The sequence below is a fragment of the Brassica rapa genome, chromosome A08, assembly GCF_000309985.2.
Source record: "Brassica rapa cultivar Chiifu-401-42 chromosome A08, CAAS_Brap_v3.01, whole genome shotgun sequence".
NCBI classification, from domain to species: Eukaryota; Viridiplantae; Streptophyta; class Magnoliopsida; order Brassicales; family Brassicaceae; genus Brassica; species Brassica rapa.
Window position 1 is genome coordinate 7,752,009 of NC_024802.2, and position 121,896 is coordinate 7,873,904.

Genomic DNA, 121,896 nt, shown 5'->3' on the forward strand with positions numbered 1-121,896 from the left:
TATGTTGGAGCTTTGTTCACTTGGTGGAATAAAAGAGAAGAAGATCCTATTGGAAAGAAGTTGGATAGGGCTCTTATTAATGGAGATTGGCTACGTTGTTTCCCTCAATCGTATGCTAAATTTGAGGCTGGAGGAATCTCTGATCACGCAAGGTGCGTGGTATATCTCTCAGGAACCCAGGAGGAGATGAGGAAACCATTTCGTTTTTTCAATTACCTGGCTGAGCATGAGGAGTTTCTCCCTACGGTGGCGAAGGTCTGGGCTAGTACGAACGAGCTCTATCATTCGAGGGCCTCTTTGGGATTATTCCAAAAGAAGCTGAAGCTTCTGAAGTTTGAAATGAGAGCCATGAACAGAGTGCATTATGGTGATCTCCCTGGTCGCACGAAGCAAGCCTATGAAGTACTATGTGTTTGCCAAAATCAGGTTCTTCAAGACCCGAATCCCATCACATTTGCAGCAGCTGCAGTAGCCTCTGATAGATGGAATAAGCTGGCTAGAATTGAGGAGAAATTCTACCGGCAAAAGTCTTGTATTAGATGGCTGTTTGCAGGGGATAATAATACAGCTTTCTTCCATAGAGCTGTGCAATCTCGAGCAGCTCAAAATGCAATTAGAGTGCTTATTTCCTCAACTGGAGAGACTCTAACCTCTACTACTGATATCAAGCAGGAGGCAGTGTTGCATTTTCAACGGTTTCTCCAAGTGCATGACACGGGAGGTGAGGACGCAAATTTGCCAATCATCCACGACCTTCTAAACTATCGTTGCTCTACCCCTACAGCCGCTCAGTTGGCCGCACCAGTCTCAGCAGCAGAGATTCAAGCAGCTTTACACTCACTACCTAATGATAAGGTCTCAGGTCCGGACGGATATACTAAGGAATTCTATGTGGCCGCTTGGCCAGTTATAGGAAAAGATTTTGTTACAGCTGTCCAGTCTTTCTTCTTATTTGGGTTCCTTCCAACAGGAGTGAATGCAACGATCCTATCCCTCATCCCCAAATCTGGAAATGCTCAGACAATGAAAGATTATCGACCCATCGCTTGCTGTAATCTTCTCTATAAGGTCATATCCAAAGTGCTTGCCAATCGCCTTAAGATACTCCTGCCTGAAGCTATTGAAGCGAATCAGTGTGCATTCATTAAAGGTAGATTGCTGTTGGAGAACGTCTTGCTGGCTTCAGAGCTGGTGAATGGATACCATAAGAAGACCAACACAAACAGATGCGCTATCAAGTTTGATATCTCCAAAGCCTTTGATACGGTCAAGTGGTCCTTCATATCTTCAGTACTAAGGGTAATGGGATTGCCAGCTCAGTTTATCCATTGGATCATGGTATGTATTTCTACGGCGTCTTTCTCTGTTTCAGTAAATGGAAGCCTTGAAGGTTTTTTCTCCAGTGCCAGAGGTATCAGACAGGGCTGCTCGTTATCTCCTTATCTGTATGTGATACTAAATAATGTTCTTTCAAAGCTTCTCAACCGGGCTGCTTCAGATGGACGGTTTGGTTATCACCCGCAGTGCAGAGCTGTCCAGTTAACTCATTTAAGTTTTGCTGATGACATCTTAGTGTTTACGGATGGTACTGGTCATTCCTTGAGAGGTGTTATGGAGACTATGAATGGGTTTGCAGAGCTGTCAGGTTTGCATATTAATGCTTCGAAATCTTCGTTATATGCGTCTGGAACTGATCTGGTGGGATTGTATGAAGAAGCTGCACGGCAGGGAATTAATGTGGGAACGCTACCAGTCAGGTATCTAGGTCTTCCCCTTACAACCAAAGCACTTACTAAATCAGACTATGAGCCTTTGATAGACAAGATCAGAAATAGGATGCTGTCTTGGACAAATAAAAGCCTCTCCTTTGCAGGCAGATTGCAGTTAATAAAGTCTGTGATATTTAGCATTGTCAACTTCTGGAGCTCTGCATTTATACTTCCTATGGGTTGCTTTGAAGCAATTGAGAGTTTATGTAGTGCTTTTTTGTGGTCTGGATCTCCGCATCAGACCCATAAGGCTAAAGTGAAGTGGGAAGATGTATGTTACCCGAAGACAGAAGGAGGACTTGGATTGCGCCGGCTTAAAGATTCATCAAAAGTCTTCGCTCTCTCTTTGATATGGAGGTTGCTCACACAATCAGATTCTTTATGGGTTTCTTGGGTGCAACACTATCTGCTGCAACAGAACTCTTTTTGGGATGTCAAAGATGATAATAAAGGCTCTTGGATTTGGAGAAAGCTTCTCAAACTGAGACAGTTGGCTTATCCTCTCATTCGAGTGGAAGTAAGGAATGGTGAAAAGGCTTTTTTCTGGTTCGATGACTGGCTGGAGATGGGGAAATTATTCGACATAACTGGAGCTACGGGGACTCGTTATCTTGGAGTGAGAAGAGGAGCTCGGGTCTATGAGGCGGTATCACAGGGAGAGTGGAAGGTCAGGGGTCAGCGGAGTAGACATTTTCAGGCGTTACACGCAAAGATTCGAGCTACACCTGTCCCGCAGGCTGAACTAGGAGAAGATGTGTATTTGTGGCGCCACGCCATGGATACATACAAAGATCACTTCTCATCAAAGGAAACTTGGGATCAAATTCGAAGTAGGAAGGCACAAGTGGAGTGGTGTAGTAGTGTGTGGTTTCCACAGGGTGTGCCTCGCTACTCCTTTATACTTTGGCTAGCTGTTCTAAACAGGCTATCAACTGGAGATAGAATGAGAATGTGGGGCATTAGGCAGGACTGTGTCTTGTGTGGAGAGCGGGATGAGACTAGGGATCATTTGTTTTTTGCTTGCTCTTACTCGTATTCAGTTTGGGATCGAATCGCTAGTGTGCTCATCGGACCAGGTATCAATCCAGACTGGCAGGATACATTCACTTCTATTCAAGGTGGAGAGCGCTGTCAACTGGATAGTATTCTCCTCCGCCTCGCTTTTCAGACAACAGTTTATCAGGTCTGGAGGGAGCGCAATGCTCGGAGGCATCACAGTGGTAGTCAGACTGTAGAACAACTCATTAAGCTCATTGACAAAATGGTCAGGAACAGAATATCATCGCTCCGATACAGGTTTCCTCACAAGTTAGAAGGATTGATGAGAAGGTGGTTTGACGTAGTGAGAGTTTAGAGTCGATTATAGTCACGTAATGACAAGAACTAAGACATATCTTATGATTCTTTAATTTTTTGTAAATGAGTTCATATTTTGATCAATAAATTTCAAATTTCATCAAAAAAAAATCAATGATTATGAATAATAAATATTTGATAATAATTTTTGTATCTTAGCTCTTTTTTGTTTAATTTTATATTATTAAAATATATTAAACAACCACATTAATCATATAATAAAAAATTAATGTTTTTCTTATATGTTATATTTTGAATTTTTAAAACGAGTTTAAATTAGGGGGAAATTTTACTTATGCACTTTCCTTAGTACCATTATTCAATTATACCATCCATTAAATGACATTTTCAAATATACCCTATTCATTAATGACTAAATGACCTAGGTGCCCCTGAGTAAACCAGATGTAATCGAGAAAGGGAAAGAGATAAGGTTTAGGGTTCGCCGTCATCATCTTCATCCAGGCTCGCTGTCATCGTCTTCATCGAGATCCATCATCGTCAGATCCACCGTCGTCTCCGTCGAGATCTTGTCGTCTCCGTTAAAATCCATTGTCACTTTCTCTCACACAGCCGGCGACAAAAGATTACGAGAATCACTCTGTCTTGCGGATCTTCACTCTGTCTTCGCGACATTCTCGATGGTTTGGGCTGCTAATCTAGTTTGAGAGAGTAGTTTTGTGTGGTTAAAAGTTCAGATCAATCCTCGTTTGCTCTCATTGGGTTGGAGAACCGGCGAATTGAGGTGTTGTTGGCTTCATACTCGGTGGTTGTGGGCTTGTTGGTAGAGTTACATCACCGGTGTAGGTCATGGGTCTCGTTTGGTTCGTGTTTCTCCTGTTTGCAGCCTTAACTAGGATGTTTAGAGTCTGGTGAAGTTGTTTAGTTTAGTTAAGCTTGGTTGAGGTTGTTGATGCATTGGAAGAGCTTTGTGGAGAGAGCGTGTGGCTGGGTTTCTATCGGGTTGCTTGGAAGACTTCTCTAGTCTCAAAATTGTTTTCTGGTGCAAGGTTGCAGGTTAACCCGGCTCTGATGTGGGGTGATAATTCTTCCATCGATTCTAGTGCATCATTTTTCAGATAGTCAACGATGGTGACTAGTGCTCGTTTCTCCTGTATTGTTCCTTCGTTTCTGCATCAAAGTGCTTTTTTTCTTCTGCTGTTATGCTCTTGTTTTAGGAGATCAGGTTTCTTATGATGTTATGCTGTTATGCTCTATTCCTTCGTTTCTCCTGATATAGTTTCTAAATTGTCTTCGTTTCTGCTCTTGTTTTAGAAGATCATGTTTCTTAAGTGTTGTGGAGTTTGGATGGTGTCTCTTCACGGTTCTTCAGTTAGGTTCTCCTTGGTGTGGCTTTTGGTTATGTTTCCTCTACCTGGGTCCTCCTTGTGGTGATCTCTGGTAATGCTTCGCTGTTCTTCCTTGTTCTGTAGCTAATTTATAAAATAAATTATAAACCCTTACAAATTGGTGTATGAATCATAATAAATGATTTATAAGCCTTTATAAATCATTTTATGGTTTCTTTTGATTTTATTACCAAATTCCTTGCATATGTGCAGTTCTCAGCTATTCTGTACATGAAATCAAATATTTCTACTTTCAAGTACACTGATGCTCGTTTATAGTTAATACACACAATTCAGAAGCAACAAAAAAGAGAGAGATAGAGATTGGCAGAAACATTATAACTATTTATAAATCATTTATAATTCTTATAACTGATTGATTAACAAAGAAGACACTGAAAGACTCCGTTGTGCATTGCCAAAATGTAAAGTCCGTGAGTTTGTGAATAATGGACATATTCCTGATCTTGAACTGTGTCCAGCAGCAATTCATTTCTTGAAAAAGAGAAACATTATCTTCGGTGGCTGGCATATCCTGTGATGTTTGCCAAAAAGATAAGCTCAAAGCTCCTTGATGTGCAGATGTTGTCAAAGTTAGGATAATAGGCGCAGCTCCTGTCTCCAATATGAATTTCTACAAGCTGCTTCGTTCAAAGACTCATGTGGTCTTGTATCCTGGATTGTATGTGAAGCTTTGCACAGAAAGGTAGTTAACAGTTTGTGTATTTTTTACATGTATGGCTCTGACACATTTTTGTAGATCATTTGTAAAGGATAATAAATCATTTATAGGACTTTATCAATATTGTTAATCATTTATAGACGTTTAAAAGGTCTATAGATCACTTTTAAATGATAATAAATAATATATATGTTTGTAAAAGTCTACAAATCATTTGTAAATATTTAAAAATCATTTATAAATAATTTATAATGGTTTATAAACCATATATAAGGGTTTATAAAAAAATTTATAAGACAATTTATAGATTGTATATAACGATTTATAAATCTTTTATTAAGACATTTATAATATTTTATTATAAGATTTTATAAAACAATTTATAGATCATAGATAATGATTTATAAAACCATTTATTAGGTTCATAAATCTATTTATAATTGGTTATCAAAACAATTTATAAGGCTTTCTAAATATCTTTTAAAGTATAATTCATTTATAATTGGGAAAATTGCAAAACTAGCACATCTGAAGTACACTTATTCATGTTTACACTATTAAGATGTCCATTTTTAAAAGCACCTAAATTTTAAGGAAACAAAAGACAATTATATCCTCTAATCTATTTCTACTCATGGTGAGAGACGAGATCAGTTTTAAACCGCTTTCATGGGTGGACTACATCATCTTCGTCTGTGGACTACCGTGCTCCGTCGGATCAAAAGTAGCTGGATCGTAATCGACCATCTATAAAGTTTATAAAACACATATGTATTTATATAACTATTTATAAAGGTTTATAAAACCATTTATGAACCATTTATAAATTTTATAAGAGCTTATAAAAGCTTGTACCAACCATCTATAAAGTTTATAAAACACATATAAATATTCATATATCTATTTATAAATGTTTATAAAACTATTTAAAAGGATTTATAAAACTATTTACAAGAACTTATAAGCTATTTATAAGAGTTTATACATTTATTTGTAAGTGTTTATAAATTAATTTACAAGGTTTATAAATCTGTTTATAAGAGTTTATAAATCTATTTATCAGGGTTTATTCCAAAGATCATAAGAATTTAATAATCTTCATAACACAATTTATAAGAGTTTATACATCAATTTAGAAGTGTTTAAAAAGGATCATACAAGCCACTCTTTATGACTCTGAAGGCCATCAAGATTCAAGGTTTTGACAGCGACAGTAAGGCCAGTGCCAGGCTTAACAGGAGCAGTTCCGTTCTCCCCACCCATCCTTTAAAGACACAACCAAATCCACCTTCTCCGAGAAGACTTTCGGGTCAGAGATTTCTAGTAGCCAACTTGAGATTATAAGAATATTTAACGTTATTTATAAGGGTTTAAGATTTTCTTCTTTCTGTTTATCCAAAAATAGAATACGGTTGATTTGGACTTGTCATCTGAATAGTTCCGACTAAGAGAGAGATTTTCCGATAGTACACTGCATATTAAGGAATTATAACTCCTTATAAATCTGTATTTTAGGATATTGTTGATAATACAACTCAACAATTTACAAGGTTTTATAAAATAAGTTCTTAAACAAGAATTCATCATATATGTCTATAGAACAGCATATAAACATGTGAACTCGAGAAGTCTTGTATTGTGTTATTTGTAAGACTGTTACCGAAATACATGAACATTATGCTTGGATAAGGTATCTTTAGACCATGATTAAAAGTTAACATCATCTTTTTATTTCGTCTTATAGGTTTAGGAACCAATTAGAAAGTCTCTTAAATCATTTATAAGAGTCTACAGTAATTTATAAAGACTTATACAAACAATTTATAAGAGTTTGTAAAATTGTTTATAAGGGTTTATAAGGATATATATAAATAATTAATAAGAGTTTATAAATCATTTATAAAATTTACTAAAAACAATTTATGAATTTTATAAACCTTTTAAAAAGGTTTACAAATTTTTGTAAGAGTCTACAAACCATTTATAAAGGCTTATAGAACAATTTATAAAAGTATGTAAAATAGTTTATAAGGATTTATAAGAGTATGTAAATAATTAATAACTGTTTATAAATCATTTATAAATGTTTATAAGAACAATACATAAATTTTATAAACCATTTATAAGGGTATATAAATTATTTATAAGGAATCTATAAACTTCTTATAGAGGGTATGTAAACAATTTGTTTGTTTAATGGCTTTATAAAGTATATCTTTTGTCTGTATTTTAATCATTTGATATGGAATCCTTACTTACCTTCATAATTTAGTCACTAAAAACATCTGAACGGCATGTTTCTTTACTTGAATTATGGATACAATATGTTATTTCTCTTCTTGTTCTCTCTCCCGTACAAGTTTGCCTTCATGTAACCCATTTGGTCACATGAATATTGGCACAAAATCAAGACTATTCAACGTCAACCTAACCAAGCTTGATTTCTATTACAAGAAACAAAATGTAGTAAAAATGAGTAGTCTCAATTACTTAGCCACAGAATAACAGGTCATTTCATGGAAAGAGCAAGACTATGAGTTGAAAGGACTATATAAGGCTCTCATCTGAACATTAGAGATAATTCCCTGTTCTCAACAAAAAGTTGTCATTTCAAACATAATCTGAGAACATCAAGGTTTCCCCACATCACGCTCTTCTCTTTTGTAAAAAAAAAAAACGATTGCAACCAAACTCACTTAAATGTCCAACTAACCTCTTCAACTCTGCAAGTCTTATAAGAGATATACGATTGTTTAGTATAAGAGATGTCTGAAGAAGATGAGAGAGAAGATGGTGTTAAGAAGCTAACTCTGAAACTTTTATAAAGCTTTATAAATCTGCAATTCTTGATCTCACAAACCACATTCTTGTTTTGAGTCCCTCTTACTTTTTCAAACAGCTCACCAAACTCGTTGATCTTCAAAATCTGGACACAACCCAGTCACATATTATTCCTACGCATAAGCACTCATTTCCAAAAACAAGATTTACTGTAATTTAACTCAGAAAAGTGCACTTGAAAGTTCAAACACGTCAATTAGATTTGGGGTTTTTCATAGATTCAATTGAACTAATTTACTCAATTGAACTCGGAAATCAAATCCACTGACACAAACTATCTTTAAGTTTGTCGATCGTGTTCACCGGAGCTTGTTGGTGTTTACCGGAGCGATATTTGGTCGGAGCAATTGGATATGGTCACTGGAGCGTCGTTGGTTCAATCATCATAACCTGATTATAAGAAATATAGGGATCAAGGAAGGAATAGAAAATATTCAACAAAAAAAAATCTCAAAACAAGAAAGATCAACAAAGACATATCAAAAACGATAATACATAAGCACTACGTTCTTCACTGATAAATATTTATAAGGTTTTAGAAACTTGAGATTTGAAAACTTCATGAGAAAAACTCCGTCTTCCTTCGCAGAAACAGATCGATTTTGAGAAACAAAAGCTACAATTACAGAAAGAGACAAAAATCACCATCTATTATCCTCTGACCTTTGTTAGCGTTTCTTAGCGTCGTGAGGGATCGTCTCGTTCGTCTGAGCTTGTAGATTCTGTCAAATCTCGCCGGAAACTCGTCAAAGTCATCAGATCTCGCCGGAAACTAGTCAACGTCGTCAGATCTCGCCGGAAACTCGTCAGCATCGTCAGATCTCGCCGGAATTGGTCAACGTGAAGAATCTGAGATTTGGGAAATTTGAGTTTGCAGAAGGCACATATTTATGTTTGATTAAATAAGGGTATAATGATACTTTAGCCATTAAAATTTTAATGGTAAAGTTGAAAAGTGTAAAGTTGAAAAGTGGTATTAGGAAAGTGGTATTAGTGGTAATTCCCCTTTAAATTACTAAAAACGTTAAATGTCTTACTAAAATTTTGTGATCAATAGATTAATTTGTTTGGTAATAAGAAGATACAAATGATCATAATCATATGAATATGAAGTCTTATTTACTAGACATTCATATTATATATTAATATAGTTTAAAATTAAACTATATAACATAGAAACATACTTAAATATGATAATTTCTAAATTTTTGTTGAAAAAATATTGAAATCTAAAGATTTTAATTTTGAAATTTTCATTCAAAAAGTCACACATTATAAATTTTGTGTTTATCATATGAGTATGAAATATCAATAATAGATATTTATATTAAAATATACTATATAGTTATGTCCATGTCATTGAAATTTAGTTAAATACCATATAAAATAAATAAAATGATTGGTTTGATTTATTTACTAAAAAAATATCGTAAATAAACAAGATGTATTATTTTGATTTATGTCTTTACTCTAATTTAATTATGTACACAATACGTAAATGAATACTAATAAATAATAATAGATAAAATTAATTATATATATAACATTCATCCCACACAATTGTGCGGGTCTTAAGCTACTGTATGTTATTTTTAAGAAATCACAGGATATTATCGATCCTAACTATGTATTTGGTAGTATTTTTCATAAAATTAGAGAAAAAAAACTTTAGAGGAAGCGATATCCTCCGAACACAAAGGTTTTATAAAGAATATGGATTACAATCAAACTAGGCTAGACTAAGACAAATAGCAGGCGAGGTCGAAATGATGAGTAGAGAGCTCATGATGTATGGGTTTTAGAAATGTGAGTGCATTAAGATGTGTGTGTCTCTAGTTGCTCCTTGTCTCCTTTTTATAATCATTTTCTTACTTCTCTGTTATGATTTGTTATCTTTCAGCTGATAACATGATGTCAAAGATCTTGGAACCCCTCTTGACCCAGTCGAAGTCATAGATTCTTCCTTCTATCAGCTCGAGCTCGATCTCCTCAACTAATTCTTTCTCTTTCGTGCCCATTATCTCCTTGGATCAAATCTAGCGTGCGGTTAATGGGCCCAAAATTATCCCGCAACCCTTTTAGGTATGGTGGAAAATCTAACGGGTTAATTAATATTTGGATTCATCACCTAGAAAATCAAGTCACTGATCTCGCGAAGATCTAGATATTTCATGGACGACTCGAAAGCAACGCACTGATCTCGGGAAGATCGAGATATGTCATGGATGGCTTGAAAGCAACGGTTTGTACTGATATGATCGTCGCTTCATTATCATATGGTCGACATTACATATGGAATAAAGGAGATCATGATTACTTTCTCGAAAACCGCTATTGAACTGTTACTCTGATCTTTTATAAATTGGCTCACTCTCTCCTTCTCTCTGATAATCCTTCTTCTTTTATTTTCTTCGCTTCTTTGTTTCTCTCTTTTGTTTATTCTGAAAGCTTTTTATGTTTTGTCTTTTTAGATTTGTATTCTGATTTGACGGTTAAAGAGAAGTTCGGCTCTCACTTTGGATCTATTATAGAGGGTGAACATCTTGATGGTCTTTACGATGATTGGACAGTTGAATATGACGTTGAGACCTCGCTCCCTCTTGATGACGAAACTCATGAATGCGTCATACCGGGATATGGCTTACTTCAAGGAATGCGTCCTCATCTTACCTATTCCTTCGTATATTCTTGAAACTCTAGCTCGGCTGGGGATATCTTTCACTCAGATGTGCCTTAACTTTGTCAGGTATAACCGTTAGTTTGAGCTCGAGAGGAGGGGCTAGAGTTTGGTTTCTGTTGGAATGAGAGCTTTGACTCCATATGAAAGGGAGAAAGGCATTTCTTGCATTGCTTTGTGGGGAATTGACATTCCCACATGACTATGTGGAGAGGAAATCGAGAAGGATATTGATTACTATGGTGCATTAGAAACAGTCGGCAAAGGGGGTAATCGTCATGCATGCTCCTACAAACATGGCTGATGTTTACGAGACACAACATAATTGGCACAAGAATAATATATTTTGTGAACTTCCACACTAGAAGGATTTACTTATGCGACACAATCTTGATGTGATGCATATAGAGAAGAACTTCTTTGACAACATCATCAATACATTATTGAACGTCCTCGAGAAGACAAAAGATAACCAGAACTCAAGGTTGGATTTGCCTGAATTATGTTCTAGGTGTGAGCTACATATTAAAAACGATGGAAAAATTCTGGTTTCCATTTTCAGATTGTCAGCATAAGCAAAAGCAGCGTTGTTCAAATGGGTGGCATCAGATGTGAAGTTTTCTAATGGATACGTTTCAAATCTATCAAGATGGTCGATCAGGAACAAAAGTTTCCAGGGATGAAGAGTCATGATTGTCATGTGTTTATGCAACAACTTCTACTATTTGCATTTGCAGAGTTGCTTCCAAAAAATGTTCACGAAGCACTTGCAGGTAACAAACTTACTTTTTAATGTAGAACATACTTATCAGACTTTTTTAAAAATATTTATCTTATTAATTCTGATTGTACATTAATATTATTTGCAGGTATTGGAGTTCTTTTTAGAGATCTTAGCTCATGTACCTTAATTGAAGATGTCATGAGACAACTTGATGAGAATATCCTGATTTGAATGTACAACTTAGAGAAAAAAAATTTCCGCCATCATTTTCTGACGTCATTGAATATCTAGTTGTCCACCTCCCGTATGAGGTATTTCTTCGTGGACCTGTTCATAATGGATGGATGTATCCTTACGAGCGATCCATGAAACATTTGAAAGGGAAAAAAAATCTTGTAATGGTGGAAGGTTCAATAGTTGCTGGGAGTTTGAATGAGGAAACATCTCCCTTCACGTCGTACTACTTTGGATCACAAGTCCAGACACGGAAAGGGCTCCGAGCAGATATGATTATGGTTGTGTTATGCCGACATATGTTGTTGAAGATGTTGCAGACGTATTATGTCAGATTGGAAGTCTAGGTGGAAAACTGAAAGAAGTTTGGTGGTCGAGTACAAAAGACGCTCACAGTGCCCACACATATATACTCCCTAACTCAGAGGAGATGCAGTCATTTGAAATGTAATTAAAATAACTTTTGCTATGAAATTTTACCTTGTATATAATTATTGCAATATTGTACTTAATTAATAATGATCATTTGCAAAAACAACGATTTCGTTGCCCAAGTTAAAGAAGCTATGCCATGAATATCAACTAATGATCTCAACAAAAAGAAAGACCAACACTTCGTGAAGTGGTTAAAAACGCAGGTATAAATTACATTAATATAACTAATTATATTCGTTATTTTATTAAAATATTACATATTCATGAAGTTATATATAAATTACAGGTTGATTATGATGATCCATTCTATAGTATGTGGGTTCATGAATTGATACAAGGTCCAGTCGCTAAAGTCACCACACCACCTATGTATTTCATACGAGGTTACACTTTTCACACTTTGGAAGTTGTCAAGCAACGGTGAACTATGGAATATGTGTGAAATATGAAACAGATTTCTATGGGATCTTACAAGAGATCATCGAAGTGGAATTCCATGGTTTAGTGAAGATGAAATGAGTCCTCTTCAAATGTGACGGGTTTGACCCAACCGTCAATAGAGGTGTTCGGATAGCAAGTTTGGAGTTGTGTATATCAATGCTACACGGAGGTACAACAAATTTGAACCCTACATATTGACATCTCAAGCAGGCCAAGTTTGTTTTATTCCATATCTGAGGATCAGACAATCTGGAATATCTTGGTCAGCCGCTATAAAGGTTACACCTCAGATCCAAGTATTGAGTGATGAACAACCGTCTTTACAGGAAGATGCCGTAAATGAAGTGGAAGTACCTGAATAAGCTACAGATGAAATCTTACTTGTTAATCTGCAAAACCCAGGATATGAAGATCTTCCAGACGATATAGGGGACGAAGCCAACGAAGATGAATTTGAATAAAGTGATGACCCAGATGATGGTTCTGATGACGAGTTAGTTATGTTACAACTTAATCTGTGTTTCATTTTATTGTTAGACTCATTGTATTGCATTATATTTTTCATTAATTATCTTGCTCAAGTATGAACTTAATGTCAAAAAAAATTACACTAAAACAAGTTATGAGACTTTGTAGTTTGGGGTTTAGAAGTGTATAACTTATGATTTTGGGGGGTTTGGAGTTTCAGTTTTAGGGTATAAACACGAATCGTCCCTACTTCGACGTTACGAAGATTACTAAGATTCAAAAATGGTCGTAATTTGAAGTTGTTAATTCGTTTCAAAATTTCCTATAAATATGCACCACTCTCATTCTAAAAATGCACAAGGAAAAAATCTAAGAAAAAGTTATAAATCTCTCAGAAAGATTTATCAGATGCCAGAGGATTCGTCCCAAGGAACTGGAGAAATTCAGTTTCTTCGGACGAATCATCGGGGTTTGATAAATCTCTTTGGAGCATTTCTCGTATAATCATATTCATCATTATTGAGTTATTAATATCAATTCGTCCCTAATCCGTCGTAATATTAAAACACGGGTCGTTGCTAATTCGTCGTAATCTCAAAAACGTGTCTCGTCCCTAATTCGTCGTAAAACGCGGATCGTCCCTTATTTGTCGTAGCTTAACTTCGCCATTACGACAAAACCTAAATCCTTATATAAACTCGGACAGCGGAAGCCATTTCGTTGCTCCTTCCTATGTCTCTCTCTCTAACAATGATTTCCCTTCTCTTTTTAGGTAAGCTTTTTTTTTAAAATTTTAGGTGGTTAGTTTAGGATGAAAGTAGATTAGGTTTGGAATTAGTTTTAGATTAATTTTTAATAACAGATTAAATTGTTTATAACCATAATGTTTTTTTTAAAGATCGACGATATGGCTAGCAGTAGAAAGAGAATTAGGAACATTGCAGCTGTACCCTCTTATGCAGATACATTTCTAGGTCCGTCGGATCCATCAGCTTTTAGCTCCGGCACTGCATCCACCCAGGAGCATGTCCCTGTGAGCCAATCTCAAGGAAGATCACCGCAGTATGCTCACCCGTTTGTGCGTCGTCCTCCTCATGCTCCGTATGTGCCTCTTGCTCACTATGTGCCTCCTGCTATGATTAGCCTCGTCCATACTATCCTCAGTATGAGCCTCCATACCAGGCCTCAGTATGATCAGCCTCCTCCACACCATCCTGATCAGCAGCCTCCACCCGCTCCTGATGATGCTCCCCCAACTCCCGAAGCTTCTCCGGCTCCTGCAGCTGTCCATCCGGATTTGATGGTGCCACCGAATGCTCCATATGCTAGATTTACAGTGGAAGACCTCCTCCAGATGCCGGGATGAGAAGGTTTTAGGCATCATCGACCCAAATCGACCACCCAACACTTTTTTGTTAATTTTTAACTATTAAAGTTTTAATTGAATTTATGATAATTATATATATATCGGTCAAATATATTTTTCAAATTTTGTAGGTTTCTAACAGAAAATTGCCTTGGACGGAGGTTTCAGACATCATCAAGGCAAACTTCCGGGAAGCGCATCCGAACTGGTCTCTTACACCAGACCACGTTCGGAGGACTTGGTTCAAGTACTTTGTGGTAATTAAGTTTTAATTATAATTTTTATTTATTATTTATTTTTTTAAAAATTTATTTTATTATTTATTATTTTAATGATTTTTTTGTAGCAAAAATGGAATTGGTCTATTGCTGTCAACGACAAGGTGAATGCAGCGTTCTACGAGAAGGCAAAGGCTCGCCTGAAGAACAATGTTGGGGATTGGAAGGAGAAGTGTAGGGTTTTAGGGGATGACGCAAAACCCATCTACGTCAGTGATGACGTTTGGACTGGCTTGAAGGCTTATTGGAATTTGCCTAAGTCAGTTCAAAGGTCCCTTAGTTGTTCTGCGTCCCAGTTGACGTGTGATGCTGAGAGCAATTTGCCAATACCCCATACTTCCGGACAGACCCCACACGCCGGGAAGGCCCTACAAATTGCAAGTCTTCCATCTATCTTAAAATTTTTAAATTATTAATTAATTATTTATTGAATGCATGAGTTTAATTAATTTAAACTGTTTTGTAGGCCGCTCAAGAAAGAGCACCACCTTCACTATCCTGACTTTACAAGATGACACACGAGCATTCCGATGGGACATTTGTGCATCCTCAAGCAGAAATGATCTACAACGATGTGGAGGCTCAGATACAGAAGATCAAGACCCAGTTGTCGAAACAAAATCCAGAAGGCAAACCGGTCCATTTGTCCACCATCGAACAAGACAAAAATTTTGAGAAGGTAAAATATTCAATCTTTTAAATATATGTTTATATACTTAATTTTTTAATTTTATATATGTACTTATATTCATTTCATTAATTTAAGTTTGTCCCAAAGAAAAGGAGGCGGATGGTCGGGATTGATACAGAGAACGATGTCCCGAGGGCGAGAGCGGAATATGCTCCAAAAATGCATGAAGATTCTCAGCTTCGAACAGATTTGACGGCTACCAACCAAGTCATTTGACGGCTACCAACCAAGTCATACCAGAGCTCTGGACGGAAAACCAGGCCAACATGACCCATATTAGGGCCATGGCGGGGATGTTCGATGTTATTGCAGAGACTAACCCGGCCCTTGCACAGATGTGGCACACTGTACGTCCGAACATTAACCTCGACCCTACTCCAGAAGAGCAGACGGATATAGAGCAACAGGCCGAGCAGCATAATTTCCAGCTCTTCGACGACATCAACCTTAATAATTAGTTTTTTTTTTTTGTTTTTTATTTTGAATATTATTATATTTTTGATATTGTGTTTCTGGATATATTAGACTTTTCTTTAAAATTTTCCAAATTCAAGATTTTTATAAATTTTAATTTTATAAATTTTTAATTTAAAATTAAAAATATTTTTTCCCCTAAATTATTGATTAGTCGTAAATTGGTCATAAAGATTACATCGATATTCGATGTAAAGTTGTGACTTGTCGTAAAAGTTACGACCATTTTACGTCAAATGTTGATGTTAATTCGTTGTAACATTTACTTGATATGAACGTCTATTGTTTACGACTATTTAACGTCTGGTCGAACGACTAAAGGAAAAGACGTAAGGTTGCATCTTTTTAGGACGAATTGTTTTACGAAGAAGTAATGACAAATTTTATTAGTCGTAATATACAACCATGTTACAATGATTTGTCCATTACGACGAGCTATTAACAATGAAATTCATTTCGTCGTAGACATATTTCGACGAACTAACGACTAATACTGTAGTCGTTATGCTCATTTTTCTTGTAGTGTGTGGGTTACCTGCAACAAAGCCAACTTAATTCTAAGTTCCAACCAGTCTACTTCTTTTTTTTTTTTGAAACACAGCCAGTCTACATAATGTCTTAGAACTAAGCAAACTATAAGACACAGTCTCTTCAAATCTCAGTAAAGTATTGCCATTATCACCATATTTCCAAATACAAGAACACAGAGAATGGAGACACAATCTCTTCAAATCTCAGTAAAGTATCGCTTCACTAGTTCAATAGATCAGAATATACAAAAACCATTTTTTATCTACAGACCAAAAACAAACACAAGTTCAATCTTAAACCTTTTCCAACACGAAAACAACATATCCTAGATTGCATCATACCACACAAAGATTTTTTTAAGAAAAAGCAATGGTTGTAAGGAGACGGGGCTGAGATACAAACATGTTTCAGGTTCGATCCACCTGCTGCGCGAAACTAAGTCACAATTATCCTGGTCACCTAACACGGATATGGATCCATGTTTTAAGGCCCATTTGAATGCCCGGAAAAAGGGTCTATCCGTAGGCTGCACCTCCCCTTGGGGATTAGTTTGGGCCTCTCCATGGGCCTGAGATACCTCCTGGTTAATCAAAAAAAAAAAAAAAAAGCAATGGTTGTAACCAAAGTCAAAGAATTTCATTGCAGAAAACGTACGAGAAGGCAAACCATGAAGTTATAACTTCCACATAACATTATTGGCATTTTGATCGTGCTTCTTACTAATAGGGTCGAGACTCCAGACAAAAAAAACATATTATGGCATTTGATTTGCAGGTTAAGAAGCATGTAAGTTCTCAGAACTGATTTAATAATAAAAAAAAAGAATAAAGCAGAAACATTATACTGAAAGGAGATTCTTATATTCGTTAGGACACTAAACATTATATAATTCACAAAAACTAAAACTATTCAAAAGTCATTGTTACGCTCAAAAGGTGCGACATGTATATTCTATGTACTAGGTGGATTTCACTCCGCGCTTGCGCGGGGTTAGTGGGTTTTCTATGTCATTTAGTTATAAGTGCATGCTATATATAGTTTGCGTCTATGCGCCTTATATTGTTTTATAATTTGCATGTACTTGCAAATTCATATTATTTGCATGTGTTATATTTGTGTTTTGTACGTTATCTGGTATTTGTAATTCCTTTTCATATATTGATGGCACATATATGATTTATCTGTCAAGTTTTGTACAGTATAACTTTGTGTTCTTCTAGTTTTATCCCAGGTTCAAAATTGCGTTAGGCGTGAGTCGGGCGATGATGTCGGGCTTAGCGAATTACCAAAAAATTGGAGATTAAGCGGAGATTAATCGAGGGGTAATTATAAGCGTTTTAGTAATATATACACGTTTTGGTAAATAATAACAAATATTTACCATGGTCTGGCGGTCATTAAGGCAGTAGGATGTCCGAATAATTTGGGTTCGAACCTCAGTCAGCTCAATTTATAAGCATTTTCGTATTTAATTCATTAAAAAGTAAAATTACATTACTACCCTCATCTCTTTAACAGACTTCTCTGCAATCCTAGCCGCCGTTCATGAGTTTCAAACATGATTTTTCACTTTTTTGTCATTTTTCTTGTGGTTTACAGCACAAAGTCTCAAAAGAATATCGGTCAAAATTATGTAGATTATCAAACTGAAGCAACACGTGCTTGTAATATTAAGCACCAATTGCATCATTTTCGCTGTCAACTCAAGACAAATTCGACTCACCGCCTAGCTACTCCGATCAGCTCCTCCACGCCACGGTGACAACACATCCAACGCTTACCCGGCCGAGATCTCGGCAACTCGGGCGTGTTTTCAAACACGGGTTTTATCTTAATCTTTTCCTATGAATAAATTGCATTTACCTGCGTACAGCTCTGAGCCGGAGATCAAAAGGGTGTGAATATTAATTAGAATATTAGAATCATGTAATGTCACATTAAGATAATTTTGTCTCTTCCTATGTCTACATTTCCTTTGACTACAATTCATCATTCACAGTACAACCTTTTGATTTTAACTTTTCGTTGATGAATACAGCCATGTCCTGGGAGCTCAATTTAATTAATAGTTCTTACTGCAAATCAGACTTGTTAAGATACACAAAAAGTAGTGAAAGCGAAAAGTACTTGAGCTAGTGAAGCTCTATGAAAAGGGTTATTCTGCTTCTCATTTCTACCAATTTGTAGAGAAATGTCGTCAGATAATCATTAACCTGTCATTAACAAAGACCGGGTCATGATTTGGGAATTACCTATCTTGGTTTTAGGTAAGATTTAATTCACATGTAGTTTAGGCTGCTCATTTTCCGATGCATAAATTATTACAAATAAAATTCTCAAAGCCTTTGAAATGCTTAGCCAACTTCACAACATGTGCTTCTCAGTGTCTCACAATTCAACACCATGGTTTATGTACCTGTTTTTAGTTTCCCCGACACGATCCATGAGTTTTTATCTCGGTTTCAATTAAAAAAAATTTTGGTTTAGCAGAGTGGTCTTTTGGTTTTACTTACCTCAAGATGAACATTATCAGCACAGTTTGATACCAACTGATCAAAAGTCTTTCCTACCACAGTCACCACACTTTTTTCTTACAGATTTCGTCAGTTAGTTAATCTTAGTTAATATAGGGTCCCAAATATAAACATAAGCTACACGTAAAAATATACACATGAAGACGAAATCAAAGAACTAAATCTTTCTGACAAGATTCAGCATTTACTAAATACCTTTGGTTTAAGCCTTCTTGCAAAATCTTCAAGAGGTTGAGCCTGATTCTGAAGGCCATCAGCCTTGGCAAATATATTTACCTAACCAAGGAAAGAAGAACAAAAGTAGGATTCAATCATAATCGAGAAAACATATAATTGAAACTGCTAACCTATACAAACTTATATGAAAAAAATTCTAACCTGAAGTTAATATATAGGTCTGGAGTAAACTCAAAAAATATTGCTTTTGGTCAGTCTTGTGATCAACTAAAACTTGTTCTAGCCTAGAAATTTCAATATGTTCTCCATCTGATACGATACATCAGCATAACCACGTAATACTGAAATTATTATTCCAATAAAACATCACAGTATCTCATCTAGCTCATGGAAAAGAAGTTTCGCGACATCGCTGAGAAAATCAACATTAGGCATAAATGGGAAGTGAAAATAGTGAGTGAAAATAGCGTTATTTGCCACATATTTATAGTAGTGGGCCGATGGATACCTGAAACGGCAGAAGTGGGAATAGTATGCTTAGTTCAACATAGTGAATACCTTTATTCAACCCGCTAAACGCCCCGTGATGGGTCTATATGAGTCGGACCTGCGGGCCACAGGATGCGGTGACATATGTAAATCAGACTCAAGTTGACGAAAATGGATCTTTTACATAAATCTTTAACGGTTTTAAAAAGAATATGGATTACCATCAAACTAGACTAGACTAAGAACAAAGTAGAAGGCGAGGCCGAAATTTGTGTACGTTAAGATAGATTGTTTCTCTAGTTGTTCCTCATCACCCTTTTATAATCGTTCTCTTAATTCTCTGTTTCGATTTGTCCTTTTTTCTGCTGATAACCTGATGCAGAAGATCTTAGAACCTCCTTTGACCCATTCGAAGTCGTAAACTCTTCCTCCTATAAAATTGTTTGCCATTTCGCAAAGTTTTGTTTTGAAACTAAGTTGTTGACATTGTTTTTGGAAAAATTATTTTGCTGACTTGCAGTCAACTTGTAATAACAATATTTATTTATTAAATCGTCTAGAAATTTAGAAATACAGTTTACTATTGAAGAACTTCCTTTTTGACGGTAAAACAAATTTTTATGGTCCTAACCAGACACTGTGGGAACCAAAATTCGCACTGTCGATTTCCGTTTAAATAAGGAAACTAGGAAAATCCTAATTTCCCAGAGGACCCGGATATCTGCTAATACCACACGTCAAGCAATCAGAACACGAGAATAACAACGATAAAAATAAGAAATCGAAAAAGATCTTATTCCAAATTTGCGTATGAGCGTTTACAACAAGGTATAAGCCTGGGCTCGATAGCTGTCGGCGAGATTCCTAGTTCTAGCAACCCTAAGACGGCTAAACCTAATTGAGTCGCAGCTCGAAATAACAAAAACGGAAAATTGCCTAAATTGCTCTAAATGCTAAGTTTTCTCTGAAAAATCGTCCAGTTTCGCTCCTCGCCTAGGACTCCTTATATACTAGCTCCAAGGTCAGTTTACGCTTTTACTCTTCTGCCCTTAAGCCGTCATAGCATAAAAATGGAGATATTCCATTTTTCCCGATCTTCACAATTATCTTCAAAACTACCGTATTTATCCGCGGAAACTTGACATTTATCCTTCCTTGTGGACCAAGCATAAACCGTGCTGTGGTTTACGGGCTTTTGGTTAAGAAATCGTAAGATGGGCCTCGAGTCGTGTTTTAGGTCCCTTTGGGCCGTCTTCCGACTCGAAGCGTTTAATACGATTTCTTTCGATAAGGAACGAACTTTCCGCGGTATTAATCCGCAAAGTTTGATCGATGATTTAGAATAGCGGAAAAACTAGACTGAGCTCACTACGGTCATCGGGAGATAGCATCGAAAGTTTGACGAGAATGCATGGACTGGTGTCGTTTCGACGTTTCGGAAGAGCTCGGTCACTATGTAACGACCGAGCTTTGGCTCGAGCTCGATCGCTACGTAGCGACCGAGTGGGACGAGCGCTCGGTCGCTACGTAGCGACCGAGCATGGCCGAGTGATTTCTTGGCGTCCGTTTCTTTTTCCGTGAATGTGTCCGGTAAGGTTCGGTTGGTAAGGCTTCGTTTTTATGGTGTTTTGGTTGGGCTTCTATCTAGGACAAAATGGACGTTTATGATTGCGCCGCATCCGTATCCGAAGGTTAGGTTGATCGGGTATCGATATCCTTTGTCGGGTTATGAAGTCTCAGGTTTTATCGTTTGGCGGGCGTAAGCAGCAGCGATAAGTCATGGTGTGGATGTAAGAAGTAGAGATTATTATGTGGTGGGCTATGTGAAGTAGCGGTAAATCCCGATTATTGGCATGTGCTTATTTCTAAATTTTGATGAGCTGGTATGTTTCAGACTCGAGTGTAGTAGTTAATCGTTATTATGGGTTTAGATGCGGTTTTAATATTTATGTTTTGGTTCCGTAAGTCACCCAAGTGTGGGTTCTAGTTGCCGCTTTCATATGGGCTCTTGATTCTGGGGATGTTTTGTTAGACCGCCAGCTTATGTATGAATTCTTGTATTTTACCTTGGAGTGAATATCAAACCATTGACGGAAAAAAAAATATGACAGCACATTTAAGTGACTAAAGTCTTAGATCATGTGTCTTGTATCTCTAATTTAATATCGTTTGTCAAAAATGATTCATACGGAAGCGATAAAGTATTCATATCAAAAGATAAAGAAGAATTTTAAGATAAAATACAAGAACGAGAGAGGAAAAGTAAGTAAAAATTACAAGAACTCAAAGGGTGACAAGTAGCATATGGTATTTAGTTTGAATTAAATATCGTTTGTCAAAAATGATTCATATGGAAGCGATAAAGATGATCTGGGGGAGGAACCAGAACGTGAGCGGTGGTTTTTGTCGTTTAGTAAGAAAGAGTGGAAAAAGAGCGATAACAAAAGCGATAAAATTTGGGCGAAGATTTGAAGTTACCGGCTTTGCAAATCTGTTTTGAAGCTACGGTTCTTAAGATCTGATCTTGTTTCCCTAAGAAGGGCTCCAGTTTCTTCTGCTCCAAAAGGTGGTGTTGAAACTTTTAGGAGAGAAGCTCAGTTTCGGATTTAGAAAGTTCTGTAATCTTTTCGATTCTGTTTGATTGTCTCTGCTGGTTCGATTGAAGGTTTTGGATATGAGTTCGAAGGAGATCTGATGTCGGCAGCGATGGATAAGGCCTTGATGGCCATGTCTCTTGAAGATGATGATGATGTGCCCTTTGTTATGCCAAATCTTCCTGAGTTTAGTTCGACTGAAAGGAATAAAAGAAGTTTAGTTGGGCGTCTGCTCAACTTAGACTACCAGAATATGGGGGAGTTTATTTTTCAGATGCCTCGTAAATGGCTGAAACAAGGCCGTGTTAGAGGTATCGCTCTTTCTCAGGAACGATTTCAGTTTATCTTCGATAATGAACATGATCTGGTGGAAGTCTTAGAAAAAGGTGTGCATACTTTTCATAAATGGGCTATTGTTGTCGAGAGATGGTCGGAAGTTCCTCCTCCTGATTCACTGCAGTATATTCCAATATGGGTTCAAATCAGGAATATCCCGATCAACTATCAAACTCAATTGGTAATTGAAGCGCTTGGAGATATAGTAGGAAAGGTTACTGATGTGGCTTTTGATCCTTTGAAGGCGCGAAGTAATGTTTATGAAAGAGTTAAGGTTCGGTTTGACGTCTCAAGACCTCTGCGCAAAGAAAAAGTGATAGACTTATCTAACGGTGGAAAAACTAAAGTCTTTTTCAACTATGAAAGGATTCAGAAGAGGTGTTACACTTGTCAGAGGTTGTCTCATGAACAGTCTGTTTGTCTGATCACTATTCAGAGGAGACAAGTTGAAGTGGATTCAAGAAGAGCTGGCCAGAGTATTGTGAAGAAAAAGTTGAACGTAGTTCTTTTGGAATCTGATCCGCTATTTGGTGTTTTGGAGGAAAATCAGGTTGGAATTAATTCTAATACTGGTCGACCAAGAATTGCTCCAGAAGTGTTGGATGGAATGAGGCAATATCTTTTAGTGGCAACAGGTGAAGAAAGAATTATCAGAGAGGAGAGAGTCAATGCTTCGGTCAGAGAAGTTGAAAATGATCCGATCCTAAGGAAATCTGCCTTGACTTAGATCATGTACCGGCTGTGACAAGAGATTTACAGAGAGGCAAAGGATTGGTCTTTGATTACCCAGCTGAAAACTTGTTGTCTCGTCTGTTTGAACCAAGACCGCAAGGTGAAAAACTTTTAGCTGCTTCTATGAGAGCTAACCCTGCATCTGAATGGAGGCCGGAGATTACATCATCAAGAGTTCAGCAGGTTGGTTTCTCTCAATCATCAGCTTCATCGTCTTCTTTGAGTGGTTCTACGGGGTCTAGATTGAAATCTTTTGATCTTAATCTTTCCGGGACCTCCTCAAAGAAGAACAGCATCAGGAAAAGGCCCGGAAAAAATATGAGGAAGATGAATGCTAATGCTTGCCAAGAGAACAATATCCAAATTTCTCTAAAAGATGGAATGCTAATTGGAAGTGTGGAGAAAAGGAAAGCGGTTGATCAGATGGGTGGAGTTCCCAAAGCTGCAAAGCAAATAACTCAAAAGGCGGTCCCGCAGGAGGGACTGTCCAAAGATCAATGAGCCTACTTGCTTGGAATTGTCGAGGACTGGGTCGGTCCCTGGACTTGACAATTCACAGGCTCATGGAAATACGTAAAAAATATTTTCCTGAGTTGCTTTTTTTTATGGAAACTATGCATTCAAGAAATGACCTTGTAGATATTCAAGTTTGGCTGGGGTATAGTCGTGTTTATACTGTTAACCCGGTGGGAAGAAGTGGTGGTCTTGCGGTTTTTTGGAAGAGTGATGTTGATATTGAGGTGTTGTCTGCTGATAAGAATCTTGTGGATATGAGTGTACAGTTTGGGGACAAAACGTTTTTTGTGTCTTGTATATATTGTGAACCTAATGAAGGAAAAAGAAAATGGTTTTGGGAGAAGATTATTAGACTGGGAGTTCAAAGAAGCGGTCCATGGTGCATGATAGGTGATTTCAATGCTATTTGCGGTAATCATGAGAAGATAGGAGGACCTTCTAGAAGTGATGCCACCTTTGCATGCTTTAATGATATGCTTAAGGCTTGTAAGATGAAAGAACCTATTAGTCAAGGTGATCCTTTCACTTGGGGTGGTCGCAGGGGAGATCATTGGGTTAGTTGCAAGTTGGACAGATGTTTCGGTAATAAAGATTGGCTTGATATTTTTCCAGATGCGAATCAATCATTCTTGGAAAAGAGAGGATCAGATCATAGACCAGTTTTGGTTAATCTTAACACGGTGCATCAGGGCAGGAAAGGAAGATTCAGGTTTGACAAAACCTTGCTTGGATTACCAAATTTCAGAGAAAAAATTGTAGAAGGTTGGAGGGGTCATAGAGGGCAGTCGAATTTGAGGTTAGCTGCCAGGATCAGGAATTGTAGAACCAGAATATGTGAATGGAAGAAAAGCTTCAGTCTGAATGCAAAAGCAAATATTTTGAGAATTCAGAACGAGTTAGAGGCTGAAGAATCTGGTCATTTTCCTTCTCGGGTTAGAATCCAGAGGCTCAAGATTGAGTTGGTGAAAGCTAATAGAGATGAGGAGTCTTTCTGGTTCCAAAGAAGCAAGGATAAATGGCTAAAATGTGGAGACAGGAATACAAAAGCTTTTCATGCGTCAGTTCAAATGGCTAGAAGCCGAAATTCAGTCGACGTTTTGGAAGATAAGAATGGCTTGTTATTTCAAGATGATTTTGCCAAAGGGGAAATAGCCACAAATTACTTCCAAGACTTATTCTCATCCACAAAGCCGACAATTTTTTCTTATTTTTTGATGGCTTTGCTCCAAGGGTGACTGAGCAGATGAACAGTGATCTTCTATCTTCGGTTGCTGATGATGAAATTAAAGAAGCGGTTTTTTCTATTAAAGCTTCCAGTGCACTGGGACCTGACGGTATGAGCGCCTTTTTCTTTCAAAGATTTTGGAATGAGATTGGAGGATATGTTATAAAAGAAGTTCAGAAGTTCTTCGATCATGGTTGCTTTGATAGGGAGTGGAACTTTACTCATCTTTGTCTCATTCCAAAAATAGTTAAACCTTCAAGGATGACGGATCTGAGACCCATTAGCTTGTGCTCGGTTTTCTATAAAGTTATAGCTAAGATTATGGTCAGAAGGATGCAGCCTTTGCTTCCCTTGATTGTTTCACCAAATCAATCTGCGTTTGTATCAGAAAGAAATATTGCGGATAATATTTTGGTGGCGCATGAAGTTGTCCATGGCCTAAGGACTTTTAAACCGGTAGCATCTCAGTTCATGGCCGTCAAATCTGATATATCTAAAGCATACGACAGGGTTGAATGGGAATATCTCAGGGCTTTGCTTAAGGATTTGGGTTTTCATCAAAAATGGGTGGAGCTTACCATGTTTTGTGTTTCATCTGTTTCCTATTCGGTGTTAATCAATGATCAACCTCATGGTTTTATTTTACCTCAGAGAGGATTACGCCAAGGTGATCCAATGTCTCCGACTTTGTTTGTATTATGCGCGGAAGGGTTGTCTCACCTATTGAGGAAGGCAGAAGATGTTGGAAGATTGAACGGGATTAAGTTCTCTGACCAGGGTCCTTCGGTCAGTCATCTGTTTTTCGCTGATGATAGCTTATTTTTGTGTAAGGCAGAGACAGATCAAGCTTCAGCATTACAAGAGGTTCTGATTGATTATGCTGAGGTTACAAGACAAGTGATAAATCTGCAAAAATCTTCTATAACCTTTGGTGCTGAGATAAATGAAGGAGTTAAAGAGAACATCAGAGATATTTTGGGAATTTATAATGAAGGTGGAGTTGGTACTTATCTCGGCTTTCATGAGTGCTTCAGCGGATCTAAGGTGGAGCTCTTCAGTTTCATAAAGGATAAGCTGAAGAAGAGATTATCTGGATGGTTTGCAAGATCTCTGTCTTTAGGTGGAAAAGAAGTACTCCTCAAAGCGGTTGCTTTAGGGTTCCCTGTGTATGCAATGGGTTGTTTTAAGCTCTCGAAAACGACTATAGCAAATCTCACAAGTGCTATGTCAAATTTCTGGTGGAATTCGGTTGAGCATAAAAACAAAATCCATTAGGTTAAATGGGAAACACCCTGTCTTCCTAAAAAGCTTGGTGGTTTGGGTTTTAAGGATTTGGAAAGCTTCAATCAAGCTCTACTTGCAACACAAGCGTGGAAAGTTCTTCAGAGTCCAAATTCCCTTATTGCTCAAGTTCTGAAGAGCAGATATTTTGATAATAAAGATTTCCTTGATGCTGAACTTGGAAGTAGACCTTCATATGGATGGAGGAGCCTTCTGCATGGAAGATCTTTACTTAAAAAAGGTTTAAGAAAGGAGATAGGAAATGGGAAGTCGCTCAGAGTCTGGATTGACCCGGGGTGTGATTTTGGTGGTCGCTGGAATCCTTGGATGAAGAATCCATTAGTCAATCTTGATTTATTGGTGGGTGACCTTATAATTCAAGAGACAGGGGAATGGAACATGGAGGCTTTAGAGGAAAAAATTTTCCCTGCAGATGTGGAGATAATTGCTAAAAAGAGAAGAGCAGTCCATTGTGAAGACTTTTGGTGTTGGAAGCATAACAGAAGTGGTGACTATTCTGTTAGATCAGGGAACTGGTTAGCCACTAGATGGGTTCTCAGAAACGAGTTTCAAGAGGCTGAGATGCAACCGTCTTTGAATAGATTGAAGGAAGAAATCTGGAACTCCTTAACTGCTCCAAAAATTCAAGCTTTCATGTGGAGAACATTATCAAATGCACTTCCTGTGGCGAGCAATTTGATAACCAGAGGAGTGAAAGCTGATATGCTCTGTCAGTATTGTGGTATTCATGATGAATCTCCTAACCATGTCTTGTTTACTTGTGATGTGGCTAGACAAGTATGGGCATTATCTAACTTTCCGACCCCTCAAAATGGTTTCCATCAAGACTCGATGTTTGTGAACTTCAGCTATCTCTTTCAAATGAGTAAGAATACTCGAGTTCCAGTAGAGACGAGGAGATGCTTCCCATGGGTTTTATGGTTAATTTGGAAGAACAGGAACAAATTTATCTTCGAGGCAAAGGAGCGGAAGGCCGTAGAAATAGTTGATAAGATTCATGAGGAAGTTTCTGCATGGGTTTTGGCTCAGCAATTGGATAATGAGGGTGAGCAAAGAGATGAGGAGACAGGTAGATTCGTGAAAAGAAAGTGGACTAAACCTCCACAAAATTGGGTTAAATGTAACTTTGGTGTGAAGTGGTTACAGAAATCCGAGGTGGCGGGAGTTGCTTGGATTGTTAGGGACAGTGAAGGTGAATCCCTTTTGCATAGTAGGAAGTCTTTTGTAAGAGTTAAAACGCTTGAGGAAGCGAAAGAAAAAGCTTTGGTATGGACTTTAGAATGTATGGTCGAGCATCGTTTAGACAACTTAATAATTGCTGGAGAGGATGCAGTTCTTTTGAAGGTCATTGAAAGACCAAGAGCTTGGCCTTCTCTTACTTCTGTCGTCCATAAGTTGGAGAATTTTTTGTGTAGGTTTGGATGTTGGAAAAGTAAAGTTAAAACAAGAAGCTCCAACAGATGTGCCTATCTCATTGCTGATAGTGCCTCGAAATCTAGGTGGTTTCAATCTTATGTGGCTAGAGGAGCCCCTTTTTGGATCTCAAGTATAGTAGCTTTTGAGAAGGTTTAACATCTTTGTGTAGCTTTGTTTGTCTCTTAGCATAATTATTTGATGCGGCATAGTAGTAATCTTGTTAAGGATTTAGTGCTGTCTGTTGTAGTTCTTCTGATGTAATATGGTTTCGGATAGCTTTCTGTTATCCTTTATAAATATAATCACCTTTGAAGGAAAAAAAAGGAAGCAATAAAGATCTTATGTATTATACATGTGGGAACCGAAATTCGCACTGTCGATTTCCGTTTAAATAAGGAAACTAGGAAAATCCTAATTTCCCAGAGGACCCGGATATCTGCTAATACCACACGTCAAGCAATCAGAACACGAGAATAACAACGATAAAAATAAGAAATCGAAAAAAGAGCAAAGTAGATCTTATTCCGAATCTGCGTATGAGCGTTTACAACAAGGTATAAGCCTGGGCTCGAGAGCTGTCGGCGAGATTCCTAGTTCTAGCAACCCTAAGACGGCTAAACCTAATTGAGTCGCAGCTCGAAATAACAAAAACGGAAAATTGCCTAAATTGCTCTAAGTGCTAAGTTTGCTCTGAAAAATCCTCCCTCCACGCTCCTCGCCTAGGACTCCTTATATACTAGCTCCAAGGTCGGTTTACGCTTTTACTCTTCTGCCCTTAAGCCGTCATAGCATAAAAATGGAGATATTCTATTTTCCCGATCTTCGCAATTATCTTCAAAACTACCGTATTTATCCGCGGAAACTTGACATTTATATTTCCTTGTGGACCAAGCGTGAACCATGCTGTGATTTACGGGGTTTTGGTTAAGAAATCGCAGGATGGGCCTCAAGTCGTGTTTTAGGTCCCTTTGGGCCGTCTTCCGACTCGAAGTGTTTACTACGATTTCTTTCTATAGGGAACGAACCTTCCGCGGTATTAATCCGCAAAGTTTGATCGATGATTTAGAATAGCGGAAAACATAGACTGAGCTCTCTACGGTCTTCGGGAGATAGTATCGAAGGTTTGACGAGAATGCATGGACTAGTGTCGTTTCGACGTTTCGGAAGAGCTCGGTCACTACGTAACGACCGAACAGGACGGACGCTCGGTCGCTACGTAGCGATCAAGCGGAACGGACGTTCGGTCGCTAGGTAGCGACCGAGCTTTGGCTCGAGCTCGGTCGCTACGTAGCGACCGACCGGAACGGATGTTCGGTCGCTACGTAGCGACCGAGCGGGACGAATGCTCGGTCGCTACGTAGCGACCAAGCTTTGGCTCGGGCTCGGTCGCTACGTAGCGACCGAGCTTTGGATCGGGCTCGGTCGCTACGTAGCGACCAAGCGGAACGGATGCTCGGTCGTTTCGTAGCGACCGAGCTTGGCCGAACTCGGTCACTACGTAGCGACCGAGCGGGACAGACATTCGGTTGCTACGTAGTGACCGAGCTTTGCCTCGGGCTTGGTCGCTACGTAGCGACCGGATAACATGCATGTGCGGTAGTTGCGTAATGACCGAGCTTGGTCTTTCCACTTTGAGCTTTCAAGGATACTTCTTCGTAAAAACTTCGCATTGGTCATTTTTTACGAAGATCATATTTTTCTTTTACTATCTCCTCGGAAATACGATTTCCGAGGGTTTTCGGGTGTTAATTCCATCATGACCGTTTTTGACCCCAACAATACCACACAAAAACAAAGAATTATATCCAAAGATAAAGAAGAATTATAAAAAAATTACAAGAGTAAAAAAAAAGTAAGAATGACAAAAACTCAAAAGGTGACATGTATCATATGGTACAAGTACAATTGATTTAGTTTGAATTAAATACTGTGGATGGCCTGCAAATATGTATGGCAATTAATACAATTTATAAAGCATATGAATATTTATTGAGAGAGAGATAGAGAGAGAGAGTTCATAACAATAGTTATACATACAATACAAATACTCTGGTATAGACTTGACTCTTTGTTATAGTTCAACTTGAATCATTTATATAATTTTGTTGTAGTGTTTTTCACAAGGATAAATCTTTGTTGAATATTAACTATGATAGTATTTTTTTTTTGAGCAAAACTATGATAGTATTTATACTCGCATATTCATGCATAAAATAATTATATACATGTTCAACAATTTTTATTTGCTTTACGTGTACAATCAATTATCATTCATATAACTACATAAAAATAAGGGCAATTGTCAATAATAGCACCTTTTGAAGTTTATGTCTCAAAAATGGCACTATAAAAAGAAAGTCATAAAAATGACATTCATTAAAGGGTAAAATATCCCTAATACCCTTGGTTTAAAATTAAATAAACAAAAAAAATAAATAAAAATAAATAAAATAAAAATAAAATAAATGAAAAAAAAATTATAGTTTCAGATTATTTGTTTTCAGATTCGAAATTTTTATAATTTTTTTTTTGAAATTTTTTTTAATTTTTTTTTTTCAAATTTTCTTTTTATAGTTTAAAATACTTTTTGAAACTGTTTTTAAAATTTTATTTTTTATTTTAGTATTTATTTTTTATAAAATTTTAAACCCTAATTCCAAAACCCCACTCCTTAACTCTAAACCCTAAGGTTTGCATTAATTAACCCAAGAAGTATAAGTGTATATTTACCTCTTTAATGAAACCTATTTTTGTGACTTTGAGCCTTGAGTGCTACTTTGGGAACAAAAACTTGGTATGGTGTTATACTAGTCTTTTTCTCTAAAAATAATATATGCTACTTTTATACGAGGAAATATGTATATATTATACAAATGCAGTGCCGTGCGAAGGCTATTAGGGGTCTAGGGCAAAAATAATTTATTTTATATCAAATATGCGTATTAAATTTTTTAATACGAACCAGAAAATAAATTGTTTTTATCTTATATTTTAAAATTATTTTTAAGAAAAAATAATCTTATGAAAATTAATGGCAAAAGTTATATTTTGGTTACAACTGAAAATTGTATATACAAACTCAAATTATATGCAGGAAAATATTTTCGACATTCAAAATAAAAAATATACAATGAAATTAATATTCACAACAATTAAGCAGAAATGGTCATATTATTTGAGTTCTTATCTTATATTTTAAAATTATTTTTAAGAAAAATTAATCTTATGAAAATTAATGGCAAAAGTTATATTTTGGTTACAACTGGAAATTGTATATACAAACTCAAATTATATGCAGTAAAATGTTTTCGACATTCAAAATAAAAAATATACAAGGAAATTAATATTCACAACAATTAAGCAGAAATGATCATATTATTGAAAAGTATTAAAAGATAATTCTAGTTTTATCATATTATCATATATTGATTATATGATTTATGAATATGGAAACCCCAAAATATATTAATGTGAGAGGGAGCCTAGGGCCAATGCCCCAAAATTGATATGGTGAGCACGGCTCTGTACAAATGTAACCATAAATCTAAAAATTATATTAAAGCTCGCACAACGTGTAAATCCACCTAGTTATATCTTAAAGACATTTGATATTTTTAATCCTCAACATTTTAACATATTGCTGTTTTTTTGATTAAAAGGTATTGGTTTTATCATTGTTTTAAACCAAAAAATTACAATCTCTTTTTAAGCACATGGTCCACAAAAAATTTGAGCAGGGCCTGGTTTCGACACTACCATGTGTTGAATAATTATGAGTCTGTCCCTCCACATTCCATCATCAGAAAAGAACATATAGCTACACAACATGACTAAGAAAATCAGCGAGAAAGAGAAAATTACAAAGAAAGAAGGAATGAGGGTGAGAGAGTTCATAACAATAGTTATACATACAATACAAAAACTCTTGTATTGACTCTCTGTTATAGTTCAACTTGAATCATTTATCATTTATATATTTTTGTTGTAGTGTTTTTCACAAAGATAATAAAGATTAATATTGGTTGTCTTTGTTGAATATTAACTAGATAGTATTTTTTTTTGGGCAAAACTATTATAGTATTTATACTCGCATATTCATACATAAAAAAATTATATAAATGTAGTGCTTTACATGTATAATCAGTTATCTAAGCATTCATATAACTACATAAAATAACATATGCTACTTTTATATGAGGAAATATATATAGATTAAATCTAAAAATTATATTAAAGCCCAAACAACGTGTACGAGTAAGCGAGCAATTCACCTAGTTATATCTTAAAGGTATTTGATATTTTTAATCCTCAACATTTTAACATATTGCTGTTTTTTTAACTAAAATGTATTGGTTTTATCATTGTTTTAAACCAAAAAATTACAATATCTTTTTAAGCACATGGTCCACACAAAATTTGAGCGACTTATTCTTAAGTCCACCCCCTAGGGTGAACCTCTAGGTTCACCAACCAATAAGATTATCTTATTTTATATTCGATATCTTTTAAAAAAGGAAACAAAATATTGTCAAATTATATTATGTTTTTAAAATTAAAAGGTAAAAAAAAAAATAATTACAAAAAAAATATTTTATGTCGTCAGCATAACATTAAACTCTAAGCCCTAAATTTTAATCCCTTAATCCTAAACCCTAAACTCTTGGATAAACCCTAAACTCTAGGATAAATCCTAAACTCTAGGATAAATCCTTAACTCTAAATCAAAATCACTATACACTAAAACATTCAAGCGTTTAGGGTTTAGGGTTTTAGTCGTTTTTTATTTAGAGTTTAAGATTTATCCAAGGGTTTAGGGTTTACCCAAGGGTTTAGGGTTTACCCAAGGGTTTAGAATTTACCCAAGGGTTTAGGGTTTACCCAGGGGTTTAAGGTTTAAGATTTAGGGTTTAGGGATTAGGATTTAGGGTTTAGTGTTTTGTTGACAACATTAAAAATATATTTTTTTTAATTTTTTTTTTCTGTAACCATTATCTTTTTTTACTTTTTTTATTTTAAAAACATAATATAATTTGAGAATATTTTGTTTCCTTTTTTAAAAAATATCGAATTTGAAATAATGAAATCCTATTGGTTGGTGAACTTAGAGATTCACCCTAGGGGGTGAACCCAAGAATGACTCAATTTGAGCAGGGCCTGTTTTCGACACTAACATGTCTTGAATAATTATGAGTCTGTCCCACCACCTTCCATCATCAGAAAAGAACATATAGCTACACAACATAACCAAGACCACTTTCCCTACCATTTTGCATCACATTCTTCCCGTGAAATCATCCTTTCACTGGTTTCTTTAAGAAATAAATTCCGCAAAGAAAAAAATAGAATTCTACAACACTTAATCATCATATACAGACAATTGTTTTCACACAAATTAAATAATGATTTCTAATTTACAACAAATTTGATAACACTTTTCAAATTTACTATTAAAAATGACTATTTTTACAAACACTATAATTTGGATGAAAAAACTAACTAACATTTTTAAATCATTCATAAATATTTAATTATCATTTATTTAAGTTCATAAACCTAACCACTCCCAAAAAAATAACGGGGATGACGTTACACGCGCGTGTCCTTCAATATCACACCTTCTATTTGCTGATAGCTTTTTTTTCTGTAAGATGGAACCACGTGAATGTGAAGAAGTAATGAAAGTAGTAAGGAAATATGGACAAGCATCAGGACAATGTATTAACTTTGAGAAATCTTATATACTCTTTGGTAAGAGGATGAACCCAAATGTTAGACAGCATATCAAAGATACTCTCGGAATCCAAAATGAAGGAGGAATAGGAACATATCTAGAAATTCCAGAGGATATTAGCTGATCCAAATGCAAAGTATTTGCTTTTCTGAAAGACAAGCTAATGCATAGGGTGAATGGATTGACGGGTAGATGGCTTTCTAAAGGAGGAAAAGAAGTGTTGATCAAATCTATCTCTCTCGACATATGTTATGTCTAGTTTTTTGCTCCTATTGGAGATATGTGAAAATCTTGCAAGTGCCATTACACACTTCTGGTGGAGTTCAAATCTCCCGGAAAGAGGAATTCACTGGACAAAGTGGGAAAAGGTCTGCTTACCACGAGAGAAGGGCGATATTGATTTTCGTATGATCCATGAGTTTAGCCTGGCTTTACTAGCAAAACAACTCTGGAGGCTAGTTCAATACCCTGATTCATTGATGGCTAGAGTATTGAGGGGGAGATACTACAGAATGAGCTCGCCTTTACGGACAATCTCTGTAAACAGTCCATCGTATGTATGGACCAGAATTTCAGCAGCACGAAAGCTATTGCTATTGGGAATCAGACAGAGAAACATTCAGGATATGAGGTCAGGTATGGGAGGATCCTTGGATCCCTACAATACCAGCTAGGCCGGCTCGCCCCGTAGCCCCAGTTTTACATCCGAACATGAGAGTCATCAATCTTATTAATCAAAAATCGAAGGAATGGGATGTTGGATTACTGGAGGACTATGTTGCCTCTGAAGATATACCTTTCATAAGGAGTTTGGCCATAAGCTCAGCTCATCGCCGTGACACATTTTGTTGGAACTACACTAAGAATGACCAGTACACGGTTAAATCAGGATATTGGGTAGCTCGCAACTTATTGAAGGCTGAGGATGAGAAGGAAGTATTGGAGCCCAGTGTAACAAAGCTTCAAGCCTTTGCTTGGACGATAAAAGCCCCACATAAGATATGTCATCTTATACGGCAATTGATAACATGTCATGTGGCAGTAACAAAGAATTTGATAAGGCGTAACATAAGATGCGATAACTATTGCCCACGATGTGGTGAACCAAAAGAATATGCTACTCATGAAATTTTTGAATGCCCACCGGCTTTACAAGTTTGGCCTTATCAGCGATGCAAACGAGCCCAAATATCTTTCTTGTCCCGAGTATATATGCCAATATGGATTACCTCTTCTGGACAAAGAGTAGCATTGTCGAGCCAAATTTAGATAGAGATCCTTATCCTTGGATAATCTAGTACATTTGGAAGGCAAGAAATGATAAACTATTTAGGAGAATAGACAGAGATCCTTTGGAGTTAGTTCGCTATGCGGAGAGTGAGTGTCAAGCCTGGTTCAATGCAAACGAGATGGTGTCATCAACTCCACAAGGACATAGTATTGACGAACCTCAAGTCTTAAGCTTAGGTAATATTTGCATGATAGACGGGTCATGGACTTCTACGGCACAGCTTAGCGGGTATGGATGGGCTTGGATAGACAGCTTGGGAAAAGTTCAACTTATGGGAACACGAAACTACGGAAGCACTGAGATGGACGATGGAGAGTATGCTTCAGCACTCGACATGTTAGAGCTTCAGAACGGACTGCAAGGATTTGATCGCCATGATTAAGGAGCCCGAAGCTTGGCCAAGCTTTGCAACAGAATTGGAGAGGATAAAGACCCTGAAGATATGCTTCCCGAACTTCAAGATTACTCATATTCCACGAGCGCAAAATCAGATTTCAGACTCTTTAGCTAGGACAACAAGGTCTTTCCATAGAGAGATTTATTTTATTGGTTGTTCTATTCCGGTCTGGTTACCCAGACCACCTCAAGTTTGAGAAATAGAATAGCTTTTTGTTGTGAAAAAAAAACCTAACCACTCCCTTATATATTAAACTTTTAATCTATAAACTCTAATCCCAAGTATTATTTCTGAAAAGTGATAACCAACTTATGGTATTTCAAACAATTTCTCGAAATTAAAGATGTTTTCTCATATTTATGCCTCTGATAAATATGATCTTCAATTTGTTTGAAAGGGATTCCACTTTCACTCTTTCTGAAATGCACATGGAATAGTGCTTCCGCATCTTTCATGAATATATACGAACACCTCTATTTCCGATTCACTTTCGTATGCTGACTCATTTCATCTCTTGGACGAGATTTTGACTCTGTTCACAACACAAATGCAGAGACTGCATTAAGGCAAAGCAAAATTTCGCTGGAAAATATGGCCTTTGAAAACAGTCAATTTTTTTCTGAAAAAAGTACAAAACCAGCCACTTTTTCTCTTTTCGATTGCGGCTTTAAGTGTATATGAATCTCATGACCGGCTCTGCACACATGTTTTAATGTATTCGTAGTCATGTAAAAGACACAGAAGTCGGTACAATTTATCAATTAACACATGTAAACCTCAAGTTGTTTATTGTCGGATTTATAATTACATACATAGATTTTAGGGGGTCTTAAATTTTGGGGACCATATATAAATAGTTTCAGATTCTTAAGGGTATGATTAACCCCGATCTTTTAGCTGTGGTTTTTAACTCATGATTTGACATTTTTTTGTTTTTTTTTTTTTACACTTTTTGACTAAAAGGCGGTTCTTATATATGTTACTTAAGAGACAGTTATTAGTTTTTCTTAGTTAAAAAATCTAAGAAAAACTAAGAACCATCTCTTAGCCGAATCTAAGAACTCCAGTTAAGATACTAGGGTTAACATGGTCTGGGCTCTTAAACTGTGGGACCATAAATAATTTCACAATTATATACGTAAATTTCTTAACCTGTTTATATACAGCAATCGAGTTCTCGCATGAATTACTTGTTCATAAGGAAATTCCATTAGGTTTGTTCACAAAAAGAAAAGAAAAAAAAAGTGTCACCAACAATGGCGATCAACATAGGTTTGATTGAAATCTGCACAACATTCATTTTCTTCCTTGTCCTCCTAGGTTTCTTACATCACAAGAAAACGCCGAAGTATTTGCCCACGAACTGGCCGGTCCTTGGGATGCTTCCGGGACTGCTCGTCCATATCAATCGTATCTATGACGCGATCACCGAGCTTCTTGAGGCCTCCAATATGACGTTTTGTTTCAAAGGGCCATGGCTTAGTGGAACTGACATACTGATCACTGTTGATCCGGCGAATATCCGTTACATTCTAAGTTCAAATTTCGATAATTACCCCAAAGGGATGGAGTTTAAGCAGATCTTTGAAGTCTTGGGAGATTCTATTTTCAACGTTGACTCGGAGTTGTGGGAGGATATGAGGAACTCGTCTCATGCCATTTTCAGCCATCAAGATTTCCAAAGGTTTTGGGTGAATACAAGCGTAAGCAAATTGAATCAAGGGCTTGTACCTATTCTCGAAAACGCTGTTGAGAAAAACATCATCGTCGACTTGCAAGATCTGTTCCACAGATTCTTGTTTGATACGTCTTCGATTTTAATAACCGGGTATGATCCAGGATGTCTCTCCATCGAAATGCCTAAGGTTAATTTCAGTGACGCTGTGGACGGTGTTGCCGATGGGCTTTTCTACAGACATGCCAAGCCAGTTCTGTTTTGGAAGCTCCAGTATTGGATTGGAGTTGGAGTAGAAAAAAGCATGAGAAGAGGTATCGCGGTGTTCGATGAGATGCTCCAGAAGATCATATCAGCTAAACGAGAGGAGATCAAAATTCATGGGATTCGTGACTCAGAAGGAGAGGCCATGGACGTTTTAACGTATTACATGACTATAGACACGACCAAGTATAAACACTTGAAACCAAGTAACGATAAATTCATCAGAGACACTATTTTGGGGGTTTTGATAGCGGCAAAAGACACAACAAGCTCAGCTCTCTCTTGGTTCTTCTGGCTTCTCTCCAAGAACCCTGAAGCAATGATCAAGATTCGACAAGAGATTAACAACAAGATGCCAAAGTTTAATCCAGCAGATTTAGACAAGCTCGTGTATCTAGACGGTGCCGTGTGTGAGACGCTAAGGCTATACCCATCAGTCCCATTTAACCATAAGTCACCGGCAAAGCCAGACGTGCTTCCCACTGGGCATAGAGTCGATGACAACTGGAAGATAGTTATATCTATTTATGCATTGGGGAGGATGAAATCTGTTTGGGGAGATGATGCAGAAGATTTCAGACCAGAGAGATGGATTTCAGACAATGGAATGTTGAGACATGAACCTTCACATAAGTTCTTGGCGTTTAGCGCTGGTCCAAGAAGTTGCTTGGGGAAAAAGTTAACGTTCTTGCAGATAAAGACAGTGGCTGTGAAAATCATACAAAAATATGAGATTGAGGTCGTTGAAGGTCAAAAATCTGAACCAGTTCCTTCTGTTCTTCTTCGCATGCAGCATGGTCTCAAAGTTAGTGTCACAAGGATGTAGAGATAATTGTTTTTGTGTTATGATTAAATAATAATAATAATAATAATAATATTCTCGTTAGAAAAAAATAAAGGTAAGTAGTTTTCAAGATTTCAAAAAAATATGTATGTATATGCATGTTTAAATTAAATTGCATCACTGTAATCATTGATGTTAGGCACATTCAGTTTCTTTTTAGAGAGATGAGCGAGAAAGTTGCTCTCTAGGTACCCAGCAAGTGGGTTTAAGTGGTTTTCATTGGTTCCTGTAATCTTAGTGCGTTTGGGATTGGGCAAAGTAGTTACAACACGTTTTCTAAAACAAAAGAGCCACTTCATTAGTTTATTACTATATTGTGCTTTCTTGGTACAATAACCAAGGTGTTTCTACCGGTTTTGTTCTTGAGCACTGAAGACTGGGTAGTTGAACATTAAAGCTGAATCTGAGATCTGAGAAGATTAAATGCGAAATTCAAGATGTCGGCAGCTATGGATAGGGCTCTCATGGCTCTCTCACTGGAAGATGAGGAAGAGGAAGTTCCGTTTGCCATGCCGGAGCTCCCTGGATTTAGTTCTATAGAGGAAAATGCGCTAAGCCTCATCGGGAGGACTCTCAATCCAGAATATCAAAAAATCTCTGGGTTAATTCTTACCATGCCGAGGAAGTGGCAGAAGGAAGATCGAGTTAGGGAGGGTAGCGCTGTCGGAAGAAAAGTTCCAGTTCATCTTTAAAAATGAGCATGATCTGATAGATGTGCTAGAGAAAGGAGTTCAGACCTTCAATGACTGGACGATTATCTTGGAAAGATGGGTGGAGAACCCGCCTGACGATTATCTCCAGTATATCCCTCTCTGGGTCCAGATAAGCAAAATTCCTGTCAATTACTACACAGAGGCTGCTCTCATGACGCTAGGGGAGATGCTAGGTGAAGTGAAGGTTATGGCCTTCGATCCGACGAAGCCTATCACGCAACCCTTCATTAGGGTTCAGATTCGTTTCAATGTTGCTAATCCCCTGAAGATGGCGAGGGTTCTGGATATGGGAGGAGGCAAAACTCATACGATTCACTTCGATTACGAGAAGTTCCAGAAGAGATGCTATACCTGCAAGAGGCTGAATCATGAGAAAAAATTCTGTCCGCTGAAGATCAAAAAACGTCAATCTGATGCTCTGCAGAGAAAAGAAAGGATCATAGCAGAAAAGTCCAAAGTCAACATTGTTCTGCAACATAATGACCCTCTTTTCGGGGTGTTGGAAGAAGAGCAAGTAGGACTGAATCCAAACACAGGAAGGCCGAAAATTGCTAGTGAAGTGTTAGAGGAAATGAGAAGATTTCTACTTGCTGATACGGGTGAAACTCTGGCTATCAAGGTTGACAAGGTGAAGAAATCAGTTAGAGAAGCTGAGAAAGATCCTCTGTTACAGAAGACCATTCTAAGACTAGAGCAAGCTCCGGTTTTAACTACGGATTTAAACAATGGCAAAGGACCAGTGTTTGACTTCGGAGATAAGGAGATTGACAGACGTAATTGGGACCTCAACGCCAAGCCGACCAAACTCTTGGCTGACTCCATGAAAGCTAACAGAAATGTCTTGCTGTCAGAGGCTGCGACTAGATTCAATAGCGGTTCGAATGTTGAGGCTGAAGGTTCTACCTGGACACATTTTCTGACAGTCTTACGGTGTTTCGAGTTGGGTTCTCTGAACCTTGTTCTTCCGGGACTGTTAGAAAACGGGTGCCGGTTAGGAGAAGGCCTCCACGAGCTCAAAGACAGCGCCAGTTGTTAGCTCTCACTGGTGGGAATGAGGTTCAAGTGGGAGAGAGAAGAGAAGGGAAGCAGGAAGTTGGTTCGAGAAAGAGGAAGAAGGTTAACCAAGGAACTGAGAAAGTTCCATCCATCAAGGTGCAATGCCTCTCGGTGATCCTAAGGGAGGGATTGCCCCCTCCCCAATGAGCATTATGAGCTGGAATTGCCAGGGATTGGGGCGGCCTCAAGACCTGACAATTCATCGTCTGCGGGAGATGTGTAAAAAGCAATGCCCGGAGATTCTGTTTTTGATGGAAACAAAAAACTGTTTTAATGTACTGATTGATCTGCAAGTTTGGTTAGGATTTGATAGAGTCTACACTGTAAACCCGACTGAGTTGAGTGGAGGGCTTGCTGTTTTTTGGAAGAAAAATGTAAGATTGGAAGTTAAGAAGGCTAATAAAAATATTATTGACTGCTTGGTTCATTTTGGAGGGAAATCCTTTTACCTCTCGTGTATATATGGAGATCCAGGAAGTGAAGGAAAAGCTAGAGTGTGGGAAAGTATCAGTAGGATTGACTGTCATCGGAAGGAGCCATGATGTCTCATAGGAGACTTTAATGAGATTTTAAACAATTCTGAAAAGGTGGGAGGGCCTAGAAGATCTGAAGCGTCCTTTATACCTTTTGCTGATATGTTGGAGTGCTGTGAGATGGAGGAATTCACAAGCAAAGGAAACATGTTTACTTGGGAAGGCACTCGATGGAAGAAAAGAATTCAATGCTGTTTGGAGGAAGTTTTGGGAATAAAACTTGGCTCTCTTTGTTTCCAAACTCTAACCAAACCTTCTTGGAGAAACGTGGGTCTGATCACAGACCGGTATGGTTGAACCTTTTTATAGCTAGCAGTAGCTTTAAAGGACAGTTCCGGTTTGACAAAAGGCTACTGATTAATCCGGAGGTTAAAGGTCTTAGTGACAAGGACTGGAGGAGCACTGGCACTAACCGCAATCTTAAAGTGTCACAAAAGATCAGTAGATGTAGAACGGTGCTGAGTCGTTGGAAGAGAGAGAACCAGACGAATGCTAGAATCAAAATTCTTAAACTGCAGGACATAATGGACTGGTTCCAATCGAAACCGTACCCCTGTAGATTTATGATTGAAGGTATTCGCAGAGAGTTGGTTGGGGCTTATAAAGAGGAAGAAATGTTTTGGAAACAGAAGAGTAGAGACAAGTGGCTGGTGTTTGGAGACAGAAGTTCGAAATTCTTCCACGGCTCGGTCAAGATGAGAAGATCAAAGAATCAAGTCTTGAAGTTAAAAGACAAGGATGGACATGAGCAGTGGACAGATGAAGCTAAAGCTGAGATTGCTAATGAATATTTCAATGAGCTCTTTAAGTCTACCAACACAAATGCGTATGATCATGTCTTTCAAGACTTTGTGCCGAGAGTAACCAACTCGATGAATGTTGATCTATTGAGGAACGTTTCTAAGGAGGAAGTCAAGGCCGCTATTTTTTCTATAAATGCTGATAGCGCCCCAGGGCCTGACGGCATGACTGGCGTCTTCTTTCAAAGATACTGGGACATAATTTGGAGAGCAGGTTACAAGTAAAATTTGTGAAGTTTTTGCCCAGGGTATTCTACCGCAGGAATGGAACCTCACCTATCCCTGCTTGCTGCCCAAGATACCTAACCCTGAGCACATGTCTGACTTGAGACCAATAAGACTTTGTTCGATCCTTTATAAGACGGTTTCTAAGATATTGGTTAGGAGAATTCAGCCTCTCCTCCCGACCATTGTCTCAGTGAATCAGTCTGCATTCGTCTCCGAGCGTGTGATATCAGACAACATTGTCATAGCGCATGAAGCGGTTCATGCCCTCAAAGCCCACCCTAAGATAGCTCAGGAGTACATGGCAGTTAAAACCGACATGTCTAAAGCGTATGACCGGGTAGAATGGAGCTATCTGAGATCACTACTGCAAACTTTGGGCTTTGATGAAAGAGTGGTCGACTGGATTATGATGTGCGTGACCTCGGTGACATATTCGGTTCTGGTGAATGACCAACCCTATGGTTTAATCTCGCCACAGAGAGGAATTCAACAGGGAGATCCCCTCTCTCCCTTCTTATTTGTGCTCTGCACCAAAGGGCTAACACATCTGTTAAACGTGGTGGAAAGAAATGGTTTATTAAATGGTGTGTGCTTCTCGGAGGACGGCCCATCAATTCACCACCTCCTCTTTGCCGATGACAGCCTATTCATGTGCAAAGCTACCCTAGCTCAAGCTACGGTTCTTCACCGGGTTCTTGAGTTTTATGGGGATGCTACAGGCCAGTGCATCAATCTGTTGAAGTCCTCGATCTCTTTTGGGGGCAAGGTGGATCTCCAGACTCGGTTTCTGGTGCGTGAGATCATGGGGACTGATAATGAAGGTGGAGCAAGTAAATATATGGGGCTTTCGGAATGTTTCTCCGGATCTAAAGTTGAACTATTCTCTTATCTGAAGGATAAGACACAAGCGCGGCTTGATTTGTGATATTTACAGCATTTATCTCAAGGAGGGAAAGAGATACTATTAAAATCAACGGCGGGAGCTATACCTGTGTCTGCCATGGGATGTATTAAACTTCCCAAGACGGTTCGTTCCAAGCTTGCTAGCATGATGGCCAATTATTGGTGGAGCTCTGAGCTTGGTCACAGGAAGATTCACTGGATCTTGTGGGACAAGCTGTGCTTACCGAAATGCCTTGGTGGAATGGGGTTCAAGGATCTAGAGTGTTTTAACCAGGCTATGTTAGCAAAGCAAGCAGAGAAAATCCTTAACAGCCTGCAGTGTCTTCTTGCGAGGTTTCTTAAAAGCATTTATTTTGTTGATGGAGATTTTCTCTCGGCTCCAGTGGGTGCAAGACCCTCCTATGCGTGGAGAAGTTTGTTTTTTGGTAGAGAACTTCTTCAAAAAAGACTGAAGCTACGACTAGGGAATGGTCAAAGAACAAAAGTTTGGCTAGACAAGTGGGTTGATGATCCGATAGTGGGACTCAGGGCGCCTTGGATAAAGAACACGACCTTTGATGTTAATCTCAGGGCGGAATCTCTTATTGATTTTGAATCGAGAAGATGGAACCAACATAAGCTAAGTGAGGTGTTTGTTCAAGGGGATGTTGAGATCATCTCTCGATGTCAACCAGTGTGTCATAGAGATGACTTTTTCACTTGGAATTACAACAAAAATGGTCGCATTCCTGTGAAATCGGCCTACTGGTTGGCATCTATGGAAAAGTTTAAGGTTCAGCATCCAGGATCTTTCGAGTTGCCGTCTCTGAATGAGTTGAAAGAGAGCTGTTGGCGGGTTCAGACAACACCAAAAATTAGAGTCTTCATTTGGAAAGCTATGAGTGACGCCCTGTCGGTTGCGGAGCTGATCAATGCTAGAGGAATGAAAGTTGATGCCAGATGCCATGCTTGCGGTGAGGAACCTGAAACAATAAACCATGTGCTTTTCACTTGTCATGTGGCCAGACAGGTTTGGGCCCTTTCCAGTATTCCAACCCCGCGTGGAGGCTTCCATGAGTCGTCAGTCTACTCAAACCTTAATTTTCTGCTCAATCTGAAGAGCGACGTTAATGGGTCTCTGAGAGTATGGAGAAGCTGGCCATGGATTGTGTGGAACCTTTGGAAAAGAAGAAATGAATTGAGCTTCAGAGGGAGAGAACTTACTTTGGAGGAAGTGGTAAAGAAGGCGAAAAATGAGACTGAAGAATGGCTCCTTGCGTAAAATGTGGAGAAGGAAAGGTCTGTCTCTGAGAAAGCAATTAACCCAGTGGTCGGTGCTAGATGGAAACCGCCCCCGTATGGTTGGCTGAGGTGTAATGTGGGAGTGGATTGGAGTAAAAAGGACAGCCTCGGTGGTGGAGGTTGGGTCCTAAGGAACGAGAGTGGGGTTGTTATCCTTCACAGTCGGAGAGCTTTTTCGGGTTTGTGTAACAAAGATGAAGCAAACTTTGAAATTCTTAAGTGGGTGGTTGAAAGTTTGAAAAGCCACCACATCTCGAATGTGATCATATCTGGGGACATGGAGGCCATGCTTGGAGGAATCGCAAGACCTGATGCTTGGCCATCCTTTCTCTTCTATGCTGGTGAAATTGAAAGAGAGTTGGCAGAAACTCAGGGTATTATTTTTCAAAAAGTGCCGAGAGAGGAAAACAGAGGAGCCATGCTTATTGCGCAAAGTGTGACTAGAAAGGGATTGACCTAATCTTATGTGGCAAGAGGCCATCCGAATTGGTTGCATGATCTTTTTGTTAACGAAAGTAGTAATCTCTAGTTAGAAGGTTTTTTATTGCTTCAGGTTCCAGTAGAGAGTATTTTTTTGGGAGATATGTTATAATGGCGAATGGTACCGTATTCCTATTTTGGGTACGTGGTCCCTTCGGCATTATTCAACGGCTCTGCTCTGGGTGGTATGTGGGTTGTATTATTACCGGATAGGTGTATATGTTGGCATATAAGTTCTCTGAAAATCAATGAAATTGTTGTCGGAAAAAAAATTAAATTGCATAAACGCCTCGTACGGTTGTACCATTCGTGTCATTGCTTTAGTTTATATATATGCATGTATGTATTTTGAGATGATAATAGTAATTATCATACTTAATTGCAACAAAAAAAATGTAAAATTAATCAATCAACAAAAATGTTTAGTGCAAATCTAAGCAACTTTGATCGCGATATGTGTCAATAATTTTTTTTAAATTGTGACATGTGTCAAAAATATGATTTCCTTTTTTTAAGATTTAAAAATATGATATAATATTACAAAAATATGTTTTTACAATTCTTTTTAAGATTTTGGAAAAGAACAATTACTATTACATAGTCTTTTACAATTATATATTGTTAAAATGGGATAGTAATTTTCATTTGTGTTTCAAATAAAAAATGTAATTTTCACTTTTTTTTAATCCTAAACAAGTAAATAATTATAAAAGATTATTTGAAAGTAAATTTATTTTTTGTTTAAAAAATATAATTTTCTTTTTTAAAGATACTAAAGAAAGAAAATTTTGAAAGAAAAATATTAACTAAAGTTAAAAAAAAAACGAATTATCAAAATCCTACAAGTACAAGAAATTATTTAATAAATATCATAAAGTAAAACTAGCTATAAAATAAGTAATATTTATTTTTTAAAAGCCTAAACAAAAGAAAATTTGAAAAGTATTACTATTATTTTACTATAAATAATAAACTTTCCTTTTTTATAGGTAATTGTATGTTAAAAAATTATAAACAAAAAAATAGCTACAAATATTTCACAACTATATTTAGGTTTAAGTTTCCACATCTTATTTTCACAAAACAAAATATTATTTACGAGAAAAGTATTACCTAAGTATTTTATTTTAATTTCTTCATAAAACTCAATTTTTTATAATCTTATTACATTTTATAATGCTAGCAAAATTGTTTTCCAATTATGATGTGTTTTCATACATGAGTATGTGTGAATATGAAAACAATTAAAAATATGTGTTTGTACGTATATGACAAAATATAAAATCAGTTTAAAAGAAAATTTTATTAAAAATAAATTAGTTGTACAAAAATTTTAAACAAAAACTAATTATAGTATCCTACCAATACAAGAATTTTTTTAATGAAAAATATAAAAGAAAAATAATTATAAAATAAATAAGTTTCCTTTTATTAAAATTCTAAATAAAATAAAAGTGTAAAAGCAATATTATTTTTCTTATAAATAACTAACTTTCCTTTTTCATAGGTAATTTTGTGTTTAAAAAATTATACACCAAAATAAATTCAAATATTTCACCCGCTATGATTGTTACATGTGCCAATAAAAAAATTATATGTTAATGTATCAATAAAAGTATGCCATTATATGAAAATAACTTTCTTTTTCCTAAGATCCTAAATAAAAGAGATTTGTGAAATACTTATTCATTTTTTAATTTTGACCAAATAAGATTTTATTTCTATTTTTTTAAAAAAAAATCCTTACAAAATATAATTGTAAAAGTCTATTTAATAGTAATTTTCACTTTTAAAATTTAAAATTTGATGATAAAAATGATACTAAAAATTATTTAATTAACAAAGAAAAATTGTTACAATATTATTGATATTGAAAAAACGAATTTTGAAAATAGCAACTGCTAAAAATAGTTAATTAACTGGAAATAATTATTTGATAGTAATTTTATTTTTATAAATCCCAAAAAAAATTAAATTTTAAAATATTATTTAATATTAATTTTCTTTTCTGAAGCCCTAAAAAATAAGAGAATATTTGATATATTTTTTAAAAATCATAAACAGAAGAGTTTTGTATCCTATTTTTACGTTCTAACCAAAATAAAATTGTAAAATATATTTCGTAACATTTTTAAGAGAGAATTTGATGATGAGTATGATACTAAAAAATTACTCAATCTGTTTAAATTAGTTTAGATACGAATTGTATAAATAGTATTTTTAAACTTATTTAATAGTAACTAGAAATAATTATCTGAGAACAATTTAATTTTTCTAAAATTTTAAACAGAAGAAAATTGTAAAAGATTATATGATAGTAATTTTCCTTTTCTAAAATCCTAAAACAAAAATGTAAAAGAGTATTTGATATATATATTTGACTGTAAATGAAAAGGATCCCTTAAAAAAAATCTAAACAAAAACAAATTGTAAAATTATGTAATAATAATTAAAAAAAAAGAATTTGATGACAAGTTTGATGTTAAAACTATTTAATTAACAAAAATAAAAAAATTAGGATGTGTTCATGATTGCTATTTATATATGTTTGGTCATACGAAAATTATACACATGTCTGAAATATATATTTTCATGTTTGGTCATAAGAAATAGATTATTATTATTATTGTCACTGAAGTTATTTTTATATGCATTTTGTTAAAAAATCAAGTTTAATCGCCATCTTATTACATTTTTTTTACTATGTAATATTTTTCTACTTCATTTTTAATTAAAATAATGTTATGAATATATCATTAAGAAATAATGAATTAAGAAAATTATTAAGAATCAGATAAGTTTAATAAAATATTAAATTATTAAATAAGAAAGTGTATTATGTTGTCATTGACTCGATTGGCCTTATTTAACTTTCAATTTTCTTATATTCTAATTCTTAATTCGGTTGGGTTGGGTTTAAAGTTATAGGTATGAGTGTTTTCTCTAGCACTTAGTAGAAAATTGATAAGAATTCACATATGCACTATGATTATAAAATACAAATATTAACTGTAATTTATGTGTAAAAATGAGTTCTTAATTATAAAATAAGTCTCACACATCATATGCAAAAATAATCCTAAAAGTATAATAAAATTATTTATTTTTTTATTAAATTAAAACATCCAAAAAAACCTGTTGCAACGCACATGCTCATATCTAGTATCTATACTAATAAAGTTGACTAGAAAGGCTCCACAATGCGCCACCTCAGCGAAGGCTATTCTAAAATGTGACACGTGGCGTTGTTTCCTCACTCTTTGTTTCTGAAAAATGGGTCGTCTACTTACGAAAGCATCATGTTGCATTTGATTTATTTGTTTGGACCTATCATTATTCCAAAATCTCGGTCCAAAAGTCTTTCTTCTTCGATCTTGTCGGAACAAATTAGCCAACAAAAACTGTCGGTTTACATAACGCCTTTCCTCTGAATTCAGTCAACCACTATAATGATCTCATTAATGTCGTTCTCATCACTACCTCCACTCTCTCGCATTAGTTCACTCACACCGCCATGGAAACATCTGAAAACTACACCTATAACCATAAATACCATAGTTGGATTCACTAAAAATCACAAATTCCATCAAATCATTTCACATTCTCTCTTCTTATCAAAAAAAAATTCCACATCCTCTATCTGCAGTTCAGCTATCTTCAATGTCCACAGTGACCTACGTCTAACTGAATTGAAAGCCGAATGTTGTCCTAAACCAGCCGAGGTGCGATTGCTCCTGTTGGGGAGGCTTGGAATGCGAAGAAAGAAGGTGAACTCATGGGCGTTGACATGCTCTTGGTAGATGAAAGGTAAACGCAAAGAAGGTGAGATGGATGGTTGATAATTTCACGAGGCTCTCTGGTGACTCGCGGTTCATGGACCATGGCAAGTATGAAGTATCACATGAAATAACATCAACCCCATAAAATTCTTTCTATAACACGATTTCCTAGATATCATAATATAACATTCACTCTCAAAATAAAGGCACAACCAGGGGCGAATGCAGAACACTTATAGACTGGGTGCACATTTAATTTAAAATACAAAAAACACTATCTAAGGATCGAACCTGGGTTAATTGTGGGTGCACTAGATGATTCTAACCACATTATCTAATAGCATTATGCAGATTTAACCAACAAAAATTTAATTATCCAAATTTTTATGGGTGCACGTGTACACCTAACTCTGTGAGTGGCTTCGCCCCTGGGCACAACACACAAAAAAACATAATCACACAGAATTTCTCAAAACATATTTACAATGAGGGTTAAGTTTTGTGCCTCTCAATACACATTATTTTCATAACAATAAATATGCAACAAATAAAAAATTACAATAAAAAAATGTGCAAACAAAAAATAACAAAACATGTGACACCACTTACATTTCAACTATGCGTGCATATAAATTAAGAACCGAAAACCGAATTGAAGTCAACAAAAAAGACAAACCAAAACTAAACCAAAATTCATAAACAATCGATCGGTTTATATATTTTTGAAGCTGAAAAATCAAAATCGTATCATCGAGCCAAATAAGAAACTAAAATAGTAATTCTATTTAGTTATAAAATTACCAAAAAATTAAAAAATTATTTATAAACCAAATACCTGAAAAATTGAAATAAAAATTATGTGCCACCACTGAACATGAGCAACAAATAAATACAATAAAAATGTGCAAACAAAAAATAACAAAACATGCACTATCACTATGGTTTCAACTATGCTCAGCATATTAATTAAGAAGAAAAAGCCGAATCGAAGCCCACAAAAAAAATGAATCTGAAACTGAAATATTTCACAAATAACCGAGCAGTTCATATATTTCTAAAACTGAAAAAATATAACCGTGTTAGAACCGAACAGAAAACTGAATGAGTACTTAAATTATAAATTATATTTAGTCTTAAATTACCAAAAAATAATATTAATAAAATATGAAATACCCGAATATTTATTTATCCAAAATATTTAAATTTATTTGAGTTACCCGAAATAACAGAATTATCCAAATAGTGTTTGTTTCAATATTAAAATTTATATGGATTATCCGATATTAAATCCCAAAACTGAAAAGATCTGATTTTTATGCGAATTATCCAAAATTAACCAAAAATCAGAACCGAATTGGAACCAAAAGTTTATTGGATATTAGTTGGTTCTTATGATTGGTACCCAAACTAAACTAAAGACCAAAATAACCAAACCAAGACTAAAGAAACTTTCATAACTAATTGAATGGTTCCTATAATTCTAAAACCAAAAAAATAAAAAACCGAGGAAAAGAAACATGAACTGAACCGAAAACTGAACATTCATGCATAGTTTCAACTTCTTGAGACCAATTCAGCACATATCTAAAAATACAAAAAATATACTTAATGATAAATAGTATATACATTAGAAATTTAAAAAAAATAAAGAATAAATTTATAAAATAACTAAACCAATAAGTATATACAAACAAAACTTATGTTTAACCGAATATAATACATCCCGCGCGAAGCGCGGAAATGCCACTAGTATATATATAAAGTAGGATATTCTTTTCACATAGCGCGCCATGTCATCTCTTTTTAAGTTCTGTTTTTGCTTCCGGTTACTCTTAAGTTATGGGCCATGAAGTTTTATTGAGCCTATTATCCTGCATTCAGAATGAAAAGTTAAACCTTCTCAACAGGGCACAAACATCGACCTCTTTGTCGTAGAAGACGGTTCTAGAAGCGGTAGAAGGATAAACACCTCCGAGTTCTCCACCGAGAAGATTGAAATGGGTGCCACATAGATACACAGGATCGATGGAAACCATGTTTATAGAATCGCCTAGGAGACCGTTATCTTGTCTCTGACGAGCCATGGGAATGTATGGACTCCACCATTGATAAAGCAAAAACCTTTACTCAAGTTGGCATCAAGATTGACCCTTCGATCGTCGAATCTATCTCCGGACTATTCAATGCTCTCATTGAGTATTGCCACTAGGTCCTCTTCTTCCCGTTGTGTCTGGTCGTTCTTCAAATTCAATCAGCAGTAGAGGAGAATGGATTCTAAGGGTATGGAACATGGAGCAGAAAGTCACTTGAGAAAACCAACTTTGTGATGTTCAGCAACACGAATAGAACTTACACATCATCTCTCGAATCTTGATTACACAGGAGAGAGTGAGTATCAGAAGTTTATAGGCGAAGAAGTCACCATAGCCAAATGTTATATAAGTGTTATCCATCACTTGGCATCTGTTCCTGCTCAAGGTGTTATCCAGTTGATTTGAACGGTCACCAAGATCGAGTGGCAGAGAGTAACCATGATCGTCCTGCATTTCTTAGATGGTTCTACTGTGTTTGCAGATCAGTGCTCGGCTGCGGTTGTGTCTGCCTCATTTTTCGTTTGGTTGTTGTTCGTTTTTAAGATGTTGAATGTTAACGCTGACGCTAGACGTTGATGCGGGACACCTATATATTTTTTTGTCATCACGCTGGACGTATATTAGTGTTGTTTATTTGGTAGACGCTGCAGCTGTTTTTCATTTAATTTATATTTTATTTTTATAAATTTTATAATTATATTTAAAATAAATATGTAGTTTAAATATATTTACATCTATAAAAAATATTATATTAAATGGTAATAAATTTTTAGTCAAATATATAAATATAAAAGCTTTTTTGTTATAAATCATAAGCTAAACTAAAACAAAATAATAAATAAAAATCTTTATCCAAAAAAAAACTAAATAAACAAAGAAACTATTCACAACTTTATTTTTTGCTAATTAAACCTTTTAACAAAAACTTTTAATGTTTCAAAAATTCAACTAATGATGAATTTTTATAACTAAATTGCAATAAACCTCATTTTCTGCTTATAAAACTTTTTTTTTCTTAACAACTTTTTAATATTTCAAAATTCAATTTATGATGAAATTTTGATAATTAAATTTCAAAAACCCTTCATTATATTGGGGTGGCCCAATAAATTACTCAAAACATCAAAGTAAACAACACTGATAACTAATAATGATAATCAAAGGACTAAGAATTAAAAGATGATAAAAAAATGAGTTTTACTACAATCGTTATCTAAGAGAATAATAATCACAAGTTTGTCAACAGCAGTGTTACATGATTTATAATCAAATGTCACAAAAAGAGTTATGTTTCTTCTATAAATATCTTACCTTTACATTCACATAGCCTCTCTTGACTAGAAAATACATCTACAACGTTAAACAATCATGCACCAAAAAGGAGATTGATCCTTGCACAAATAAAAAGGCTTTTCATACTAATCTGTTGTTTTTAGTAGCAAACGTAAGTCATTGGTTATTTCAGAAGATTTAAGCAGATACTGGTTCGTATGGGTATGAAAGCCAAGATTGCTTGAGAGCCTCTGACGCAGAAAGACGCTTTATGGGGTTTATCTCTAGAAGATTACCTACAAAGTCTGTGAATCCTTGGTCTCCCATTGGTAGCCTATGTTTCAGTGACGTTCTTTTAGGTATCAGGTACTCCAATCTGTTGCTTTCCTGTAAAATATTTTTTTGAAAATTTTGAGAAAGAGTGTTCTTATTAGCAGCATATATGCTTCTCCCATTCAACACTAAGAGCTGCAGAAGTTTGAAACAAATCACGTAAGTCATCATTCATCAATTATCAGATACACAAACCATGTTAAGCAATGAACCATTAAACATATTACTAGCTAAAGCAAACAAAAAACAAGAAAACCCATCAAACAAAATGTAAAGATTCAGTGACCAACACTCACTGTTTATACCTTAGGTAGAAGCAACTCAAACATAAACCATTGACTAAACATCAGCCAAGGAAAGAGTTTATACACTTGAACACAATCAAAACAGTCATATTAAAAAGCGAACCAAGTCCATGGACAGATACTAGAATTATCAGTCAACCATACAAAGCTAAACTATCACTCATCAATCAGAGGAGTTTTAGTTATACGTACAAACTGATCTTAATAAAAAAGTCAACAAAAGCTTATATGTTGCCATATTTTTAACAAAAAGCACCAGTATCATTATCCTAAACGATGATATTTGAATTATGTGTTGTTTTATCTTGAGAGGTAATGAATAAAAGTGAACAGGCCACAAACACATCCAAAATGAAACACAATTATCATCAGTAGGAAAACGAAGAGATAATATTCAGAAATGTAAGTGAACAGATTATCTTCATTCAATTATTATCATAGTGATACTGATGCTTTTTGTTTGAAACTATGGCAAGAGATAAGCTAATGAATAGACCACAAATCCATCTATACGAACAGACCACAAACTATGGCAAGAGATAAACTATCAAAAAAATGTAAGTGAACATACAACAAACCCCATTGAATAGAGTTTTGATATGTAATCTCGATTCCGAACTCAATCCTCTCAAAGCAATTGCAATCTTTATTGAATGAATAGTTAAATTGATATTGTAAATCAATGAGTACTCGTAGGCCTAACCGTAACGAGAAACTCCTCAACTCAACATACTCAATCTACAATACCAAAGCTCACTCTAACAGAATACAACAAACTTCTAACTAACTCTTATTCACCAATCATCAAGCTTCAAACTCCAAGCTCATCATCTTCAACTTCAAGCTCATCTTCGGTTCGCTTGATTCCTTCCTTCTCTCTCTTTCTACTTCTTATCTAACAACGATCACACTTATCAATACCCCCTCCCCCTCCGTCATTAAATTTACCCTCAAGAGCATAAGAAGGAAACTGTGATATAAAGTTTGCAATCAACATCCAAGTAGTTTCATGTGATGGCATTCCAAGACATTTTACCAACACATGTAGGCGTGCTGCAGTGTCATAACGAGTACCAATCACATCACGTGGTTGTAAAACTAGACCCTTCTAATCAAGGCATTGCGGAGGTAATGGATTAATAGTGTGATCAGATTACACCACTGCCTTTAGTTGTGACCCACCGTTTGGATTTGATCAACAACTTTAAATGGTAGGTCACTCTACCAGTCCGTTCCATGACTTTGAATGGACCAAACTAATGAGCTGAAAGCTTCTGACACAGTCTTTTAACAACTGATTACTGCCTATAAAGTTTGAGCTTCAAATAAACAATAGTGCCTACTTCAAACTCCACATGGCGACAATGTTTATTTGCACTCTCACGCATCAATTGTTGAGCATGACTTAACTAATTCTTAATGTCTGCCAACATACGATCCCTCTCCTTAAGTAAGCCTTCCAACTCCATATTATTTGTAGATCCTTCCTCGTAACTGATCACAGGAGGATGCCATAAACCACTTTAAAAGGACAAGTTTTGAGGGATGTTTGGTATGAAGTATTGTACCATAATTCTGCCCAAAACAGAAATTTCGACCAAGTTCTCGGATGTTTTGATGCAAAGCATCTCAAAGATGTCTCCAAGCATATGTTCAAGACTTCGGTTTGGGGGTGGAATGTGGTACTATATTTGAGCTTTGTCTTAGATAAACAAAATAATTCATTCCAGAAAGAGTTGAGAAAGACCTTATCTCGATCTTATACAATTGAACTTGGAAGATGAGCAAGGTTTGACCAGAATCTCGGAATAAAATCATGGACGACTTTAATGTAAGTCGTCGGACGGACGACTTCCGTGTAAGTCGTCTAAAAAAATATTTTTTTGTTTTATTTTTCAATTGCAAAACTAACCTAAGATGACTTCCATATAAGTCGTCTAGGTATAACAAAATATTGATTTTTTAATTTTTTAGTGGACGACTTACGTGTAAGTCGTCCAGGAAAAATCAAATTTTTGACACAATTCAGTCAAATGCAAAACTAACCTGTTTTCTCTAGACGACTTACATGGAAATCGTCTCGAATTTTTTTTTAACAAACAAAGATGGACGACTTCCATGTAAGTCGTCTATAAAATCACATTTAAAAGTCAATTGCAAAACTAACATGTGCATTGACCAGAAGACTTCCGTGTAAGTGATCTACAGCCAGACGACTTACTTGTCTGGACGAACAGATCTGGGAAAAAACTGATTTCATAGTTTCAACCAGTGAGATAACTTGTTTATCACACATAAGTCTTCTCCAAGCACCCAAAATCTCCATCAAAAGTGACCCATCAAAGAATCGTAAGCTTCAATGGCTCTATGAACCATAAAAATTTTAGAATCAAAATCTTGTGTTTTCTTTGGATGAATATGGAGAGAAAGTGAAAGAGATGTTGTTTTTAGTTCATAAGAATTGAGAATGAAAGAGTCTAAATCGATATTTAGGTGCATTAAGAGTTTCAAATTTGTTGTTCATGGTGGTTGGTGTATTGATGGCAATGACAATATTGTGAATACTTGAGGAAGATGAAGATAATAGAGAAAAATATGCATTTTCCAAAAAAAAAAGTTATGACATTTTCGTAAATAATTAGATTTTTGGGGGTGAAAGAGGCAAGTCAAAGTTTCAAAAAACACATGGGTTAGTTTTGTGTTTGACTTTAAGTTTTGAGTCATATTTGCAAAAACCCCTTAAATTAATGATGATTGGTTTATTTCATTGAGACTTGTATTACATTGGTTGTTCTATTTCGGTTGGTTCCCCAGACCACCTCAAACTTGAGTAATAGATCAGCCGTTTGATGTCAAAAAAATTAATGATGATTGATTACCGAAAAAATTAATGATGTTTCACCTTAATTGTTATATATCTACATTTTATTTCTAACCCATCAATATATATATATATATATATATGAAAATTTAAAACAATTAATATAGTTTATTTATATAAACCATAAATCATATTATTGGCAAGTGGTAAGATATATTAAATCTAGGGGTGTTCAATCCGGATATCGGTTCGGTTTCGGTTCGGTTTTTTTCGGTTTTCGGTATTTCGGTTAGTAAAATATGACTACCATTCTAAATCCATATTTACTTCGGTTCGGTTCGGTTTATATACCGTCGGTTTTCGGTTTATTCGGTTTTATACCAAAAAACATAATTATTTTGTTTGAGATCATATTATATGAATTTTAGAGTCATATTGTCAACACAGTCATTTATTAAAAATATATTGCATGTTCAAATAAATGAACAAAAAAGTAAAAATGCTTTTACCTTCAAATAAAATAATCAAAGCTTGAAATTTTGAAAATAAAAATATGAAACAAAACAAAAACATGAATTTTTTTTTTCACTCTTCCATATTTAGTGTTCATTAAACTCATGCTTTTTCAATTGAAAATTTTTCATTAATTATTGTTCATCAAATTATAATCTTCATATTAATTTAGTGAAGACTAAAATTAAGCAAAAAGATCAAAAAAGACTTAGAAAATAAGATATCTGAATTGCGATGTATTGTTATTTAGTTATAGTTCAAGTTTACAAATTAAGGTTTTTTATTACTATAAAATTATAGTAATAGTTATTAACACAAATTTAAATTTTGTAACAAATAGATTTTCATGTATTGTTATAAAATAGATACATATTTTCATGTTTCTACTTTTAATCGGTTTTGTTCGGTTTATTCGGTTTAATCGGTTATATACCAAACCATATCCAAATCCTACTGTTTTTATAAAATTATATCCATTCGGTTTATATGGTATATACCAAAACCAAACCATATTGTCTATTTCGGTTCGGTTCGGTACGGTTCGGTTTCACCATATTGAACAGCCCTAATTAAATCAATGACATTTACAAATTAACATAATATGACTAAAGCATTTTAACTGAACTGGAGATACTTGCTTTTTTAAGCACAAGAGCAATTTCATATACTATTGTTAAACTATTACTGTCACACTAGAATTATTTATATATTTGGAAAGGAATTATTTAACAATTCTGTTATTAATCTATTTTCTCACCGATATATATATATATACATAATATATTTGAAGTGATTTTTGGAGAATATGCCATTATTCCTTAAAATACATTTTTCAAACAAATCCAATTTTTTTTTTCTAAACTAAATCTGTAACTGATATTTTTTTCTTCACAATTAGATAATCAATGCACAATTTGATAAAGTGATCCTATTTACAACATATTTCCCAAGATATTTTATGGTCTACGTCAATATTTTTTTGAAGGATCAAAATAATAATAAACTAAATTTAAAACATATAAATATATAATTACTAATGAACTATATTTCTGCAATCCTAAAACAAACCAAAAATGATTTTAAAGGTCTCACTTTCAGTGTTTTTTAAAGTTATTAATTTTTAGAGATAAAGCAGAATGGTGAATTCAAATGAAAACTATTTATAGATGGATGCAATACACTACAGGTGAATAATCAACAAACATAATTTTTGGCATATGAAACATTTAATTTTATCTGAATCTATGCTTATAATATTATATGAGTAAACTTATAGTTTTATACAATTGCATCTTCTGAATCTTCGTAGTGTCATTTGCAGGGACCAAAAATTCATGCATCATCCAAAAATAAGTAGATGCTAAAAGGGTAATGTTTAATGTTAAGTAATGAACAAATCATACTATGTTGGTTATTTGATGGATATGCTAAGCAAGTTTGAAATTGACATTAGCAAAACACAAGTCCCAAATAACCAACATGTAATCTGTTTTTGCAATAATTTTATATTGTAGATTAAAAAAAAACCATAATCCGTGTTTTAACGCGGGTCATGTTCTTGTTTATATTTAATTGCCGGTTCTCATTTTATTGTAAAAGTTTTCCATGAATATCATTTTATGAATTTCTCAATTCATTGTAACAATTCTACACTGTGTTGATATCAAGAAGAAAAGAAAGTTACATATTGAGTTAATATGCTGCCTATACAATTTCATATGCATTTTGACATAAGCTTTGTTTTATAATTTAAGAAAATTCTTCCAAGACTAAGCTTGTTTTACTTTTATGCAATGTTCTAAAAATCGTTAGGCGGTAACTAGGCGCTTTATAGAAGACTAGCGACTAGGCGGATTATTCGGAGCCTAGGCGAGACCTAGGCGTTAACAAATTATTGATTTATTTTATATATTTTATACAGTTATATGACATATTTTAATTTTTAAGTTTAATTATAAAACTATTGTGATGAATTATCAAAATTAGATATACAAACATAAGAAAGTAGACAAATTTATAGATTTATAATAATATTATTGCTTAATTTAACATATATAGACAATTTATATCGATTTTAACCAATTTTAACCGATTTAAAACAGTTTAAACCAATTTAAATCATATAAATCAGATTTTAAGAAAATCGTTTTGGATAGGACAGAGTTGCCGCCTAGGCAGGGGCCTAGGCGCCGCCTAGAGAGATTTTTAGAACCTTGCTTTTATGTATTTGCCACAAACAAAAAAAATGTTTCAATGAGTTATTTAATTCAACGGAGAATAGTATTGGTTAATAAAAAAAATACTTAATACGTGAGTCCAAGCCCGGCCCAAATTGCATCAAAAGCCCAGAAGAGTTAGTCGGACTTGAAACAGTAAATTAAATTTGTTAATTGCCAGCTCCGGACTTCAAACGAACAACTTGATAACTTTCTTGTTCAGTTCCGCTTCCGACAATCTATGCACGAGCTTCGCTGCTTACTGCCGCAATTCGATGCCTGGAACCGGAGTTTGAGTATCCGTCGGAATCTCGAGTCTATCAGGTGATACGGCTCTCTCTTCCTCGAGAAATTGTCTTGTTTGATTCGCTCCTAGGGTTTGTTAGAATAGTCGAATCTAGGGTTAGGGTTTTAGGGTTTTGTTAGATTTAGAGTCCGCGAGATGAAAGGAAGGTCACACCACGAGGATTGGGTCGATGGATCTTGGACTGTGGATTGCGTCTGCGGTGTGAATTTCGATGATGGAGAAGAGATGGTCAACTGCGATGATTGCGGGGTTTGGGTTCATACTCGCTGCTCTCGTTACGTCAAAGGAGAGGAGCTTTTCACTTGCGACAAGTGTAAGAGAAAGAAGAACGTTGATGATGAAGATATCGAAGAGACCGAGGTTGCTCAGTTGTTGGTTGAGCTGCCCACCAAGACCTTGAGGATGGAGAGCTCGTGTACTCGGAATGTGCCTGTTAAGCGTCCTTTTAGGTTATGGACTGAGATCCCGACGGAAGAGAAGGTTCATGTGCAAGGGATCCCGGGTGGTGATCCGGCCTTCTTTGGAGGTTTGTCGTCGGTTTTCTCACGGGAGCTGTGGAAGTGTACTGGTTATGTGCCTAAGAAGTTTAACTTCAAGTATAGAGAGTTTCCATGCTGGGATGAGGATGAGTGTCAGGAAGAAAACGGCGCTGGGGTGTTGTTTTCTATGTCGAAGGAGAGTTTGATCGCTGCTCCTGCGAGTGCTTTGGTTGCAATGAGGAGTGTTGATGATAAAGGAACCACAAAAGACCTGGACTCTGGGGAAGCTGAGATGAAACATTCTCAGAGTGCTGTGGACAAGGATAAGAGGTTGCTTCGTCCCTTGATAACGAGTAAGCGAAGAAAAGAACTGTTTGGAGCTTCTAAAGAGCGGATGAAGAAGAAGGTCGAAGTTGCTGACAAAGAAGAGGATGATGATAAGAAAGGTCAGTGAAACAACCACTTCTCTTTTTAAGCAAACTTTAGTTAGCCATTATTCATTGTTCTTAAATAAAGAAATATCGTCTTTCTTTCAGCAGTTCGACCAGCAAGTGGTTTTAACCCATCAGAAACAGAAGGTTTAAGTAGAGACTGTGGGACCGCAAAGAATGATAAGTCAAAGAAAGCTGCGTTTGAAGAATCTATTGATGGTGGGCTTGGCGAGGGTGAATCTGGTAATACAGAAATTGGTGTTGAATGCTCCAAAGAACAGAATCTTTCTGACGTTCATGCTAATGGTGCTGGAAAACAGGAAGAGAAAGCTGGCCATCATTTCCGAATTGTGCTCAAGAGCTCGGCTACTGAAGATCCTTCCGTCCCAGCAAGAAAAGATGTTACACACAATGAAGCTGATAAGGCAGAGGAGGTACGTGTTAGACTTGCATATATGAGACTTACCTTTGAATTGTCTTTGATTATAGCAACAAATGCTGAAGTTTTCAGTTGATTATTATCTAGGTGGTTTAATTCAAAGCAATTTGATCTCTTATATATATACATGCTCTCCTTGCAGAACCCTAAATAGCAATAAGTGCGTTGATGTCTTGTAGACTGTAACAACTGTTTGAATTAAGCAAGGCCAAGTTATTAAAGATAACAATGGGGAAGCAACTGATAACAAATACTATTTGCTTATTTTCGCAGAGGCAAGGTACAATAGATGATACGCCAGGAGATAATGCAGTTGATTCGCCTGAAAGTTCCCAGAAGCCTTCTTCTGCTTCTACACGAGAAGCTGAAGAGAAAAATTGTGATGCTGTCAGTGGTAAAATCAGTTCAAGGAAGAACCAAGTCCAAAAAGAAATTGGGGAGACTGGTGCTGGTGGAGCTGTAGGGCAGCAGACTCTGGAGTATAACAAAACGACACAGAGCAGTTCACTTCCTCCTCCTGATGAGCAGAAACCGCACCCTGTTGATATGATATCAGAAAGAACTACTGACTTAAAACGAGAGGTGTTGGTTTCGGAAGCAGAGAAAAATAGTCTGGAAACAAAGCCCGGATCTGGTGCACTTGAAGAGCCATCAAAGCCATGCAGACCTGTTCCGCACACGTTTTCAGTATATAGCAGGCCTAAGATGGTAGTCAGCATTGGGAAATCATCGTCTAGTTCAGCCACGGAAAAGTCACCTAAGCCCTCCTCTACTTCCAGGAACTCTATACCTCCCTCCAAGCAACAACCAAGTGACGGTGATGAAAACGCTAATACTAATGATGAGGACTGTGTTTCCAGTGATGCGATCCGAGAGAGAGATGGGGATGATGAGAAATCTCTGAAAGAACATACTAAATCGATGCAGCAGAGCCGCGCTTCAGTTTCCAAGACAAGAGACTCTTCCTCTTCCCTAAAGGCATCTTCAGTAGCTCGGCTTAATGGTGGCTCTTCTGAGGCTTCTGGTAAACATTCGCTTTCAGGGACCTTCCAGAAACACGACCCTATGCAGTCTATAACCGATGAAGAGGTACGTGAGAGATGTTGTTATCCATTCGCTTTTTTTTCCTATCTTTCATCTTCCCTCGGTTTTGACATTTGTTTCATTAATGACCAGCTTGCGTTAAGACTGCACCATCAACTCAACAGTTCTCCACGAGTTCCTCGTGTCCCACGCATGAGACAGCCCGGTAGCTTACCCCTGTCTCCCACCGCTACTAGTTTTAAGCGCACCTGTAGTTCCGGTAGCAAGGATCACACAACGGTATGATTATCTTTTCAAGTCGATGATCTCTCTAGGCTCGAGCTTGTTAGCTGACTATGCATCTGTTTCTCTAGTTTTCCAGAAGGAAAAACAAGGACGCATCCAAAGAAGGGTTACGAAAATCTCGTGACGATGATAGATGTAGCACGAGGAGTACCAAATCGCGGCGCCCTCCTGATTGGAGAACAACACATCAAGACAGTGGAAGCAGAGGAGGGGAAGAAAAGGAAAACCGAAAAACATCCTACTCTTCCCGGAGGGTACTTGTCCAGCCAAACTCGACTACAAGCTCAAGCAGCGGAGCGTCTTCATCCAACGAGCATAATAAGCCTTCTCCACACAGTTCCCCCAGGAATAATGGTACTCCTGTTCATCAAACTTTGCCTGGCTTAATCAATGAGATTATGAGTAAAGGCAAGAGGATGACATATGAAGAGCTCTGTAACGCAGTCTTGCCGGTATACTACTGCCTTCTGATCTCAGACATTATCTATTATCAGTTCTGGTCGCTGTTCTTATCTGTTGTTGTTTCTTTTCTTGCAGCACTGGCCTCACTTGAGAAAACACAATGGAGAGCGATATGCATATTCAAGCCATTCACAAGCTGTTCTTGATTGCCTGAGGAACAGGCATGAATGGGCTCGTCTGGTTGATCGTGGCCCCAAGGTATTTGGCTTAAGCTCACACTCTTTTTGCTGTCGTCTTCAACATGTAATAATCTTCTTTTGTGTTTGTTGTTTCAGACTAACTCAGGGAAAAAGAAACGGAAGCTTGATGCAGCAGAGGACGAGGAGTCAGATGAGAACGAAAGCAGCAAGGGAGGAAAGAAGCAGCTGCATCACTCTCAAGGAGAAGACTTTCCTAAAGGGAAAAGGAAAGCAAGAAAACGAAGAAGGCTCTCTCTTCAGGGCAAGGGCATAAAAGCGTTACTAAAGAAGCGAAATGAACAAGTGAGCGAAGAAGACGAGGAAGGTGCGTCGTCGTCGGATACAAGTGAAGAGAGTGTATTCTGCGAAGAAGAAGAGGCCCCCACTGCTAGTGCTAGACAAGTCTCTGCTAGTAGCTCCGAGGAAGCTGAATCCACTTCATGACTCTTCTCTCTATGTAACATAGAAGTATATATCTATGCATTATGTAGCTTTGTGTATTTACCAAAAACTTCTCTTGTGTGGATCAGAGGTTTGTAGAGAACTCAGAGCATCTCTCTTTTCTCGACCGACGAAACAATAAACATATGCTTTTTAGAGAATGAGAACGTGATTTTCTGGCTGTAGATTTGCTTCCTCGTTTGGTATAATATAATCTTACGAAAGAAAAAAGTACACGTGCTTTTTTTTCTTCAATATTTGAAAATTAACAACTGATAGATTAATAAAAAAGATTGGTTTCAAATTTTCAAATTAAAATTTGGGGAATTAGGTGGTATGGCTACAAAAAAAACAATATTAGATCAGTAGCCAAATACCCTAGAATACATCGATACAAAGTGTATTTTATATAATATTACACTTCTAACCTTCAACGCAACCGGTTTAACCTGCAATTTTAAAAAAAAAATTATTCAAAAGAGTTAAAATTAAACGTGGTCATCATAAAGTCACACATTTCTTCTTCTTCCTAACGTCCTACATGGTTTTCATTCCACGTTATTGTTATACTATACAATTTATTTTACCTTTACTTTGTTATATGGATCTTAACACCTTTATCTTTCAATTTTGTTTCTCATGTTACAAATGGAAGATTAGGTTACCAAGTAGATTGTTCGAAACTGAATTTGAGCCATCTGGTGAATATATTCTCATTTATATGTAATGATTCAATGTGTATATAAGTGAAATAGATTGTGTGTACGTAAAATGGAAAGACTATTTATGTGAAATGGAATATTTGATCTTTACTATTTGTTGTATTCTATTATAATTGGAGAACATAGACATTTCATGATATCATAGACATTTCATGATGTTATTTGGAGTTAGCATTAACTTTTTCTATGATATCATATACATTTCATAATTTCACCAATATATACTATACTATTTATCTAGTTTCATTCTATTTAGGTTGAGGGTTTATATTTAGGTTTAGGGTTTATATTTGAGTTTAGAGTTTAGTGAATATGGTTTAAGGTTAAGTATATAGGGGTTTATGGTAGGATTGTTATATGGTTAATTATTGAGGGGTTTAGGGTTTAGTGATTAGAGTTTAGGTGTAGTACTTCCTCTCAAGTCTATTTTCCTTTCCATTTTATATAGTATAGGTGATAGTACAAAATATTATATATTATTTTCGTATTTTAATTTAATCTAAAATATTTTACATTTAGATTTGGATTTAGGAATTCAAGTTTAGGGTTTAGTATTTCAGTCTTGGAGGTGTGTTGGGTTTAGGGATAGAGGTGGGTTGGGGTTGAATTATAAGAGTAGTCTTCATTCCATGTTAGATAATATAGAATAATAGTTCAAAATTTAGATATTTATTATTTTTTGTTGTTTTCTTTAAAATATTGTAACTTTAAATTAAATTTAACATTTGGGTTTGGGTTTAGAGACTCGAGTTTATGGTTTAGTATTTAAGTGTACAGGTTAGGTTTAGAGTTTATAATTCTGTTTCGTATGAAGATATTCTGTTTGTTCTATCTGACGTAGTACTTTTATAAATGGAATACAACACTTACTTAGAATAGTTAACCCGTACGTGGACAATATTAAATCTCAATTTCTCTTGGACCTGTGCTCTCGTCGACGTTAATCCTTGGTTCCACTGTCACCGGTAACTTAGAAAGGATAAGGACATAACCGGATAAAATGTGTATGAAATGTTATCAATTTAATAACGTCAAAATCAAAGCTATTTACTTAACTTTGACTCCAAACTTGGCTAGATAGCAAATTCACCCTATAAATTTTGACTCAACTAATATTTTTAATAATAACTTTTTTGCCTGCACATGCAGGCGTACACATTTTATAATTACTTTTTAATACAAACATTATTAATTTAAAGACTATAACGATAAATTATTATTTATTGTTTATATTTGAAAATTATTATGTATTCTAATTTTTGATTTATTTTGTACATTATATTCACTTATCTAATAAAAATATTCTAAATTCGTTTTTATTTTGTGGCTAATTTATAGATTTTATTCATTAATGGTATAAAAGAAAGAAAAACCAAGGCGCTAAGCGAAAGGAAAGTCGGGCTTGATTGGATAAGGGGCATAGGTAAGGAAAAAGTGGCATTAGAACGAAGGGAATATAGGAATTCGATATGTTGTCTTAGAAAGGGGTTCCTAGTCTAGTTTCGTGCTGTTCTCATTAAAAAGAAGAATCGCGGGAAGAGATTTCCTGTTTGCATCACCTTTTCTCTGGTACTTTTGAAACATGTGGAGAGCTTGTTCAAAGAACTCGATTCAACAAGCTACTCTGGACCTGGCTCTTCGTCTCAAGGTTCCAAACAAGAGGGTATGTAGTTAAGCTCCGTCAAAATATTTTAAGGGTAGCACTAGCCTTACAGGCGAGTGACCACTGAACGATAAGAACAAAGCCACTTTGTTCCTCTAACGTCGAATGATCTACTTGCTTGTACTTCTCTTTGTCGAAATTCAGTTGGTTTAACCATTCTAACTTTTAACGTGAGAGCTCCGAAAAAATCAGAAACAAATAATAGTATAGATATCTTAATATTAGAGCTGGTATTTATTAGTCGGGATCCGATCCAAGATCCACTCCAGATCCGTTCCAAAATTAAAATATCAAAAGTTTAACAAAAAAAGTTTATGATATCAAAAGTTTCCGGATCCAGATAATAAAATTTCATATCCGTCAAAACCAAATCTGGATTTCAGATATTAAATTCAAAGACAATTATAAAAAGTGGAAACTGACTAATTAGCTTGGGTAACATGAATGAAGAATTAGATGTTGCAAAAGAGATAAAAGTTCAAGAAATTTTTGAAAAAACGAAAACATATATTTATTGATAAAATTGTATTAACAGTAGATTTTCTATGCTCTGCATGAATTTTAAACATAATGCATATTAAGTAATATATATTCATTTTCTGTGGTTGACATTGCAACAACAAATTGTTGTCTCGGTTTCCAACCAAAAGGTCTTCTGCAAGAGGAAAAGCATATCATGTAATTGAGTCTCAGTTGTCTAGATTTCTACCACAATCTAAATCCATGAGCTCAACAACTTAATCACACTTTAAACCTGCACACACAAGTCCTTAGTCACTTGGACTTCTTAAGTATCTGAGTATCTATGTCCTAACCAACAAACTAGAGTGGTTTAGAGGAAGAATAAACATCTCACTGAACTGGGCAGATCAATGATGTTTCCATGCAAATGTTTTTAAGAGACTTTGGAGTGATGTTGTAATGATAACATGCTATTTCATCAACCGCACACCTACTGAAGTTCATAAGAAAATTTGTCCGTTTGAGGAACTCCATCCAACATATATAACCTTTCTTGCAGATCCAAAGCAGTACCAATGCCTTGTTGGATAGTTGATATATCTCGACCACCCTTGGCCAGAGTTGAGGTATGCTATACACATTCTCACTCAAGTTATGCAGGTTTCGAAAGAAGCCCATTTGGATGCAGAAAACCACGTAGTTCGAGACTTAAAAGGTTCACCTGGCCAAGGCATTTTTCTCTCTTCCAATTCAGACTTATCTCTCACAGTTACGTAAGTTACGTCCAAAGAACCAAAACACAAGACACTTCCCAAGCTGTCTCAGCTTGACTATAAAGCACAACTTTGATCATATTCACTTGATAAATATTCTACTTAAGCAAATCGCATAATCCAATATACTCAATCAAACAAATCATATTGAAAATTGAAACTTTACGATTAAAAAATAAACAAGAAATACGAGTAACACAAAGACATGATATACCTTATTGACATCAAGATCAGTTGGTCAAAAGTGCCTAAATTTGGTTAAGTCATCAAACATTGCCACAGAAGTAACAAACTCCTTAGGAACCAGTTTAACCCGATCCGACTAGACTTTTCTTTCTCTCTCATCTTCTGCTTTTTAGCTTCACCTCCAACCTTTATATCTCCGTCTGCCGACACCGAACCCCTATCTCTTGTTGCTCCACAATTGTTTAGCTTGTAAATCTTTCATCTTTCACCTTTCTCTTTCTACGATTACTAGGGTTTAAGTTTTATGATAGAGTACCACATGCAGAAATAGCCATTTAAGAGTGAAAAAGAATTGGAGCTTCTGCTATCACTGAGTACAAACTTATCAGCTGTTACAACACAATCTACAAGGCCATATAATAACTCCTAGTCAAGCGTTTCAAACCTATTCTGGCCGACTTAATCCTTCCTAATCAAACGGCTTTTGTTCAAGGTAGACTACTGATGGAGAACACAATTTTAGCCCCAGAATAGTAAATGGGTATCACACAAGGATAGAGGACCAAATAGAATAGCCACAGGTTGATATTGCAAAAGCGTTTTGACAGTATTCAATGGAGTTTCATTTTTAACTGCCTTCAAGGTATGGAGCTGCCTCCTATCTTCCTAACATGGCTTCAGGCCTGTGTCACAGCGCCTAATTTCATGGTCGGTTTCAATGGTACGGTTCAATGCTATTTTCGGAGTACAAGAGGCCTAAGGCAAGGGGATCTTTATCCCTTTACCTTTTTGTTGTAACCATGGACTGTTTATCAAGAATGATAGACAAGGCAGCAGAAGATGGGAAATTTGGTTACCATTATAACAGCAAGGAATTGAAACTCACCCACTTATGTTTTGTGGATGATCTCCTCATATTTTTGGAAGGATCTCTGGAATCGCTGAAGAGTATGCTGTCAATCCTTGATGAGTTTAAGGAACTATCTGGTCTCGCCAACAATGTCTCAAAAACTAGTTTCTTTACTTTGGGTCTTTCTCCATCTAAGACGGATCAAATAAAGTCAGAAACACGTCTCTCTCATGGTCAGATTTCGGTTCACTATAGACGTAGCAGAAGCTTTATTGGATAGAATTAGAGATCCGGTGATTCTGGAATATCCGGAAAACTATGATAATCACAAAGATTTTATTTAGTCTAATAATGACTAAGATCAATGTCTTCTTAAATTCGTTGAAAAAACTTATGTTTTAGTTGAAAACAAGGAATAAAGAGAAATCTTTTAATTTTTATTAATCAAATCATAAACTGCATACAAACTTAATCCAAGACGGCTATATATAATAAAACCATAAAACCCTAAAACAATAAAGATAACTATCTAAATTAATATAATTAATAAAATAAACAATAAGATATTTGAAAATATTTCAAATATTTATCTGCATCATTCTCTCCAGATTGGTGTTCGAATCGAATCTTGTTCTTCCGTAGATGTTCTTTTTTTTTTTATCTTCTTTGATCGTTGATTCCACCCTTGATACTATCTTTGAATTATTCAACTTAATGAATCTGTTTTAAATGTATTTTTCAAGATCCACCGTGTAGACACACAGCTCTTTAATTTTTAATGTCTTGATCAATGAGTAGCCAAACGATTCCCAATCTTACAATGCACGTGTAGTGCAGTTACTTTCTTCAGTTTTGATTGCACTCATGAAATCTCTCACGTATGCTTTTGTGGTCTTGAATGCATCCTTGCTGAAAACAAAATCAGTGGGCTCGAGCATCATCATGTCCTAACCATATCAATCATAGATGGCAGGACTGCTAATTTATTTGTAAACAATTACTTCGCTTTCCACGAACAAATTCTCCATGATCCAGAATCGAGTTTTGATTAAGAAACCAAAACACCAGCTCTGATACCACCTGGTGAATCGGAAGCTACGATAACACAATGATCTTATTTAGTCTAAAAATGTCTAAAATCAATGTCTTCTTATATTCGTTGAGAACACTTATGTTCTAGCCGAAAATAAAGAATAAAGAGAAATCTCTTAATTTTTATTAATCAAATCATACACTGCATACAAACTTAAGCCAAGACGGCTATATATATTAAACGATAAAACGCTAAAACAATAAAAATAACTATCTAAATTAATATAATTAATAAAATAAACAATAAGATATTTGGAAATATTCCAAATACTTATTTGCATCAGCTATTTAGGAGTACCCCTTTGCACTGAGAAACTATCGATGGTTAACTGAGAGCCTTTGATTAAGAAAGTTAAAAGAAAGGTCAATAGTTGGACATCAAAATCTCTTTCGTTTGTGGGAAGGCTACTTCTTATTAACACGACAATAGCAAGCATTTCTAACTTCTGGTGTGCTACTTTTACCATTCCTAAGAAGGTCATCAAATTATAAACTCAATATGCGGTGCTTACCTTTGGAAAGGCACGACGGAAAAACATTACTCTGTTAGAGTTTCTTGGAACACGGTCACCTTGTACAAAAAAGAGAGGGAGGATTAGGGATCATGGATTTGAATATATGGAATACAACTTGTCTCATAAAACTTATTTGGTTGTTCGTCTTCAGTGGTGGGACCAAAAACGGACGCGATGAAGTTAACATCCAAATATCCGTAAAATTCAGCATAAACGTTTTTACGAAAAGTGTTCTTCGTAAAGATTACTTTTACGAAGAATCTTGTGGTGAAATATTACACCAATCTCGGCTCATTCATCGAAATTAAACACTCGTAGCCCAAGAACACGTTCATGGAACATCGGAAAAGGATACGAACAAGGTCGTCACATAGCGACCGACCCGCGAACGAGTCAGCCGCTACGTAGCGACCGACCAAGCCACTCGGTCGGTCGCTACGTAGCGAACGACCAAGCCTTTCATTCGGTCGCTACGATCCATCGCGGACCCGATCACTATGTAGCGACCGAACTGTCTCGGACATCGATCAACGGGTACAACCCAAATCTGTGCATTCTCGTATGTTCCTCAATGCCAGCTCCCACGTACCACGGCCATATCATTTCTCACTCCCATCGATTGGAGTTATCACTTAACTTTACGATAAAAATCACGGAAAGTTTATTTTTGTCGATAAAAATCGTAATAAGCGTTTCTAATTGAAAGACAGCCTAAATAGGTCTAAAACGTGATTAGAAACCCACTTACGATTTTTTAAGAAAAAGTCCATAAATACTATGGCGATTTATACTTAGCCGCAAGAAAAGATAAATGTCAAATTTCCGCAGATAAATGTTAAGTTTCCGCATATAATCATGAAGATCGAGAAAAATGAAATATCTCCATTTTCGAGTTATGACGGCTTAAGGGTAGAAGAGGAAAGCTCAAACCGACTTTGGAGTGAGTATATAAGGAGTCCTAGGCGAGAAGCACAAAAAGGAACATTTTTAGAGTAAACTTAGCACTTAAAACATGTAGGCAACTTTCCGTTTTTGTTATTTCGAGCTGTGACTCAACTAGGTTTTGCAGTCTTAGGTTGTTAGAACTAGGAATCTCGCCGACAGCTCTCATAGCCGAGACTTCTACATTGTTGTAACGCTCATATGCAAATTCGGAATAAAACACATTTTGCTCTTTTTTACGATTTCTTATTTTTCTCTTCTTTATTTCGTGTTCTGATTGCTTGACATATGGTTTAACAGATATCCGGGATCTCTGGGAAATTAGAGTTTTCCTAACTTTCCTAATTTAAACGGAAATCGACAGTACGAATTTCGGTTCCCACATTCAAGCCGTGGTCGATTTGGGTTGCTTGGTTTGTTCAACACATACTTGAAAGGTAACTGGAATAACTTCTGGACAGTGAAAGAAAAACAAACACACTCTTGGTTTGTCAAAAAACTACTCAGGCTACGTGTTCATGTGTTTCCATGGATTAAGGTTAACCTTCAAAATGGCAAAGATACTCTTTTCTGGTCAGACAACTGGATCCCCATTGGAAACATTCAAAAGCCTCAGAATTCAAGCCTTGGAATCACTGCAACAGCACCTGTCCATTCTCTTATCAATACAACTAGGCGACGCCTATTTAGAGTGAGATATCTTGAGAAAATTAAGGTATTCAATTACTCTCCTTGGTATCCTTGAACGACGACGATGATTATTATGAATGGGCTCTTGCAGCTATTCCTTTGTTCTCCTTCTCTACGGGACTGGTCTTTGACCTACTGAAAGATCACAAGGAAGGGGTTCTCGGGCACACAATTATCTGAATTAAGAGAGGTATACCGAAACATAATTTTCTCTTGGCTTTATGTACTTGATTAATGTCCCACTAAGGACAGACTAATTCACTGAGGTCTCACTACAAACCCTCTATGTTGTCTCTGTAACTCTGCTCTGGAATCTAGAACTTGGAGACCCATTCTCGACTATCTTCAAGCAGCGACTAAAGCTGCTCCGGCTATTGGCTTGGCAAAGCTCCATCTACTACCTTTGGACATAGAGAAACAATTGGATCCATCGACAACGCTTCTCTTCCTCGTCAAACATGTTGTATACAATCAAAAATAAACTCTCTGCCTTCCGATCTTCAATCACTCTCTTATCCTCCCAAATATATCGCCTCTGGATGGCTTATAGCCAACTGATTATCGACTGCAACTACGACGATCGTCTCTTTTGTTTAGATATTTTGATTCACTAGGGTTCTTTAAACTATGTCGTTTCTGTAATACTTGATTGAGTAGAATTGGATCATGCCCAATAAATTGCATGAATGGTCTTTTACGTTTTCAGCTATATAATATATTTAAATAATATTTTAACAATATTTCATTTTATATAATTATAAAAATATCAAAAATCATAATATTATAATAAATATAAAAATTATATTTAGAAAGTTATAGTTTTAAATTTTGTAAAATTATAGAATTTTTTTTTCTTTTAAAAATTATAATATTAATGAAAATATAATAGATATATTTTAGCATTTTATAGTTTCAATTTAAAATTTTTATTGAATATTTTTATTTTTGTATTTGTATTGTTTTTTAAAAAAAAATTACTTTCCTGCAACCGTTCGCAACCGCAAACGTTAGCTGAAACCAGATTTTAAATTTAAGAGGTTTAAAGCGGTATGAATCGGTTTGAAGCGGTTTAGAACGGTTTGAATAATTGTTGTAAAACGTCAACAACCGTCACAAACCAGAAAAACTGCGTTTGTCATGTCTTTAATCTCTTGCTTAAGACCAAATCCAAATGGAAAACTAAATGCGTCCTATTTTATCAATTTTCTCCTTCCCATATTATTTTTGTTTTTAAAAAGGCGGAAAAGGAATTTCTAATGTTACGGCATTTTAGTTGCACAAAAAAAAGAATGTTACGGCATTCTAAACACGAGGTAGAAAAGCCATGTGAGTGGGACCTATTTTCACACAGTACAAAACAATTTAAGATTCAATAACGATCTTCCATCGTCAATCTCCACTCAAATTCAACCCAACTTGGACCGCAAGACTAAGCGGATTCAGCTTCTCTTGAACGCGTGTTATCCACGCCACAATATTTATTGATTTAAAAAAATCTATTTTGAAAGAGACTAGTTTTTCCACTACCATCCACAAACGCAGATTTTGCAGTTGGTACCGATTGTCGGCGGTTTGCAACAATCACTCAAATCGCTTTAAACCGTTTCAAACTGCCCCGAATCTCATAAATTCAAAAACTGGCTCCAGCTAGCGTTTGCGATTGCGGACGATTGCGGAAGAGTAAATTTTTTTTCTTTTTTTTTAAACAATATATATATAAAAGTAAAAAAATTTAATAAAAAAATTTAAAATTGAAATTATGAAAATATTAAAATATATCTATTATATAGATATATTTTAATTAATGTTATAAAATTTAATAATAAACACAATTTCAATAAATTTTCAAAAATTAAAATTATAACTTTCTAAATATAAATTTTATATTTATTATAATTTTATGATTTTTGATATTTTTATAATTATATTAAATGTAAATATTGTTAATTTATTATTTGACTGTTACCGCATCTGGTAGGTAACCAGTCATAAGTCACCCGTAAACACACCAATTTTTAACCGCAGTACCAGTCGTACAAATCTCTTAAAACCGCTAAAAATTGCAATCGTGTGTATTCACAAACTCCCGCAACCGCAACCGCAACCGCTGCGTTTGAACCAATCAGACCCTTAGTGAAAAAAAACCACCGCTATCGCTTCTGAATATTCCTCAAGATTGCACATGAAGAAACGAATACACACATCTTTGTTTACAAATTTAACTATTTAGGCGTTTATTATTAAAAAGATCATATTTGGTGACACACAAATGACCGTTAAATGCGGAAAGTAAAGGAGTTGATCACAAGAATGAATTAATTAACTGAGTTTCGTGGTCTGGTGGTAAAGAAATTTTGGTTGAGGTGTCTGTCATCATAAGTTCGAGCCTCGGCCACTAGGACCTTCCTCGCCAGTTCTAGTTGGACGCGATGGAATAGTCCGGATAATTAGATTATCAAAAAAAAAAGAATGAATTAATTTTGAACGACTCTATCCCCCGAGTATCTGACATTCCCGGACTCATAAGTCTTTGCAAATATTCATGATTTTTCAAGCGCGTGAAAAGACAAACATATTTAAAAGCAATAAATCTTACGTAAGGCGCAGGGCGTGTTGTTTCACGCGTCCAAGAAACAACTTGGAAGTAGATTCTCGAAGAAAGCCACTCAAATTCTTTACGATTTCTTCTTTTCAACACGGTCTCTTTTAAGTCTATATAAGCAAAACCTCTCACAATTGTAAATCATAAATCTCATAAAAGATCTTTCAAACATTCAAAAAATCTCTCTCCAGAAAAATGTATTGTTTATCATCTTTGATCTCTACCATGAATTCCATGTTCAGTGCCTTTGACGCTCTCTTCGCTGAGCTTATGGTGGGAAAGAACCTTATGGCTTCGTCGTTTAATGCTACAGCCACCACCAAACCCGCCTCACCGCAAACTCAAACGCAAGTGCAGAAGAATGAAAAGACAACTAACAAAAGGACGGGTTTGATGCAGAAAACTCCGAGGTTTGCTCTGGAGCTCGACGGTCTTCACTGCTTCGAGACAATAGTCCGTTCTTGATTTTGATTATTATTGTTGATCCGTTCTTGGTGCTTCACCACAAGATCAGAAACATTTTTTCAGATTGTTGTTGTTATATTTTATTCGATTTATTCATTGGAAGAAAATGTGATTGTGAATACATATTCGAATATCAGTTTATTAAATCGATTATATTAATATATTATCTATTTAAGAACAAATTTTTAGTTTTTTTTTAGTTAAAAATGAAGAAACATTTTTTATATATCTTCTAAAAACTTCATCTTAAGAATCTTTTATTAATCATGCTCTTAACAATGTTAAAATCTAACTTGAAGGAACAAAACTTGTGTTTATCTTTATAGTTAGTGTTTTGAAACCCGATCCAGATCTGCTGTTGAATCGGTAAATCCGATAATCCAGAAAAAATCTGGTTTGAGTTTTGTGAAAAATCCAATATTTAGAAACCCGCAAAAACTTACAAAAACCCAGTAGAATCCAGAACCCGATACTGGTTGAACCAATAAATAACTTTTACTTTTTTTTTTAATTTTTAGTTATGTTTTCAGATTATGTTTTATATTCTAAGTTTCTAATAAGGCTCGCTCTGTTCTCAAAGCTTGGTAGCTATAAGAAGTTATATACTGACAAAAAAAAGTTAAGTTTTTCCTTTTCAGTTTTATATTTATGAATTTTATATTTGTGAAGATTTCACTATGCGACTTGAAGAAAATAAAGTGAACGATTGTAGAGAAAACTAAAACTAGTTGATGTGATTTGGTGTTAGTTTATTTCCGTTATTGATTCTTTATTATAATGATTTTTTATTTTTGGTTTATTTTGTATTTGAAATTTAATTTATTATTCATATTAAACATTTAAATATTTATAAATTTTATGTCTTGATCTTTTTAGATGTCATAACTTTGTTAGACAAAATTATAAATAGTCTAAACTATTTTTTGATATTTTGTATATCAAATGAAAATAAAAATATAGAAATTAAAGTTAAATATTTTCTAAATGTTATTAAACATATAAATATACATACCAAAACTATTATTTTATATTTATAAAAACATTTAGAAAATATTAAACTTTAGTTTCTATATTTTTATTTACATAGCTGATATATTATTATATAATAAAATTAATTTATTTATTAACCCGCGGTTCACCTACGGTCGACCCAGTGACCCAGCGATCCGGTAAGTCGTACGGTTCAGTGTCCGGATCAGGTTTAAAAACATTGCTTATAGTGAACTCTCAAATTCACTTCCATTATTAATATCTATCAAATTACCATGTACGATTAAAAAATATATATTAAAAAAAAAGTTAAAAAAAAAAAAGTCGCCGTTAACCAAAAAAAAAAGTGATATTTATTTCATCTTTTAGGTTTTGAGAATTATTTGATAACAGGAAGCTGCTCCTGTTATTCTTATTCTCTACGGCATATTTCTTTTCTCCTCTTCTCTTTCCTTGCGGCATCCTATTCCGGCGTCGTTGCTTATTCGACATGGGGATCGTTGGTGTTCTTTGTTATTTTTTTTTTAATTGTTCTTTGTTATTTTAAAATGATCTAAATAGCTGATCAATGCTGCGACTCTGAAAAATTATGGTTATTTATATATTACAGTGTTATAAAAAAAAAATATAACGAACTTTTTATGATTGGTGTTTTTAAAAGACGATGCCAGCAGTTTCTTGGTATCTCGTGGTTTCAGATCTTCATATTGCCTAATGAGTCAAGAGCTTCATGCAATCATTGACGCATGCCATTGTGGTAACGTCATGGACCAGCTATAAAACGTGGACACGGGATTAAAAGTAACGTGCTCTACCACTGAGCTAAGTCGGCTGGTGTTAATTGTTGCTTTATTTTCATTATAGACAAGAATTGAAAGCTAATAGCCAAGCTTGGTTGGCCATGATCTATGTGTCCAGCTTCAGTCACTACCCATGATGCTTTATTACTAAGGAGAACAGGTTTGTTTGTAAGCCTTCTTGTCCCCTTTGCTTATCCAAGGTTCAACAAAGAGAAGCAGGATCCGAAGCTCAAAACACATTTTTTTTTTACATTCCAAGATTCCTTTTCAATCATTCAATATTAATGCTTTTCTTTGTATTACAACAAATGTCTTGATATCAAAACTCTTGCCTACTTTTGTCTCTTGAAATACAATTGAGAAAGAAAAGGACAATGATAGAGAGAATTGCATAAGCAACAAACAAATATATCCACAACGCAAGAAGAATCTTCTTCCTCGGGCCCTAAAAGCAAAACGAACACACCTTGTAAAGACAGAGCAAAGGAGTTTGTTAAAGAGAGAACTCCAATCTAAATATGATGATGGATGCATATTATCTTATTAGTGGTCATCGTATATAGAACTCATAAGGCAAGCTTAAATTAAGCAAAACAAGTTAATCAACACGTTCTAAAGCCTTATCAAAGAAGGCGAATATAATGTATATTAGAATAATGGATAATACAGGAATGGCGAGATGGAATTAGAACTGGAGTACATGGCTGGATTTGGCTTGGAGAAGAAATTGAAATTCTATTTGAAAGCATAGAATTGGAGACGCAAGACAAACACAGGTTCCATCTTCTTTGTGGGCGATGAAGAAGAAGAAGCCATCGACGACGGCGTTAACAAGCGACAGAAATGAAAACAAAACAAAACATTTTTGATTAATAAAATACAAAATCTGTATATAAATTTACATTAATATATTTCCATTGCACCACCCCACCACCGTCGCACAACCACCACACCACCGCACGACCACCCCACCACTTCTATTTCCCGTTTCATCATCTTCTCTCACAACAACTTCTCCTTCCTATTTCATCGTCGGTTCCTCACCGGAGATTGGACCTGCTCGCCTCCATATGGCGAGCGGGTTGATCCAAAGTCAAGCTCGCCATATGGCGAGCGGGGATATCCAATCCGGCTTATTACGACAGCCAAGCTTCCTTTCTTCGGGTCTCGAGTGAACCATCTCTTGTTTCGTCTCGATTGGAGTTAGAGTTGAGACTGTACGATAAAAACCGTGAATATTAGTTTTCTCGTATGTGTTTGAATCAATCATATAAAACGGGAACAGTTAGCTAAGCACCAAATTTGCCTTAACTATACGATTGATTTAAGTTATTTCGTAAAATCGACGTCGTACCGAAAGAGATTTCTAAGAAAATCGTAAAACTGCTTAAGTCGGAAAACGACCCGAAAAGGCCTAAAAAGCTGGAAGATGACGATGATGGCGCGAGCAGGTCCAAGATTCGGCGAGGAAAAAGCTGGAAGAAAAAGCTAAGACTGAGATAGAACAGATCCGGTAGTGATCGCAGCTCTCGAAGTCGCCAAGCATTCTCTGGTTCAAGCTACGATCCTTTGCCGTCATTGGAGGAATCAGAAGTTGAAAGGCTATCATCTCCGTCGTAGTCGCTGACGTAATCTTCTCCGGTTAACTCCTTGTGTATGCGCTTGTAATAGCTGCAAAGAAGAACAAACGATATCAGGTTCATGATATCGAACACTTGTAATCTCATTGATTATATAGTGAATTGCTAGCTGAGCTAACTCTGGTGAGTATAGCGACTTCTCCACGTCGGGAAAGTACGGTGAACACCGGGTAAACATTTCTGGTGTGTTGATTCGTTTTTGATTGTGTTTTCACTTGTCAAGATCGAGATCAGATGAATCAACTTAATCAAGCCGTAGCTTAAGTCGGAGCTATAATCTATAACTCGGATAGTTTTGTTTTTGTTTTTTTTAATTTCGTTGTTATTTTTAAATAGTATTCGACTATTTGTGATGTGGAATGTGTGAAATCACATTTAATATGGGCATATTTTTGCTATTGGGCATATTTTTGCTATTTGGTCGTTGTAGAAAAAATGGGCCACAATTGAATAACTCTCAACCCAATATCTAAATACCTGCACACGATTAGTCGGTTATTTTATACAAATAACTAGGAGATAATCCGCACCATGTGAGGATGAATGGATTAAAAGAGATTATAAAATTTATTCTATAGATATTGAAAAGGCAAAACAAAAGTGATATATTATACATGGTATAGATTAGCAGAAGTAACGTTTGACATACATGTTAATGCAAAGAAAACTAATCCAAAGTTTTATGACTTTCACCATAATCTTCCGCAAAGACTTTTTTGGTTTCAACTCAGAGATGAATTTCACGCCACTCATTTTCTTTGCTAATTTTGAACGTGTGTGTTGTGAGGAAGTAGATATGAGGATAGTATGATATATATAGTCATAATTGATAGGGTTTTCGCACGCGGGAATTGGAAAAAAATGAATGCATATCTCCACAAACCAATGATGAGCGATATGATCGTAGATTTCTAGACAATTACAGAAATTATTACACCCGAGAGGCTATAACAAAGGAAGTCTATATTAAAAATGCTATTTGAATTTAAAATTAACTGGAAAGAAATGTAGAAATTTGCAAATTTCTTGCAATCACCATTTATGTTAATTTCGTAATAAAAAAAGTCTTCTTGCAAAAGTTAAGGGTTATTAAGACTGAGTCTAAATCTTTTTATAGACGGCATTTCTTGCAATCACCATTTAATATGGAATTTCATTTTGAATGTCTTTTACAATCACTCAAGATTGCGTTTTCATCTTTTTATATATGACATATGTGCAAAAAATACATAGCAATAGGTTTAACCGTTTAAGCGTATGATCATATAATATTTAATCCACTGATCATATGAATTGAAACGGGCTTATCCGGAGTATGACATGTTTAGGCGTATGATCATATAAGTTTTACAATATATAACCGTGTATATTGTCCACGATGAAAATAAATGTCACATATCTCATAAAATACAAAAAGAAAATCAAAATCAAAATAAATGAGGCGTACCAAAGTTTTATAGAAGAACATAAGTATAAATCTTTTATATTTTTCAGTCCATAAAAATGTCATGTATCATTTATGAATTGTAAAAAACATGAATATTAACAATGTATTACTGTTTAACATAATAATTAATTTACAATAATATTATGAAAATGTGGATTTTACACTGATGCTATTGTCATGTATCTAGTAAAGAACATGAATATTAACAATATATCCTGCACAAAACATAAACACATCAGAGAATACACTAATACTACTCAAATAGATCATGAAAATTATTTATTCTTGAACATTGGTAAGAGTATATCATATAGAAAAAAGTACCAAGAGATTATACAGCCAATCAAATAAAGTTATGGTCCGGTTTATATATAAAATTCGTTTGGTTGACTAAAGTTAATACACTTATTCGTTTGGTTATCATCCCGCAAGTCTTATAAGATATAATATGGCAAGTCTTGTAATAAATATGTCCAATGGTATTCCATTGTAAATACTCTAGTAAATTATGACCATTTTAATAAATAGACTGAGAAGAGCTATGAAGTTACTACATCAATAATGACATTTTTGTTAATCACACATCAAATAAAGGTTAATTAATAAAAATGTTTCTCAAATAATAAAAAGAGGATAATGCACTTAGGAAGTTTTGTTATAACACTATAGAAACTAGGAACTTTAATCAGGGTTTATAAATAAGACTCGAGAGTCCGATATATCATTAATTCGATTAAGAGCAATAGAAATTTAGGGAACGAGAGATAGAGAACAAAAGTTGTGACTCATCTTTCAAAATATTGTAATTAATATTGGTTTGGATTCTAATAAGAGAGAAAGATACATTTTGGTGAAAAATATATTCTAAAGTTTAAAATTTAAAGTCAAAGTTAAATCCTTACAAGTGGTATAAGAGTAATCCACATTTGATTGCATGTGCTTTTAAGGAATGGCTACAAGAGAGATCGAGGTGGATAGATTCTATGGGACATGAGATTTTTCGCTATGAAAAGTTGGGATGATGGCCCACTTTGATGTCCTAAGGCTACAAAGAAGGAGATGCTGCCTTGAAGGACATCGTAACTAATGAGACACTTCTAATGGATTCACCGGTCACCAAGGAAGAATGAGATGCTGCCTTGAAGGATACAGAGAAGGAAGCGACATGAACAATCCCAACTATTGATCCCGTAAAGCTAGAGAAATCGGAGAAAGCGAAAGATTTCATTGTCATGAACATAGGAAACACATTCTTAAGAAAAATCATTCATTTTGTGATACAACTGTTGCGATGTGGACAGCTCTTAACACGTTATACACATAGACATCTTTGACGAATCATATCTATTTGCAACACGTGTTTTATACGTTCAAGATGAACGATTCCAAGGGCATAGATACAAACGTAGATGACTTCCTAAAGCTAGTAGCAGAATTAAATAACTTGAACGTGGAGGTTGCTGAAGAAGTTTAAGCTATATTGGTACTAAAATCAATGCTGCAATGATATGACTAACTCTAGGAAACTCTCAAATATGATATTCTTCTCTTGCCTAGGCGATTTCCGGCTCCCGGGCCGTGTTTTCCTCTACCTCCGGGTATAATGAAAATTTTCTAATAAAAGAAAATCTTCCAATATTTCAGGATATTTAAAAATCTAACCTAATTTTCGACTAATGACAACATATAAAAGGTGATTCCAAATCTTATAACATAGGGTTCACTATTCAAGGCTTCAATTATAGAGTTAGGTTGCTATAACTGGATTTCTGAATGGATATGTTGTAGTTCGACTCTCTTGATAAATATTTGATCCTTGAATTTTGTCTTTAACTTATGTTTCTGTAGTATCACAAATAATCTGCATAAATTTATCCTAACAAGTGTTTTAAATTTTTCTCATTTTTTTTAAGTATAAAATTATATGAGTTTGTAAAAACAATAGCAGTGTTGACAACATAACCTAATTTTCACTCTGTGTGATTTGCTTATTCAAAACATTGTTTGCGAGTTGTGTAACATCAATGTGTAAATATTATTCATTCATTAGAAGGAAGAATGGGTATACAATTATTTGCGAGTTGTGTTTCAAAAAAGAGGAAAGAATGGGTAACCGTGCCACGCAGGCCACTATAAAACAGAGCGCAAGAGCCAATAATAAAGTGACACGCCAACAAAAAGGCGAAAAGTCTATTACCGTAATTGGCAAACTGTCCATGTGTCTCCTGTCGCCTCCTCTCTCTTTCACCTTCCTCAAATCGTTTAAAAAATTCCCAAAGATTTCTCTCCATCACGCTCTGACCTTCGAGAGACTTCATATATCTTCACGGAGATCAAACATCCGAAAACAAACTACAAAAATCGCAATGGCTGGTGGTAATAGAAGCAGCACTATCGACGGAGCTGAAAGTGGAGGAGGATCTGTAGCAATGGAATCAAAGGAGATTCCTCAGCCGCAGCCTGTGGCGGTTCTAAGTGCAAACGCGCCTCCTCCGTTCCTCAGCAAGACCTATGACATGGTTGACGATCCAGCCACCGATCCGATTGTCTCGTGGAGCTCTAACAACAACAGTTTCGTTGTAAGTTTGTACCATGGAGAATGGTTAGTTGCCTACTTTTATTCCTTCATTCTCTTATTTGATATCTGGTGATTGCTTAGATAGCAAATTTCAATGGGAGTTTCTTAGTAGCTTTCTTGTTCGGACAATTAGGAATAAACAATTGGACCTGTTTGTTTGGACAATGGACATTAGCCAGGTAATGCGCAAACAGTTTTGCAACTGATACGAGTCTATCAGATTTTCATGGAATGCCAATTCTTGGTGTAGTTGAAGCTTACAAAGTTAGTGGGTTTAGAATAGCGGAATGAAGTCTCTTTGTCCCTAATCTGGTTTAAGCGTTAGTGTTTGGATTAGTGTTACTGTTTCAAACTTTCAGATTTTTTCCGTCCAGTTAATGTTTGATCTTGGAGATGTGTATCCTTTGATGTCTTTGCTTTTTTTTTGCTTGACTTCATGCTCCTAGGCTTAGTAATAGTCTATATAGTTATTAAATATATCTTGATTTTCTCAGCATTATAAACGAGAAGGAAGACGGAAATTCGAAAAAAGAAAGAAAGAAAGCAAGTCTAATGTTGATCATGACCTGAGTTCAAGGTTATGTGCTTTCTGTTTTAGTGAATAGGTGGCAGTTAGGCTTTGTGTTTACCTTGTTGTTGGATTTGTACTTCTTAGTGTTAACTTATTGGATGACTTCTTTCTTAGTTATTTGATGGAATCCATTTTCTTGAAACAGGGTTTCCGGAAGGTTGACTCAGATAGATGGGAATTTGCGAACGAAGGTTTCTTAAGAGGCCAGAAGCACTTGCTGAAGACAATAACCCGGCGAAAACCTGCCCATGCCCATGGACATGGACAGCAGCACTCGAACGGACAAAACCCATCGGTTAGTTCATGTGTTGAAGTTGGCAAATTTGGTCTCGAAGAAGAAGTGGAAAGGCTTAAAAGAGATAAGAACGTCCTTATGCAAGAACTCGTCAGATTAAGACAACAGCAACAATCCACTGATAACAACCTTCAAAGGATGGTTCAGCGTCTCCAGGGCATGGAGAATCGGCAACAACAGCTAATGTCATTCCTTGCAAAGGCAGTACAAAGCCCTCATTTTATATCTCAGTTCTTACAGCAGCAAAACCAGCAAAGCGAGAGTAGTACTAGTAGGTGAATCAGTGATACCAGTAAGAAGCGGAGATTCAAGCGAGATGGCATTGTCAGTAGTAAGGATTCTGCTTCTCCTGATGGACAGATAGTGAAATATCAACCTCCAATGCACGAGCAAGCAAAGGCGATGCTCAAACAGCTTATGAAGATGGAACCTTACAAAACCGGAGATGATGGTTTCCTTCTAGGTGATGGTACCTCTACTACGACAGAGATGGAGATATCATCAAACAATGTATCCGGTATAACTCTTCAGGAAATGCCAACAGCTTCTGATATACAATCATCATCACTAACTGGAGCTACTCCTGAAAATGTTACGGTAGCTGAGTCTCCAACACCTGAGGAAGCAATTCCTTCACCTGATGTTCTATCTCTACCCGAATTTGCTTCTATACTACCAGAGAAGACCACTGAGATGCCTTCAGGGAATTTCATGGAACCAGACATGGAAGATTTTAGTTATTTCCTAGATTCAGATCTGTTCATCGATGGTGATTTTGATAAGCTGGCAGTGCCCCTGGCATTTGTGCAGAAGAGAATGAGATCGAAGAGAGGAGTGAAGAGTGGCTAAAGAGTTATGAAGAGAAGAAGGAAAGAATCTCTAGGAGAGAGAGGGTTTGAGTTATAATATTATGAATACGTTGTCGTTTCTATTATTCGTTTCTCTACTTAAGCATGAGCCGTGTAAACATTATGGTCATCAAAATTGATCACAACAAATATCTAATCATCTTATCCTTTCTTCTATACTTTCTCCCCTTTCTTGTTACGATCAGATATCCCCTAATCTAGGGTTTATCATTGGTATCAGAGCCGAAAATGCCTCCTAAGCAAGAGACCCATACCGAGAGGATCTCTGCGCTGGAAGGACAGATCGGCGGTTTCGCGACTGCGATCGATGAGCTACGCGATGCTACGGCGAAGAGTGAGCGATCGATCCTGGAGAACGATAAAAAGGCGGAGGAGCGCCATGCTCAGTTGATGGCGATGTTTCAGCAGCAAAAGACGGGGGTTACAACTCATGAGAAGGTAGAGTCGAAGGAGAGTCACGTCGAGTCCGAAGGTTCTGCACCTAAGGCACAAGGGTTGCAGATGCGCCCCGAGAAAGGCATTTTGCTTGTACCGGAAGCGGCTGTTCCTTTGAGGTCGACGGAGATCAACACTCCGTCGTTTCAGGCTGGATCGTCGGGTTTCGCAGCTTACCAGAAGCTCGATTCACCACCTAAGAAGCTCGATCTACCAGATTTCGAAGGGAAGAACCCAGATGACTGGATCTTCCGAATGGAGAAATGCTTCTCGGTTAACCAGACCGATGAAGGGGAAAAACTGTCTTTGGCGATGTCAAGCCTGACTGGGAGTGCAGTGACTTGGCTGGGGCTTATTCAGAATAGGGAAGAGCCATTGGATTGGAGGGATTTTAAGATGAAGCTGAAAAGGAGATTTAAACCAACGAGTGGGGGTACAATCCTTAGCCAGATGCTGAGGTTGAGACAGTCGGGGACTATTTCATAGTACCGCGAGAGGTTTGAAGAGCTTTCGGCTGAGGTTCCTCACGTTCCAAATGATGTCTTGGAGGAGATCTTCTTGCACGGTATGAAGTGTAGTTTGCGAGAACAGGTGGTGAGGTTGAGGCCAGTAGGCATGGATGAGATTGTGGATATGGCGAAAATCATAGAAGAGCAGGAGAACGAGCGCAATGCCTACCAGTCTAGGTCCTTCCAAAGGACTAGTTCTGCGCCGGGACTAAACTCGAATCACAGGAGCTATCAGTCTAACTCTAGCTCAATGAGACATGGTGAGAACACACCTGCAAGGAAGTCGAGCGATTCTCCGAGAGATAACAAGAGCAATGAACAAAGGAGAACGGTTCAGAACCCTTGTAGACACTGCGGTGAAAGGTTTTTCGCGGGACACCGTTGTAAAGCTTTTCAACGTTTTAAGAAGTTAGAACTGGAGGATGGAGAAGACAAAGACGAAGAAGAGTTGAGTGAGGAAGAAGGGTCTGAGGAACAGAATGGTACCCCAGAGCAGGAACTACATGTGTTGTCATTGAATTCTATGGTGGGAATAACATCAAAGAAGACGATGAAAATGAAGGGAATGATTGGCAAGCGGGAAGTGATAGTTCTCATTGATTCTGGCGCCACCTGCAATTTCATTGCAAAGCAGTTGGTGGAAGAAATGAAATTAGCTGTGACCGAGACCGTTGGGTTTGGAGTAGCAGTGGGCAATGGAGAGGTCATTGCGGGTTCTGGAAAGTGTGAAGGCATTGAAGTTGAGATACAAGGAGTGAAAATCAAAGAGGAGTTCTTGAAGTTTGAGTTAGGGACAATTGATTTGGTGCTGGGGTACTCGTGGCTGGCTAAGTTGGGAGAAACCCGCATCAATTGGGGTCTACACATACTACGTTTCCAAGTAGAGGAGAAGTGGGTTTCAATCTGTAGTGATCCCGAGTTGTTGATCGCACAGGTGTCGTTGAACGCAATGGAGAAACTTTGCGACAAGGAGGATGTGGTTTATCTGCTAGAATTACAGACGTTGTTTGAGAGTAGTGAGAAGAAGAAGGAAAAGAGTCCAAGTGTGGCGGTGAGTTCGCTTCTGAAGAAGTTTGCAGGGGTGTTTCAAATGCCAAAGGGGTTACCCCCCAAACGCACTAGAGAGCACGCGATTACTCTGCAAGAGGGAACTTCACCCATCAACGCAAGACCTTATCGTTACTCACATACGCAAAAGAACGAGATAGAGAAGCTGGTGAGAGAAATGTTACAGGCAGGGATCATTAAGCCGAGCATAAGTCCGTTTTCGAGTCCCGTTTTGCTGGTTAAAAAAAGGATGGAGGAATGCGTTTCTGTGTGGACTACCGGGCAGTGATAGGTCCCCGATACCCGTGATCGAAGAGTTATTAGATGAGTTGGCAGGCGCAACGATCTTCTCTAAGCTGGATTTGAAATCAGGATATCATCAGATAAGGGTGAGAGCTGAGGATGTTGGAAAGACTGCATTCAAAACTCATGAAGGTCACTATGAGTTTTTGGTGATGCCTTTCGGGCTCACCAATGCTCCAGCAACTTTTCAGTCAGTTATGAACGAGATCTTTAAGCCGTATTTGAGGAAGTTCGTTCTGGTGTTCTTCGACGATATCCTGGTTTACAGCAAGACTGAGAAGGAGCATAGGGAGCACTTGAGGATAGTGCTGCAGTTACTGAAGGATCACGAGTTCTACGCCAATGAGAAGAAGTGTGCCTTCGGGCAGGAAGAGATAGCATATTTGGGTCATATTATTTCAGGAAAAGGGGTGGCAGCTGATCCGGAGAAGATAGAGGCAGTTAAGCAGTGGCCACAGCCCAAGAATATTACGGCGTTAAGAGGTTTTTTAGGGCTTACAGGCTACTATCGGAGGTTCGTGGAAGCGTATGGTAAGATAGCCAGACCGCTTACTGATTTACTGAGAAAGGATGGGTTCAAATGGTCGGTTCAAGCAGTGCAAGCCTTCTCGATGCTTAAGACAGCAATGACACAATTACCCGTGCTGATATTACCAGATTTCACCAAGCCGTTTGTGGTGGAAACAGACGCGTCTGGAGTTGGAATTGGAGCAGTATTGTCACAGGGAAATAGACCGATAGCCTTCATCAGCAAGGGGTTCTCGAGTAAGGGTCGCGTGAAATCAGTTTATGAGAGGGAGTTGTTAGCAATTGTATTTGCAGCAACCAAGTGGAGACACTTTTTGACGGGGCATAAGTTCACCATCAGAACTGATCAGAAGAGTCTGAAACACTTATTGGAGCAAAGAGCAGTTTTGGTTGAGCAGCAGAAATGGGCATCGAAGTTGTTGGGTTTGAATTACACGATCGAATACAGGCCAGGCAAAGAAAACCGAGTGGCAGACGCGTTGTCACGCATTCCTGGTCAAGAGGAGATGAGAGAGCTTCAATTGACAGCTCCTTTAACCATTGATAAGGAGGAGTTGGCATTGCAAGTAGCTCAGGATGAGGTGCTCCAGCAAATCATTAAGTTTGTTCAGGAGGGAGTAGAAGGAACTGAAGGTTATACGGTGAAGGACGGGTTGCTCCTCAAGGATAACAGATTGGTGATTCCCGCCAAATCACCTTTCATTCCTACGGTCATTACACAGTTTCACAACAGCAGCGTGGGTGGTCATGAGGGGGTACTGAAGACGTTCAAAAGGATGGCTAGAGAGGTTTTGTGGAAAGGAATGCGCGCAGACATCACAGAGTTTATTAAGGCGTGTGCAGTGTGCCAGCAGAATAAATACTCGACCTTATCGCCGGCCGGGTTGTTGTCTCCACTACCGATTCCGTTACAAGTGTGGACCGACATAAGTTTGGATTTTGTGGAGGGCCTACCGTTTTCAAAAGGGTTTGATGTTATCTTGGTGGTCGTCGACAGGCTCACTAAGTACGCTCACTTTATCCCACTGAAACACCCATTCACAGCGAGGTCAGTAGCGAAAGTGTTCATTCGAGAAGTGATCAAACTGCACGGTTTTCCAGAAACAATGGTTTCGGATCGTGATAGGGTGTTCTTGAGTCAGTTTTGGTCTGCACTCTTTAAAAATCAGGGGACTGCGTTGCACAAAAGCACGGCTTATCACCCTCAGTCAGATGGTCAAACAGAGGTGGTTAACCGCTGCTTGGAAGCTTATTTGCGATGTTTTGCGGGTCGTAATGGTTACCGTGGGCTGAGTATTGGTATAATACGTCGCATCACTCAGCTACCAACACCACCCCGTTCAAGGCACTTTACGGTCGCGATCCTCCTAAGCTACTTCGCTTTGGTGATGTGCCAACAGCCAACGCAGAGGTAGAAGAGATGATAAAGGGAAGAGATGAGTTGCTGCAGGAGTTGAGAGACAATCTGGCTGTTGCACAAGCTAGGATGCAGGCGTCAGCCAATAAGAAGCGTAGATATGTGGAGTTTGAGGTGGGTACGTGGGTGTATCTTAAGCTGCGTCCCTACAGGCAAAGCTCAGTGGCATATCGAAGAGCGGAGAAGTTAGCGCCCCGATACTTTGGTCCTTACAAGGTGGAGAAGAGGACTGGGAAAGTGGCCTATAAGCTTCTGTTACCTTCTCACAGCCTCATCCACCCGGTTTTCCATGTTTCACAACTGAAGCTGGCAGTGGAACCCAATACACCAGTACAGGAGCTTCCCTTGATCTTGTCATCATCGTTTGATTGGAATGCTGAACCAGAAGAGTTGATCAGTATAAGGAAAGCTGCGAAAGGAGGACAGATTGAGGTATTGGTTAAGTGGTCGGGGTTACCTGAATTCGAAAACTCGTGGGAGCCTCTACAGCGCTTGAAGGACCAGTTTCCGCATAGTCAGCTTGAGGACAAGCTGGGTCTTCTACGGGAGGGTAATGATAAGCTGGCAGTGCCCCTGGCATTTGTGCAGAAGAGAATGAGATCGAAGAGAGGAGTGAAGAGTGGCTAAAGAGTTATGAAGAGAAGAAGGAAAGACTCTCTGGGAGAGAGAGGGTTTGAATTATAATATTATGAATACGTTGTCGTTTCTATTATTCGTTTCTCTACTTAAGCATGAGCCGTGTAAACATTATGGTCATCAAAATTGATCACAACAAATATCTAATCATCTTATCCTTTCTTCTATACTTTATCCCCTTTCTTGTTACGATCAGATATCCCCTAATCTAGGGTTTATCAGATTTGCCCTTTGACATTGACGATATTCCGAGGGATCCTGATTTAGAACCTTCAGTTGATAAATACGCTTCACTCCTTGAAGACATTCTCATGTCAAGCCCTCTTCCAGATGATATGGATGTAACACCTGTGGATCTGAGACACAGACAATGAGACAGAAGAGCAGAAATAAAATGGAGGGGACGAAACTAAACTTATGGATAATCTGACTCAACAAATGGGTACTTGAACAAAGATACACGTAGAACAAATTATGCATATTTTTCCCGGAAAAACAATAAAGAGATTTTCATCCAAACAAAAAATTTCCAAAAATCGTTCTTTCGAAAGATTTTTAAGAAAAACAACACAGTTTTACAAATTTCAGAAAGTTTCTACGGAAAAACTTTCGTAAAACAAACAAAACAAATTTTACAAAATAATCTTCAGTAAAATAAACTTCAGAACATTTCTACAGAAAAACTTTTGTCAAATTAACAAAACAATTTCAAATGAGTAATAAAACCATCAACAAAGAACGAAAGAGACGAGACAAGGCAAGAGAATGGCCTCATCACCATTCTCTTTTGATATACTATGGATTTGGCCACTTTTTATGCCATAGTATGTATCTTATTTAGTTTTTGATGTTATATTTGGGAGTATTTTGGAGTCTTTTCATGTATATAAGTGAAATGGACATAATTGAAGTTACTGGATCATTTATGAGCTTTTGATGAAGTTACCCTGGAACTTAAAGAGGAGTCCGTTAGGAGAGAAAGAAGTGTCGATCGGCACTATCTCTTAGTATGGCTAGATACCCTATTTTACATGCGAGTTATCTAAGATCCAAGAATTACAGTTTTGAGCCAGAAGTTTATCTTAATTACAAAAAACCCAAAACGTTTTAGAAACCATATATATTATATTTGCAAAACCATTGTTGACGGCTACGTTGGATATTGTTATTTTCTAGAAGACATGAGCTTAGGAGAGAGAGATATGAATTATCTCAGAGAAGATCGTGAGTCCCTTATTTCTTATTTTACTTTATCTATGTAGTTTATTCATATTTCAATTATGTCCTTCATGATTATGTCTGAGAAATTCCATTGTTATACTTAGGGATTATCAAAGATTGTTCTATGAACTGCTAAATGTAACTTTGTTAGGAAATCAACAAGTTCTTTTCCCATGTTGAATTTAATGATATGATTAGGATTGATGCAAGCGAAAGCCTGGTATATTGCCAGAAATTGATACCTAGATAGACTAAACAACTTGGTGTACGAGAGTAACCTAGGAGATTAAAGAACATATCAAACTCGTCGATAAAGCTTGTTTAAGTCGGTATCGATTGACACCCCTAAAGGTATATATCGATACTCTTCTCGGATTATACTGTGAGAGCATAGATCCTTGGTCTAAATATTAGATAATCCCATAGTGAGAACTGATTGATTATACATTTGGTTTGAGTTCATAACTATCTCGTTGAACTCCTAATACTATATAATAGTTGCATTTCGAGAGAATCTAAGATTTCCCAACGGTCTAGCCTTTCACCATCATGAAACTACAAACAATTTGCTATTTCTATTTATTGTCTTTATAACATTACCAATTTAGCTTTAATTCGAAAACTAATAAATTTATTTAGTGATCATTGAGTCTCTGTGGATTCGACCCTTCAATACTACAATAGAACCACTTATTTAAGAGAGCAGTTTAAGGTTATTTTGAACCGTATCATCTATCCTCTCCCTCATCGCCCTTATCTCCCCTTTGCTATCCCTCATTTCCACTTTATCTCTCCTCCCTTGCCCCTCATTGCCATTCACCTCTCTGTCCTCATCGCCCACTCTCTCTCTCTCCTCTATCATCATCTCTCATCGCCCATGACCTCTCTTTCTTTTCTCATCACCCACTCTACATTCCCCATGACCTCTCTCCATCTCCCATCACAATCATGCCTCTCACTCTTTGTCATCGCCCATTCATCATTGTCATCATGCCTCTCACTCTTCGTCATTGATATACCATGGATTTTACTCACTTTCAGGCATGATATATAAGTGTTTTAAAATATATTTACTATTATTTGGAGTCTTTTATAGTATTTACAGGTTCAGATACGTTGTGGAGAAATATGGTGATTTTGGAGTCTTTGAGCCTTTTGATCTGTAGAATTGCACAGACGCGTCAGATGTTTAGATATGGATGGAGACCTTCCCACCGTTAGCTTGAGTCCATATTTTGACACAAAATAAAGCTTTGAGTTAGATTTCCAATTCCACCGGTCTGAGGTCAATCAGCATCATGTAGCAGACGTAATACCTGTTTTACTGAATAGTGGTCAGTCCGCCTCGCGAGAAAAAGTTGTCGAGGAGATGAAGGAAAATCGATCGATGGTGCACCCTTGGCATAGATCGATGGTGTTTCCAGAATGGAGGCCGAGTATATTTTATGACTAATTTAGTCCCAGAAATTACCACAAATTACCAGAATACCTCTGCATGACTAAAAACCCTATTTTATTGTTTCTAAGTCATTGTTGACGGTTATGCTTCATACTATTCTAAAGAGAGGGAGCTTAGAATTAGAGAGAGGGAAGATCTTGAACTCCCTTTTTTTCTTTACTCTATTCTATTTTTATTTATCTATTGCAGTATTATTTAGACCATCATAATGTTTCCTACGAATATGTCTGAGTAGTTCTATTGTTAGATTTAGGGTTCTTTCCTACGAATATGTATGAGTAGTTCTATTATTAGATTTAGGTTTCTTCAAAGGTTAACTTATGGTTTGCTAAATCTGTTTTGTTGGTAGGGTGATTTAATTAGTTCTTCATCTAGTTATTCTTACTGCTAAGGTTAGGATTGATAATCCTAAACTTAGGTCTTAGGATTGATTTGGCACAAGTGAGAGCCTGGCATGTTGCCTGGATAAAACTAGTATGATCTGATTAGCTAGGTGCACCAAGAGTTGGTCTAGGTGGTTAGAGAACATATCAAACCTATTCACTAAAGCTTGCTAGAAGTAGTATAGATCGATTCTCCCTTGGATACATCAATCAACGATCATTACGAGACATCGATCGATAATCCATTGGATCCATCGATCGACGCTCCCTTAGGACTTTCATATGAGAGTTGATAAATTATATTCCAAGTTTGAGTTCGAGAACATGTTTTTCATAAATCCTTAACACTTCATTTAGTTTGCATACCTATCAAAACATGAGAGTTCACCTAAGTCTAGTTGTTTCCCTAAATTGTTTACAACTTCAATCAACTGAACAACTACCTCGATCACCCAAATCTTCACTTCATTTACTGCTTAAAACCTACTTGTCTAGCTTTACTTCGAAAACTATAAATCTATTGTGTGATCTTAGAGTCTCTGTGAATTCGATCCCTAAATACTACAACTGAACCTCTTATTTACGAGAGTAAGTTGCTCTAGGGTTAATTTAACATATCAAATTTGACGCCGTTGCCGGAGACTCTTTCTTATTACCATTAGATTTAGTTTAGAATATTGTCTAGATTTTTACCTTTCTGTTTACTACTAAGTTTTTATTTTTTTCCCTGCTGACACAAGTACTTTAAAAGAAGGACAAGAATTCGGACATCGAGCACCGATGGACAAAATGACAAAAGAATCGATCGATGCTGCGACAAATAAATCGATCGACGCCTTGACAGAAGAATCGATCGATGATGTGCCAACATTATCGATCGACACCGATTGGCCAGAAAAACGTACGTTCTTGCTTACCAATTTCAATATTGGGAAAGTAGTTCTAGGAGATCCAAAGGGTCGAGTATGCAACACATCAAACCAATTTAATTATAGACATAGAGATGAAATTCCTGTTGGAATAGCTGTTGTTTTGAATGCTGGGCTGGAGCATCATCCAACGCTTGGAGATTTCAACAGACCTGATTGGTTATACACTAACAGGTATGTGATCCGTCCACCAACAATTCAAAGAAAAGCCTTTGAACTGAAACCCAAATATTTCTTTATAGTAGGATAACACCCCTTTCATGGTCTTCCTCGCGAAAACCCCATAGACCATATCGAAGCACTTGAGGACTTTGTGTCTAACATCAAGGTGCATGGAGTCTCTGAAGACTACCTATTTTGCAAACTCTTCCCGCACTCCCTTGCTGGAGATGCGACTCACTGGCTGAAACAATTGATATCTTGCATATTTACATGTTTTTAACCTTCATATCTTGTACATTTTGATCATATAGATTAGGAATTAAGCTTCTTTAGAGTCCATATTGCATGCATTGTCCTTATTAGGTGTTGGAGAGTGCTATGGAGTGATTGGAGATGTTTGGGAGCATTGTGATTCAAAAAGAAGTAGAAAAGGATCATTGGGCGAGTAGAGGAGCTGGAGCGAGGTCATGCACCCGCTCTGGATGAGTGAAGTGTAGAGCGACCCACTGGAGCGAGGTATGACACCCGCTCTGTACCAGAGCGACCTCTCGCACCGGGGTAGTGCACCTGCTCCGAGCTCAACATGTCGTCGACAACTTTCTAGATGTGGAGCGACGTCTCGCAGCGGGGTGACTAACCCGCTCCATATGTGGAGCGACCTGGTACAGCGAGGTCATGACCCCGTGCGCGATTTGAAGAAGTGGAGGTGATCTTTGGAGCGACCTACGGGAGCTACGTCACGGCCCCGCTCCGAGAATTCTTTATCTTAGTAGAATTTTAATGTTTTAAAAGGGCTTTTTAGACTTTTTAATGGAAACCATTAGGCTTTCCAAACACATATAAATACTCTTGTAATCCTAAAGTTAGTATCTTATCTTGTTTTCTATCTAATCAAAAGCTACTTTTGGGTGAAAGATCTAATCTTGATCATAATTTCTTATCTTTGCTTGATTATCTTGCTATCTAATCATGTTTAACCTTGAATCATCCATGGTTTTGGGGTTATTCATGTCTATTGGTGAGTAGACTAATCTTGGATTCATGGGCTAGTGTGATTAAGGGTGATTAGAGAAGATCTAGGGTGTTTAGTGTTAGATCTGCTTGTTTCCATGCTTGTTGAGGGTTCTCAATGCTATTTTAGTCTTCATCATACTAAAATAGATTTCTAGGCATTTTCTGCCCACAAGGTGTATGATAAAATGCCTTAACCAACTCTTTAATGTTTTTAGCTTGCTTTACCTAAGAGATTAGTTGCTAAAGGAGTTAAGATTGCTATTAGACTTGTTCTCCATGTTTGCTTAAGTAACATTCAACCTAAGAGATTAGATGCTTGAGTTGCTTAAGCAAAAGAACATTCATCTAGAGATAGAGCTTGTTTAGCTTAGTGTCTAGGCATAAAGAAAGTGTTTGATTGATAGCTTGCCATCTCTAGATTGGATCTACATCACCCAAGATCAAATGCCTAGCCTCATGAGTCCTTTTGCTTCATTCTGAGAAAGAAAGATCATTACTTTACTGCATTAGCTTATTAGTTCTTAGTTCATACCATCTTTAAAACCGGATTGCACTTAGCTTAGGCATGATCTTGCATTCTCTTTGCTTTAGAATCACCTAGGATTGGTTCGATAATCTTTTATACTACAACATTTGATTAGGAGCCTTGAAAACTCCTAACATCAACAATTGCAGCCATGATCTTTGACTTTTTGGAGTGATATCAAAAGCGTCATCCTCAACAACTTCTTCGATGATGCACGAACCGAGGAATAAGATCTATAATTATTCTCAAGGCACTACTGAAGCGGTTCCAGAGATGTCTATGTGATCTAGGCTCCGGACTGAACTTAATACCTTATTCCGTTGCAGTAGCCCTCGGGTTAACTCAATTCAAGCCCACAAATATTACTCTCATTTTAGCTGATAGATTTGTTAGGATTCCATAAGGTATTCTGGAAGACGTGCCCATAAAGATAAATGAATGTCATATACCTACATATTTTGTAGGGCCGAAGTATGGGCATGAACCTAAGGACCCCCTTATTTTGGGAAGACCATTCCTGGCCACAGCCGGTGTGATCATTGATTGTAGGAAAAGGCGTACATGTCTGAACATCGGAGATTTATCAATGAATTTTGACATGGAAAATCTGGTCAAGAAACGTTTGATCGATGGCCGAACTTTCTTTGTTGATGACTTATCCGAGGAAGTTGGCCAATCTTTCATGTATATGTATTCTAACAATCCTTTAGAAAGAACTCTCGCAGCTCCTGAAAGCGACATTTTTAGTATAAATGACCGAGATGCTGAGTATGCCAGATTAATGGATGCTACTGAAGAAGTCATGAAGGTCGACGTAAGCGAAGAAATCAAAATTCCTTCCAATGTTGATAGATGTTTCAGCAGCAGCGACCACCATTCTCATGCATTGGACAACTGAAGTTCCAAAAAAGTACCGAAAGTTGAATTAAAACAACTTCCAGCTAGACTCAAATACACTTTCCTCTATGATACATCCTATCCTGTCATAGTCAATGCTAACTTAACTAGCGGAGAACTAACTTTGTTGCTAAATAAGCTGCGCAAGTATCGCAAAGCTCTTGGGATTCTCTCGATGACATTCACGGAATCTCGCCTGATTTATGCATGCATAGGATACACTTGGAAGACAAGTCAAAATCATCTATTCAGCATCAGAGAAGACTGAATCCAAATCTGAAAAATATGGTGAAGAAAGAGATAATGAAGCTTATGGAAGCAGGAATTATCTATCCAATTTCGGACAGCAACTGGATCAGTCCGGTACATGAGGTTCCTAATAAAGGAGGAGTTATAGTGGTAAAGAATGATAAAAACGAGCTGATCCCTATGAGGACTGTTATGGGCACAAGATGTGCATAGATTACAAAAAGCTCAACGCTGCCACACGAAAATATCATTTCCCTCTTCCATTCATAGATCAGATGTTAGAGAGACTTGCACACCACAAGTACTACTTGTTGCTCGATGGGTATTCTGGATTTTTCCAGATTCCTATCCATCCGGATGACCAAGAAAAAACCACATTCACTTGTCCATATGGTACTTTCGCATACCATAGGATGCCCTTCGGGCTTTGCAATGATCCTGCTACCTGTATGATGTCTATCTTCACAGATATGATCAACGATTTCATTATATGGATGATTTCTCGGTGTATGGATCCGATTTTATATCATGCCTTAACGACTTGTGCAAAGTGTTAGCAAGATGTGAGGAGAAAAATATTGTTCTGGATTGGGAGAAATGTCATTTTATCGTCAATGATGGAATCGTTTTGGGGCACAAAGTTTCAGCAATAGAAGTGGATCGAGCTAAAATCGAAGTTATAACCGGTCTGCCAACACCCACCAACTTGAAAACGTGAGGAGTTTTCTTGGGCATGCTGGCTTCTACAGGAGATTCATAAAGGACTTTAGCAAAATAGCTAGATGATACACTAAAATTGTGTCTTTCCTACTACAAGCAAACAGTGTTGTTGTAATATTTGAGATTCAATTCCAGAGGACCAGTTTACACTTTATTCTTATGAGTTCTTAATTTAGCTAAAACAATGATGGGGTTTTGATTTGTGGGTAACGTGCAAAACAAGTAAAATAATGTAAATGTGAATTCAACTTAAAAGAAGCCAGCCTAGGGTAACTTCATCAGGTGCTAATACTTGTGAGCTAAACCATTATTCAAGCGCTATAAGAACAGGTCCAGAACTCGGATCACTCAAGTAGAACAGCCCACTGTCGTGGAACTGCCCCCTATGCTGATCGATCTTGATACCTAAACTATCGTTTGGATCAAGACGCGACAACAAGCAATATATATCAAGTCCGATAGGTTCACCAAACACCCTAATATCTACTTTTGCTGATTAGGGATGCTAGGCTCATTCATAATAGATCTAGCAACCTATTACACACAGTTAATGAACATGTTAAACCTAGGATCTAACATTAAGCGGCCAGATTAATGCAAGCAGTAAGGATGGATATGAATGAAGACAATAATATGATTCACTTATCTATGTTTAGCGCACATGATTAACACCCTAGAACCCCAGACTAGCTAGCCGACTACTCAGCCATGACACAAGAAAACACAAGCATCAATACTGAATAATACTGCATAAGAATAACAGAAACGAAAAGAGGGTTCAGGGTAATCTTCTCTAGACGAGAGAGATGGAGCCGTCTCCCTTTTCAAGGTAGCAAATCCCAACAATGGAGTTCTAGAGTATGGTTTCTTCTCAAAGAAATAGCGTAGTATATTAAGGAGAAACAGAAAAAGAAGATATATCAAAGTCACATGCGGCTGGGAGAGAAAAATAGAGAGATTATGGCAAATCCTGAAATAGGTTGTAGTTTCCTTAAAAATCTTTGTCGCTGGAACATGCACTTGGGTTGTTCCGCTCGATCAGGAACAGTCATCAAGACTGTTCTGCGTGAAAATCACCAAATTGCACTGTTTCCTGCCTCTTTTGTTCTAGCTGGTCCATCTCTCATCCAATGCAACTCCAGACCTGTAATAACTCGAAAATGACTAGAAAGACTCGATAAAGACTTAAAAACCAATTGAAAGCATATATACAAGATGTCTAAAACACCATATATCAATTTCCCCAGACTTAGATCCTTGTTTGTCCTCAAACAATGTCAAGTATCAAGAACAAGGAGAAAGGTTTGAAAGTGTGGGAACTCTCCTATTCTCAGCAACTATACTTTAACCACAAATCTATGAACAATACAAGCAGTAAAAATAGGACAATACACCCTTACCGGAACCCCACTGACTGTTGTTCAAAAATCGGCTCCATACTCTACATCTCAAGCCTGAAAAAGCAACACTGTCGAGGCAAAACTCTCTATATTAATTTAAGAGGAGCGTGAGCTTCTCATCACATGCACTATTCAGGGTAGACGGTCTAGGTGTGGAACAAGCTATTTAATGGTTGAGTTAAGAGTGTTTAGGGGATACCATTTCATTGTAGAGGATGCAGGATATCACACAAAATGGCAAGAGAGGATAGATCCATTGATGTCCACAGCCTCTACTCGTTTTTGCTATATCTGGTGCGGCTGTTCTGATGACGGAACAGGCGACTGATTGTTCTGCTTTGTACTTTTCTCTACATACTCTTCAATACTTGGTACTTCTTGCTCGACCTTTCCAGTGGTTCCATGTTTCTTTTCTTTCTTCCCCTTTTCCATCACATTATTCTCATTTTTTCGTTTTTTTTTTTTGAAGACTGATATGGTGATGTGACGAAGAAGGAGGTAATACATGATCGTTCTGAGTGTCACTGGTGGTTCTGATTTCGCTACCATTCTGGTTCTCCACCCCTGCTCTTGCGCAGTTTATTGGTTATGGAGCGGTTGCTCCCTTAATCTACGTGTTCTCCTTTCTGACTGAATTTCTCCAGCAGTAACGAGTAAGATGATGCGTTGATCCTTTTCTCTCCGGCCTTTTTGCATATATCTGCAAATATGACACTGAAAAACAAATGCATGAAGGTGGAATAAAGGCTAAGGTGCAGGGTTGAAACTAGCTAAAGATGAGTTAGCCACTTAAGATCAGCAAGATGAATAAAACGGATAAGAAGTCCTAGTGTGTATAGACATAATTTCATTTATTGGTATTTGATTAATATTATTATTATTATTTGTAGGCATCTGGATACTACTACATTTGGAGATTATCCACAGATTATGAAAGACATTTTTGGACATAGGTCGTCTAAATTTACTAATGCTCAGAAAGCAAAATTAAAAGACTCGACTGATTTCGTAGGGCTTAACTACTACACGTCGAAGTTTTCAAACCATCTGGAGAAGCCAGACTATTCTAAACCAAGATAGATGCAAGATTCTCTCATATCGTGGGAAAGTAAACTTCTCTTCTCTTGAAACCGAACGAAGAAAATAGATATTCACAAATCAAATGAAAGGTTCTTCTTATTTGGTACTTAATCAAAATCTAATCTTTTTTTTTTGTAAACTTAATCAAAATCTAATTTTCAAAAAAAAAAACTTAATCAAAATCTAATCTTTTTCAGCTAAAGAATGTACAAAACTAAAGGCATCGGTAGCCAGGTATGCATGTAACTAAAGTAATGCACATTTTTAGATTATAATACTGCATTAATATTACCCAGGACATGTAGTTTAATTAGTAGTGGTTTGTGTTAGGGCATCTCCAACCCTACTCCATTTTTGACTCCATACTCAATTATGGAGTAAAATCTTCTCCAACCCCACTCCATATTCAACTCCAAAATGGAGTAATAGCTAGGGTTACTCCATTTATGGAGTAATCTTACCAATTACTCTATTTTGGAGTTGAACTTTTTATATTTATAAAATAGTCCTTTTAATTTTTAATGTTTTTATTTCATACTTAAAATAATATAATAACATAAAAAAATATAATACTCCACAAAAGATTACTTTATAGTTTGCAGAAAATATGCATAAACTCATAAAAGTCAAAACTAAGAATAAATAATATAAAACAAATATAATATAATATAAATAAGTAATTTAATAATTAATTTGGTAAATTGTTTTCGAAACTACTAAAATCGGTGAAGTATTATTCAAACGGAATAGATGAGTTCTTTAATCTTGTTGGTCAAAATTTTGATTGATAACATTTGTACTTGTTGAACTTGATATTTGCACAAACAAACAATATGACCCAATACATAATTCAAATTACAAAACAAAACTTTGTTTTTTCTTTATGTTCTTTTAATGCATAAAAATATTTTTGAATTAGAAAAATTGCATATGATAAAATCTGCACGAATTGAAATAGAAGATAATCTCTAATTGTATTTTTAATGATAAATATTTAATATAAATAAAATATATTATTATGGAAATTTTGTAAACATAAAATAGTTGGGTTAATTGTTAATTTTTTATAAGTTGAAGGTATTAATAACAATTATTAACTAAATGAAAAAAGAATCTTTTTGTTTGGAGTAAAAAATAGAGTAATACATTGGAGTAAAATCCAACTCCATTTTGGAGTTACACCATTTTGGAGTAAAATTTGGAGTAATACATTGGAGATGCTCTTAGCCACCATTGTGGCATTATTTGGTTCCAACCTGCAAACTGCATGCTATTGTAAACAAGAAGATAAAAATTTAATTATGACATAACATCTTCACTTTTGTTTTCAGCCTTTTACCGCTGCAATGAACGTTTACTCGGAAGGCTTGAGAAATCTTTTGAAATACATCAAGGATAACTACGCAAATCCAGAGATTATGATCATGGAAAATGGTAACTAGATATTTTAGTATGATTTGTCAAACATTTTAATTCATTTTGTTTTAAACATAAATATAAAAAGTCATTGATCGATATTTTATGTTAGGATATGGAGAAGAACTTGGGGCTACAGATTCGATTAAAAATGGTACTGCTGATCATAATAGGAAATACTATCTCCAGAGGCATCTTTTGAGTATGCATGAAGCTATTTGGTAATTACTATCTCCTGTATACGATCGATAATAAATTTTATTGAAAAATCTAATAAGAAAATTGATATCAAATCTGCAGCATCGACAAAGTAAATGTTACAGGATACTTTATATGGTCATTGTTGGATAACTTCGAGTGGCAAGACGGTTACAAGAACAGATTCGGACTCTATTACATTGATTTCAAAAATAACCTCACACGTCATGAGAAAGAAACCGCGAAGTATATTATAAAGGATTCCTAAATCCTAAGTGAAGGGACTCGTCCTTCCATGATCAAGAGAGATGAACTTTGAGTTATATTTGGAGAGATTGGATTGTTTCAAAGTTTTTTTTTTTTTATGTTTTAGTTTGTGGTTCACCAAGATGTATGAGATCTTGGTTGGAATAAAAGTGTTTTTCATTTTTTTTTTCAATTTACATTGTCTACGTGATTTGACAACATCAAGAAGGTTTTAAACTTTTAATTATAATAAAGTGATCTCTTTTTAGAACTCCCTATGTGAAGTTCCATACTTTTAAACAAAAAAGGTGAAATAACACAATGGTGAGATTTAATTGGTGTAATGACGTGGCATTTTAGTTGACATTAATTACGATTTAGATATGTAAAACCAAAAAATTAAAATTACTCAAATAAACAACAGTTTATTGTAAAAAGTATGTTGTATGTCATGTTGATATAACACGATTAATTCATCCCCAAATTTTTCAAAAAAGCTGATTCGTAGTTAATGTAATTTATAAATATTTCAGTGGTATACTAAAAGGTAAAAACTATAGAAAGGTAGAAAAGTCAAATATGAAATAACCATTGTACGGATGTCTAAGAGTAGTACATAATTTCATTGACTAAATACTAAATAACAAACACGAAACCTAAACGGAGAACTAGTGGTACTAAGTACTAAGTACTAAGTAGCAAACTAATTAAGCGAACGATAGAAAGATAGAGAAAGGTTATGTTTCCATTTCACCCAGGTCGTGACGTCACGTCATTGGGAGATGAATGAAAACAAGGATCCTCCTTCTTCGAGACCCTAAAAGATCAAGCGACATGGATGCGACGGCCTGTTCCACCGCCACGTGTGCTGACTCTGTATCCGAGGGTCGCGAGGCTGTAACATGTGAAACCATCACTAGGCGGGGAGAGAATCACCGGAAGATAGTCGTCAGTGTGGCAAGGAAACCTAGAGTCCTTGAAATGTTGAGTATACTCTTCTTTCCCCTATGATAAAACCAAACAGTATAATAACTCCAAATAAAATAAACAAAAACAATTACTAAAACAAGAAAGAAGAGAAAGAGAGCCAAACCTGATACTTGGCTTCAGAGATTTCGCAAATCTTCTTGTACCCAAAGCCGACCCATAAGAAATTGTCGTATTCTCTCCGGAATCTCTCAGCTGCGACTGAGCTCGTGAAGTTCACAAAAGCGTACCCTAAATTCGCGTGTTTCCTGTTCAGCAGAAAATGTTATCTATGCAGCAAAAGCAAAAAATGTTAAGGAAGAACGAGTGAAAGTTTATTTTGCTTTGGAATTAGTGGCCAAAGCAAAATAAAAGACTTTAGTTTGATAACACTAGATTTTTTTTGGTATCAAATTACTTGTTAACTAAACAGTAATTCGTTAATCCTAATACCCAGCTCTTAAGATAATTTGGGATTGGGTCAATTAATTCAATATCTCAAGAAAAATCGGGAGACAGTGAAAATATTATGGTTGAAAAGAAGCAAACCCTGAAAAATCGTAATGTCAAGAGCATTTTATAATTATGAATAGATGAATCATTATATATTCCTTGCGGCACAATGAATAATTAACAACTAATTACAAAAGAATTTATTATTTAGTTTAAACCAAAAACAGAAAGTTATAGCATTTACTTACACAAAATCCATGGGCAAATAGAGAAAGTCATAGGAAGAAGGAATTTGTTGTTGAACTTTGTTCTCTCTACGACAATGATTGTTCAAAATCCTCAGAAGATCCTTTCGTCTTCCAAAACAAACAAACAAAAAACAAAACGTCTTTCAGGCATTGGCAATAACAAAGATACATATTGCAAAACAGGATTTTGAGACTGAAAACTGACCCAAACATGTTTGGAATGTTTCGTATCATAACAGATGTTTGGTCACCAAACAGAGATTTGAGCTCAGCTTCTTTGGGAGGAGGAAGAGGTTTTCTTGGCAAAACATTTCGATTTTTTTGGACCCAAGCCTTCTGCTTCAACAATCTCGGAGGTAGACATTTGGGTCGACTGAGCTTTCCCGGCTTAACACTGAAAGTGGTGAATGAAAGAAATTTCGGTTTTTGTGAAAGTTCTTGAGCTCGATTTTTTGGATAAAATTCAGGGGCTTTTGGATTGAGAGGTGGAGCCATTGAAAAGATAAACCCTAGGAAAGAAAGCTTGAAGTCAGAGAGAAGTGAGGATACAAATAAAATAAAGAGACTCTGAGGATAAAAACAAAATAAAGAAGAGGCTTAGGCGTGGAGGTTTTGGGAGGAACAAGGGAGAAGAGAAGTTGCGGTTTTAGTGAATGAAAATGGGTCAGAACGAAAAAGGTTGCAGAGGAAGACATAACACTCAATTGAGTATATTATTTTTTCTCAATGTTTCTGTATGTAATGTCTCTCTTGTTCCAATACTTCTTTAGCTAAAAAATGGTAGGCTTTTCTATGGTCATATTAAATGTATTTGATCTGGCGGCGTGATTGAGAGTTTGTCCGCTGGGTTATAAACGAGTTGTCGAAGAGACGGGTGCATTCCAAAACAAGTCAGAGTTTTCTTCTTTTTGCTTACAAAATTGCAGATTATCGGTTAAAAGTACTAGTATTCTGTTTTTTCACCGTATATATTATAATATTACGTATATTTTATGTTGTCTATTTAATACATCTCCAATAGTATACAGTAATTTTTTCTATATTTAATAGTAAAATAGAGATATTCTATTATAGAAATGAATTTGTACCAATGGTTTAGTAGAAAAACAACATTATTCTATATTTCAGTATATTATAAAGTAACTATATTATAGAGTAAACCATTAAAGCAAATCTAACACTATAATATAGTTACTTTATTTTAGATTGAAATATAAAAAAATTATTGTATAACATTGGGGATGGTCTAAGGCGGGTTTTTAAAAGGTTAAGTTTTATCTTATCTTTTCACTTATTAATTATTATTTGTTAATATGATAATTAGGTGTTTTTTATGCATTAATTTTACAAAAAATCTTTATTTGCAGATTTAATAATTTTACAAAAAATTGTAAATGTATATATATCAAACACATTAAAATAAATTATTTTCATGCTTTTGAAATACTTTTAAATATAAAGATTTTTATATATGATAAATTTTTTATTTTTAATAAAATATATTTTATTACGTAAAATAAACTTCAAAACATTGATATATACATAAAATTATATACAACGATTTATATTTATTTTTAAAATATTATGATGTAAAATATTTTGGATAATATAATACAGAAAACTTTTGGATAATGATAATTATCAAATTTATGAAATTTGTTTTAAATTTATGGGTAATCATATAATAACAAATCTAGTATAATTATTTATTAAAGGTAATAAAAACTTTAAAAATTATGGGGGTGATTAGTTGGGTTTTATCTTCATACTTTAGCTTTATTTCTTTTTAAATCACTAAACTTTACCAATCATACTGTAGTTTTATTTTTAAAAGTTAAAGCTTACATCAAGTTTCAATTAATTTTTACCAATCATGTTTTAGCTTTATTTTTAAGCTACATCAAAATAAATAAAGCAAATCTTATTATTTTGTATTTTAGGCAGAAAACCTACATCATCTTTTTATAGGCTGTAGAATCTCTGAAATAAAAATAACTATCTATAATATGAAAGAAAGAAAATAATCGCGATAAAAAAACATTTATAACTATTTTAATTTAATTTTGGGTGTTTTAAACTACTGAAATATTTTATATAACATAATATTATTTTCATATCACAGTTTCAATAACAGTAAACTTTGGTAATTTATTAAAAAATATTAATATAAATTATGTTATTTAATAAAAATTATATATTTCAAATATATATCGCATAGTTTACATGTTTTATTTTAATATTTACAACATATATCTTACAGTTACAACAAATTTAGAACAGCAAAAAAATCTGGAAAAAAATCTACAGCAACAACTTTACAGCTACAACCGACTTACCTACAAATAAAGTTTTACACCTAAATTCTTACAGCCAAAGTCGAATCAATCACCACCTATATCTTATATATACATATATATATAAATATATATTAAAATAGAGTCGGTTTAATATTAGTAAACCAAATATAATATATATAATATTTTAGTAATACTAAAGTAAATTTAATATAAATTTAGTTATGATATTATAGTTAATTGTTTTTAATTATCCTCACGATTAATAAATTAATATAAAATATGATTAAGCCTAAAACTATGGAAAGCATGACAAATCAGCAAATTCACGTAAAACATGTTTCAAATTCAAACCTAAAACTAGATTTTGAGGATACATGTTTTGTTACAAATTTTTTATTTAATTAAAATCTATATTTTGTACAGTAGTTAGGTATTTTAAAAATATAAATTTGACTAAATTTTAATTAGTCTTTTGGTAAGATTTCTAAATTGCAGAATACTTTTGACTTGCATCATGCGAAGATTTTTTTTGTTTTAAATATCAAAAAAAATAGATACAAAATAAGTTATTCAAAAAATTATTTTATAGTTTTATTATAATTGAATATCTAATTATTTATTAATGGTAGTGAAAATTTTAAACGCTTTAACTTTCAACATGAGAGCTAAAAACCACTTCACAAATAATAGTATAAAATATTTTTGAATTCTCTGCCAATTTTTTTCTAAAAATTATCGCAATGATAAATTTTACTGTCCCGAAAGATAGATGATTAACTATGTCTTATGTGATACATATATATATATATATATATATTAACATGGAGTCGGTTTAATATATTAAACCAAATATAATATAAAAATATAAACTATTTTAATATTACGAATGTAAATATAATATAAATTTAACTATGATATCATGGTTAATTTTTTTTAATCATTCGGAAGATAATAAATTATCAGTTAAATCATTAAATTTATTTATTAAGATTAATAATTAAACAAAAAATATGACTAAACCTAAAATTCATGAAGAAAATGACAAGTAAGCAAATTTACTTTTTAAATAATAATATAAATATAAATAAATACTCTTATACACCAAAGAAAACTAAAACTTTTTTTTTTTGAAAACGCAAACACTAATCACTCAACAGTATATTTAAAATATTGATTATTAGAAGATTCATAAGTTTCAAAAAAATCTCTTACAAATATTTAACTACCATTTTTTTAGTAAGACGTTATTGCAATAATTTTAGTGTACGAAGTTCTCCAATGAAGTGGTAAACTTAGCACTAAAATTTGGTATAGTGTTTTATGAAAGTGTTATATCATCATTTGACATTACTATACAATACTAAATATTAATATCTAATTTTTATCTAATTTTAATTTAGTAATATAAGTAAACTAATATTTAAAAATATTTAAAATTTTAACTAAAATAAATATACTATAGATATCTTTATAGCGGTTACAAAAAAATATATTTTTATACTTTATAATTTTAATAAATATAAATTATAATTTATATAATAAATATAAATTAAATTTATATAATAAATATAAATTAAATTTATATAATAATCAAAATAACAATTATAATATTAAAACCCAGAAAACATAAAAGTAAATGAGAAAAAAAAAACTAATCAATAAAATACTTTGTATTTATTATAGGAATTTTAAATAAAACAAAATATATCTAATAATACAAAAACAGAAAAATTGCTAGTGCTTTGTGCTTGTATAGTAAAAATGTTGCTTATCTTAAACTAGTTTTTTTTTTTGTGCTTCCACTGTTGCATAGGCTTTCAATTGTATCTTATATTATTGCTTAAAGCGCATTCATAAATTCAAATCTATTTTTAAAACTCTTAAGAACATAATCTTCATGTAGTATATTTATATTACTTAAAATTAAAATATATAAAATGTTTTAGACTAAATTTCTATTGAAAGTCTACAAATTCAAAATGAAATAAATGTGGATATATAAAATTTTCTTTGTGAATTATACAAGTGAATTTTTTTTTAATTAAAGACATCAATCAACAGCATGCATGGCCTAAATCAATGTTGCAAGTTTGGCTGATAATACCTCTTCTTTTTAATCCCAGAAGGTGCTTTATTAGTAAATTCGCTTACATTTTTATTGTCCCTTCAATCTCAATTTTGATTTTAAAAAAATGTCAAGCAGAACTGATTTGCATGTTCCCGCCCCTAATCAAATCCATAAATTCTAGTTAATATCTCTATTTTTTTAATCACGTAAATATTGTCATCACTAGTTTCAAAGAAAAAGAGAGTAAATATTGTCATCATAAAACTAAAATATGTACTCCAACAGATTTTGTGAATAATATTTTTTTATAAAAAAAAATGAAGGCAAAAAGGTATGATGATAACATATGTTGACAGACGTGAAATATCAGTAGAAGTATGGTCGCTGCTGCATTGGATCAGAGTAGTGACATGAAAAGTCGTTGAAGACTCCTTTAAGAGTACGTAGGAAAGGAAAAAGAACATAAATAATCTATAGTTCTATTTATAATTTTATTATATTTGTGGTGTTTAACCAAGCGACAATGGATAGCTGATTTGTGAGAGAAAATAGACAAGTGAGTGATTTTCGTTGTAATTTTTATATTGTGTTAAATTAAATTTTCATATTTTATTTTAACTCACGTATACTCCACACACTTTTAAATTTATCAGAATTAGCAAAAATAATATTAGGCGAGTTCTTCATAATTTTCTTATAACAAAAAAAAATTATATTTGATCTTTTAGTCTAAGACTTGTTTTTTTTTCATTCACCAATCATCACACTAAATCCTAAATCAAAACAAAATTATATATTTTTTAATTTTCATAATTTAATATATTAATTATTTTTAAAAGACTAACTATAATTATCATATTTAAATTTTATATTTATTTATTAAAATTTTGTAATTTTATGTTTCCGTCTTTTATTTAAAATATTATTAAGTTGCAGTTAATGTATATGTTCATTTGTTTATTTTATATAAAATATTAGTTGAAATAAATTTTATAAATTTAATATGAAAATAAATTCTATTTTGCTATAATTTAATGTAACTGTAGTATACATTTAGTTTTATTATTAATAAAAAATATTTTAATATTTTTAAAGTAAAAATAAAAATAAAATAAAAATAATTAGAATATTCATTTTAACTATAAATTAAATTAATTTTTATAATATTAATCTATTTATAATTTTTTGCAATATTATTTATAAAATATCAAATTTTGTGTTTTTGTGTTTTGTTAGAGTTGACATGAGAAACTCATTTTATACTTGTAAAATTCTACAAAAGTATTACAGTATATTTTAAGTTTTTAACACTGTTAGTATTATCTTATGTGGGAAACTCATTGTCTTCTTCCACCCCTTGTGCGTTACATCATCAGACACATTGTTTTCTTTTTTGACAAGATAAGCCACTTCCCACTTGAGGGACACATTGTCTTCTTCCACCCCTTGTGATTTTACAGCAGTACCCCTCACGCTTGGTTAAGAGAAACTAGAGGATAGTTACATTTTTTTATTTTATTTATTTTTTCTCTAACTTTTTCTTTGTTCTTTTTGCAAAGTTCTTGTGTTTTTATTTGTTTTTTCTTAGAGTTTAAGACATTTGAAGAAAGTATAATTATTACAATAAATTATAATTTATTTTTTTCTATATTTTAACATCCATTTTCATATAAATATTTTATATATTTCAACAATTATATAAAAAAATGTATGGACATAAAAAGTGTGGATGCAAAATTGTGAACATGTAAGAAAAATACGTGAACATAAAAAGATGTGGACATGAATTGATAAAAAATATAGAAAATATCTTAAAAATTTTCGTGGATGAGGTTTCATGAACTAAGTTTCATGGATGTGTTTTCTTGGACAAGTTCTTATATTCCTAATCATCTTACATAATTTCTTAGTATCTGTGGACAAGTACTTTATGCATACCGTGTAGTTTTTATGTACATGTATTTTGTGTAAGCCACTTTGGTGAACAAATGTGTGTGGACATGGATATTCAATCCTAAAAATACACCTTGAACATGTTTGTTTTATCCACCGCCACCTCTACCATGGCCTCCACTTTTGTATCCCTCACCCTCACGTCTCCCATCTTTACAGTATCCACCACCATTGTTATCGGAACTAGTCTCGTAGGAACTCACATCTCCTAAGCGACTCTACCACAATCCCAGATCGGGAGACGGAGGTCCGATTGAAGTGTACCTATATTTAGAAAAAGGTACGGTGATTACATCAAAAATATTTTTTAGATCTAAGAACCATAATTCAAAAAAAAAATTAATAAAATGAAGACAAAATCTCCGATATCGTTTTCCGGTGGAGTTGGTTGCTCGGATATCTTCCCTTTCTTCTTTGATTTTGTCATGGTTAGATACATTTCTGAAAGTGGGCGGCGAAGAATGGAGGTGAAAGATGATGAGATAAGAAAAGGTGGAGACGAGATTACACAATCAAACTCGCGGCGAGGTCTCTAGATTCTTGGTGTTCTATGGAGAAATTAAAGATGAAAAAGAAGAGGGTTCACTCAATTAGGGTTGATAAACGAAGAAGGAACTGTCAAATTTGGAAAAGTAGATCTGAATTTCAAAATGTAAAGTTGGAGAGAGAAATATGTTGGTTTTCGAGAACTCATAAATCAACAGAACAATCAATTGTTGATAAACATTATAAAAATAGAATCATGGTTAGGTGTTTCTGGTTAGCTTTACCATGGTGTGGTCAATATTGAGGGCATGAAAGACAATAACCACACATAAAGTGCCTTGCCAGCAGGAAGTGCCTCTTTATGTAATACATAAGACACAAAGTGTCTTAGGAAGTAAAAATTTCATTGAAATATTAGTCTTGTTTTCCACAAATTTAGAGGTTTTTTATATGGGTATAGGTTCCATAATTATAATATTTTTTTATTAAATTTTTTTCTAAATTGTTATACCTCTAAAATCTCAGATATGGCCACGCCAACAACATGTTATTACTTTATAAAAATACTTAAAAATATTGAAAACTAAAAAATTTAAAATTCAAAATATATGTGTCATCAAATTTTCTTAAACTACTCGAAATACCAAAAATATACCATAATATCTAAAAGATGACCATTAAAAGCTGAGGCATCACATTGCCTAAGTGTTTTTTTGCCTACCGCTGTGAGAGTTTTTTTTGTAGAAATCGTTTTCTCCCGAGCAAAACAAATTTTGAAGTATGGGAGTATACGAGTATAGTATATATACCTACTCTGTCTTTTTTTTTTTACGAAAGAAAATGGCTGAATCAACATTTTGAAGGGTTGTGTACGTTTTTTCTTTTGAGGATTGGGATGATCAACAATCTGGGTTGATTTAAAGATGGCGTTGGGATTGTGATTTGGTGGTTTTAGGGTTACGACTTGGAATATGTCGGTAAATAAAATTGCTAGGAACGAGTCGTTTTTAAGACGACGTTCGCGTCTCTAATTTTTTCTTTAGCAAGCGAGCTGAGTATAGATCGCGATCGTTTCTTGGTTTTTTCGAGAGTTTAGATCGGTTTGCTACGTCTGCTTGAATAGTTAAGAAACAATAGATCGAGATAAGGAAAATGGGATAAGACTTAGTTCGCTAGACTACCCACCTAGATTACGACAATCTCCAAATCGTTTTTATTTCTTAGTACCTTCCTACGAAAACTCCAAATCTGATTTCGAAAATTCCTAAGTCGGACATACCTTAGTTTCTCAAAGATTCGGGCTTGCCACTTCTCCGTTTTGCTTGCTTATTCCCACTTCCTCTTCTCGTTTTTGTCCATCCCTTGCAGATAGTAAGAATATTGATTATTCCTAGTTTTCTCTACTTTCCTGGCCGCGTTTAGGCTGAAGCCTGTCTTGCGGTTTTGGTTCGGTGATCCGTATTTTTCAGATCTGAGTTTCAGTCTCGGTATCATTGGTTTTACGAAAATGAATAAGTATCTTGTCGAAAGCCTTTTGGCATTTTAGAATTAGCTATAGGCGATCAGAAGCTGCCGAGGGAGATCAAAAGATGCCAAGGGCGATTATGAAGACTTGTTAGGAAATCGGGAAGAATCTTTGGGCGATGAGGCAAAAGAGAGAGGATGTGAGACTGTGGAGAGAGGCTGATAGGAGAAGTTCACTTTTCAGCTGTCGTTCCATCTCTTTCCTTCTCTGAAAGTCCTTTTGTACGATCTTTGTTCGATTTTTGAAGGTTGTCGAATCATTTTGAGTTTTATTTATGAGTGTCGTTTCGTAAAATATTGTCGAATTTAATTTTATGAAAAATGTTGTCAAGTTTAATTTTACAGAAGCTGTTTCACAAAAATGTTATTGAGTTTAACATAATCAAGCAAGATATAAAGATAATAAACATAATAAATTGCATAATTAGATTAGAGATTAGAGATAAAGTTTGTCAAAATGTATTAATACCTAGAATGTTTGTTATTCCACCAGAAACAAGATTTTCATTTAGGATGCAGCGTAAGCAATTTCCACTTGATGTTGCTTTCACTACAATCATAAACAAGAACCAAGGTTATTCTTCATTTTAGTGAGCATAAGCAATCAATTTTGATCAATTTTTTTACATTTGTTACATATACCTTAATGAAACAACCTTGTCATCTCTTTATCCCTGATCTAATCCGGGCAAACCTCTTCCATATTATAATACATTATCAAAATATTTTAACAATCTAAATATCACTAGCATTATAATTGTTTTCACTGCCATCTCCAAACACAAACATATACAATCAATGTGGTGAGCGATTAACAATACCTTATATGTACAATTCAGGAAACGCCAATAAAACCAGAAGTGAACCAGCTATCTCGATACATATATATCTGTCTTAAGACCTGCTAATGTTTAGTAATACAATTACTAGTGTATCTCCTCAACATCCATATAACATATGCTATATACGGCCTACTGCTCGTTATAACATGCATTTACAGCCATCGCTTATGAATACTTAATCTGTGATTTTGCTTCTCTTGTATAAAGCACAAGCTTCACACTCACATCCATAGGAGTGTTCATTGGAGAATAATCTCACAATTAAACTTCTTGATAACTTTTTTGATGTAATGAGATTATGTCAAAGATATATAGTCCTTTACTTGTATGTTTGATTCAAATTTCAAGAATTAGATCCACTTCCTCCATGTCTTTCATTACAAAATTTTATGACAATAAAACTTCAGTACGCTTTACTTGTCTAAGATTCGTGTCAAAGATCAACATGTCATCAACATACAACCAAATAATTATTCTATTATAAAAATGATCAATTACTTTATGAACCCTTATTCTACTGGTCTACCTAAAACCACTTGATATGAAAATTTCATCAAACATTTGATGTCACTGCCTATGTATTTTTTAGCACATACAATGATAAAACCATTAGGATGCTTCATATACACCGGTGTATGAAAAATCAATCAATAACCTATGGATCATGGTCCATAACACCAGCCATGAACAATATGTTGTCCACTCATGAGGGCTTGGCCTCAACCACCAGCCACTTGCATCCATACAAATCAACATCTTGCATGATACAAGACTCATTCCAGTGACATTACGTTCACACCTTTTGGTAATGTTATATTCATACCCTTTCGGTCACATTATATTGTACCTCTTTGGTGACGATATATTCACACTCTTTCGGTAACGACAGGTTCACATCCTTTCGATGACGACACATTTGCATCCCTTCGGTAATGATACATTTCCACCTCTTCGGTGATGACATGTTTGCACCCCTTGGTGATGACATGTTCATACCCTTTCAGTGACGATTTTTTATTCATACTCTTTCGGTGATGATATGTTTTCAGTGATGATATGTTCGCTCCCTTTCTGTGATGATACGTTTGCACCATTTTGGTGATGATACGTTCACACCCTTTCAGTGTCGTACATTCGTACTCTTTCGGTGATGATACGTTTGCAACCTTTGAGTGATGATACTTTCACACCTTTTCGGTGACAATAGTTTGACACCTTTTTGGTGATGGTACATCGAAGCCTTTTGAGGATGATACGTCGCAGCCTTTTGATGATGATGATGATACATTCACACACTTTCAGTGAAGAAAGATTCTTCGGTGAATCATTACGTTATTAATACCTTCCAAAATAATAAGTAAGCTTGCAGAGGAGATTCTAGCAATTAGAGCATAAGTATCAGATTAAACGATATCTTATATTTAAATAAAGCATGGAATAACCAATCAATCACTTAAAGTGTCGAGTTTCCGTCAACTTTCATCTTGTTTTTGAAGATCTTCTTACAGCTTTGCAGTCTAAAAGCTTGCTATAGAGTAGAAAATTCGATAAGATCATACAATTAATTATTCATTCCTTATAAAGAAACGTCTTAGACTTAATAATCTCATAAAAATTTGATCATCACTTTTAATATTATAAAGATGGAACTAACATATGTTTTTGAGAATATAGCTGCAATGTATATGATTGTCACTCCCCCCAATTAAGTTTCTTCATTGTTTCCTAACTTGTTCATTTTCTATGCTGAGATATAAAATTACAAATAGAGTTCTCCATGTTTATATGTATTTCTTTAAGGATCTTTGATGATTTTTAAACAATAACTTATATTTTTCTCTACCAATTGTAGCTTGTGATTTTATTACTCAAAAATTACAATTGTTAACACTAGTGGTTCATCTCCAATGATTACAATGTACAATCACAAACAATTCCAGTGTTCATTTAGACAATAACAATTGTAGTTGTTCATTTCATTCAAATGATTGTAAAGATTAAATGAAATCTATAACATATCATAATATCTTACTCTTTTTGACATTAAAATGTCATTCCATTATTCAAACTTGAGGTGGTGTAGCTAACTAGACTTGAATAGAACAACCAAACAAAATAAAAATCCAATGAAAAACCCTTGCAGTCCTAACTAAGGAATCATCAATATTGTTTTGTTCTCTGGAAATGTATGAAATTCTAAAGCTGTGGACGTTGTAGCACATCTATTTACTTTAGCTCTGTTGTAAAGTTTGGCTATGCTTTAGACTCTCTAACTATGGCAAACAAATCCTTACAGCCTGTTCTGAAATTTTGACATGTAGAATGCTGAAGCATGCTCTCCATTGTCCAAGCAAGTGTTTCGAGCTCCGAGTGGAAAGATGACTCTCTTCTTATCTGATTTCTTGTGCCCATTAGTTAGATTTGTCTTGACGTATCTTTCCAAACTCATACACATCTACTAAATTTTGATGTAAAAATCTAAGCACCATCAACTAAACATATGGCCTGAAAGAATATGGATTGGGAAACAGTACTTTTTTGCTGCCGACTTTCAGTAGATACTTTATTAGGCTTTTTGCAGAATTGACCTACAACTTAAAGTCAAACACAAAACTAACCTCCTTTTTTTTTGAAAATTAGTTTTGCCCTATTCACCCCACAAGTTTATATAATTTACGAAAATGCCATCAATTTTTTTTTTTCGAAAATGACATTTTTACTCTCTCACCCTCATCATCTTCAAGTAATTAGAAGATTGTCATTGTCATCAATACCACAACCACCATGAACAACCAATTTGAAGCTCTTAATGCTCTCAAAATCGATTTACCCTTCTTCTTTTTCCATTCTTGTGAACTAAACACAACATATCTCTCACTTTCTCTCCACAATGAGCTAAAAAAACTCAAGATTTTGATTCTAAAATTTGTATGGTTCATAGAGTCATAGAAGCTAACGATTCTGGGTGGGTCACTTTCGTTTGTGATTCTGTGTGCTTGGAGAAGCCTTATGTATGCTAAGGAACTTATCTCACCAATTTAAGGTATGACATCGAGTTTTTTTTCAAATCTGTTCGTCAGACGACTTACTTGGGAAGTCGTCTGGTTGTAGACGACTTACCTGGAAGTCGTCTGGTCAACGCAAAGGTTATTTTTGCAATTGACTTTGAAATCTGTAACCTGAGACGACTGAATGTTAAGTCATCTGTTTTTGTTTGGTTTCAAAAAAATCTCCAAAGAACCTAGACTACTTACATTTCAGTCGTCATAGGTTAGTTTTGCATTTGACTGGATAATTTCAGAAGTTTGACTTCCCCAGACGACTTACATTTCAGTCGTCTGGCGAAAATTAAAATAATAATATTTTTTTTAAAGTAAACGACTTACAATTAAGTAGTCATAGGTTAGTTTTGCAATAGAAAAAAAAAACTTCAAGATTTTATTATACACAGACGACTTATAATTCAGTCGTCCACGAGACAACTTACTTGTAAGTCGTCCAGGATTTTTGTCAGAGATTCTGGTCAAACCTCGTAAATCCTGGACGACTTACATGTAAGTCGTCTCGTGGACGACTGAATTATAAGTCGTCTGTATATAATTAAATCTTGAAGTTTTTTTTTAATTGCAAAACTAACTTATGACGACTTAACTGTAAGTCATCTACTTTTAAAAAAATATTATTATTTTAATTTTCACTAGACGACTGAAATGTAAGTCGTCCAGGAAAGTCAAACTTCTGAAATAATCCAATCAAATGCAAAACTAACCTATGACGACTGAAATGTAAGTCGTTTAGATTTTTTGGAGTTTTTTTTAACCAAACAATAGTAGACGACTTATTTTTCAGTTGTCTGAAATAACAGATTTCAAAGTCAATTGCAAAAATAACCTCTGCGTTGACCAAACGACTTATATTTCAGTCATCTGGAATACTTAGATTAAAGTCGTCCGCGTCGTCCTAAATGGACAACTTCTCTGGAAGTCTACTAGATGACCTCCGTGGATGTCGTCTGCGTCAATGTTTAATAAACTTGCATTTTTTTTTAAACTGTAAAGACTTTTTAACATTTTCTTGTTAATTCATGTTTATTAATGAATATTTGGGCTACTGAATGAAATTTATAACTTAGTTGGTGATATTTATGAGGTTACCAACATTCACGTTAGTTAAAGTTTCTAACTGATCCGAGAAGACTTCCATGGAAGTCTTCTCCGCTAGTTTTTAAGTCTTCTACGTTAGTTTTTGAATAACTTGTATTTTTAAGAGTGATAAGTAACTTCAAGATATGTAAAACTCATATTTACAAAATATGTTCTCTCCCTTAGTTTTACTAAATTTGACTAAGTTTTTGAACGCAAACTTATAAAAAAATATGATATGCTTTGACTAGTTACTATTGTTTGTTTCCATCTCTTAAGTATTATTGTTATAGACAATAATGATGACTATTGTTATGAGTTGGAAGAAGGGTTAAAATGCTTCTTAAAATGTAGTATCAATATGAAGCTACCAACATTCTTGTTTATTAAGATGAGAAAAAGGCCATTGGAGTTTATTATTGCATATGAGAGATCCAAAGATAAGAAAAAGACTACTGAATTCTATTATTCATTGATTTGTAAATGTGTAAACACATTGTTAGCACATTTAATACATCATGGAAAACATTATTACTGATTTTACAAAAAATTCACAACTAAAAGTGTAGACATGCAATTCACAAAACAGACCACAAACAAAACTATTATAGATCATTCCTTTACAAAGACAAGCTTGGACTCCACTTGATATGGAAGAAAACTTTGTCAGAAGACTTCCAGGAAGTCCAGACAACTTTTAGGAAGTCCAGACGACTTCCAGGAAGTTTAGACGACTTTGTCAGAAGACTTTTAGGAAGTCCAGACGACTTTACAGGAAGTCCAGACGACTTTTAGGAAGTCCAGACGACTTCCAGGAAGTCCAGACGACTTCCAGGAAGTCCAGACGACTTTGTCAGAAGACTTCCAAGAAGTCCAGACGACTTCCAGATGACTTCCAGACGACTAACAGGTAAGTCGTCCCAGAAGTCTTCCAGATCTGAAAAACCTGCTTATCAAATCCAGATCTGAAAAACCTCCATATCCAAAAATGTTCAAATGGCTTAAAAACAGAAAAAATGAGTGGAAGATTAGATAAATCTACCTTTACAGAACACACAAAAATACATATCTAAAAATAATAGATCTACCTTTAAATTAGTGGAAGATGAGTACCATCTAATTAAAAACCTGCAAAAAGATAGATTAGTAAGAAAGACATGAGACAAAACTGAAAAATTCATATAAAATTTGGTGTTTTCAAGTCAAAGAGATTAGAGTGGGTTTGGAGAGTTTTAGTTTGGAAAAAAAGTAAGAACTTTATACAACAAGAAGTTACCAAATAAAAAAAAATCAGACATAAGAACTTACCAAAACGCTCAGATCTATTATGAAGGGGAGACTTCGTCAGAAGACTTCCATGAAGTCCAGATGACTTCCATGTAGTCCAGATGACTTCCAGGAAGTCCAGATGACTTCCAGGAAGTCCAGACGACTTTCTGGAAGTCTGAAAGTCCAGACGACTTCCTGGAAGTCCAGTCCAGACGACTTCCAGACTTCCTCAAAGTCGTCTGGACTTCATAGAAGTCATCTGGACTTCAAATCCAGATCTGAAAAACCTGCATATCCAAAAACGTTCAAATGACTTAAAAATAGAGAAAATGAGTGGAAGATTAGATAAATCTACATTTATAGAATACACAAAAATACATATCTAAAATTAATAGATCTACCTTTAAATTAGTGGAAGATGAGTACCATTTGATTAAAAACCTGCAAAAGAGATAGATTAGTAAGAAATACATGAGACAAAACTGAAAAATTCATATAAAGTTTGGTGTTTTCAAGTCAAAGAGATTAGAGAGAGGTTAGAGAGTTTTAGAATGATGAACATTACATTTTTGTTGCAGCCATTTGAGAGGAGGAGAGAGAATGTGTAAATTTTTCTTTATATAGGGAGACAAAAAAATCCAATTAGGTTAAATATTTTTGACTCAGACGACTTCCTGGACGACTTACATTTCAGTCGTCTGGTAACGAAATAAAAACAGACGACTTACATGTAAGTCGTCCAGAAGAGTTTAATATTTTTAGCGAGAAATTAAATATTTTTAGCGGGAAACTAAAATAGAAGACTTTCCAGACGACTTACAAGTAAGTCGTTTGGTTTAAATTATTTAAGCGGGAAAATAATTTTTTTTTAAAATTTTAGGCGGGAATATTTGGACGACTTACATGTAAGTCGTCTGTTTTAATTTCTTCACCAGACGACTGAAATGTAACTCGTCTAGACCCTAAACATAACCCCTAAACTAACTTTTATATGTCCGGTAAATGATCCGGTTAGGTTAAAACGTACATTGGTAAAATTAAAGGTTCGGTACGATGTGGACGACTGAAATATACGTCGTCCGAGTAAATTATTCAACAGACGACTGAAATATAAGTCGTCCACACCCTAAACATAACCCCTAAACTTAATTATCTAATTAAACATTTCATAAAATCAAATCAAACTTGAAAAGTGTTTACTATACACAGAAATAAACACATATAGGTGAAAACTAATTTTTGAAAAAAACATTTTAGTTTTCCAAAATCTAACCCTAACAATACATACAATACTACAACATATGTTTGTCAAACTCCTAAACCAAAGAATATTATGATTCACTAATTCCACTCATCTATCTTCAAAACAAATCAATTTTATCATATCTTAATTTATATTACTTAAAACTGTTTATAATTACTTGATTTTTATTTTTCACGCATCAAAATATTTTTTTACAAGATTTTTATAAATTATTTTTAAAATAAACTGGTACCAGACGACTTACACTTCAGTCGTCCAGACGACTTCCAATATCTCAGACAACTCAGACGATTTACTGGGGCTATATTCGTAAAAATGGCTTCTGTTTTTTTGTTTGGTCACAAGGGGCTGAGCTGTAATTTCACTAGGCTTTTAGGTTAGTTCTGCATTTGATTCAAGTTTGGGTATAGGTTTGAGGTTAAAATCAAATTGTGGGTTAGTTTTGGAAAAACTCCTACTTTATTCGCATCAAACCAAACATAGCATTTTCCTTTTGCATGTTTGATTAATTCTGATTGACCTCGTCAATTATTCTAAATAATTTGTAATTTTGAACTTTACAAAATATCAAATTATCAATGGATATAGATTTCTTTTTAGTGTCAGATATTTAATATTGATTTTTCTTTTGAAGAGGTGATTCATATTTGTGAAAATATTAGACACTGGAAAGTATCTAGGTATAAAAGTAGTAGCTGATAAGACATGTCTGTAAAGCTAGAAATACTCGAAAATAGCATGATTAACAGTCTCATCTAGTTTCTCACACTTAAGATAATCTTTATTGAATCGCTGTTTCCATGGTGTTATATAAATTCCCTAATTGACACATTTTAACGAAAAGCTTCTCAAAATAACAGAGAAAAACGATAACGAGAGTGGGCGAGTTATAGTCTTTTATGTGTATATATATATAGTTCATTCATAAGCCTTCAGAGCACTGGGCCTGAAAATTACCCAACGCTAGTCTAACAATGTCCAAGTGAGGGTTGCAGGTGAGAGCTCAAGCGACAAATTTTTTGTCAAGACTAAAACGAGTTCCACAACAATATTTTGCAGCTAATTAAAAGAAGACCTAACGACATCAATAGTCTCAAGTGAAACATCATCATTATTAATAAATAAGTAGGATCTTTCACGACAGAACATTTAACTATAACCCAGAAACCAAAAGTCACTAAACATAGATAAAGATTCATTATATTATTTTCTTTTAACACCATTTTTTCTGAACACCAAAAAGATTCATTATATATATAATAAAAGTTAAAAGGAGAACCACTAATAGAGCAGCTTCCTTTGGATATTCGTCAACATCGTATCCTTTTGATATTCGTCATCATCGTATCAGCATCCAACTTAACTTTACAACCCACCTCCACCTTCATTGTCTCTCATGCTTCCAGGAATCACCTTCAATTTGTACCGAAGTCGCAAAAAAATACCATCTCTCGTTTTGTTAACTTTCTCATTTCACTTTTACTATAACGAAAGCTTTACTCCTGCTAAACTTGCCTGGTTTTCAAGAGCTGTTAAGGTTGATCTAAGCAGATCATCTCCTACAAACCCCCGAAGTTTCCTTATAAACTCTGCTCGCGTCATCCTTTTTTCCTGAAACAGAAAAAAATAATCTTAAAAGTTCATCTCTCAATCATGCAAGTCTCAAAACTTATATAGCAAACTCTCAAATCAGTTTCTACCCTCAGTTGTTGGTAATCAGCATTGATGAAAGGCTTGTCTTTCTCTGCAACCTTATGTGAGATTGCTGCAAACAGAGTAGGAAAAGGCATCCATGGAGATTTGGGTTTTGTCATGCTCGAACGGACACTGTTTGCACTCCTTGGACCTCCTTCAGGCCTCTATTTTTTAAAAACAACCAAAGTATAGTTATTCAATCCCTTTGATACGATCATAGAAAGGAAAAAAAAAACTAAAAGAACCAAACTCACGGTTAAGTCTAACTGAGGAAGATCCTTGGGTCCTACTTCCAAAGTGACACCTGAGTTATCATGCTTAGCAACGAAATTACCTGCAGAAACCATTGTACGTCATCGACTTTTTATACAGTACAAAACAGAATCTGATGTATCGAAATACCCATTACGCGCTCGGATGTGAAATCACAGACATGTCTCTTCATACCGAATGTGTTATAACGCCGGAGGTCATTAGGTTCTATCACACAATGGATTTTTTTTCTTTCTAAATTTACCAGTTGAGACCTGAGCTTCAGCCAGGTCTCTCTCTCTCTCTAAGTTGTCTCCCTTTCAATGCGTCATCAGTAATGATTTTAATTTGTGAAAAATTCATATACGAGGCATAAAATATAGAACAAGGTAATCACCTTCAGCATTGATGGGATCAGACAGCTTGAACCTAACAACATATTCCGGGAATACATGAGTGTTCATATTCATGTTCCAGACAATATAATTCTTCGGATTCTCGACATCATCAACTCCATTGTCATATTCTTCTCCACCAGAGAAGAACTGTGCTTTATCACCACGAAGAAGCTCCATGTTTCCCATTATTACACGGCATAAAACCATGTACCGTACTCCATTTTCGTCAATATCACAGTACCTAGCACTGAAACAAGAGATTTTGAGCTCCTAAACAATAGAAACGAATAAATTAATATAATGCAGAATCGATGCTAGACACCTGAAGTAAGGGCAGTCTGCAGCAGTTAGATGTATTCCAACACCGTAGATGGACTTTCTAATAAATGCTCCTCCAAGTCCCTGCATCATAACCGAAGATAGAGCTTCCCTCTTTGCAGGAAGCCATGCGTATCTAACGTTTGCATCCCCTCGATGTTTCTTAGTGATCTCAACCTGCTTTTGGAAAAGCCCTAGACGAGCTTCAGCAATCTCACTGGAGAAACGCCCCACATCCAGCACGGCTACATGCCCTAGAGATGATGTACCTATAGCAAACATTTTCTTTACGGCATCTTTATCAAGTCCTTCAGCTCCGGCATGCTTGATATTAGAGACAGCTATAGCATCCGTCACATTCCAGTTCACAACAGCCGCTTCAATCTTGCGACTGCAGCAATCCTCTGTTGGAACATCACCCATCCTGTCACCAGATTCATCACTGCACTCCTCCAGATTCAACCTAGGTGACTCCCCACCATTAACATCAATCTCAAGGTGCAACTTGATCTGATTTGGAGCACACTGTGTCGAATTCTCCACGCAGTTAAGATTGCAGCAATCGTTTCTCTCAGCACTCTCGTAAATTTCAGGGAAAAAACATTTGCCTCCAATGTCAATCCATGCAAGTGGAGTCTTTGCCCCTGTTTCCAACTCTAGCCTATGCATATGCAAGAAATCCAAAAGAAAATGATGACCGCACCACTCAAACTCAATTGCTGCCCTCTTCTCATCCAACTCATTTCGGATGGCACAGATAATATGATGAGGCAGATCACTCCACTCGCCCTCCTCGTAGATCATAACACGCTTTGCAATCCCAGTCTTCTTAAAATAAGAGTAGTATCTGACCAGCGACTTCCCAGAGCGAGTCTCATAAGCACTAACCTTGTGTTCAGCTTCCAACTTCCTTCTTTTGTCAGGAACTTGGGTCTGCGGGTTTGGTGGGAGCTCATCTTGCAGCTTTCCGCAAGATACTCCAGTAACATATGAAGCACGCTTCCTCTTCTTGCTGAAACCATCTTCACACCTACTATCCAACACCTTGAGGATCCTGGGTTCCATTTCTATATATTAACAACGCTAAACCTATAACCTTGAAAGAACTAGTCAACTCTAACTCTAACTCCTTGTTAGTCCTAAAGATAGCGGCCTTGCTGACAGCATTATCAGACACTGCAGAAAAGAAATGGAAAATATTCAATATAGTCGAAGAAAAACTCAAAGTCACATTTTACACAGATATGAATAAAAAAAAAAACATTTCATCTTCTTTGCAAAAGAAATACACAGTCAGAGAAGAAACGACACCGTCTTAGTACGTTTCCTACAGCCGTTGGCAAGGAAGTTTCTGCAACACAAAACCAAACAAAAATCAATCTATCAACACCGTTAACAGTAATATTCTTTTTTTTAATTTATTTAGAATAAGCCAATTAAATCTCTTTTTTTTCATTTGAATCAGAAACAAGTCAATTGCAGTTTCATCGAATTCAACCCAGACGACTCAAATCGATTCGGAATCAAACGAATCTAAGCCGATCTACCAGAAACAAATTACTGAGTAACGAAATTAACCTGATGAAATTCTCTAGATTGATCGCTGAGGCAAGGGTTTTCTCTGCAAAAGCTAAACCAGAAATCACGGACTGGGATAAGATGATATGTGGTTTTATAGAGAAGAAAACCCTAAGCCTGCGATGAGGAAGAAGAAACTGTTTCGACTCGTTTATATAACTATCTTCGGCCAAGTTTTTTAAGTCGGCGGTTCCTGAGATTTCCTCTTCTCCTAACTAAAAATTTGCTTGGACGAAAAGCAATTTAGTTGGGTTTTGTTAAGTTGACACGGCATTCACTTTCTATAAGTGAAAGTCGAAATCTGATTGGGTGGTGACATATTGATAATGCACGGAGAGATATCAATAGATATGGCGAATAAATAAATGGAATAATATCATGAGATTAAAAGTTTATAACCATAGGAGAATTAAATTATTTAATTGTAATATAAGGGGAAAGATTATTAAAATGAAAATCATAATATGTGTTCATACGGAGATGGATCCGACCGTTGATGAGATTGTTGTGATGCTACGGTTGAGGGGCCACTGGAATGGATGATAACTGTGGGAGTATACATTGATATTTTATTGCATATAGATTTACATACTATTCATTGTGAGATGATCAATAGAGTTTTACCAGCCTAGCAAATAGTTTTGTGTAGCTATTGGGAGATATTTCAGAAGATTGTTGGCTTCGAATACTAGCAGCAGATTGAGCGGTGTGAGACAAGCGGATTGAATATTAATGTAAAATTTAAATGTGGTTTGTATAATAGAAACACATACTGCAGAACAACTGCGGTTCATCTAAAATAAGCGGCCCAGACCAAAGTATGAATGGTGACATATATATGAATAGTTTAAATGCGGGATATATATATTTATTTATATTTTACAAACTAAAATCAGTGATACTAATATCATTTTTAAAAATATAATTTTTTTGTTTAATATTGTATATATCTAAACTATCAAATTTAATATGTTTTTATTGAGATTTTATAGCCAATATTTTATTTAAAATTTAAAATTTGTCTTTAAAGAAAATTAATTTAATAATTTATAAGCGTTAGTTTTCTGGAAGTTTTAAAATTTTGATTAAATTATAATTTCGTTGATAAATGTAAATATCTAATAATTAATTTTACCAACTAAATAATACATATTAAACTTTAATTGATGTTTAATGTATATAAAATATTAGTTAATTGTTGTAGTTGTATTCTTTTCTACATTTTTAATAATTAAAACAATTAAAAATTACAATAGCATAGTCTCCTAACCACACCAAATTAATAGTTTTTCAACTCTAGGTGCGGTCAAAAGCTAAAATATCTCTAATTGTATATAATTATTTTATATTTAATAATAATTTAAATAAATATTTTTTACTGTTTTTATTGTTACAGTTATCTAACCATAGCTTTTATCTTTCTTTTTGTTTTCAACTGCGGTTATAGTATTGTTGTCCTGCACTCTTTTTTCCTTTCAATTTATATTTATTTTATTTACAGAAATGATAGCAAAAAAACATCTTGAATGTTTCCGATGTGCGTTTATCTTCTCCCACTGGTACCATTCATAACTTTTGAATAGCATAAAACTTCAAAAATATTTTGGGAAGAACTTGAATGGTCATTGTTTAAAATTTAAATTTTTTTAACAAAGGACAGTATGATAAGTCCATCTAACCAATAGTTTAACCACATGCAAATTAAATTGGTTGTTTAAATCATATAAAATCCAATAAAAATGTATATCATACCAAATAAATCAGAAAAATTAACCAACAGTTTGTTCCAAAAACTTAACTCTTCAAATAATTGTAGCTAAAATTGGATGTGTGGCAGTTGAGGCCAAAAGCCATTGTTTGAGAGCTCAACTTCACAATCAAAATGATTCTCGCTGGTAGAACTGAATCAAACCTAAAGTCATTGTTTGATAGCCCAACTACAAAATACATAGAATGAATCCACTTGAAAAACATTATAAGATAA

The 121,896-nt window shown here is 35.4% G+C and overlaps 9 protein-coding genes, 2 long non-coding RNA genes, 2 other non-coding genes and 1 pseudogene across 19 annotated transcripts; 11 read left to right on the forward strand and 3 right to left on the reverse strand.

The window, feature by feature from the left end:
- Nucleotides 1–4,058: 4,058 nt before the first annotated feature.
- Nucleotides 4,059–8,448, forward strand: LOC117127111. Its single transcript, XR_004449893.1, has 2 exons — nucleotides 4,059–4,217; nucleotides 4,401–8,448. It is a non-coding gene; the product is annotated as an uncharacterized LOC117127111 (long non-coding RNA).
- A 12,241-nt stretch (nucleotides 8,449–20,689) lies between these two features.
- On the forward strand, nucleotides 20,690–25,181 carry LOC103833722 (annotated as a pseudogene).
- Nucleotides 25,182–33,721: 8,540 nt separating this feature from the next.
- Nucleotides 33,722–38,055, forward strand: LOC103833662 (alkane hydroxylase MAH1). The gene has a single exon (XM_009109737.3). It carries the CDS (start codon nucleotides 36,313–36,315, stop codon nucleotides 37,819–37,821), a length of 1,509 nt encoding a protein of 502 aa, XP_009107985.1. The 5' UTR covers nucleotides 33,722–36,312; the 3' UTR covers nucleotides 37,822–38,055.
- Nucleotides 38,056–38,276: 221 nt separating this feature from the next.
- On the forward strand, nucleotides 38,277–44,671 carry LOC103833723. The gene is made up of 2 exons (XM_033278033.1): nucleotides 38,277–38,370; nucleotides 38,456–44,671. The coding sequence occupies exons 1-2, from the start codon at nucleotides 38,277–38,279 to the stop codon at nucleotides 39,586–39,588; spliced, it is 1,227 nt and encodes a 408-aa protein (XP_033133924.1). The 3' UTR covers nucleotides 39,589–44,671.
- Nucleotides 44,672–45,943: 1,272 nt separating this feature from the next.
- LOC117127106 lies at nucleotides 45,944–54,871 on the reverse strand. The gene is made up of 2 exons (XR_004449888.1): nucleotides 49,582–54,871; nucleotides 45,944–49,534 (listed from the first exon to the last, which is right to left on the reverse strand). It is a non-coding gene; the product is annotated as an uncharacterized LOC117127106 (long non-coding RNA).
- A 2,356-nt stretch (nucleotides 54,872–57,227) lies between these two features.
- Nucleotides 57,228–61,417, forward strand: LOC103833663. 5 transcript variants are annotated; one of them, XM_009109738.3, is made up of 7 exons: nucleotides 57,336–58,397; nucleotides 58,488–58,816; nucleotides 59,095–59,910; nucleotides 59,998–60,144; nucleotides 60,219–60,602; nucleotides 60,688–60,810; nucleotides 60,888–61,417. In XM_009109738.3, the coding sequence occupies exons 1-7, from the start codon at nucleotides 57,608–57,610 to the stop codon at nucleotides 61,233–61,235; spliced, it is 2,937 nt and encodes a 978-aa protein (XP_009107986.1). In that variant the 5' UTR covers nucleotides 57,336–57,607; the 3' UTR covers nucleotides 61,236–61,417. The 5 variants fall into 5 exon arrangements, 3 of the variants coding, with proteins under 3 accessions (XP_033132256.1, XP_033132257.1, XP_009107986.1); XM_033276365.1 differs by having other exon boundaries at nucleotides 57,335–58,397; nucleotides 59,095–60,144; XM_033276366.1 differs by having other exon boundaries at nucleotides 57,335–58,397; nucleotides 58,491–58,816; nucleotides 59,095–60,144.
- A 10,358-nt stretch (nucleotides 61,418–71,775) lies between these two features.
- On the forward strand, nucleotides 71,776–72,385 carry LOC103833666. The gene has a single exon (XM_009109740.3). The coding sequence runs from the start codon at nucleotides 71,925–71,927 to the stop codon at nucleotides 72,192–72,194; it is 270 nt and encodes an 89-aa protein (XP_009107988.1). The 5' UTR covers nucleotides 71,776–71,924; the 3' UTR covers nucleotides 72,195–72,385.
- Nucleotides 72,386–72,625: 240 nt separating this feature from the next.
- Nucleotides 72,626–81,534, forward strand: LOC103833668 (heat stress transcription factor A-1d). Of its 2 annotated transcripts, none has more exons than XM_009109743.3 (2): nucleotides 72,626–79,650; nucleotides 80,366–81,534. In XM_009109743.3, exons 1-2 carry the CDS (start codon nucleotides 79,096–79,098, stop codon nucleotides 80,792–80,794), a joined length of 984 nt encoding a protein of 327 aa, XP_009107991.2. In that variant the 5' UTR covers nucleotides 72,626–79,095; the 3' UTR covers nucleotides 80,795–81,534. The 2 variants fall into 2 exon arrangements, with proteins under 2 accessions (XP_009107991.2, XP_033132286.1); XM_033276395.1 differs by lacking the exon at nucleotides 72,626–79,650 and adding an exon at nucleotides 79,734–79,828.
- A 792-nt stretch (nucleotides 81,535–82,326) lies between these two features.
- Nucleotides 82,327–83,718, forward strand: LOC108869469. The gene has a single exon (XM_018654009.2). It carries the CDS (start codon nucleotides 82,387–82,389, stop codon nucleotides 83,662–83,664), a length of 1,278 nt encoding a protein of 425 aa, XP_018509525.1. The 5' UTR covers nucleotides 82,327–82,386; the 3' UTR covers nucleotides 83,665–83,718.
- A 1,908-nt stretch (nucleotides 83,719–85,626) lies between these two features.
- LOC108869304 lies at nucleotides 85,627–86,250 on the forward strand. Its single transcript, XM_018653546.1, has one exon. It carries the CDS (start codon nucleotides 85,627–85,629, stop codon nucleotides 86,248–86,250), a length of 624 nt encoding a protein of 207 aa, XP_018509062.1.
- An 8,306-nt stretch (nucleotides 86,251–94,556) lies between these two features.
- Nucleotides 94,557–100,380, reverse strand: LOC103833670 (protein terminal ear1 homolog). Its single transcript, XM_009109744.3, has 5 exons — nucleotides 100,032–100,380; nucleotides 99,827–99,934; nucleotides 99,253–99,394; nucleotides 95,607–99,164; nucleotides 94,557–95,555 (listed from the first exon to the last, which is right to left on the reverse strand). Exons 1-4 carry the CDS (start codon nucleotides 100,319–100,321, stop codon nucleotides 98,985–98,987), a joined length of 720 nt encoding a protein of 239 aa, XP_009107992.1. The 5' UTR covers nucleotides 100,322–100,380; the 3' UTR covers nucleotides 94,557–95,555; nucleotides 95,607–98,984.
- On the forward strand, nucleotides 97,641–101,842 carry LOC103833669. Its single transcript, XR_004449887.1, has 2 exons — nucleotides 97,641–97,733; nucleotides 97,828–101,842. It is a non-coding gene; the product is annotated as an uncharacterized LOC103833669 (transcript).
- A 2,299-nt stretch (nucleotides 101,843–104,141) lies between these two features.
- On the forward strand, nucleotides 104,142–104,278 carry LOC117127594. Its single transcript, XR_004450614.1, has one exon. It is a non-coding gene; the product is annotated as a small nucleolar RNA snoR83 (small nucleolar RNA).
- A 12,486-nt stretch (nucleotides 104,279–116,764) lies between these two features.
- On the reverse strand, nucleotides 116,765–120,241 carry LOC103833671 (inactive poly [ADP-ribose] polymerase RCD1). 2 transcript variants are annotated; one of them, XM_009109746.3, is made up of 8 exons: nucleotides 119,913–120,241; nucleotides 119,624–119,685; nucleotides 118,339–119,510; nucleotides 118,016–118,263; nucleotides 117,621–117,700; nucleotides 117,372–117,530; nucleotides 117,187–117,282; nucleotides 116,765–117,084 (listed from the first exon to the last, which is right to left on the reverse strand). In XM_009109746.3, the coding sequence occupies exons 3-8, from the start codon at nucleotides 119,397–119,399 to the stop codon at nucleotides 117,037–117,039; spliced, it is 1,692 nt and encodes a 563-aa protein (XP_009107994.1). In that variant the 5' UTR covers nucleotides 119,400–119,510; nucleotides 119,624–119,685; nucleotides 119,913–120,241; the 3' UTR covers nucleotides 116,765–117,036. The 2 variants fall into 2 exon arrangements, with proteins under 2 accessions (XP_009107994.1, XP_009107993.1); XM_009109745.3 differs by having other exon boundaries at nucleotides 119,646–119,685; nucleotides 119,913–120,230.
- Nucleotides 120,242–121,896: the final 1,655 nt, after the last annotated feature.

Excerpts from the sequence above, each read along its gene's own strand:
- LOC103833662 (XM_009109737.3), top strand. The coding sequence starts at position 36,313 with ATGGCGATCAACATAGGTTTGATTGAAATCTGCACAACATTCATTTTC.
- LOC103833666 (XM_009109740.3), top strand. The coding sequence starts at position 71,925 with ATGTATTGTTTATCATCTTTGATCTCTACCATGAATTCCATGTTCAGT.
- LOC103833670 (XM_009109744.3), bottom strand. The coding sequence starts at position 100,321 with ATGGCTCCACCTCTCAATCCAAAAGCCCCTGAATTTTATCCAAAAAAT. Across the intron at positions 99,395-99,826 it reads TATTTGCCCATGGATTTTGT|GAAACACGCGAATTTAGGGT; the intron begins GTAAGTAAATGC and ends TCTGCTGAACAG. Across the intron at positions 99,165-99,252 it reads TCTCTGAAGCCAAGTATCAG|GGGAAAGAAGAGTATACTCA; the intron begins GTTTGGCTCTCT and ends GTTTTATCATAG.
- LOC103833663 (XM_033276365.1), top strand. The coding sequence starts at position 57,608 with ATGAAAGGAAGGTCACACCACGAGGATTGGGTCGATGGATCTTGGACT. Across the intron at positions 58,817-59,094 it reads AAGCTGATAAGGCAGAGGAG|AGGCAAGGTACAATAGATGA; the intron begins GTACGTGTTAGA and ends TTATTTTCGCAG. Across the intron at positions 60,603-60,687 it reads TCTGTAACGCAGTCTTGCCG|CACTGGCCTCACTTGAGAAA; the intron begins GTATACTACTGC and ends CTTTTCTTGCAG.
- LOC108869469 (XM_018654009.2), top strand. The coding sequence starts at position 82,387 with ATGAAGTGTAGTTTGCGAGAACAGGTGGTGAGGTTGAGGCCAGTAGGC.
- LOC103833668 (XM_009109743.3), top strand. The coding sequence starts at position 79,096 with ATGTGTAAATATTATTCATTCATTAGAAGGAAGAATGGGTATACAATT. Across the intron at positions 79,651-80,365 it reads CTAACAACAACAGTTTCGTT|GGTTTCCGGAAGGTTGACTC; the intron begins GTAAGTTTGTAC and ends TTCTTGAAACAG.
- LOC108869304 (XM_018653546.1), top strand. The coding sequence starts at position 85,627 with ATGATAAAGGGAAGAGATGAGTTGCTGCAGGAGTTGAGAGACAATCTG.
- LOC103833671 (XM_009109746.3), bottom strand. The coding sequence starts at position 119,399 with ATGGAACCCAGGATCCTCAAGGTGTTGGATAGTAGGTGTGAAGATGGT. Across the intron at positions 117,701-118,015 it reads TGATCCCATCAATGCTGAAG|GTAATTTCGTTGCTAAGCAT; the intron begins GTGATTACCTTG and ends TGGTTTCTGCAG. Across the intron at positions 117,283-117,371 it reads CTGATTACCAACAACTGAGG|GAAAAAAGGATGACGCGAGC; the intron begins GTAGAAACTGAT and ends TTTCTGTTTCAG.
- LOC103833723 (XM_033278033.1), top strand. The coding sequence starts at position 38,277 with ATGTCGGCAGCTATGGATAGGGCTCTCATGGCTCTCTCACTGGAAGAT. Across the intron at positions 38,371-38,455 it reads GCCGGAGCTCCCTGGATTTA|GCCGAGGAAGTGGCAGAAGG; the intron begins GTTCTATAGAGG and ends AATTCTTACCAT.